At 37.0% G+C, this 144,179-nt stretch overlaps 5 protein-coding genes across 5 annotated transcripts in view; 3 read left to right on the top strand and 2 right to left on the bottom strand.

Annotated features, from left to right (window-relative positions):
• LOC140159370 (prolyl 4-hydroxylase subunit alpha-1-like) overlaps positions 1-45,750 on the top strand; it is a 75,842-nt gene extending 30,092 nt beyond the window's left edge. The window contains 13 exon segments of the mRNA XM_072182820.1: positions 2,522-2,676; positions 4,505-4,626; positions 4,628-4,670; positions 17,073-17,239; positions 18,195-18,246; positions 18,585-18,856; positions 20,076-20,249; positions 24,123-24,293; positions 28,221-28,274; positions 36,002-36,052; positions 38,983-39,051; positions 40,465-40,561; positions 45,507-45,750. Coding sequence (XP_072038921.1) covers positions 2,522-2,676; positions 4,505-4,626; positions 4,628-4,670; positions 17,073-17,239; positions 18,195-18,246; positions 18,585-18,856; positions 20,076-20,249; positions 24,123-24,293; positions 28,221-28,274; positions 36,002-36,052; positions 38,983-39,051; positions 40,465-40,561; positions 45,507-45,580 — 1,501 coding nt within the window. The 3' untranslated portion in view covers positions 45,581-45,750.
• Positions 45,751-58,586: 12,836 nt separating this feature from the next.
• On the bottom strand, positions 58,587-72,171 carry LOC140159369 (enkurin domain-containing protein 1-like). The gene is made up of 7 exons (XM_072182819.1): positions 72,014-72,171; positions 64,848-65,051; positions 63,552-63,724; positions 62,832-62,993; positions 61,839-61,996; positions 61,336-61,472; positions 58,587-59,352 (listed from the first exon to the last, which is right to left on the bottom strand). The coding sequence occupies exons 2-7, from the start codon at positions 65,044-65,046 to the stop codon at positions 59,192-59,194; spliced, it is 990 nt and encodes a 329-aa protein (XP_072038920.1). The 5' UTR covers positions 65,047-65,051; positions 72,014-72,171; the 3' UTR covers positions 58,587-59,191.
• A 100-nt stretch (positions 72,172-72,271) lies between these two features.
• Positions 72,272-99,263, top strand: LOC140159368 (uncharacterized). The gene is made up of 9 exons (XM_072182817.1): positions 72,272-72,744; positions 75,541-75,703; positions 78,105-78,174; positions 93,168-93,430; positions 93,959-94,165; positions 95,248-95,351; positions 96,646-96,827; positions 97,920-98,041; positions 98,638-99,263. Exons 1-9 carry the CDS (start codon positions 72,596-72,598, stop codon positions 98,899-98,901), a joined length of 1,524 nt encoding a protein of 507 aa, XP_072038918.1. The 5' UTR covers positions 72,272-72,595; the 3' UTR covers positions 98,902-99,263.
• A 9,784-nt stretch (positions 99,264-109,047) lies between these two features.
• LOC140159675 (uncharacterized) lies at positions 109,048-135,667 on the bottom strand. The gene is made up of 15 exons (XM_072183170.1): positions 135,585-135,667; positions 134,697-134,943; positions 132,921-132,994; positions 131,897-132,016; positions 130,262-130,418; positions 129,325-129,422; positions 129,076-129,196; positions 125,649-125,678; positions 119,238-119,375; positions 118,251-118,458; positions 115,063-115,187; positions 114,377-114,538; positions 112,563-112,707; positions 109,826-109,947; positions 109,048-109,233 (listed from the first exon to the last, which is right to left on the bottom strand). Exons 1-15 carry the CDS (start codon positions 135,665-135,667, stop codon positions 109,048-109,050), a joined length of 2,016 nt encoding a protein of 671 aa, XP_072039271.1.
• A 6,084-nt stretch (positions 135,668-141,751) lies between these two features.
• LOC140159674 (acetylcholinesterase-like) overlaps positions 141,752-144,179 on the top strand; it is a 10,738-nt gene continuing 8,310 nt past the window's right edge. The window contains exon 1 of the mRNA XM_072183169.1: positions 141,752-142,093. Coding sequence (XP_072039270.1) covers positions 141,752-142,093 — 342 coding nt within the window. The remainder of the gene's footprint in view (positions 142,094-144,179) is intronic.

Genomic DNA, 144,179 nt, shown 5'->3' with positions numbered 1-144,179 from the left:
CGGAAATTCTAACAAAACTATAATATATAGACCCACACGATGTGCTTTACAGAGGTGGGAAATATCTTTCTTTAGCAAACTATATTAGTTTGAGACGCTAAAAATGAATTCAGAAAAAGCTCATGTGCGTAACTGAAGGCCTATAAAAATCAAAAATATCACACTAAAAGGCACAATTTGATGCTTAATTTTAACACCAGGATTTGTAAAAAAAATGTATATCCAAGCACCAAGTTTTTAACTGACATTACTGAAGAAAAAAAAAATATTGCTTTATATTTGACCGAGAAAATTAATTTCATAGCAAAAAGGTGTATCTCTGAATTGTGCTGATTTTAACATGTATCGATCGACTTTCAGCGCGACTAAGCATTTCTAAAGAATCGGTTGTCCAGGCTGCTAACTGCAGATTTAATACTGCACTCCTCAAGTGTGTGCCATACTTCAAAAAGTGTAGACTTGTTTCAAGTTCTTTGGCGTGAATGTAAAATTCATGGAAGCTTTGCCACAAAAATTTCTGTTTCAAAAGTTATTCTTTAGAAATAATTATTTAGCATCATAACTTTGTGAAAATTTATTTGACATTTGAATTGTTGAGGCCAGATAGTGGACTTTCTTATCTTACTTTACTCCAGGCATACTGTGCACTGCAGGGGTAGTGTTTGAGCAAAATGCCCACCACGCCCACCCCACAAGGCACACTTCCTACCTATCTGACCTGACTAAAATTTTTAGAGAGTCCAGTATATGATAGGCCTACTTCTACCACTGATTATACATGGATCCAATGAAGAGCATGAATAGAGAAAAAGTAAGGAGGAAGCCTTGATCAAGGCTAAAAAAGTGTAACTTAAGACCTATCAGGAGTGTTCTACAAAGTGAAATATGAGTGGTTGAGGCTCATTGAACCAAAAATGAGTGAAGAAGGTTCAGATTTATCAAATTCTGTTAATACAGCATAAAAAGGAACTGGGCAAAGAAACAAATATGATATAAATATCGGTGTAGGAGGCTCTTTAATTATTTGACATGGTAGTAAATTACGATGAAACAGTGTTTGATTACCGGTTTGACAAGTTTGGTGTTGACTTCACTGGTCCCTAATCACCCACTAGTGTCAAGTAAAAGTGTCAATATTTCAGCAGATGTAAATGAATTGTTAATGAAGCTAGTAGCATCTATGCGATTAAAGTGTGAATATTACAAAGGATACGGTGCTCAGCGGTGGGACATGATAGTCCCTGGCAAATACGTTTGATAGATTAGTTACATTCTTTAGTTGGCCACACGGTACTGGTTTACAACAAGCAGGCAAAGAGAATAATAGATCTAGACTTTGCAATCAAGAAGCTTTCAATTGTATACTTTCACATATTTATCTGTTTTTACTTTATATGATAGCGAGTCTTGTCTCTGAAGATTGTGTTACTTCTTTATCTTCAAATACATTTGATTTAAAAAAATAGAATTGTCCTTTGGTATGTTTTTTCACCCATCCTTCAATGATCCATTCCATTCCATTTTTCACTCATTACCTAGCTGGGGGTTTACAATAGGTAGATAGATAGGGCAGCACCAATACGAAAATGTCATATCGATAAATGATGTGTCTGTTTTGCCCGTTATTACAATCGCAAATTTCCAATTTGCGAGTGTTCTGTTTTTGGTCAGTTCTTCTTCTTACAAGCCGACAACGAACGTCGGCTTGTTGTTTCTTTGTTTTAGTTTTTGTTTGTTTGTTTGTTTGTTTGTTTGTTTTGTTTCTTTCTTTCTTCTTTCTTTTTCTTTCTTTCTCTTTCATTCATTCTTCCTTCTTTCTTTGTTTCGTTCGTTCATTTGTTTGTTCCTTTCTTCCATTCTTCCTCCCTTCTTTCTTTCTTTCTTTCTTTCTTTCTTTCTTTCTTTCTTTCTTTCTTTCTTTCTTTCTTTCTTTCTTTCTTTCTTCTTTTCTTCCTCTCTGCCTTCCTTCCTTCTTCCCTTTCTCTCTTCTCTTTTTTCATTCATTCTTTCTTGCTTTCTTACTTGCTTGGTTGCTGTTTCTTTCCTTCTTTCCATTCATTTTTTTCTGCTCCTTTCTTTCCATTTCTTTCTTCATCCTTTTGAACAATATAATATTGTATTTGGTTCAGTGATCCCAGCGAAAGTGTAAAAAAATTTAAATTGTTTATACATTTGTAGATTGCTTAAAAGTGAAGGATAAGTCATTCAAATTGTCATTTGGTATTTTTGCAATGAAAAATTTGGCAAAAAACAAAGAAAACAGCAGTATTAACGAAGTTGAAGCCCCATTTGAATTACAAATCTAAATTACAGATTCATGTAAATTCCTTATTTTCGTCTTAAATACACAGCTTTTGGCTGAACCACTACCAGGCTATGTTAACATATTTATGACAATGACAAAGGTACCAAAATCTGAAAATTTTGATGATTTTTTCAATCATCCCGATGAGCAAATCACTGAATGGGCCCTTTAAGTACAAACCTTAAATGACAATAATAATTCTTGTGTACTTTGTAGGAAAGTGGACAAGTTAGATCAGATGAATCGTGAAGCCGTGAGTGACCCAGAGCACTATCTTGGTCATCCAGTGAACGGTTACCTACTGGTCAAGAGATTTCTCTGGGAATGGACAGAGATTGAAAACATGGTCAGACTGGACAAACCAAAAACAGGTTGGTATTGAATATGAATTTGTGAAGAAGAAATTAATATCTGGGGAATGTAGAGATGGTCACAATAAAAAAAAGAGGGAATTAAGAGGCACTTTTGCCTTTGGAGTTAAAGATAATGCAAGATGAAAGGAAAGCATACCATGTGGTTGGTATAATAGATTCCATTAGCCTATTCAACATATGGCGTACACAATAGGAGGGAAGTCTTCAATATGGGAAAAACCAGGCAAATTCAAAAGACTTTAACCCATTTCGTGCAGCGCTATCCTATTGTGTCTGCCATATCTCGAAAAGGCTAATATTATTTTGGAGGTTTTGGAAAAGGTTAAACTTTCAAGGAGTATTTCATAATCCTAGCATCCTCTTTTTGCAACATGTTTCAGAAGATATCAACAAAAAAGCTTATTCCCAGAATTCCAGTTGAATCCCATTGCGTTTGCGAGTTATGCATGATGTGTGTATTACACTGCTCCATCGGCCGCTGTTTTGGGGCAATAATTTTTGTACATAAACATTATGTAGCCAGAGTTTACCAGTGGTATAAAAATCTCACCTTTTTTGAGAAAAGTGGGGGGATGAGGCTGTGGATCACAAAATGCCCCTTTAAAGAGCTAGCATGAAACCTCGACCAGTGTCTGGAATAGGGAATAGAATTATAAAATTCATAAGTATTATTAATTTCTTCCTAACTGGCATTAGAATTGCTGCATAGTGTGGAGTCAATAAGCAATAAAACCACTGCATAGTGTGGAGTCAATGAGTCGCTCTATTGTTAATAACACCGGTAATAAATATAGGTTATGGTACTCCAAATGAACGTGAAATGAATTATAGTGTTTATTTATATACAAGGTTCCTTTTTTTCTGTACATGAGCCAACTAAATGGCACAGCTACAGTCATGCTATTACTCCTAATTCAAAAAAATACAGAACTAATTTTTTTTTGGATTAAAAAATATATTATCCTAGCCGTTTTTGCCAAATGAAACATCTAGCTAAATCCTAATCCTTTAAAGTACTAAACTGTTAATAAAAGTCAAATTTTAATTGCATGTTTTCTTATTATAGTCACAAAATTAGAAGACTTGGAGCAAGTCTAATCACCCAAAGTCTTTAGTATAGGCCAGGAAAGTTGAAAACCCGGTAGGCTAAGTCTAGGGGCTTGATTGTTACAATATATGAAAAAACATCCTAAAACACATTTTTTGGCCCTTGTTTCCAAAAATTGACCAATAATTTGACTTTAATTGTCTGTTAGAACTAACTAATAGAAGAGGATTCAGCTATGTTTCATTTGGCAAAACAAGATAATATTATTTTAATCCCAAAAAATTAGTGCTGTATTTTTCTGCAAATGAAAGTGGTGATTAACTTTAAAGCAGAACAAGCTCTTCATAAGCAATAGGCCGAATCAAGTTGGGGAAAGGTGGGGAAGCATCCAATCAAGCCTTGAATATTTATTTGGGGGGGGGGCACTCATTTTCAAGGCCACTGGGCAAAGACAAAGACAGGCACCAAGGCCAACAAGTGATAAAGAATGCCTTTGAAGCTGCCAAAGATCTATGGCACTAAGGCCAAAACTGAAAAAAGGGCAGGCAATGGGCCAGGCTGTGGTGGCCTCCCTGAAATTTGAGTCCTGCATCCAGTTTTGAATTCATCCAATCATCTGTAATGCTAAAAAAATAAAAAAATAAAAAATTTAAATAAAAACTGGTTTTTTTAAAGTGTTTGCTTGTCTGTAATCAAATTCTATGTTTTTTAACTAACCCTAATAACCACCTAATGAAATCTTTTGTTTCTTCCCTATAACGTCATCTAACCTTATAGAATACCTTGTGAACATTACCCAGTATCGTGAGTTCATGCCAGACGGCAATGATCTGAGTGGAGCAGCAGCTGCGCTTCTTCGTCTACAAGACACTTACAGATTAGATACATCCAGTATTGCGAAGCGGCAAAATTCAAGGCACATGGACCACACCGCAGCTTTCTGGTAAGCGTTTGTTTGTGTGGTTTTTTTTTTTTCGTTGCTTCATCTAAGAGTTGCCTATAGATTATAGGCAGAGATGCCAACCACCAATTGGGCCGGGAGGCTCCCGAAAAACGGACCTAACTCCCGACCTCACGATTAGTCTCAAAATCCTCCCGATTTTCTGCTTATTTTTTTTTTATTTTACAAAAAGAAAAAAAAAATTTTTAACTTAATATATGCCTATATGTCACTGCCTATTTAATGAGATGAAGTACCTCAATTAAATGGGCCTCTCTAAAGGGCATAAACAAGCTAAAATCTAGGAACTGCCTCCTCGCCCATGGACCCCACCCGATTCAGGCTCGGTCGCTCCCTCGCCAAAAACCTCCCTAATTCCAATTCTCAAATGTTGGCATCTCTGGATTAGGGCATGGAAGACACAACAGCTTTCTGGTAAGTGATTGTTTGTTTGTGTGTTGTTGGGGTATTTTTACTTCAAAGAAGTACCGATAGCACTTATAGGACCAAAAAAGCTGTTGTGCCTAAAACAAGTGATTGTTTGCTTGTGTGTTGTTGTTGTTGTTGTTGTTGTTGTTGTTGTTATTGTTGGGGTGTTTTTTGGTATTTTTACTTCCTGTAAGAGATTCCTGATAGATACAGTCAGTATCACTAATAGGTATCTCATCTCAAGTTGAGATTTACGCCATGTTGGATTTCTTAGTGGCAGTTTTGTGGCAGCAGTGATCTCTGGTGTTTCTTAACCCCATTAGAACTACCTGGCGATTGGCCAAAAAGAACTTTTCATTATCAATTGGACCAATCAGCAACATTGTTAAAATAATTCAACACACAAAAAAATTGGGGTGAATTATTTGCAAAGTTTCATTCTGATTGGTGAGTAAAGTGAAGATATCATGAAATTGACCAATCAGAGGCAATGTTAGATAGGCAGGTAGTGCTCAGGGGGTTAACACCAGGTGGACCCATTGGAATTAATAAATAGATAAGCTGAAAACAATGCTAGTCAAGTTGTTAAAACATAAGTGTCTCAGAATATTACTGACACTTGCTCAGATTGGGGATTTCAAGGAGTAAAATGGGCTATTCCAGTTGGACCCAGTTGAAATCCATACATCCCTATGGGAGACATCTTTTTAGCGCCTAGAGGCCGCCTTTGCATGCATTAGTGCGCTTTTAATTATTATTATTTTTGATCTAGCACACAGGGAGTGTAAATTTCAAATTGGGTTACCTGAATGAGTGACTCCATTTAAAATCTACACCCCATGTACTGAAGATTAAGGTCATGTCTTCCATACAGGGGTATATTTATTTCAACCACAGAATTAGAGATGGAGAACCGGGACTCTCTATACCCCCACGTACAATCTCGCCGTCAGCTATGGGGAGAAAATTGGGGGTATTCAGGTCCTTGACGATGGTGCGTGGAAACGAACGAAAAACAATTCTGCGTCTCATCTGAAGGGTCTTGGTACTCGAGTGCAGGTCGCATCAAGTGAGTCTCTCATATGCGCCCATCATCCATGTCGCGCTTGCATGACAACGAATGCCTCGAGCACATTCCGAGGGAAACCGAATACCCCCAATTTTTGCTCCATGTCTGTATCAAGATGGCGGTGGAGTCCCGGTTCTCCTTATCTAATTCTGTGATTTCAACTGGAATAGCCCATTTTACTCCTTGGTTCCCAGAAATTCAAAATTATTCTCTATGGGGTGACTATATAGCAGTCAAGTTAGCTCAATCGTTAAAGTGTTCGACTATGGTGCGAGAGGTTGTGAGTTCGAAACCTGGCAGTGCGTAGCATGCTCTTGTGGAAAAATTGAGTTAGCTTGAAATTCCCCATGACAAGGAACTTACTGCTAGTCTTGTTGTAACCCGTACAAAACTCGGGGAGCTGATCCTGGTTGCGATGTCTATTTGTGGAATGTCTAGATGTCTAGGGTGTGCGCTCTTGTAGCAGCAAAGTCACTGATTTGTTGTTAAATGGTTTATGGAATGATGTGGGGCCGAAGTGGTCATTGACAACCTGTTAAGTGTGCTGAGGCTTGTGGATCAACGTCTAGGTGTTGTGCCACTGCGCTTTTTTTTATTATATATATTGGTAAGCTTAAAAAAGAAACAAGGTCCATCTTTCTAATAAGTGATCACTTGGTTTGTTGATTTCCTATTTGTTTTGAGTAGTGCAGTAGCTTATGACAATATGACCAGATACATAAGCCATGAAAAATGAATGGAATAAATGAATGAATGATGTAATAAATAACTGAGTAAGTGAAATTTACAGACATCTCAATTTGCAACCCAGAAAGATTTAGAGCAATGGTGATTTTATCCTAGCTTGATCTATGTCAATTTGACCAAGTTAATAAGTGGTAAAAAATGAATGAAATAACAAATTTCAAAACGCTTTAATAAATGAGTGGGTAAAATTGACAGACGTCTCAATTTGCAACCCAGAACTTGCAGAGCAATGGTGATTTTATTCTAGCTTGATCTATGTCAATTTGACCAAGTGTCACGGAGGTATTTAAAGTGCGTTAGTGTTATAGACCTGACGGAGAAGTCCTCTTTTGGTCTATATGCTAGCGCGCTCGCCTCTTAATCCCAGGGTCGTGGGTTTGAGTCCCGGCAGGACCGGAAACGGCTCGAGGAGGCACAGGATACTTCCGTGAGGGGTTTGTGACACAAGTATATAAGTGGTAAAAATGAATGGAATGAATGAATGAACAAATGGATAAATAAATTATTGAAAGAGCTGCTCAAGTTCCTCAAGAGTCAGTATTGTAATAATGTGAGAAACAGACCGTAGACCAATCAATATGGGGCAGTGTGTAGAGGCTTGTGGATCAATGTCTAGGCATTATTGCCTGTGCATAGCGCACTATAAATCACCAGGCGTAGATCTCGGGGGATGCGGGGTTAAAACCCACAATATTTTTTCGGGGTGATGGTCCATACAATCATCCCCCAATGTTGACGCATGTATGTGGGTTTCTGACCAAATTAACCTCATATTTGGCCATTTTAGCCCAAAAAGTGCAAATTTTGGCACGCGTCACGCGAATTACCACTCTTGCACAATATTTAAACAGTTTAGCATCAAAATGTTAAAATTTTTCACATGCTTCACACGCATTTGTAACATTAACTTATTCTGTCAACAAAAGGTGCTGGATTCACTATACTTCAAGAATTTTTTTTCAAATCCCACCCCCAATGTCAAAAAGAAATCACTGCGCTTTATTTAAGGCCATGAAGTGCGCGAGTTAAAGCTGATACACCAACCGCGTATTGTAATCATGTAATACATATCACAAAGGCACACAACGGCAGTATGATTTGTTAGACGCGTACAGTCGAACGATTGGCCCTCATGAATATGGGAAATTTTTCAGTATACAGTGCACAGGGACTATTGGTGAGTGCTCTGTATATATTTTTTTATCTATAGACGAATCCAACGAGCCAAGTCATGGTCAGGATTTGGTCGGCCATATTTGGTTCCCCGCATGCACCAAACAGGTGTTGTGAGTGCCCAATTGGGTGGATTAAACCTGCTTAAAATTTGATGTTAGATTCTTTTGTGTTGTAAACTGTCATCATTCGTTTGTCTACGTGTAACACGGGTGATAGAATGCAGTTTATAATACCCTTCAAGGCCGCATCATCTCACATTTTAGGTGAGATAGTTGAGTCCCCGTCGCGGCTATGGCTGCCATTGAGGTGCAGGAATGATATAAAATTGGATGGATTGAGCATGATACACAAAGATATTGGTCGAGCTGTGAGTTTTAATAGATAAATGTGATTTTTGGTCAAAAATGTGATTTTTAGCAAAAATGTGATTTTTGGTAAAAATTTTAATTTTCTGGATTATATTCTGTAACCGCCTAGAAGTGGGGTCGCTAAACGGTGTTACGATATCTATACGCTACATGTATGGTGATCGTGGACTGCAAGCTGATGCAGAGACCTCCGTGTTCAGGTGAAATTGGTCGCCAATATCCAGAATAATTGTTTTTTTTAAATGTGTATAAAGTATAGGATGAAAGATTCTCAAAGCATAATAATGTGTGAAATTGGATTCGTCTATATGCTTTTATACTGTCCAAGAAACCTTTCTTCACAATGATGATTTTACTTAATATTAAGTTTGTCATATCCAGGGGGAGAGTTGAAGGAATACAGGGATGTGCTACAGTACCTTTTCAACCGATTTTGGTGTATCAATGGGTGGGTTTACAGTGGAGGCAATTGGGCGATTTTGGACAAAAGTGTCCTTAAATTGAAAAGCGCCCAAATAGGGCCAATATGGCAGCTAATGGTAAAAAATGGTATGCCGATGGGTTGCAAAAATAGCAAAAAGTAGGTATAGAGAAAGTTAGCATCCAAAGTCTGCATTCACATCCCAATACAAAATTTTTCAAAGAACACTCACGTCATATTCACAGATATAATCTAATAAAGTGTCACATGGGAGAGCGTGGCGCAATGGTTAGGGTACTTGCCTTTAGTGCATGAGGTCCCGGGTTCAATTCCCCGGTGGTGGCGATTTGCTGGGATATTGACTTGGAAAAAAAATCTGAAATTAATTGGCAACTTCTGTAGATTAAATTCAGACTTCCGCTCTCCTCATGGTTCATTTAGAAATTCTAATAGAATTGGGTAAATGAATCATGAAAGTACTCCATCCTTCGGAGGGGACGTTAAGCCGTCGGTCCCGTGTGCAGACAGCCATACCTGTACATGTATTTCACAGCCAGTTTCGAAAAGAGTAGGGTGTTAACCCCCGACTGTTCCCAATCCGTCCCGGTGTTCAAATGGACCCCAATGGAAATAAGCTTCAATAGAGGCTTTCTTGGGTTATCCAGGGTTGTCAAAAATCCGAACAAATCAAATCAAATCAAATCAAATCATATTTTTGTTAATAAAAGCTAAACCAACATGACAATCAAATGAAATGTACATAACCTGTATCCATGTTTTAAGGAAAAAAGTGCAAATATTCTTCTATCAGCATATTGACAAAACAATTGAAACTATAATGGAATCTATATAAATATTTCTATTTTTATTTGACAAGACCAAGTGAATTTTTACTCACTACAATATTTCGTCCTTCACATCGGAGGACTTCATCAGATATGACTGATATGGTCATCTGATCCACTTTCCAATTGAATCTATTTCAGCATATCATAAATGTGGCGAAAATTCAATGCAATTATGCATACTTGTACACATTGCTCTGTTTGTGAAACGATTTCTGAGAAACCGCAAAATGAATATTGCTGTGTGGCTTATGAATGCAAACAGTAAAATAACTCTCACATTTCCATTTGAAATCAATAAAGCCTGTTTCCTTTACTGAAAAAAAAATTCTGAAATACTGTAAAAATGACAGTATTTGTGTCTATAATTTTTCATGCTATGCCGATCTCTAACTATTTTGCTTATTTTTGATGCTTTTGAGTTTTCTTACATGTACCTATGTACATAAAACAACATATTTGTGCGTTTTTATTTTCACTGAGGCAGCATCATTGAGCGTGAAAACTGTGATAACTATTATGGTCCACAAATATTTCCACTTTAACAGATGAGCAGTACAAAATTTACAGTTGTTTATGATGGATTTGTGAGCTACTTTGGCATTCAAGCGCAAAATTATTCCAGCGCTTCTGACCAAGAAACGTGTGTAACCGCTTAATGAAAGTCAGTGTAGCTAGCATCCCAGGAGGAATACGGATGACGTGACTGACATCATTAAAACTTTTTGCATGGCTTAAAGTTGGGCAATTATGCAGTTTGTGGTCAAATGTTCAAACTTTTGCCCCCTTCCAAAATATTTATTTATTGACACTCCCTTAGGAAAAATAAAAAATTAATGTTTATTTGAAGATGTTTAGCCAGGAGTAACTATCGATGTGGATGGTGATGAAGCCCTTTGTTTCCTTTCCTTTGTTCTATTTTCTGGTTTCAGATTCCTTACAATCTGAAGAGTTCTGGAATGACTGAGAACTAAGACTGTTTGTTCTTGGTTCAATAGTTGCCATGTTGATAGTTGACTTCTTCAGTAGATCAGGTGACAAAAAAAATAGAACCCTGTTCTAGAATTTGACTGCAGTTTGCATACAGAGGGTTTATCAGCGCAAGTCGATCGCTTTGTTGATGAGAATTTGTGCGTGTCCAGCATAGGAGATACGCCATTTGATACTTGTGTGTACAACTGTTACAAATGCTCTATAAAAGATTCAGACAATTGTGTGCCCTGAAGATGGGTATTATTAACGCTGATCAATGGAGATTAACTTTCAAGTGGTTGTAAGCGTCGTTGTGCGACAGCCTCGGGCAAGGATAGAATCACAAATTAAAACAGCATTGGTGACATCACAGTAATTTAAGAAAAAATAGTTTATAGCATCAATAACAATAAAGAAAAAATAATTATTGCAGCTGGTTGGGCGATGAAGTATATGACTGTTGAATGTTTCAGTTACAAGTTATCAGAGTTTGATGAGACCCTAATTGAAACCAACATTATAATAAAAATATCCTTGGATATCCTATAAAAAGTGACAATTTTCATAAAAAATATTGCTTTGTGGAAATGGCAGAAGATGCAGCAGTCATTCCAAATGAAATTTGTATTCATGACTGAGCTGGTGTAAATGTGTACATAATATGAAACAGTATTTGATTCTTACTCGATGGCATTTCATCATGAATTTGCACCCTATAAACTTTCAAAGTATGGAGGAAGTTGAACGGTTTATTAGATGCAAAATAATTCATTTGAGTCTAAAAATACGACCATACATGTAGGTGTGTGTCCGACTTTGTTATTCAAGACACAAATTGTCAGTGTTACACAATAAAGGTCAACTGGGTAATTGCAATTCTATTTTGCATGAAGCTTTTCAGTTCAATTGTAATTTTATCGGCTTGACTTGATCTCCCGTAGGTAACAGGTTGAATTGAAATTCTATTCAGCTCAATTGGGCTATTCCATTTAAAATCCACACTACCCCCTGTGGAAGATTTTGGAAATATCTGCCACAGGGGGAGTATGAATTTCAAATAGAATGAGCGCAGTAGGCAGTTCCATTTGAATTTCATACACCCTCTGAGAAGATTCAACCTGAAACTTCCTCGGAGGGAGAGTGAATTTCAAATGTAGCTGCTAATGTGTTCATTCCATTTGATATTCATACTCCCCTGTGGAAGATATTTCCAAAATCTTCCACAGGGGTAGTGTGGATTTTAAATGGAATAGCACAATGGTAATTTTATCATCTGTTTCATTTGATCTTCAATTCAGGTAGCTGGGTGAATTGAAATTACACTCTATTTCACTTTTATTATTGTGCCGTTAATTTGAGGCCATTCCTTGTATTTGATTACTTTCTATCGCATTGTGACTTTTAAATCTGTATACCTGTATTCTTCTTGTTCTAGTTGTTTACAACTCAACACCTCTATAATCGGAGACCAAATTAAAAATACTAGCTAACATCTGACATTACCTGTCAATCGAACTCAAGAAACGATTTGTTGCGATGATTAAAATTTCTGAACGCAGCGGTAAAACATTGTGTCCTATGATTAATTTTACATGTTCAAAGAGACGAGCCGCCTCAAAAGTTAGGTCTTATAGTAATAGGAAACTTTCTTTTGTGACTAAACAAAGGCACCATGTCAACAATACAATACAATAGAAAACAATGTAAAAATGCATACTGTCTTATAGGGTCAGGTTTGGGTTGGATTGTAATGAGTATGTCCACGGTTTGGAACATACATTAGTTTCAGGTGTGTGCTACTCGATCCCCATTCCAGAAAAATACAGCACTAATTTTCTGGGATTAAAAAAATATCAAGTTCTGCCAAATGAAACATTCATTTAGTAGTCTAAACTGGAGATAAAAGAAAAAGTTCACTATTTTACCAATTTCTTGAAAAAAGGGCCAAAAACATGCATTTTCGGCATGTTTTCTGATAATCAAGTCACAAAAATCACAGACTTGGAACAAGTCTAAGCATTTAAAATCTTGAGTATATGCCAAATTTTTGCTCTAATTTTCACTTGTTTGTGTTACTTTGAATGGTTGGTTATAAGAATGAAACATTTCTTTTCCAAAATTTAGAATGCATAAACTGAAATTAGTCTTAGTACAAGTCTTTGGGCTTGATTGTCACTACATACAAAAAACACCATAAGAACGCATGTTTTTGGCCCTTATTTCCAAACATTTACTAAATATTAAAATTTGACTTTTATTGCTAGTTAGGACTAACTAAAGGATTAGGATTTAGCTATGTTTCATTTGGCAAAACAGGATTTATTCAAAAAAATTAGTTCTGTATTTTTCTGGAATGGGAAGTAGGTAGATGTATTAACTAACACTCACCTATGTTTAAAACATGTAAAAAAATCATATAATTTACCAGAAAATTGCTACTTATCTCTTCCATGTGTTTTACATACACCAGGCACAAAAAGAAACTCGTCAGTTATATTCATCCTTGGATTATTCTGAAATATACATTTTGTTAATTGGACTTTTCTTTCTCATTTGACACCTGGTTCATGAACATTGAGCAAGAATTGACCAAGATATGCACCTCCAAACTCTCAAACCCCAAAATGAAAAGTTGCAATTTTCACGATTCAATTGTGCCTGTTACACTGTGTGCTTTATTGATTGGCCCGTGGTGCTTGTGTGCAATACAACGATGCGTTCACATTGAAAATCATTGAAAATGCAACTTTTGATTTTGGGGTTTGAGGCTTTGGAGGCGCATATATTGGTCAATTCTTGTTTGTTTTTCATGAACAGGGTGTCAAATGAGAAAGCAAAGTCCAGATAACAAAATGTATATTTCAGAATAATCCAAAATTATCAATTTATTGAACAGCAAGGATGAATATAACTGACGAGTTTCTTTTTGTGCCTGGTGTACTTCATGATATTATGCAAACTTTATAACTTCAGTAAAATGCAAACTTTATAACTTCAGTAAAATGCAAACTTTATAAAATCTTCAATATAAATATGATATATCATGAGTTCATAAACCCTGATAATTATGGTAACCGATAACGCATTTGAATTAATTTTTTTTAAATGTTATTTCATGCCTATTGAGCTTGAAACATGGAGTGGCACCATCCTTGAAGAGATATATTTTGCTAGACTGAATATGATTAGTACGGTATATCTTTTATGTGAGTGCTCAAATTTATTGTTGTGTCATACATTACAATTAAATGAAGTTAGACTCACAGACCACCTAAAGCTGTCTTTATATTCATTTTTCTTTTTTATATAATTTGTAATTTATAATATTTTTTTGTCTTAAAGCTGTTTTTATATTCTTTTTATTTTTTTATTTTTATTATTTTGTTGTGAAATGCTGAATATCAATGAGCTTTTTCATATGAGGAATGCATTCATTAACAGCCCAGTTCTTCTGAGGTGAACCAGACCTGCCTGGATATCAAATTAATCAGTGATAAGGTTATCGCTGAATTTGACATGTTATTGCATCAATTAGCACCTGTCAAATTCAGAGATATCCTTGTTACTGATTAATTTGATAACCAGGCAGGTTTGGTTCACCCCAGAAGAACTGCTCTGGTGGTGCTACCTCCTTAAATGATATTTGTCATCATGCGATTTGTAATAAGGTGATGATATAAATAATATGATAAATAAAATCTGTAGCATGTTCCACAAATTAAAATAAAGGGCATTTTCCACCTGTCTTAGCCATAAGTTTTTACTCATACCACCTGTGATATGAACCACTTTAAAACGGCAACAAGCATCCAAGCAGAGCAGGCTAAATTCAATTATTTGTATTTAACAGTTTTCACAGTTATCCAAGGATTTGTAACCTACGGGGGCCACTCGAGTTTCATACCTTACACATGCGTGACCAGAAAAATGCGAAAGAAAGCTCCTTTTTAGAGAATGAATACAAATTATGCGTTTGGGGTTTAAAAAACGGCTGTTTGCTAGAAATGTTTGTTGAAGGTCAAGTTGGTGTGTTTAGGGGTCATCTTAGTGTACCCGAGTGTGTTTTGTAAAGTTTGTGTTTTCTGATTTGCATCAAGACCATCACCCGAACATAATAAATATTGGAAAATGATAAAAAAAACACATTTATAAGGGATATATATATTTGATCAAAAACCAGTACCTTTCAGATAACATCCAGCTTAGGGGTACCTTTCTGATGTAAATTTTGTTACGAAAACACGCTAAATTCCTGTTTATGGGTGTTTTTACTTAGGAGTAAATCCTGTTTAGGGTATATTTTGAAATTCTCTGGTTACGCATATGTGTTCTCTATGAAATTTGAGTGCCCCGATTTTATTTTATCCCCAAATGGAAAATCAATTAGCAACCTTAGATGACACCTAGTACCAAAAAAAACACCCTTAAGTTTGTATCACCTGCTGCCTGGTGAAAGCCCTTAGCAACAGGCATTAAGCATCCTTTACCTTTATTTAATTTCCCTACACATTTTCTAATGGTTCTGATATTTACATGAACTACATAAAGACATTACGTTTTGTTATTGATTCAATTTGGTTCCAGTACTTGAACGATTTTGCAATCGTCATGGAAATGGGCAATTTCAAGGAGGAAAATTGAAACAAGTCCATTTCTATAAATGTACAAGTGGTACTTAATTCAAATCATACATGGCTGGTGCCAGAGCGGAGTGCGTAGTACGCACTTCAACGAGGTTACCGTGGGATTTGTTATTCTAAACAGGGGAAAAAATACTGTTTGAGATGGATGTAATGCAACATCGGAGTTTAAGTAAACCCTTTTAGATGCAATAAATCTCAAGAGAGCACAAAGTGAACAAAAATAAAAGAAATGGCCAATTTAAGAAAGAATATTTTATAGTTTTTAAATGTTAAAGAGTGTATTATTAGTTTGTAGCAGTTAATTCAATTAGAGAAATGTTACATAAAAGTTTTTGTGTCGTAACATGGAATATATGAATAAATTTGTTTTAGTTATGTTCCAGTTCTTTTCACTTTAAAAAGTACATATATTTTAAAAGGGAAAGAGGCTACCTGTGAGTGGTTTAGTTTTGTCAAGCTTTGTGCAAAGTATAAATGTTTATCACTCACAAATATACAAACAAACAAACTGAAAAGAAATTAAGGAAGTCTGTCTGATACTTTGAATGCATTGTTTATCTCTAAAATTTTGAGGGGTGGGGAGACATTTTGTCAGGTGTTCGGGGGGGGGGGGGGCAAGTGACAAGAATTTTGGTTGAATGAACTGCCCTGCATGCCTTTATATGTTTTATGTTTTTATGAAATGGAGCTTTCTGGTATAGTTTTGACCTTAAATTAAAGGAAAACTTGTATCAAATATTTGGGAAAGAAAGAGCAATACCAGATCAACCCAGACAGCGACTGCTCAGTGCCAGAGGTGGGTACTGGGTAAGTGCAATAGCTGCCATGTGTAGTTTCCATGTGTAGCTGCCATGAGTACAATATACTGTGTGTTAATTGTTAAATGTTCACAGGGTAGCTATTGTATATATACTTACCCACTTCTGGCACGGAGCAGTTGATGCTTATATCTATTAGGGGAATCAAAGTAAAATATATGCAGAAGGAACAAGAAATCAACGGGCATGTAAAATAAGTAAAGCCAAATACTATCAATTCCAAAGCCCACATAACTGAAAGCTGCCCCTAAAATAGCACAAAACATTGCCAGATTGGAGAAGAGCAGCAAAATTGGTGATATAGAATGTTCACACTTCTACCAGAATCAAGATTGATTCTCACAAATCAGTTTTCCAGATTTTTTGCAAGAATTGGTCTTTAGCAATTCCCCACAACAGCTTATTGGAGCATCCCATTATGCTTTGCTGTAACATAAATAGAACTGCACTTGCCATAGAAAATGTACACAAAATCCCTCACTTCAACTTTCAATTACTCGCTTAAATCAGGATTGCGTAGATTTTTGTTTGAAAACATATGACCCGTAAGGTATTATGAAACTACATGGCTCTCAATATCTAAGTGACTCTTACTTATTTATTTGTATACATTTGCTATGGAGCAACAGATATACTGCAATGCATGATGGGATACTCCCTTTCAGCTGCTGTGGAAACTCCCAGAGCTTTAGTTACATTTTCTCTCTAATTGTTCACAAGTAGCCAGGGTTCAATGTAACTTGTGTCATGGAGCAAAATGCTCCCCATTTTGGACAACCTGCTACACAAATTTCAGCTTATATAGCAATATTTTACATCACCTAAATAATATTTTCGCTAAAAATTGCTATGCAAGGTTTTCAAAGTAAATCGAACCCTGTTCACAAGTTCCTTTGTTATCTTTCTTTTCCGTTTAGCTCATGAATGTTTTGAGCTGGGCCGTGTTGCTTACAATGCCAATGATCATTACCACACCATCCTGTGGATGAAGGAATCCCTGAATAGGTATGATGCGGAGGAGACCAAGAATGCAGACTTCAGCAAGGCAACAATCTTGGATTACCTGGCATGGGCTGTATATCAGGTAAGATATGGAAGACACTCGCTTGTGACATGTATGATGGCATAGCAGGCAAGCCTGGAAATAAGCAGAGTGGAACCAGGAGCAATTTTTTTTTTGCTCCTGGTTCACTAGGATTTTACAAGCACCGGGAGCAACATTTGAAGATACAGGAGCAATTTTCAAATAGTAAATCCTTTTCTGCATCTAGATACAATATAGTATTCCAGCACTATTGCATCAAGTGCAACCATCAGGATCAATTTTCTAAAATAAATTGCTCCTGGTTTATTTGAATTTTACAAGAACCAGGAGCAATTGGTGGCTTTACGAGGGCAATTTTGCCCGCTTATTTCCAGGTTTGATGGCAGGGATGTATCTAGGGTGGTTGGGGAAGGAGTGTCAGATCATTATACAATGCTTCAAAAACGTGTCAATCAAAACATATCGGGGGCACCCCTGTTAATTTCGAAAGGTACTTTGAATATTCCGGGCAGCATTATCAAATCCAGCACCCATTTCTGGATATGCCCTAGATGATGTTGCCCTGGCTGTAAACAAACTCACTCTAGTTGTCACCAACTGCATGCTAGAAGGCCTCTTTGCAGCTGGTTGCAGATTTCATGCACCCTGTTCAAGGAAATGAGCAAAGCCATGATAGAAATACAATTGCCAACAAGTGGTATGAAAATATTGAAATTGGACTTGGTACTAGTGTTTGGGTTGCCTTGTCCAGCCGCCTACAATAAAACACTCTAAAATATTTATATTTTTAGTCAATTTTCTTCCAAATTTTACCAAATATTAAAATTTAACATCTTAATCTCAGTTATGTCAAACTACCAAATATTACAATTTAACATTTTAATCTCAGTTATGTCAAACTAATTAAAGGTTTTTTTTTTATCTAAAAAGTGGAATGATCTATACTTACGAAATCATGATTTGATTTTTGATTTTATATTTTTTTCTTTTACAGTCAGGTCACATGAAAGAGGCACAGAAATACACCAATGACCTTCTAGCAATAGGTAAGTTACAGAGATGTTTGGGGGAACTGAGGTAAATCGTATCTGCTGCTGGAGAGGAAATGTTCACGTGACCAAAGCGCTCAACCCACTACCACCCATCCCAAGCTGGATCAGTCACAGTAAACTGAAGGAACTGATAACAGGATGTAGTAGTATAACCTGGGTTTGATAATCCTAACACCATGCAAATATGGATTTGCCTTGGTTAACAGACTATAAATGTTTTGCGATATAAATTTAAGCCAATGTTGTTAACCTGTCAAATTTAGTTCACTGTTAAGATTGGCTAATGTTTTACTCATCATTATCCTATAATTCTGTCATTTTCAACAAAACAGATCCAGAACATGAGAGAGCTATGAACAACAAAGCATTCTTTGACTACCACCTAGCCAAAGAGGAGGGAAAGATGCGGGGAGATGATGGTGATATAGATGACGAAGAAACCGATGAGGAACAAGGGGAAAGCAAACAACCAAAGAAGGAACCCAAAGATGCCGCCGCTGAGGATGAGAGTACTGATGATTTTGTGCCTGAACGACCCAGTGATCAATTGGCAGAGAGAACTGCTTACGAAGCACTGTGCCGTGGAGATGAGGATACCGTCGCGGTAATTATTTTAAGAATTGTGATCAGAAAATCAACAAGTATTATAAAAAAAAAAATATAAAAATGAAACAGAAGATGCGGAATGAACATTTTGCTAGACACACATGTTAAGGGGTACTACACCCTGGCCAATTTTGTGCCTATTTTTGCATTTTTCTCAAAATTATAAGCGCATTGGTGACAAGTAAGATATGTATATTATAGGGGCAAAGACTACAGCTACTGCACTAAAAATGCAGCAACTCAAGGCAAGTAGTTATTGATTTATTGATCAAATAGTGGTTTTCCCTCATGTTTGACTGTAACTCCACAACTGTTGCCTGTGCTGAAATAAAATTTCCAGTGCAGTAGTTGTAGTACTTGCCCCTATAATATACATATCTTACTTGTCACCAATTCGCTATAATTTTTGAGAAAAATGCAAAAATAAGCACAAAATTGGGCAGGGGTGTAGTACCTGCTTAAGGAAAACTTAAATACTAACTGGCAAAAAGAATGAATTACTCATGTAACCAAACATCTGTAAACAAACTGGTAAATCCTGTCACTGTTTCTTTGTGAATTGTAAATGACATTTTTGTAACTGAAATGATTTCTCCATCATTTGATCTCACTCCAGGTTGATTTTGTTGCTTTATTTGTATCTAATATTATACATGGTGTCCTTCAACAGGTGGAAGCTCTTATTCATCTAATATTTCTGATTTGAGCGCTGACATATTTGAAAATGTTGCCAATCAATAGTTATGAAGTTGTGCGATCGACACCTATAGTCGTACAATTAGGCGACTTCATTATTAGATGTGTGTATTATACATTGGGCGTATCAAGCTGTATCGTCTCTTCATAACATGTTCATTCATTTTATTCAAATAAGCTGCACAAACCACTTCGGGTGCCGCCTTGGGATTTGCTACAAAATCGGAGCCACTCAAGCACACCCTTGGGTTGTGTAATAACAATGGTACCTCTTTCTCAAGTGTTGTCCCTACACATGACTTTCTTGTGGTCACTTAGTGATACTCGCCTGCTGTGTTAAGTGTTAATATGCTGTCGGGCCAATTTAATGATGGAACCCTTTTGTTCGAAACGATGGTGGCACTTTTATTAATAGCCTACCAGCAAATTAATATGGCATGAAATGAACAAAGTGTTATGTAGTGGATATATTATGCACACTCACAACTACATGATTTCTATGATGTATTTACCAATTTCAGAAGCTCAATAATCCAAGTAAATTGAAATGCTCCTACCAGCACTACGGCAAACCGCAACTGTTCCTATGCCCAGCCAAAGAGGAAGTAGTCTTTGTTCGACCATACCTCATCATGTACAGAGAAGTCCTCAGTGACCTGGAAATGAGTATTGTGAAAGGCATAGCTGCTCCCAGAGTAAGTGTGAAACCCTAGGTATAGTTCTCCGTATCTGGACATTTTCATGAGGTTTTTATTGTTGCAGTTAATTCCAGAACCCCAAATTACAGGGATGTGAGATTTCCTTGTTATACCACAGAATTCTGCGTTTTTGCTTCCTTGCGACGCATTTTTATTTTTCCCAAACCATAAATCTGTGTTTCTGCTGTGTAATGACGAGAATACATTTCCCCCTCTGCGTTGTTGTATAAATGTATGAATGAGACTAAATTGCTTTTGCGTGCATAGTAAGTGTACAAATGTATATGAAACTATATGATACTATCATGCATGGTAACAGTCACCGTTACACATGCGTGTGTATCTGTGTTCACCGAAAGTTGCAGATGGATATCCAATTTGGTCCCACAAAAATACTGTGCAAATGTCGCTATCCGAGCCCTTGTTCAACAAATTTATTTGTCAAATTCAAATAAGATTTTATGTTTGTCTATTGTATAATGTAAAAGAAACAAGTCCTGATTTGTAGCAAGCCATACAAAGCATGCATACATGCACTGCCAGCTGGGGGAGAGTGCTGCATACTGTAGTAGCATAGATAATGTAATCAAGAACATGCATTTTTGCTTCAGACATTTTTAAAACTTATTCCCCATTCTACATTTCAGCAACACACAAACTTGTAATTTACATATAGTTTCAGCAACTTTATGCTTGTTGAAAATCAAAAGTGGATTTCAGTCCCTTGTTTGAGGAATTTTCATCTCGCAAGACTTCATATGGTATACATAAAATGGCAATGAACTCAAAAGTGTTTTGAGTGAATGCACATGGGAATAGCCGTTGCATATCTGTTGCATTCAGTGGTTAACACTACTCTTCAAGTAAATGCGATGCCCAAAGTTTAAGTAGGTCGGGCTAGGAAGTGAAGAAAAGAATGGGGTTGCACCTGTATCTTGATTTTTGTAAAATATTTACTCTCAACTCTATGTTAAGGATCTTAAATGAGCGTTTATTATGCTTCGACAGTATTTTTTGTGGGACATGAGAGCACCTCAGACCTATCGAATTGCATTCTGAATACGAAGCATGTCTTTCTGATATCAAATAATTTTCATTTTTGAAAATCACAATATAATACAAATTTTATGACAAATTATAAAATTTGATATTTTTCAAATTTTTGATATATAACAGTCCTCGGTAAATTATATAAATCTAATGACATATTCTTAAAGTGTATGTAGCAGGGAGGAAAAAGCCGACGTCAATTGAAAATTTTGACCTTTCATATTGAAGATATGGATTTTTTTCCAAAAAAGACCTAATTTTTTTTGGTGTTTTGGGGGAAAAATCCATATCTTCAATACTGAAAGGTCAAAATTTTCAATTGATCGTCGGCTTTTCATCCCACCTACATACACTTTAAGTATAAATCATCAGATTTATAAAGTTTACTTCAAGTACTGTTAAATATCAAAAATATCAATTTTAATGATTTGCCATAAAATGTGTATTAAATTGCAATTTCAAAAATCAAAATTATTTGATATCAGAATGACAATCTTCGTATTCAGAATGCAATCTGATATGTCTGATGTGCTCTGATGTCCCAAAATAAATACTGTCCAAACGTTCATACCCCAGCCCTTAAGAATGTGTAATTGTTTGTGGCAGTGTGTGGGTTCTAGCAAATTTTGCATAAAGGGAGTTAAAAATGATGGTTGGTTATTTAGCTAATATGATAATGCATGCAGACAAGGGCTCACATATAAAGACTTAGAGAATAAACGATAGGAATTTTTGTTTTTACTATCCTCTACCGTGTGATAGACGACATACAGGTCCAATATTTTGAGTAGTCATAACTCATGGCTAAAAAAAAAAGAAATTAAACCACAAAAAACAAATGAAAAACATAATTGAAGAAGAAGAAGCCATTTAGAAGAAGCTATTAACAAAAGCCTACTTCACAATTATGTGGCTTTCTTAAAAAGATTACTTTATGTAATTTTATTTTATAACACGTTTTACACTTGTAAATTTTATTCACCGCAAGCATTTTAATTTTATTGGTCCTGATCCAGTATGTCCTTTTAAATTGAATACAAACACTCCAACTCTATTAGAAAAGTTTATTTTGCTTTAAACAGGAAATAAACTACACAGTCAACTGAATTGAATCTGCCTACACATATTTACCTTTATTACTCCTAACCGCTTTAAGCCGAAATACAAAAAAGGGATAAAAGCAGAGACAACAGATAAAAGCAAATAGTGATTTATTTTACATTACAACTAGGAACTGTCTGTTTCACATGGGAGTCGTTTGTGTGTAAACAAGAAGAAGCGCTAGTCAAATATTATTAAGTAGCGCTCAAGATAGTGTGTTTTAATACACTTGGGAGTCATACATATGATAACAGCGCATCTTAAGCTGTATTATTGTTGTTAGAGTTTTATTTTTGTATTTTGTTAAACCTGGGATTTGCGGCTTTGGGGTTATTGTGATAAAAGTGTATAAACACATGCAGTTCCTGTTTGTAATGGGTACTGTATAGAGAGATATTTTAATGTTGTTAATTTTTCACGAGCAGTTTTGCATTTTTTTTTTTTCACAATTTCAAACAACTACACAATATTAAGAGCATTTGGGTACAAATATTTTTAGCTTTAAATTCATGGTTCTGGAATTAACCACAAAATGTTGAAAACAAAAATCTTTTTGATCAATTTCCCGAAAAAAGAAAACCCTGTTCTACGGGCCTGACCGACCCAGATTTTCCAAAATTCTGGAAACAAAATTTTCCTGTGCAAATAAATGCTGACCCAAATTTCGAAAGTATCAGAAACAAAAATTGCAAAATATTACAGATTTTGGTATCACAATTGTTTAATTTCATGACCATAGTTGATATCAGCATGAAAATGCATAAACATGACTACAAAAAAGCCCAGTATTGGTCCAGTGGTTCTTAGATAGTTCTTGATAATTTGAAAAAATATCTGAAAACTTTTTATGTTGAAGCATATGGCTAGCATGCAGAGCATTATGAATAATCACCTTTTAATTCTTTTTGATGGTTTTCACAGATTTGTGAGTATATGAGAGGGTGAATTGGAGGGTTGGTGATCAATAGTTGGAAATATTGGTGTTTACCTGAAAATACATGTACCACCAAGGAAATGAAATACCAGGGAATACTCAATAACTTACTGTATTTCCTCGAAAAGTCGCCCCATCTCAAATAAACGCCCTCACCACTTTTTTCAACCAAGATGTTTCAAAAATGCTGATATTTCCATGCTATCTTGTGTAGTAAGCTTACCAAGTTGCTCACATGGTCGATAATAGCAGCAATAATTGGCGAAAATCTGCATCGGAAACCCGGAAGTGAACCAAAAGTCAGTGTTTCTAGTTCATAGTTTGTATTTTCGGGTGACCTTTAAGCTTACCTAATGATTTTAATGGGAATTGTTGTGCTAAAAATGACCTCTAATAAACGCCCCCGTTTGGAAAATGCAACACCTCGGGGCGTTTATTCTAGGAAATACGGTATTTCTTAAAGCTATAAACTTATTTGAACATTTCCAAAATGTTTGCTAAATACCTATTCCAGTTAAAATCCATACACCCCCTATTGAAGACATAACCTTAATCTCCTACACAGGGGATGTCGATTACAAATGAATTTGTTCTCTCATGTAACCACATTTTGAAATTCACACTCTCTGTGCGGAAGATTAAGGGTACATCTTCCATAGGGGCGTGTGGGTTTTAATTAGAACAGCCCAATTTTTCCGTATAAGCATGGAGACATTTTGAAACCCAGATGAATCTTGTGTCTTTAGGCTGAGCTTATAATAATCTTGTGTATTGTTACTCTGCAGCTAAATAGGGCCACCATTCAGAACTCAGTGACAGGCAAACTGGAGTATGCAGACTATCGAATCAGTAAAAGTGCTTGGCTCAAGCCAGGAGAACACGGGGTGATCCAGAAAATACGCAACAGAGTGTCGGCTTACACCAATCTAGATATGGAAACAGCAGAAGATTTGCAGGTAATGTATCTTATTGAAACTAATTGGCACCCCTGTGCACTTTTCTAAATTGGGCTAATCCATTTCAAGTCCACACTCCCTCTGAGGAAAATTTTGGAAATATCTTCCACGGGGAGTATGAATTTCAAATTTACGTAGCACATTAACCAACACTAGTTGAAACTCACTCTCCCTTTAGAGATTTAAGTTGAATTTTTCTCAGAGGGTGTATGTCATTCAAGTGGAGCTGCCTAATGTTTTCATTCCATTTGAAATTCATATTCCCCATACGGTACGTATTTCCAAAATCTTCCACAGGGGGAGTGTGGGGTTTAAATGGAATAGCCCAATTTATACCAACGTGTAGCGCCCCCCTTTTAGGCCCGGCTTTTAGTTTACTTTTTATGCAAATCGGTAAAAAACTGTTTTAATACCACATCACAAGAAAACCATCTGGTTATTGAGTTTCAGTGGGGGTCCTATGCATTTTATGAGGCATGGGCAAACCAACATATCAAGGTTTGAGAAAGAAGAAAGCCTTATGCTGGTTTCATACTTTCCTGCCGCTTTGCTGCTCGGAAGATGATTTTACTTCACTGCGCAGTCAAACCAAAAACGCTAGCGGTGACCAGCGGCAAGCCGATATATTGATCACTCCATCGCTTTGCCGCGGCGACAGCACCGCCGGAGTTGAATTCAAGTCAACTCGGAGCGGTGCTGCTCTGACGTATGAGAACAAAATACGATTTTGGAGCGGTGCTGAGCGGCAAGAGTGGCTTTCAGAGTCATGCCGCTGCCGCTCAGTGGTGTGCCACTCCGCTTGCAGAAAAGTACAAGCGGCATGATGAAGCGTCGTGCCACTCAGCGGCAAGCGGCATAAAGTATGAAACAAACATTAAAGGCCCATTCAGTGATTTGCTCATTCGGGCGATCCTAAAAATCATCAAAATTCAGATTTTGATACCTTTGTCATTGTCATAGATGTGCTAACATAGCCTGCTAGTAGTTCAGCCAAAAGCTATGTATGAAAGACAAAATAAGACATTTTGCATGAATCTGTAATTTATATACTAACAGTATATAAATTGGCTACACACATTTCAATGGGGCTTCAACTTAATTCCGTTTTTTAAAGTTGCAAATCTTTTAAAAACTAGATTGTCTCAGCAGCAGGAGACATTAGGCTGTCATGTGCATCTAGGTGTAGAGGCTTATCCTCTTATTTCCACTTGAGCATTCTCAAGTACACTTAAGTTTTTGGTCTCCTGGTCAATTCAGTTTTAATTTAGGGGTTGTTGTTATGTTGTTATAGCAACAAGCTCAGTTTTTCTGTCCAGTCATCTGTCACTTTAGTGCTGTGCAGCCATTCAGGTCTCCCGTCTTATTTTTTCATTCCTTTGTTATGTCCATAGTTCTCCTAGTGATGCACTTGCAATTGTTCCTTCGATCTTGATGGACCAAAATTTTTTCCAATAATTTGTGTATTTATTGATTTATATGAAGATAATAAATAATTCCAAATGCTTGCTGCAATTAATTATCTCAATGTATATAATTTGTTTAATTGATATGAAATCTGTTATTATCTCAATATAGTCTTAATTTCTATGAGATTGTGAAATTATTATAAATAAGCTTATGTGTATTAAATGGTCCTCATGATCGTGGGGGCAATGCGGAGTCTATTCTTTGCGTTGTTGTGCTTTCCTGCTGTCTCGAGACAATCAATAATGCTGTTTCCTTGTTTGTTTTTGCCCAAATTTTTCATTTCAGAAATACCTAATGATAATTTTAATGACTTATCCTTCACTTTTAAAGGATTTACACAATCTTAATTTTTTTTTAAATATTTTCGCTGGGATCACTGAATTGGACTTTAACTAACAATGACTTAAATACCAATGAGCATCAAGTTGACAAAATAATATATTCCGAGATATTCCAGATTTGAAATCCTTATTTTTATACCCTTTAAATTCATAGCAAACATGTTATGAAATTAATTAAAGCGTACACTATTATGTTACGTTTGATGCAACTGGGCAAAACGATATTTATTACATTGCAAGAAAACCATCTGGATATTGAGTCTCAGTGGCTTTGACATTTGTTTATAGTCAGTATATAGAGCATTGTGAATTACAACATTGCCAATTGAACTTAAAGAAGAAATATGTACGAAGTACAATTTGATAAGTGCCATCTTGAAATACCTGTGTTACACGCTCTGTTAATGAGGGTGAATATGGTGAATGAGGTGGAATACAAGATATTTATAGTAGGGATGACCAATGAACCATCAACTTGATTAGAACACTCCCATAGACATGCAGGGAGCTCAACTGTGCACTGCTTGCACAGACATTTCTAAATTGAGCTCATTCTTTTATTTTTCATAATTTTTCTGTAAAAATTAGAGATGTTAATGCCAATTATGTTTTGTAACTATCCTGTAAATTACAGCATCATAACTTATTTGGTTTTTCTGTAAGTGTGAGTCAAAATTGGTCAATCGCCACAGTGCGCTTAATTGCCAGTGGCCCAGTGCAGCACTGCTCAGAATGGCACAAAATATTCAGATGAAAAAGATCAGGTGAACACCTTGACCTACTGAGCTGTAATTTGGCAGATTTGTTGTTATTACCTCTATCATACCCTCTGTAAAAAGGAAAAAAAAACGGACAAGTAGATCTCGAGTTAAAAATTAAATCACCAGCTTCCCTTTGGAATTTCCAAACACCTTTCGAATCATGTTAAATAGACACCTTTCTGAACATAAATGTGAAGTTTCATGCTCATTTGTTGTATTATTCACCTGATCTCAACCCTAAACATTTTCTTATATTTATACCATCTGCACTGACTTGCTGCTATACACGCACAGGAGCTGTACTTTTAAAATACGCGCCTAATCAATAATGAGTCTTTCACTCCATTGTTAAAGTACTGTGCTCTCTGTAGCATATGGAGTGACCAAGCCCTGGATGTGATGGTTTTGTAGCACATGACAGTATTCATTCAAGCCTATCAAGGTCTGTTATTAGCCACTTGCTGAATGGCTGGGTATTATCAGCTATCAAAGAGATACCTTATGCTGCTGCCAATCACAATAGAGGTTAAACATTTTGTTAAAACCCCAGAAGTGATATCAGGATAAAGCTGTGCATGTTGGTACTTGATTGTTTGGATTCCTATGTTGAAAATCCCTTGTAGTACATTAGTATTTTTCTTATGTGTAGTGTATATTGTTGTGGAAAAAAAGTTCACCTGGACTTTTGATTTTGTGCCACTTTGGCCATTATGGATGATTTTTGGCAAATGTTTTCTAAAAGCATGATTTCAGTGCCTCGGTTTGAAGAAATACTTAATGCTATTGACTAGTAAAGTGCCATTTCATAAGAAACCCTTTGATACTTTCACAATATGCTTGTTTCATGTTTGCATATATATTAAAATAAAGAAATATAAAAGGTAAATATATGCTTATACCAATTTTGCTCACATTGCTATATTTAGACTTTGTCAATTTATTTCGCTCCAATGACCGGTCAGAATGGGAAACTTTGAAAATTCATAATTCGAAAAGTTTTTGACCGATTTTGACCATTTAACCACCAAAATACTTCTGTTGATGAGTTCTTTCCAGGCAAAATAAAAGAGATTTGTCTCTGGAGCAAATAAAAAAGGCAAAACGTTTGTTTTTTGTTTTGTTTTTTAAAGTTTAAGTGAAAGGCTATGGGAGCTGCAAATAATTATAAAAACAATTGAAATGGTTCACACTAGGCAAAGCGCACAAAGTTATACGCAAAAATTGCCACCTTTACAGTGTAACAATTAAGTAAAGAGGAGATCTATGAATATGGTTACTTGAGCGTCAGTGTTATGAATGTCCAATACATTGCATCATTGTTATAATATAATAATTTGATTCACTATTTCTACTTGCAGGTTGTGAATTACGGCATTGGCGGTCATTATGAACCACACTTTGACTTTGCTAGGGTAAGATTACATCAAGGGTTTATTAATATAAGTATAACCAACCTCAACAAAGAACTGATTGATGTCACTGCTCTTACGGAATTCAAATGGATTATATCAAATCCATCACAAATCAGTACTTGGTGACCATGGTAACTTTTTAGTGGGTAACTAGTAGGTTTTGCTAATTGATTGCTTGTGGCAAAATGGTTCTTTCATCATAATGTGTTATATTATTTTCATTTCATTTCTGTGCACTACTATACTGCGCCAATAAAGTGTCCTTGCACTTGGAAAAATAATCACAATTTCAAAACTGAACAATATTGGGGTAAATTTGTTTTCTTAATAGATATACTATCTAATCCTGCACATTATGACACCACATTGAATCCAATGTGACCTGAAGAAGTAAAGTTACAAGCAATTGAATAGACGAAGGTCCAGTTTTAAAAGTGACAAACTGGCCTATACAAGGCCAAACCGATTCCAACAAGCGCAACAAAGAGACAACACAGTTTCTTCAATGAAGCATTATTTAAAGCAGTTTTTATTTCAGTTTTTACTTCTCTGTACTTTCCATAACTTTCATTTTATTTGCCAGTTCTTTTGTTTCTTTTCTTTTTAAATTAAAGCCAAATGCATAAATTAGCCATTCGCCACTCTCAAACCAGATGTCTAGTCTGTGGAGTTTTGAATAGGCCAGTTTGTCACTTTTAAAACGGGACCTTCGTCTACTCAAATGCTTGTAACTTTGCTTCTTGAAGTCACATTGGATTCAATGTGGAGTCATAATGTGCAGGATGAGATAGTGCATCTATTAAAAAAAAAATTACCCTAATATTGTTTAGTTTGGAAATTGTGATTATTTTTCCAAGTGTAAGGATACTTTATTGGCGCAGTATATTATATATCATGGAGCATTCATTTTATCACTAATTAGTTGGCCTGTTCAAATTCAGTGGATTTAATTTTTTGTAAAATATGGTGTCTAATGATGAAGTAGTCTAATCCTTCTTGCTATTTTTATAATTATGCTAAATTTCATACATTATTTTTGGTTGCTTTATAGATTATCAAGTTTCCAAAATTTTGATCCAAATTGTTATGCATTGACTGCTTTGAGTGTTTTTAAATTGTGTGAAAATTATACTTTACTTTTGTTATATTCACTGATATCACTTCATTTTGTCCAATTCATACATCCAAAATTCCCTATTGTGTTCTTTTTTTAAGGCAGGTCGGAGCAGTGCATGAGCTATACAATGTTTGTGCTCAAATATTGAGAAAAATAAAGCCCACATAGCGGAAATGTATGGATTCATTACATGAGATCACAAGGCTCATTGTAATGGGCTGTATTTTTCACCCATGTGCTTGATTAAGAGTGTGAAAATTTTTTATTTCGACCTATTGTTTGTCATACCACTATAAATGCAACACATATGGAAATGTAAATGAGACCATTTTAGCTTCCTTTACTCATTTCCTATCAAATTAATGTACCACACTTGGTAGAAATAAACTGTATTTTTAAAGCAAACTTAAGGGATGGGGTATGAGCGTTTGGACAGTATTTATTGTGAGACATTAGAGCACACCAGACGTATCGAATTGCATTCTGAATATGAAGAGTGTCTTTCTGATATCAAATAATTTTCATTTTTTGAAATTTGCGATATAATATACAAATTTTATGACAAATTATTAAAATTTGATATTTTTCACATTTTTGATATATAACAGTCCTCGAAGTAAATTTTATAAATCTAATGATATGTTCTTAAAGTGTATGTAGCTGGGAGGAAAAGCCGACGATCAATTGAAAATTTTGACCTTTCATATTGAAGATATGGATTTTTTCCCGAAAAGACCTATTTTTTGTGTGTTTTGGGGAAAAAAATTCATATCTTCAATACGAAAGGTCAAAATTGTCAATTGATCGTCGGCTTTTCATCCCACCTACATACACTTTAAGTATAAATCATCAGATTTATAAAGTTTACTTCGAACTGTTAAATATCAAAAATATCAATTTTTAATCATTTGCCATAAAATGTGTATTACATTGCAAATTTCAAAAAATCTAAATTATTTGATATCAGAAGAACATTCTTCGTATTCAGAATGCAATTCGATATGTCTGATGTGCTCTCATGTCCCACAATAAATACTGTCCAAACGTTCATACCCCATCCCATAACCCAAACTGGAAAAATATGACCTGCAGGCTCCGACTCACCTTAAGTTAATTATACTGTGCTTTTAAACATTTTTAGTCCTTGTCAAGAAACTCTTCTCTTCATGTAGTCATAGTCATGTATTCATTGTCTCATCCTGTCATTTGCAAGTGATAAGTAGCACAGATTTTTATTTGTCCATTAGGCCTAAAAAATAATTGTTTGATTGGCATAACATAACAAAAAATTAGGGTAGGTCGGTCTACAATTTAAAAATAAAAATAAAAATTTACTCACATTTTTTACACAACTTTTTTCCTCTCTTTTTAAAATATTATTATTTTTTTGCAAAAAAAAAATAATTAAAAAAAGTCTAGGATCTGGCCTATTTTTAAAGTCGGTCGGGTTACGCCAATCAAACAATTTTTTTAGGCCTTAGTTCCATTGAATTATATGGAGATCTAAGGCTCTGCCATATTTGCATGTCATAGACTCATGGAGGGAAAATAGTGTGTCTCTGAAATATTTCATCATACATCCTATAAAGGGAGGCCGAGTTAGCGCAGCGGTAATTCCCTCGCTTTGCACCACTGAGGTCCCGGGTTCAAGCCGGCGCGCCCAAGGACTCATGTGCACTTGGTTTATCCCGATTCCATGCTCGCTCTCGCAGGTTTTCTCCGGGATCTCCGGTTTCCTCCTGTATCGCAAAAATCGGTGATTAGTTGTTTGGTTATCAAAAACTTCCTTCACCCAATGGAATTTGGGGAGCTGCACAGATAATTGGTGGATGTTACAATCTAAATGTGGATAGGTGTGCGCCGTTCGGCAGCAACCTAGTTGATGCGATCTGTTTGTGATGATTCACAATTGCAGCGAAATTACAGCGCTTTGAGTCCTCTAAGATCTGGAGAAAGGCGCTTTATAAATCCAAAATTTATTATTATTATTATTATAATTTGATTTTAATGGCATACTCGTTTGCAACATGCATGTAATGGCATTGTGCATAAAATGGGATATTTCAGTTGAAATCTTTACTCCCCTATGGAAGACAAATCTTAATCTTTCACAGTGTAGATTCCAAATGGTGTCACCCATTCAGGTAACTCCATTTGAAATTCACACTTCATATGTGGAAGATTAAAGTTGGCTTCCATAGGGGTAAACAACTTGCCTACAATTGATTTGTTTTCAGCTTATCTGGGTACAAAATGGCCTCTGCATGGATGGATTAATTTATGCATTTAATCAAAATGAAATGACAAAATACGCAAATTTTTATGAAAATTTCCAGTCTAGTCCCCATGAGTGACAATTCAATATGGTGGTTTTCCTATAGTGTTAAGCATGCAGCTATACAGAGTCCGAGTTCTCCCAAACGATTCATGTGATCAGCATACAGTTGACTGCAATCTAATTATTGTAGAAATTAGATACTTGTGAAATTTTAGAAACTAAAAGTTACCAATAACACACAAAAAAGATATCCAAAGCATAATGCAAAATAGTCCAAAGCTTTTCGATTATGAAATTTTAATTCATGGAAAGGTAAAGGTTAAATAGATGAACGCTGATTTCAAGTTCGACTTTATCAATTATGTTGTTTTTATACACTAAGCCAAAAAAGAAACTTATAATTTTTCACAAGGTCATATCTTAAAATCCTCTCCATAAAAATGAACAAAAATTGCACACAGGATTACTTCAATACTCTACTCTAAACACTGGTTAGTAACCAAACAGTTGTCCAACTGACACAACAGCAAAATGCACTGACATGCAACACCTTCCTGGACCACATTCATAGCGCAACAGATTTCTTTGGCTGTGTTCCAATTATTCGCCTGTACATGAACAAAAATTACACACAGTATTACTTCAATACTTTACTCTAAACACATGTCAGTAACCAAGCAGTTGTCCAACGGACACAACAGTAAAATGCACTGACACGGAACAGCTTCCAGGATCACATTCACAGGCGAATAATTGGAACCCAGCCAAAGAAATCTGTTGCGCTGTGAATGTGGTCCATGAAGGTGTTGCATGTCAGTGCATTTTGCTGTTGTGTCAGTTGGACAACTGCATAGTTAGTGACATGTATTTAGAGTAGAGTATTTAGGCAATCCTGTGTGTAATTTTGGTTAATTTTGATAGACAGGATTTTAAGATATGACCTTGTGAAAAATTATAAGTTTCTTTTTTGGCTTTAGTGTAGTTGTGGTAAGTAACTGTTGGTGATTTGTCAAATTTCAATGTATGCTTTCATTTTCCCAATTTCAATAGCATGCATGTCGAAAGCTTGCTTGCAAAATTCCTTGGTGAGGTATGCATTGCATGTTTTTGCCATGACATTCATAAACAAAAGTTACCATGGTTACAACCTTGAGAATGCAACGACAGAAAACACAGAAAAATTCCCGAAGCTTTTAGTAATTTGCACAAAAGATATATAAAAATGTTATGTAGCACCAATTGTTCACAACATGCAGTTTTACTTTTTCTCTATTTCCTAATTTTTTTCACATTATCAATGAATTTAATACTAATACTAAGGCCTAAAAAATTGTTTAATTGGCGTAACATACAAAAAATAGGGTAGGTAGCTAGGTAGGGATTTTTTTAAACTTTTAAAGCTGTAAATTGCGTTTGATAAAGGCCTTTGAACTTCTTTTTTCTTCTCTTTTTTTAAATTTAATGTAATTGTTTTTTTGTAAAAAAAAGTCCAGGTCAGGCCTAATTTTAGGGTCAGTCGGGTTACTTTACGTCAATCAAACATTTTTTTTAGGCCTAATTGGGCTATTCCATTTAAAATGCACACTTTCCCTGTGGAAGATTGTGGAAATATCTTCCACAGAGGGAGTATGAATTTCAAATGGGATGAGCACATTAGTCAGCTCCATTTGAATTCCGTACACCCTCTGAGAAAGATTCAACTTGAATCTTCCACAGAGGGAGGGTGAGTTTCAAATAGAGTTGGTTAATGTGCTAATTCCATTTGAAATTCATACTCCCCATGTGGAAGATATTTCCAAAATCTTCCACGGGGAGTGTTAATTTTACATGGACTAGCCCATTGATGCAATTCTTATAAGAGCAATGATAATTTCCTTTCACATTAATTTTCAATCGGATTATCAGTAAATTAAATACTAATTGCGGTAATGATATAACTAATCTCTTATATTTTCTGGTGACGTTACCACTTTAATTATGTGAATTTTCAAGTACTTTTTCTATTTAACTAACATGAGCAAAGACACGGTCTCTCTTGGTGTTCGGTTTGGCACAAATGTTCAATCTTTCTTCACAAAAAATTAACATTGCTTTGCATTATTTTACACCCATACATTCTACTTCCTTACACCTCTTTTGACAACAATCATTATATGTTGTAGCTTGTTTGAGTGTACTATAATAAAAGTCAGAAATAAAAAAGAATAGTTTGCACCATTTCTGATGTAACCTGTCAATCAAACTCAACACAGTGAGTGATTGGTTAGTAGTGCATAACGACGAAGGGATTCATCTGGCGACCTGGTCTGGGGACTCCATTTGAGAAAAGAATCACAGAACATGGAGGACGGTTACAAAGCAAAATGCAATTTTTGTAGGTATTGTTGACATGATTGTTGACATGATTGTTGACAAAGAAAGTTTTTTGTAACTAAAATATAACTTTTGAGGCAGTTTGTATGTTTGAAGGTGCAAAACTAACCTAGGGCACACTTGTTTTTTCACTGTGTTCTGACATTTCGATCATCACAACAAATCGTAAACAAACTGTCTCCGATCTTCTCCCAGAGCAGCCAGTGCACATAAATGTTTAAAAAAACTGTGCATCTGGCCGGATTCGAACCGGTGGTAAAGATTAAAATTTGTTCATCCTATCAACCCAGAGAATTAAGTATAATCATTTTCAAACTGTCTCAGAGTTTGATTCACAGGCGACTTCAGACGCAAACTAGTTTCATTATTTCTGACTTTTATTGTATGTACATGTATTTATCTTCCTCTCTCAATATTCGGTGGATGGCTTGCATGCAGGGACAGTTTTTACAACTGGCTCTGCTTTTATATATACTAAGTAATCTTAGTTGCTCTGCCTTTGTTCATCAAGACATTTTGTGGATAGATCAAAACATTTGATGGCCAGATATGTTGTTTAATTGCTTTCTGGACGTTTCTAGACGAAAAATGGGCTATTCCATTTAAAATCTACACTACCCCTGTGGAAGATTTTGGAAATATCTTCCACAGGGGGAGTATGAATTTCAAATGGAACAAACACATTAACAGCTCCATTTGAATTTCATACCCACCCTCTGAGAAAGATTCAACCTGAATCTTCCACAGAGGGAGGGTGTGTTTCAACTGGAGCTGCTAAAGCTTTCATTCCATTTGAAATTCATACTCCCTGTGTGGAAGATATTTCCAAAATCTTCCACAGGGGTAGTGTGTATTTTAAATGGAATAGCCCAATGTAGGTTTCTGGGTATTGACTGTTCCTAGCGATTTGTGGAGGCTGTTGAAGTAGGATTTGGGCAGCTGTCTTGACTTACTTTTGAATAAAGTTTAAAACACAAGAAATTATTCACACCTCAGAATTTTCTGACAGCTCTCCATCGTTCATCAGCGAAAGGAAGACTGAAATGTATCATCAGGTCATGACCTTTTTGACCTTGGACTTGATCACAATCTTGTAGACACCTGGAAGTTTGTACCTGCTCCAGAAATCATATTGTTTTAAGGAGCATTCTGTCTCCCCTATGTAAGCTTCCTTGCACTGGTCTGATGGAGTGTACTGTGGCCTGGGGATGTATACACAGGACCAGTATAATGTCGTTTTGTCTGTCTTGGTGATTTTGGTGATGAAATAATGGCGAATGGTGACTTTGGTGATGAAATAATTGCTTTAACATCTGCTAGAAAAAGCAAGTGTTCTATTTATTGGAAGCTAAAATTGAGCTGTGACATACTTTTAAGCAACCATTGATCTACTCCCAAGTTTCATGTGGGTCCATAAAGCTCTAGTAGGTTGTATCTAGGGGAACAGTGTGCAGCATGGCTGGGAGGAAAGAAAGCAGTGAAATCAGGGAGCAGTGTGGCACACTGGTTATGGTCTTTGCCTTTGGTGCGAGAGGTCCCAGGTTCAATTCCTCGCAGGACCAAAAAGCAAAATCTTACCCGCTCTCCCTGTGGCTCAATCTGGTAAAGGCAGGACAGATGACCCATTGTTACAGTCGGTTCCAATCAGGGTAATAAGCCGATTGTTGGCTACACTTGCCTATCCTGTAAAATGCCCCGACCAGCTATCTACGGCGGCCCCTTCATCACCAGGTCACTTGTGCTTGACCGAAGTTTCATCAGCGTTTTCTCCTAGATTTCAGCTGTTAACACCTAGATATGCTTGACATAAAAAAAAGAACAAATCAAGAAAGAATGAACATTTGAGCTGAATCGAACTCCAGTGGACCACGGCTTTGATATGACATTTTTCTTGGTGTATGTTGGCTGCTCTTTGTCTTGGCTTGTGCTTCCATATCATTTGTTTTTATTCATCCACAGAGGAAAAAGGCCTACAAAGAGGGCAATAGAATAGCCACCTTTCTGTTTTATGTAAGTAATTGTTGTATATGCAAGGTGCCATCCATTGAGTTGGAAAGGAAGGTTAAAGGGTTTAAGAGAAATATGGAAAATTTTGAAAAAAATCTGTTTTCATTTGACCTGATTCAATGTTTCTTGTTTTCCACCCTTTTTTTGTTTTGCTTAATTCTGCATGTTTCCTCTTTCTTGAAGCTTGCACCAAATTACTTTTTATTTGTGCTATCACCAAAGTTCCACTACTGCCCCTTTTAAATGGCTATTGTTGTTTATCACTTGAAGACTCATTTTGTTTCAAATTTCCATGGTTCTCTAGACCCTGAAAGTGTCAAGTACCTGAGTCATGCCCATTATAGTTCGCAGAGGAGTTGGTAAATATATGCAGGGGTAGACCACGGGTGCAGAAGGGGTGGCAATCCCTCATCAGATCTGCAAAATTATAGAAAATATCTTATTTTTGAGCACTAACAGTCAAATTACCCTCTCGGCCCATGGTAATTAGACCTTTTTGTCAAATCCTGGTCTGCCCTGAATTGATATGCATATGAGTTTGGTTTCTCTGTACAATTACTGCTTGCTCATTTTGATGGGTATTGGCACAAGTACATGGCACACTTTACTGGTATGATTAAGCAGTTGTGTCAAATATATGTGTATAAAAATTTTCTCGTACCTATATTAGAAAGAAGAAGTGAATGCTTTTAAAGATCTGGGAACTGGAAATAGAATTGCTACAGCACTTTTCTATGTGAGTATTTGTGGACTTGGTAAGGGCAGGACAAAGATGGGGTCAACAGGGGCTGCCTTTTAAGGAGAGCAAGAGCAATCACTCTCTACTGCTCTCCTTAGATCTGATTTAGGAGAGTGATTTTTAGCTCTCCTTAGTTGACAATTCTCTCCTTACATTCTATTATAAATGATCTAAACAGCTCTCCTTGAAGGCTCCAGAAGAGCTATTTAATGCTCTCCTGCAAGTTCCAAAAGACAGTCCCTGGGTCAAATATTATGAAAGGAAAAAAACATTCTAAATAGCCAGGCACATCACATACCAGTCTATTTCACTGAAACACGCTTTCTTGAAATAATTACGATCAAAAATCTTGCTAGCAGTATTACCTTTAAACTTGCTGATTTCATTTAACATTTGTGAAGGAATGAATGTGAATAAAACTTTGATTTTAGTGAAATAGAAGTGCTAATTATTCCACCAAGCATGTTTAATATCATATTTAAGTCGTAAAACTATATGAAATACTTAATTTCAATTATCTATTCTCTCTTTTCATATACGAGATTTAAAGATCGATATGTGCTATACAAAATTTGTTATGCCAACTTTTCATATAGATAATGTTATCAATGTTATGCATATAGATTGGTACATTTATGTATCAAATTTGTCTGTATGAGAAACACTCAATTAAAGACCAGTGCGTATATGACAAATTAGTTAATTACAATCACATTGGGCATCGTTGAAATGTGAAATTTTGTGGCTAGGTAGAACACAGTATTATATAAACATACACCACTAGATTTCGCGGTTCTCGGGTTGGGCGGTTCTCGTGATAGGCCTATCTCTAATTACCCAACACCCGTTACCCATAATACTTGTCCTAACCTTTCAAACTACTACGATATACGTATCTCAATGATTAAGACACAACTTAATCAACTCTAATACCCCGAAATTCTAGTAGTGTCTGAATGTAGGCCGTCCATTCAATCGGGAGAAATGTGAATGCAAACGGGTTATATAGGCCTTACCATAACTGCTGATTTTTTATGTTAATCATGTCTTGAAAATAGACCTATTGGTCCGATGAGATGCACCTGTTAGTCACACTGTAATGCTTTCCGATGCGCGATGCGGTACACTGCGCACACCCACGTTGATACTCCGCGATAGCACACCGCGAGCATGCGATATCGCACCGCGCGTACGCGATACTGCACCAGGCGAACACGATATCGTACCACGCGAACGCGATAGCGCGCGGACGGACACGACGTTATTAGTATTAAGATGCCAATTTTCTCCAAAAACTCAGCCAAACAGATGGGTATGTGATGTGCCCGAGAATGTGTCCCTTTATTTGATGAAAAATTTCCTTACAACATTTATTGCAGGTATGTTTACAGCACTTTGATCTTTCTATAAACGAGTATAACAAATAGCATAATAAAATGATTTGAACCAGGGACATATCATTTTGTTTCACCCTGCCTGTACATGCAATGTGTATGTATGCAGGGATGCAGTGGCAGTAAAAAAATAACTATTTCAGGAAGAGCCTCTGTCCCATAAACTAGTCCTGTTATAGAAATCTGGTCCCACTAGGGGTGTGTTTTTATAGAAATCTGGTCCCGCTATAGGGGTATATTTTTACTTAAAACTAGTCCCGGTAGGGGTTACCTCCAGGAACCCCGGATCTAGCATGGGTACCCAAAAAATCCTTGAGACCCCCTCCACCCATGCAAGGAGTGGTATACAACAAAATTGTCCTTCAAATGCTTTGGAGCATGAAAATAAGAGGTCTCACCATTTAAAAACATTTTTCATTTGAAGATCTTTTGAACAGGTAACAGGAAAAAGAGGTCCCGATGAGACAGTGGCATAGCGTCATAGGGGGCACGTACCCCCCCCCCCCAATCAATTGCAAAATTCCGAAAATCCCATAGAAAAATTGCGAAAAATGGTGTGTGCCCTCCCAATCAGACCCGGTGCCCTCATAGTGGTCGGTGCCCCCCCAATATGATGACCTACGCTACGCCACTGCGATGAGAGAGTTTGGACTGTACTTCTAAAAAAGTAGAGGCTCTTCCACTTTATAAACCATGAAAAGAACTGTGGTGGATTATAAGTTCCTTTTTTTAGATATTTATAATATTGAAATATGTAAGCAATTAACATTGTTACTATGTTTTTACATATATTATTGTAGATGAGCGATGTAGAGGCTGGTGGTGCCACAGTGTTCCCCATGGTTGGGGCTAGGGTAATACCAGCAAAGGTAAGTCAGCCAAATACATCTTATAAATGTCTTAAAACCATAATTCAAATTCTCATTACCAATGGAAAGACATTAAAATGTTGTAAGTTTCAGCTCTTGGTCACAATTTGGTGGAATGGCTCAAGTCTGTTTTTTCCAGTTATGCCTCTAATGGTAGCTTTTATTATTGTATTCATTCATTCATTCATTTATGGTTTATTAACACAATGCATTGTAGCCCGCAGGCTAAATTACAGCAAAGTTTACATTAAAAGACATATATAATATACACAATAAAGAATTATGACAAAATGCAAGTGAACAACAAAATAAATAAACAAAATATTGCAGCAAACCCTATAGCACAAACCATACGAAAGTAAAACAAGTTAATAATCCACCCCAAGAAATCCAACCCAGACTACTCATAAGCACACAACATTTACACAGCACAATCCACTTACAGCACACTGGAAGGGCACATAACCACTCACAACAGTTGCACACCCACACCACTCAGCATGACACTAGACACATCCAGAATTATACCACAATCAGAGTCCTCACACCAACAAAACTCACATATCATAGCCTATTCTCCCACCCCCCCCCTATACTTACAATACAATAAGATAATATCAAGAATTTGGAAAAATAAACACATCAATATAAAAACAGTTAGCCAGCAACATAAAATTAGAGCACATTACATGAGTTCATTGAGCAAATCGACAAAATAAGGAATTGCACTATTTTGAAACCGATTGGTTCTGCACTTGATTTTGTTAAAATGGTTTCCATTTCTCAGAGAATATTGCACTTTATCTTTAACTTTTAAAGGCAACCAGGTGTAATGGTTAGGAGCTGTCTTCAACTGAGCCCATGCCAGGGTTTGCAGGTTTTTGGCAAAGCATTTTTGCCAAAAACTAAAACAGTGATGATTAGTTCACTTTTTCATCTCAAAACAAAAGTTACAAAAATAATTTCATGACCAGATTTGGTAATTATAAGTAACATATTAAGAAATTAAACGCATGGGTTTTAATTGCTCACTATAATGCATTTAACTGAAATGTGGCATATCAAATTCAAAACTTTTTCATTTTAAGGACTTGACAAGACAAAATATATGTTGAATGATTGATCAAAAGTGGTGTGTTATTGTTTATGAGCTTTCTGTATTACTTTTTAATACTTGACTGACTACATATCAGTTTGTGCCATTTTTTGCCATTTTTGCTGGTTTAAGCCAGGCAAAAACGGGTTTTTGCTGGCAAAAAATGAACCCTGGCCCATGTATATTAATGCTACATGGATTTTAGTTGAATGACATTCATGAACTTGAGAACCAGTTTATTGTATCTGTAGACGATGATTATTGCACAGCCCGTTGCACAGCCCCTTAACATAGTTACTTTGTTTTGTATATCACAGGGATCTGCAGCATTCTGGTTTAACTTACATCCAAATGGCGACGGAAACTACGACACAAGACATGCGGCATGTCCAGTATTAGCAGGATCAAAATGGGGTAAGTAATTTGCATGTATGATTATTGGGTTTTTTCTTCTTTTTAAATTCAGGCATGAGAATTTTCAGGTTTAAAACTGAATTCAGGGTTTTTTAAGTCAAAATTTCCATAGCTTTATTTAATTTCAGCCTGTTTTTGCTACTTTTTACCCAATATCACAGGTGTGTCTCATACCTGTAAATCGGTAACATCATTGTTTTCTTAAATAGATAGTGCATAACTGCCAAAAGTTCATCAGCCTACCATAGAAATCATAAAATGAGATCTATAAATAGATTATTAGTACAGGCATGAGAATTATTCTGCTTTTGTAGGATTTCCTGCTTTTTGTGCCTGTCAGTAGGTGGGCGGAGGGAGCATTGCAAGAATGTAATGCATATGGGCGGCATGTTCAAGTTTCAAAACACATATTATTATACGTTCCAGCTACGGTGACACCTTGTGACTTCACATTGGACAGATTCCATTCACTGTCATAGGAGGTTTGTGCGTGTGAATGCAATGAAGCAAATAGACCTGCTATCAATAATACAGCATTGATTTGCTAAGAACTGAACAGAGCACCTGTCTCATCAAACTACTCGAATACCTATTCAGACAGATGTGTCATTGAAGCTGGAATTGATAATAATTGACAGGCTGTATTGAATGTTGTTAGGGGTCGAGCTCTAGTGGATTCTAAGATCTGTTAAGGGCTGGGGTATGAACGTTTGGACAGTGTTTATTTTGGGACATTAGAGCACATCAGACATATCGAATTGCATTCTGAATACGAAGAATGTCATTCTGATATCAAATAATTTTGAATTTTTGAAATTCGCAATTTAATACACATTTTATGGCAAATCATTAAAAATTGATATTTTTGATATTTAACAGTACTTGAAGTAAACTTTATAAATCTGATGATTTATACTTAAAGTGTATGTAGGTGGGTTGAAAGTCGACGATCAATTGAAAATTTTGACCTTTAGATTGAAGATATGGATTTTTTTTCCCAAAACACCAAAAAAAATAGGTCTTTTTGGGAAAAAATCCATATCTTCAATATGAAAGGTCAAAATTTTCAATTGACCGTCGGCTTTTCCCTCCTGCTACATACACTTTAAGAATATATCATTAGATTTATATAATTTACTTCGAGGACTGTTATATATCAAAAATTAAAAATATCAAATTTTTATAATTTGTCATAAAATTTGTATTATATTGTGATTTTCAAAAAATGAAAATTATTTGATATCAGAAAGACATGCTTCGTATTCAGAATGCAATTCGATAGGTCTGAGGTGCTCTCATGTCCCACAAAAAATACTATCGAAATGCAATAAACGCTCATTTTAGATCCCTTAAACAAGAACAATACATAATCAATATTTTGTGGCACAAGGCCAAAAAAAACATGTTCGTTTCCTGTAGCAAGTCTATTTTTATTTTTTAAATCCATGTCTTGAAATGAAAAAAAACAAACTTTTTTGCTGCAAATTGGAATGGGAATTTATTCCCCTTGGGTCTCTCCGACACACACAAAAACCATTCATTTTTTGCCTAAACAGCCATTTTTTTTCATCTTTGGCCCATGATGATGTGACCATTTTTCAAATCTTTTATATGCCACTGATCATGAGATTTCTTTCATATAGAATTCATATCATATGAGCAGTTGTATATATTTTATCATTGACCTGTCTGAAGAACAATGCACCGTCAGATAACACTTGATGAGACTCCTCATGCACTTGACTATGCAAATATGCCTGACTGTTGAATGATGCTTGAAACGTTTGATTGACTGTCTCCTCAGAAGCCACCCACGCATCAGGAAAAGATTCAATCATTTGTGTTTATCCATTTTCAACAAGGAATACAGTTGTGGATTTTGCAGGGAGGGATAATTGCTTTTAATATACTTTATTGCTATACTGCTGGTCAAACTCAGTCTTCGAATTAATTTGTTTTACCTTGGGGTACACTTTTGCACCCCATTTTGAAAGTTGTGGTGCAATTTAATCTGATGCAGAGCAATTTGAAGTGCAGTCTCAGACAATCAATACATAAGTCAGTGCAATGTGGTATCACAATTTTGCACCACACTTTTGGGGTGCAAATTGCACTGCGATAGGGCTTATTTAGAATGCTGGTCAAACACCCTCCTTTCCTCTTAGGAATTGGTTGAAATTTCATAATGTTCCACTGGTGTGGGGGTACCCAGCGTAAATGGCCATACTGAAAAGTGCTGCATATATTTCAGGCCTCTGGTATAACGGCCCCTTTTCTAGATTTTGGTATTAAAATGGGTCAATTTTTAATATTATTTGGAGACCAAATTTCAAAGAAAAATTTAAATTGTGTTAAATTTGGCCAAAAATCTGAGCTTCTGGTATAATGGGTCCAATTTTCTTGGGAAAATTAGTGTAAATATATAACAGGTGGAACTGATGTGTGCGTTTCTATTGATATCAGCCACAAAAATCTCTCGCCATTATGACCCAGGTAATAGTGGAGAACGTCTGTTTCTATTGAGCAAATTAATCTCATAGCCAATATGTGACATGGTCAAGGGGAATGAGTCACATGTCGGCCCTGGTCGAAAATGAGTTTTACATATGTTTCTAAAGAGTACATTTAGAGCTTTCAGAAACTGCAAACCCCATGTGGATACGACGCTTCTTTGCGAAGTTCCATCAATTTATCAATCGCTAAAAACAATATAAAACAAAAGAATTTTAATACTTTCTTTGCCAATATCTCAAAATCATTATTAGCGACTTCCGACTCATTTCCCTTGATCGTGTCAGATATATATTCTGGGAACCTGTGGCCCGCCAGCCAAATGTGGCCCTTGACAATGTCCAATGTGGCCCTCAAATCCAATTCCTATAAAAAGAACATAATTGACATATATTTAAAGCAATAATATTGTTGCCATGTGTTTATGCTTTTATGTATGCTTTGTAAAGCGCATTGAGATTTGTTTGTAATGCGCTATATAAGATTAAATTATTATTATTATTATTATTAATAGCAAGTAATAATTATTAATTGATGGTAGCCTAGGCACCGGAGTTTTGCGCGGTTCGCGCAAAAGCGCACATTTTCGCGCATTTGGGTGTTCAAAGCGCATTTTGGGTTCCATCGAGAATGTTCACGATTATGACCCATCGATAAGCTTAAAGTTAAAACTTACGATTTTATGCCCCAAATCGGCAGCATTTACAAGAAAATTCACGCAATATTGGTTCTAACTTCACTTATGTACATCAAAATACAAATAACGCGATCATTAAACCAAGCATAATGTGGGGAAATTTGCCCTTGCTTTCGACATTTCGATCGACGATTTGTGATGGTCGCCATCTTTATTTTTTATTTTTTCCAGAAACTGGAAATGAACCCGGAAATGAACCGGAAGTCGGTCGTAATTGATTGACATGCCATCGTTTTACCAATGTTTTTTCGTGTTTTGCATTGATAACAGGGGATCACGCATTTTAGCGCATTTTGACCTATTTTTTGGCGCATTTTCGCGCATTTTGAAAAGTGGCCAGCGCATTTTGCTGTTTTAAATCGCGCAAAACTCCGGTGCCTATGGTAGCCCATCAAACTGTTTGAAATTTGATATGTGGCCCTCTATACATGTACAACTTGAAGTGTCCTTGACTGCTTGTCATCATGCAATGATATCAGGGCTGTGACACTCGTATTCAATCCCTGTACAAAAAGTGAAGTCACTTTACGGCAGTTTGATTGACATATCGGCAGTTTGAGTGACGGTTGCTAAGGAGTTTGGTACCAAACTCGGTACCAAAGTAGTTGATTGACAGTTTTGGTAGTTTGGTACCCTAAATTATGTTGATTGACAGTTTTTGGGTAGTTTGGTACCCTAAATTTGTCCAAGATGGCGCCCATCGACTGCCAATTATTCGGACCCTTTCCAGCAAAAATACAGCTTATTTAGCCAGTCTCGTCATGGGGTCCTCGGTTATAATATTTTCCTAGTATATTGAGCTAACTCCTCAGCTATTTGGTTTTCACGATATGATAGTAATGGAAAGATTCGACCAAATGTTCGCCGTTTTTTCGCCATTTAATTTTTTTTTTGAAACGATGACGTAAACATTGCATCATCTCTTCCACAGGTAATACACTCCTACACGCATGGTACTATGCCATCACATTATGCATTATCGCGCATAGGCGAATGACTGACTTCATTTAGCAAACGAGTGGCTTATCCTATAGTATATTAGTACTCGAGAATCCTTGATGATATTACACTTACCAAGGAAGAAGTAGAAAGAAGGGTTGGCCACCACTGTCTTATGGTAACTTGTGTTACAGCGCCAGGACACCTGCATTGGGCTACTCCAGTTAATATTCATACACCTGCTATGGAAGACATGACCTTAACCTTAAGACTAATTCCAATCAGCCGTCTACACTTCGCATGTACTGTGTATGCTTCGTAGTGACGACTGATTATCTTACAGCCAATATCATGACGGACTTCTGAAAACTATTCAATGCGACTTTGGTTGTGCGCCATAGCGCGACTGACTAGCGGCGCCCGTGTACAGCGTCGCTGTACCGTGCGGTGTGACAAGATCGCGCTTCGAACTTCTAAAAACAACAAACTCGGTCAAAAGGTCAATTTGGACACAAGTGCGCATGCTCTATGCCACAGGAATCCTGTTGCAAAATCCGTCACTTTTTTTCCACATAGTTTTCTCAGTCGTCAATCCAGACGGTTGACGACTGAGGGCAGCAGTCTACCTTAACCTTCCATGGTAAGGTTATCCCACTTGAAATTCACACTCCCTGTGTAGATGATGAAGGTCATGTATTCATAGGGGTTTATGGATTTCAACTGGAATAGCTCATTGTTTTGATATATTAATGATTAATTGCATTATTGAACTTATTTCTTTTTGCTTTATCTTTTCAGTGTCAAATATATGGATCCACGAGCAGGGTCAGGAGTTCCGTCGCCAGTGTGATATAAACAGAAACAAATACTAGTACCCACCGTATGCCATTAAGTTTTGTAGATTGCTTCCAAATGTGCCTACCATCTAAAAATTAAATACTAATTCTACCAGAATGCGTACACGATTTTAGTATGGTGTTATCTAGTCTTCTTTTTTGGGTGAAAAAAAATAAGAAAAAATTAAATTTCTTGTTGCCATCAAAATGTACAATTTGTTTCCATCACAAATTTAAATGTTGCCAATTTTTGATCCTTACTACACTTTATTACCACACTTTACAGTAAGATTTTACTTAAAAGTACTTATTGATAATTATGTTTCTTGTTTGCCAAAAATTTTTTCTAATGCATATCCTCTCCAAAAATGTATGCCAATGATGATAATTCCGAAACATTTAACGTTCTTTCAATCGATACATCGGCATTAGCCATGAGTGAATAGACTTGTTTTCCAGTGATGTCACCAAGTTTAGAACAATTCATATTGGAGAATATTAAAGAAGAGAATATATGACCATCCACCGTGAACAGTGTTTACTCAGAGGCCGTATGTCTCAAGTTTGGCCCAGTGAAAATTATTTTTGGCCCACACAAATTTGCAATGCTGTATTACAATTAGTCAATTTGGGGAATTACTGAGCCAAAATTTGGCCAATTTGGGAAGATAATGTCTCATTTGGCGCACCCAATTTCCAGAGAGAGTAAACACTGACCGTGAATAGGCCAAAATGTTGGAAGAGCTTGTTTTGATATTATGGACCATTGAACCTCCCATAAACAATAGAAAACAAAGGACTCTTACTGATTTGTACTACCTTGCAAATGAGTAACATGGACATGTAATATATCAATGTAAAGCTTATTTTGAAGAAAAGTTGCCAGGTCCAATATCTCAAAAATGCCAGCATTACAGCCCATTTGGTGGCAGAAGGTCACATATTAAAACTATTTGCATTGCAGTGTTAAAACTTATAGCCTGCATCAACATGATTATTGCACATCCCATAGTTCCATATACACCATTTGGTCCACTTGAAATGACCAGACTTATGGTAATTTCAAGTGGATCCAATGGTGCATTTGGGATAGGCAAACTTATCAAAATGTGTGAGTAACAACCCGGGGTAACAACCTTTTTGATGCTGCCTGTACACACAGTGCTTATTTCCTCAAAAGTTCTGTCAACAGTCACGTCCGCTTTCACAACAAAAGTATGCATTAAATCCTGCAATATGTTTTTTTTGTTCCCCACAAAATATATAAAAATGAAGAAAAAACCAAAAACATAATGCTATTCAAAAAGGTTATCTATATTTTGTTGATGTTATAAAATAGAACTTGATGCAGGCTGTGCCCAGAGCACTATATGCAGGATCTTAGATGAATCCGCATACCACTCCCAATATTGGGCAATTCCAGTTGAAATCTATATACATAACACCTCTATGGAAGACATGACCTTAATCTTCCACACTGGAAGTATGAATTTCAAATGGCTTACCTGAATGGGTGACTCCATTTGGAATTCTTTACCCCCTGTGTGGGAGATAAAGGTCATGTCTTCCATAGGGGATGATGGATTTCACCTAGAATAGCCCAGTGATCTATCGATGACATGCGGATTGGTGTTCCATGGATTACTTTTATAGAAACTTGTCCATATTGATCAGTGTTTTTGTACTGCCCTGTAATTAAATGTCACATTTGTACAAATGACAAAAATATAACATATATATTATAACTTAAATATTTTAAATGTTGACCACATATATTGTAATGCGGTAAAATATTTATACCACGCTATCAAGAACACCATTTTAAATGGTAAACATACTCACAACGTAATATGTGTAGCTTTGGAATGGCAAGCTTGTTTGTTAAATAGATACCGCAGTGTGAATGTTTGGTTACGTTTTAACATTTTTTTGGGATATTCATGCATATTCATGATCTCATGCAGGTAGTATGTTTTTGTGTAAGTTAAATGACTGGCATATGTTGATCATTCTAGAATTATTTTGAGTAGGTGGTCCAGCTTACAAATTAAATATTGGTGCATTTTTAAGTGTTGCGTATCAGTATTTTGCTTACCTCTGATTCAGGAATTCTGTTATCTTATTTTAAGAGGTGCTAAGTTGATAAAGGATAAAACTTAAAATAAACCTTGAAAATCCAAAAAAGGAATTCAAGTGATGTATTTACAGTTTTTTGGGAATAAAAGTTTTCAAATTTCTTAGCATTTGCAAGACCAAATTGAAGGATAATTATAGTAGACATGTATAAGGCTACAACCAAAATCCAGTGTAGAATGCAGAATATGGTCGGTCAGAGCCCTAATCCAGATATACATCCCTTGAAACTTAAATACTCTTAATCTTTTGTCACATATTATGCGATCCATTCAGGCCAAAGACAGGATGAGGTCAGTGGCGGCTCCAGGAATTTTTTTTTTTTTTTTTTGAGGGGGGTGGGCATTGAGGGGCAAGTGAATTTCAGGGGGGGCAAAATCAACAAATTTTGTGCAAAATTGCCGCAAAAAGTGGAAATTGTCGTAATTTTGGGTTTTTACTGGGGGGCAAGAGTTCTGACGGGGGGGGGGGGATTTCCCCCCATGCCCCCCGTGGCGCCGCCACTCTGGATGAGGTACAGGCAAAATAGTACTCACGTGTAGCAACCGTGGCAACGCTGACAAACGCGAGCGTATATTGCATGGTGACACTAAACGCGTCTTATTGGTGTGGGTGCGGGTGTTTTCCTGGTGATTAACAAATTAAGTGGAAGAAAAGGAATTTATATACAAGTTGTATAAAACAAATATTGAATGTTTTTATTTTATTAATGTTAAGAATACTTTCATTTGGTGAAATGTAAACTGTACGTTCCATTCAACTTAGCACAGCCTTGTTGAAAGGAACAGTCTTTTTTTCACCTGGTGAACATATTCTTAAACCACTGTACTCATAAACATTCAATATTTTTTAATGTTATTTTTCAATCCTTTATATACATTTTTGTACCCTGTAATAAATTCCTAGTTCTTAAAATAGTTATAGCATTTGTATTTGTAAACAATCTGGTTTTAATCCGTTTCAGATTTTGTAAGTAAAGTAATAGCTTCTTTTTTAGTTTTATTATGTGTGCTAAAAAGCCTTCATATGTCATCATGAGGCATATTGGAGGTTTTTTTTTTGATTATGCTTTTTTCTCTCAATTGGTAGTATTATGTACATGTACAGTAATGAAATATTGTTTAGTTCATACCACAGAATTAGAGAAGGAGAACCGGGACTCCCTATACCGACACGTACAATCGTGCCGTCAGCTATGGGGAGAAAATTGGGGGTATTTGGGTCTGCGTCTCATCTGAAGTGTCTTGGTACTCGCGTGCAGGTCGCATCAAGTGCGTCTCTCAAATGCGCCCTTCATCCATGCTGCGCTTGCATGACAACGAATGCCTCGAGTGCATTCTGAGGGAAACCGAATACCACCAATGTTTGCTCCATGCCTGTATCAAGATAGCGGTTGAGTCCCGATTCTCTGTCTTTAATTCTGTGATTCATACATAAAAAAAGACCAAGAAATAGAATGATACAATGAAATTGGGATATTCCTGTTAAAATCCATACACCTCAATCGAAGACATGTCCTAAATCTCCCACACAGAGGATTAGTTTTAAAATGGAGTCACCCATTGTGGCAGACTCCCTGTGTGGCAGATTAAAGTCATTATCTTCCATAGTTTGGTACCCTAAATTATGTTGATTGACAGTTTTTGGGGAGTTTGGTACCCTAAATTTGTCCAAGATGGCGCCCATCGACTGCCAATTATTCGGACCCTTTCCAGCAAAAATACAGCTTATTTAGCCAGTCTCGTCATGGGGTCCTCGGTTATAATATTTTCCTAGTATATTGAGCTAACTCCTCAGCTATTTGGTTTTTCACGATATGATAGTAATGGAAAGATTCGACCAAATGTTCGCCGTTTTTCTCAATTGGTAGTAATATGTACATGTACAGTAATGAAATATTGTTTAGTTCATACCACAGAATTAGAGAAGGAGAACCGGGACTCCCTATACCGCCACGTACAATCGCGCCGTCAGCTATGGGGAGAAAATTGGGGGTATTTGGGTCTGCGTCTCATCGGAAGTGTCTTGGTACTCGCGTGCAGGTCGCATCAAGTGCGTCTCTCAAATGCGCCCTTCATCCATGCTGCGCTTGCATGACAACGAATGCCTCGAGTGCATTCTGAGGGAAACCGAATACCACCAATGTTTGCTCCATGCCTGTATCAAGATAGCGGTTGAGTCCCGATTCTCTGTCTTTAATTCTGTGATTCATACATAAAAAAAGACCAAGAAATAGAATGATACAATGAAATTGGGATATTCTGTTAAAATCCATACACCTCAATCGAAGACATGTCCTAAATCTCCCACACAGAGGATTAGTTTTAAAATGGAGTCACCCATTGTGGCAGACTCCCTGTGTGGCAGATTAAAGTCATTATCTTCCATAGGCGGTGTATGGATTTCAACTTGAATATCTTATTATAAATGGTATCTTAAAAGGATTATGTTTTATATGACACATTTACTGAATTATAAGTTTTATCTGCTATCTTTTTTTCCCCCAATGTATCAAGTTTTGGGTGTATTTATGAATATTTTCAATCATCCAGGTAGATGAATATAGTTGGACTAAATTATAATTTTGGTTTTGGTATCAAGTTTTGGCCATATTCCAAGTCACCATTTCAGTAAAATTGAGTCCAAGTATTTCTTGCTGTGTGTAGTTGGTGATGTAAGTGTTTCACCTGTTGATCACAGTAATGGATTGCAAGCCTTTTATACATACTCCACCTTTTTAAAGGTAGTTTATTTTTACTTGTTTATCACAGATGCATCAAATAACTAAGGCCAAAAAAAAAAAGGTTGGGCGCGCATTTGTAAAATCGTGCAATTTGAAAAAAAAAAAAGAAATGCAGAATTTTTTTTATTTAAAAAAAATGTAAATTTTCCTGGAAAAATACCATAAAAAGTCGGGACTAAAAAAAAACGCATTTCGCATTTTTCAAACCACTCGTGAGCTTTGAGACAAACCTTTATTTTATTTTGGCCTTAGCTAGAAACATTATACAGAGGATGTTTTGCTTATAGCAAATCCACAGAAACCACCTTCAATTTTTTGCATTATTAATTTTACTTGTTTGCAGGCACTTTTGTCATATTCTTGCCGTTTGAATTTCTTTCAGTCAAAATTATGCATTGCACCCACCATTTTTTATCAATATTTATATCATAAATCTATATCATGTAATATTATATAAATGTTTTGATAATATCACAAAAACTTAAGGAAAAAAAACACGAGAAAAAACTAGTTGTATTTTGACAATGCATCATGTTTTCGCACTGATAAAGTATTTGCCAAAGTCATTTTATTAACCAAAATCAAGCAATTTGCCTAAGTCAAGCAAGTGACTTAAGCGGAGCAGATACTTTTTCAACTTGTCTCATTAAGTAGTAAATGTAACCTAGGCAATTATTTATGACAGGGGCTTCTATTAAGGGCTGGGGTATGAACATTTGGACAGTATTTATTGTGGGACATTAGAGCACATCAGACATATCAAATTGCATTCTGAACACAATGAATGCCCTTCTGCTATCAAATTATTTTGATTTTTGAAATTCGCAATGTAATACACATTTTATGGCAAATGATTAAAATTTATATTTAACAGTACTCGAGTAAACTTTATAAATCTGATGATTTATACTTAAAGTGTATGTAGGTGAGATGAAAAACCGACGATCAATTGAAAATTTTGACCTTTATTGAAGATATGGATTTTTTTCAAAAAAAAAAAAAAAAATAGGTCTTTTTGGGAAAAAAATCCATATCTTCAATATGAAAGGTCAAAATTTTCCATTGATCATCGGCTTTTCCTTCCAGCTACATACACTTTAAAAATATATCATTAGATTTATAGAATTTACTTTGAGGACTGTTATATATCAAAAATGTGAAAAATATCAAATTTTAATAATTTGTCATAAAATTTGTATTATATCGTGAATTTCAAATAATGAAAATTATTTGATATCAGAAAGATATTCTTCGTATTCAGAATGCAATTCGATATGTCTGATGTGCTCTCATGTCCCACAAAAAATACTGTCGAAACGCTCATTCCATACCCCTTAAATTGACACATGCGTTCAAAATGTTTACTATGCACCAGTGTGATGTGACTGCACACATATTTGTAACAGTGCTTGTTCTAATCAGGGATGAGGTTAACGGATGCTGTCTTCAGTGTTGGCCAAATAGTGTTCACTTTGTTCAGAAGTAATAAGTACATTTGAAGAAGTAATAAGTACATTTGTAAAAAGCGTAGCTTAATCATGTCCACATTTTGATCTTGGGAATGTGTATAAGTATAGTAATAATCAGTGTTTCATTCCGACTGAAATGGATTAGGAATATTACTTGTTTTATATGCGACATGATCCAGGGCAGTGAGTCTAATTATGCTAATACTGATTTTGAGATACAAAAAATAAAAGGTGCTCAAATTGTTTCTTATTGTTTGAAGCAATTTTTTTCTAGAGCTTTATAACAAAAAGTTCAATTTCCATGCGTTTTGCAGCAGTTTTGATGTAAGAAGACTTGTTGCCCCCGATCATATCACATAGCTGATAGTTCCGCTCCCGCATTCTGGTGGAAGAAATTAAGTAGTAATAATAAGGATATTAAAATTGTGTATGAAAATGATCTCCCACCTGACGTAGCCGGTGTAAAATGTAGTTGTAAGCTTATTGATACAAACCCCCTACCTCAACAGTTTGCTATTTTTTTTCGCGCAAATCGCCTGTCCCTGCTCATCCAATCAGTGAAGCCAGAGAAAAGCAATTTGGCTATTCCAGTTGAAATCCTACACCCCCTATGGAAGTCATAACCTTTATCTTCTGCACAGGGGTGTGAATTTCAAATGGGGTTACCTGAATGGGCGACTCCGTTTGAAATTCACTCTGTGTGGGAGATTAAGGTCATGTCTCCCATAGGAGGTGAAGTAAATGGATACTGCATAATGCCAGATGTTGGAAACTATTGGATCAGGTAGGGGTGCGTAGAAATACAGCGGACTTGTTTTACAACCTAGGAATTAAATTGAATGTTAGCACTTTACCGTAAACCCATAATTAGTGTATGCAGAGAAATTGATCATGTTGTTTGAAAATAAAACCCTGGTGCTTCAGCTGTGTTGAAAGAAGCATGGCAAATTCAAGTTTGTGTTTGGTTTGGACTTTGTTCATTCAATTGAAATTTCAACAAATACAAATTGGAATCGCAAAACTAATCGACTGGAAATCGGTGATTAGTTGTTTGGTTATCAAAAAACTTCCTTCACCCAATGGAATTTGGGGAGCTGCAGAGATACTTGGTGGATGTGACAATCTAAGTACGGATAGGTTTGCGCTGGGTACGGCTGCAACCAGCCAGGTTTAGCTGCAACCAGCGTAGTTTATGTGATCTGATTGTGAAAGTACAGCACTTTCAATCCTCTGGAAAGTGGGGCTATATATATCCAAAAAATTGATTGATACCAACATCTCATTTTGGTTAAAAATGCAAATACGGCCTTGTGGAGCTTATCCCTCGATGCATACATATGCAAGTGGGTAAGGGGTGAAATCAAAACTCGACTGGCAGTTCCGTCCGGTTCCCATTGTGTAGAACAATAGTAAGCGGACGGAACCGCCGGTCAAGTTTTTGTTTCATCCCTAAATTGCTATTCCTTCAGACATAAGTTTTTCTTGTTCCAAAGATATTTTTGGTAACATTATAACCACAAATCTTCTGGGCAAATTTGAAAATGATCCGTAAAACGTTGGGTACCATTTACTAAATACTTATTTGGACTGTTCGATTATTTTACTTTGAAGGCAGAAGTGCTATGGATGCGAGTCAAATGAGAAAAACCATTTTCGATCAATACAGTACACCTGTAGATAATTAGAGGTTGTTGTCTCTCTTTCTTAAAAAGGAAAGGGAGTAGGATGTGGAAGAGGAACACAGTTTCAAGTGCCTCAAATAGCATGTGATAAGGTCAAACACATTGTTTCTTAGAATGGAGGTGTATGGCAAACAATCCTATTTGTGGCCGTACACTACGAATGAGCCCTTCCGTCAGCAAATTGTATTCGAGTTACAGTGTTAAATGTGCATGAAGGTTGTTTTCATAATGGTGTACAGTCACATGTATATTATTTCCATGATTGGCATGCACAAAATGGAGGCTGTCTGCTCTGGTTTAATATTAACTACTTCCCACTCAAATCAACTGATGAAACAAAGTCTTGGATACAACAACTTTACAATTTATTCACACTTTCATACAGATGAATAATCAATAATCTTTCTTACATTATGTACAAAATATGGAAAAAATACTACTAATTACAAATTGACTTTATGACAAGAGAATTTCCTCAAGGCACATACAATTATTATTTGCTTCAAGTTGGCTCATAATAAGGTTGGTTCATACTACGCCGCAATTGCGATGCATGCGGTGCGATGCCGCACTGCATTGTACATCGCAATAAAGTTAAACACATTTTAACTTGGAAATGCGACAAGTCGCTGTAAAAAGTAATCGATATATATCGGCAATGCACCGCACTACAATTGCGGCGTAGTATTAACAAACCTTTACACAATGGAAATATTTACAGCATATAGAATGCCAATTGATTTGTCTCTCTTGTTAAATTCCTCTTAGCATGCATTCTCTTAAAATTAGCAGAGGGGATTAGATATAAAGAGTCAGAGGGCAGCATATCAATTATTTCTGACACTGGCTGATCCCCTGTTCTATAATTCAAGAGAATTCATGTTGGCGAATAAATATTCGGCACTCTGTCAAACTCGCATACGATATCAAACATACGATATCAAACTCACAATGATATCAATTCACATAATTTTATTATCAGAAGAGGTTTACCTTTGGACCACACGACAAGGATGAAGTCCACCACGTCACATGTTGTATTTTCTAAATTTCTTGAGACCAATGCAAGGAGGATACTACTTTGCATACAAAACACACTGATGCACCTACAAACTTAAATCGCTTTTTAAAAACAGAAATTGTCAGAAAGACTGAACAATGTGGTGATTTACGGGAATAATAAAGTGATACAATTGCACCCCAACATACCACAATGCACATATATACCAGGCGCAAAAAGAAACTCGTCAGTTAGTCACCCTTGCTGTTCAACAACGTGATAATTTTGGATTATTCTGAAATATACAAATTATCAGGTTGTTGAACAGCAATGATGAATATAACTGACAAGTTTCTTTTTGTGCCTGGTGTATATACAAGTGTTGTGGCTTGATTATCATAAATTTACATTTCTGCCCCAAATTAAACACCTGATAATACTGAATTACAAATGACAAGCATAGCTCAACATTCAAAGATTTTTGCACAAATTTTCTTTATGGTCATCCTACATATACACACAGTCATTTAGTACCACCAGAGACCCTCTTCTGGGATCACAATGTAATATACCTTTCGCTGAGAGTGTATAATTTAGACTGTTATTTTAACTAACATCAGAATAAGAGTGCAGCAATACAGAATTCACACAAAATAGCACCCAAACCCTATCACAAACCAACATATCTACAGTTTGAGTAGTATACATGTACAAACTGATGAAAAATTATTAAATCCTATAATATTCACATAATGGATCTTTTCATTTAAAATTATATCTTACTTGAATTAAGTGATAATGAATGGTAATAAAAAAATGTGCAAAACCAATTTCTTCTCCTGTAGAACTTGTTTTCCATGCGAGTGTTTAAATTGAAGTCAGAATTTCAAGTGTTACAACACCTTTTGTGTGGGTTATTTGCTATTTTACATACAAAGTGAAAAAAAAACCCACCATTGTATATTCCATTTGGCTTCCACGAGAGAGTAACGTCAGTGTGTACTCCAGAGTGTGTGCATAGTTTTAAGTTATGCATATTCACTCAAAGACAGCCGCGAAACACTGTATGTACTTGCAATATGTCCAGCACCTCCTGGGAGATACTGAAGGGATGCTGCAGCCAAACAAAATTATTTTGCTTGGTCAAGATTGCAACAGTTGGAGAAAGCGTGTAGCAGGGCTCGAAAAAATTTCCCGGGAAGCAGGCTAAATTTCCCACAATTTATAGTATGTTTTTATATACAAAAAGACACAATTTCCTTCCAAATACCAGAATTTCCCTCCAAACACAAACATTTCTGGGAATGAGCTTCCCAAATTCCCCACTTTTTCGAGCCATGGCATGTAGTCACCTGCTCCGCAGCCGACTGATGATGATTCACTCAAAGAACTGGCATGTTATATACACAATCAATTAGGCAGTACATCTGTACACAAAGTATAAAATCTGACAAAGTACTGATGTCACTCTCTTGAGGAAGTCAACTGGACTATAAAGTATGATATACAGTGGAAACTCATTAACACATCTGAATTTTCATATGCCAGTTTGCTCGAGCCCCAATCACGTCATTTAAATTATAATTTCTCGGGCTTGCATCGTTTATTTCCGATCCTCGCATATATTAATTTGTGTTTCGCATTGTCTTACGCCCTGCCAGGGTGAAGCATATAGGCCGCCTCCTTCTTCATTATTTAATATATATATTGGCCGCTGAGACACAATGAGAGAGTTATCATGGGGACTTAAGTTGAGATTGCCCGAGTACCGACTGTGAACTCAGGTAGGACAGTGGTAAAGCACTGGACCGGTAATCCAGCGTCCGGGGTTCAATCCCCGCTGAGTCCTGATTTTTCTCTCTCAATATTTTCATATGCCAGTTTGCTCGAGCCCCAATCACGTCATTTAACACAAAATTGTGCGGAATTCAAATTTTACTTCTTGTTATCAGGAGTTTGTGTTATCCAGTTCTAATAACATGTGAAATGTATGCTTGGGAATGTAAAACATACTTCTTGTTATCAGGAACTTCATGTTGAGAGGGTTTTTTTGTGTTAACGAGTTGCCACTGTACATGTATTCTAAATCACATATTTGGGATTTAGTTTGTTATAGTCTGACCATGATTTGATAACAAAAATTTATTTATAAACTCATCCCAAAAAGAAAGTATCCAGTTTGATTTTATTCCATAAGTCACAGATGTGGCCTTAAATCAAAACCTACCAAAAGTATGTTACAGATAAATTTATTCCGCACAGTTTGATACCTCATGTGTTCAAATCAATGCAGAATTGATGACACAGTGACCATTTGAATGCAATCACCTCCATTTAAAAAGTTGCAGTAATTAAGTATTGATTTGGTCCTGCTACTCAATTATGGGCAGCGATAGATCAAGGGCGCATCAGGCGTCTCACTGAGAGCATGCGCCGCAGCTGTCTGGCAGTCATTGATGCAGCAGGAGAAGATGTGAAGAGTGAAGGGCAAAACATTAAGGAAGGAGTAAAAGAGTATCTGTATTCAATAAAACACATGAAGTGAAGTCAAACAGTCTTCATTCGTCTCTGTTATTGTGTACCTTTATGACGAATCTTGAGAAGCAGGAAAACCACACCAATAGGAATTACTGCAACTTCTAAAATTGAGGTTGTTGCGTTTAAAAGGTCGCTGTGTCATCAATTCCGGATCGATTTGGACAAATGAGGTATCAAACTGTGTGGAATAAATTTATCTGTAACATACTTTTGGTAGGTCTTGATTTAAGACCCCATCTTTGACTTATGAACCAAAATCAAACTGGATACTTTCTTTTTGGGATGAGTTTATATCAATCACACCAATTTGATCCAAATCTTTGGTTGGAGCACAATAAAATAGAGAAACTAATGACTAACAAGTTTCACAAAATACCTAATGGTGATATGCAACTTGACATGAAAAAAATATATCTCTGAGAAGATTAGCAGGGGTCCATTTCACTAAACTTTACGAAGCTTCGCAAGTCTCGAAATCGTTCGTAATTATGACGAGTCGTAAGTTCCATTCACTAAACTTACTTACGAACGGTACCCTTCATAAGTAATAGGGATTTACTACAGGGACACTTCGTAAAGTTACGTCTAGTATTGAGTATTCGTAAATTTACGAATGGTTATTTGAGTTATGAAGGGTTAAAAGTTTAGTGAAATGGACCCCAGGACCAGCCTCATGAGATACGTACTCCTAATTCCAGAAAAACACAGCACTTATTTTTTGACGTAAAAAAAAACCCCACATTTCTCTGCAGACAAGGGACAAACTATTTATTTGGCAATAAAGTATATGGATTAAAAAAAATTCCATTTATTTAATACACAGATTGGATGGAGAATTAATTGAGTGCCGTGGCTAATTTTAAGTGTCCCAGCTTAAATTAGTCTAATTTTCATCTTGGTTTGGTCCTACTATGGCATGCCTCTTTCCATTGTTATTGTCAGCAAAGGCTATAATTCCCCATTCAAATTGTATCTTTAAAAGATTGGTGATTTTTCCAAAAATGAACATTACCCTTTGGGTTAAAAGTATCGTTGTTGGCCAGGATAAACCTCCTATATGTACTTGTGGCCCTTGAACACGTTTTTAAAAAACATAACTGCAAAGATGTTACGCGAGAGGTTTTGCTTTAAACATGTTGAGAGGCCAATGATACAAAGGAAGTTATTCCTGTCCAACAACGATCTACACATGAGTACTGCATATGGTCATGTCTAATGCTGTCATGAAAGCAATGGAGTTAGGGATGACTTCAAAACCTGACCGCCTGCACCTTTATTGGGCCTGGTTTCTATTGGTCAGAACAATAGAACACAGTTCAACCACCATTCTGCCAGGGTGCTGGTGGTCAACCGGTAGTTGGATTTTGAAGCCATCCCCTACTTTAAGCTGTATTGTCAAAAGCAGGTTTGGAACAGAACTGCAAAATATAAGGCAAAAATATGGATTTTCTCTGTTGTTGAGGCTAAGTCTCTCCATACAACCGATTCTACTGATCCTTACATAAAACAAATTTACAAGATCAAGTATAGACAAATCCAACAAGCCAAGTGATGGTCAGAATTCATTCGGCCATTACTGGGTCCTCTACGCACCAAACTGGTGTTGTGACTGCCCAATTGGGTGGATTAAAGCCACTTAAAAATTGATGTTATAATGTATTGTGTTGTAAACTTTCATCATTCTTTTGTCTTTGTGTAACACCGGTGATGGAATGCAGTATTAAAATCCTCGCACTAATGGGGATGGAGGTGTAGGCATGTGCGAAATTGGACTCTGCGAAATAGGCAAAAGTGAATAGAGGCTGTCAGCCTTTTGCCATCTTGTTGGTGATACGTTCATGCGTCGGACGCTACGCGCAGCTTGCCACGCAACTATTATCATGCATAGAGATCGAATGATCATCGTAGCGTGTACCCACAAGATGGCGGCATATGACGTCACGCTGACGGCCTCTATATGATTCAATAGAGAGCAAGGCAAATTAGATGTACACACTAACTTTTAATAAAAAATACCTCTTCATTCATAATGTAAATAATATATAGTACCTGTTATCATAAATTTAACTAATTATAGTCTTGTCAACTATCAATTTTAACAAAGACCTTTGACCTGGAGAAGATTTTGATGGCTTCCTCTACTTCTGCAATCTTTCCTTCTACTTCTTTCCTCCTCATCTTTGCTCGTAATGTTTCTGTATGTATCGGGAGCTGGTGAAGTTCATTCATGAGCTCTTTCTCTTCTGTAAAGGAAATTTTAAATAAAATATGGAAAGTATGAGTAGATTTGTGAGTAAATTTAAGAATGAGAATAAGTAAATGAAAAGCTTACATAAACTGCAATACATGATTCTAGCCAGCTCGAGATGGCATGAGCACTCAGCAGGCCACAGGTCACAAGTACACACATGGCATGGGTTTTTGTCACTTTTGGTCATATTTTGAATCTGCAATTTCACTGTAAACACCACAGTCAGTAAGAAAATGACTTATGATCAATGACCTACTACCACAAAATGAGCGTAAAGTTGCAAGTTGGTAGTTTCGAGACACCCTGGCTGTTGCGTTGATGTTCTTTGTTTCACACGCACCTGTCCAATAGTATGTCTGCATATCCTTTGTGAATGGGGGCACAATGTGCCATTCATGAAGGACATAATACCACTAGCTTGCACAGGTGCACGGCAAACAAAGAACATTGCTCATTACATAGTAGTAAGTCACATATGTGACCATCCACCACGAAGTGGTAGTAAAGTCGGCTCTAAGTCATTTTCTGTTTATTGCAGATTTTAAAAGATTGCGCTTTCAGCTTTAAAATGACACCTCAACCAGCTTCATCGGACATCTGGAAGTGAAGTTATGGTTCATCAGAGGTCAAATTCCTAATATACTTTACATAGAAATCCATACACTGTTTTTGATTGTATCTCAAAATGGAAAATGCCGACTTTACGACCAGTTTGTGGTGGATGGGCACATATATTGTAAAGTATCATCTGTCCATTGTTATCATATTGACTATATACTGTGCTGTGGTAGTTTCAAAATAACATATTTTTAATAAGATCTAAAAAAAAATTGTTTGATTGGCATTGAAATTAGGGTAGGTCGGTAGGTATTTTTTTTACTTTAAAGCTGTAAATTGCGTTTGAAAGGCCATGAAACTTATTTTCTTCTTTTTTTTTTTTTGAATTAAAAAAAGTTGAGGGTCGGGCCTACTTTTAGGGTCGGTCGGGTTATACCAATCAAACAATTTTAATGCTGGTTTCATACTACCCTGCCGCTTGCCGCTGAGCGGCGTGGCGCACGCGTATTGCAGACAAACAGGCACAATCAAGGCTTGTCATTGGTTGAAACGCCCTGCCGCTTGCCGCAGCGGCAAGCGGCAGGAAAGTATGCTGGAGGCTAAGGCCTAAATTCAATGGATCTTTGACAACCCTGCAGCTGGTGATAACACTTTTACAACAGATTATAATTATGCGAAAAATTACATTAAATGATTGTGACCCAATGCCAGAAAATGAAACTGGTGTCAGAAAAAAAAATTATATTATGGTATCACAGCAATTCTCCTTATCGTAAAAGGAGTAAAAGATCACCTGAATTACTAGTCGACAAATGGCAGGACAAAGGGCATTACTATTTTGACCATATACAAGGGTCATTCAAAAAGTTCTACCTCCATCATCACATCTTTGTTATCTTACGCGTCATGATATTGAAATGTGACGATGGAGGTAGAACTTTTTGAATGACCCTTGTACAATGCAAAAGGAGAAATATGCAAGTAACATTACTGCACACAAGTTTTATTACTCTGGTCGTAACCACAGAATTAAAGCCAAAGAACTTCAACTTGACTACCATCTTGATACATGCATGGAGCAAATATTGGGGGTATTTGGTTACGCTCGGAATGCGCGCAAGGCAATCGTTGCCAAGTGAGCGCAACATCGCATACCAGGCACATTTGAGAGACGCATTTGATACGACCTGCACGCGATACATAAACGTTCAGAGCAGACACAGAATTGTATTCTTTTATTTCCGCGCACCGTCATCAAGGGCCCGAATACCCCAAATTTTCTCCCCATAGCTCACGGTGCTATTGTAAGTGGCAGTATAGGAAGTCCTGGTTCTCTGGTTTTAATTCTGTGGTCGTAACTAAAATCAAGACAGTTTTTTTGATGAACTTGAATTGGCCAACATTCGAATCTACTTACTGTCTTTAAGTATTTGTAATGTCTTCTTCCTCTCATCATTTGGCATTTTGCGATGCCCAGGTGGCATGTCAGGATCAGGTGTGTTTCTAATTCTGTCCTCTTCTTCTTTTTTCCACTGATTCTGTCTATTCTGCAAACTAAAGATTAAATGGATACAAGGTAAAGTTTGTTTGGCTTATAATTGGCGGAAATTATGCGGTCTTTGTTACTTCGTGCATCAATAGCTATTGGAAAGCAGATAGGGTTGTTCCCATCCACAAAGGTGTCAATTTAAACAGCACTATTGGCAAAATATCTAATTCTTGATGTACCTTCTGCAAAATATCAGTCAATTGACTTCTGGACTGAAAGTGTTATTTACAATTACATGATTTTTTTCAATATCTTAAAGCAGAACCACTTGGCTTTAATCTCCCAAACGATGGAAATACACGAAATTATTTCTCTGAAAAAAAGCAAATGATTCAGGGTAGCATTTATATTGGGTCAGCTAGAATACTCACTATTTTGGAACTTGTCCTTTCTTATATGTCACCTCATCATATTTTCTCTTTGCTTCCAGTGCCTGCTGGGACATTGCAGAGGGCGCTCTTGGTGGCTGGTATTTCTTTACCGAGCGTGCATTGTGAGCAACAAAATTCACATCACCACTACCTCTCAGCTGTGAAGAAAAACAATAGATATCTGAGAGGTTTCGCTGTGCACACTTTATAACAAAAAAAAATACTTGGCATGCATTTTCTGTTCAGAAGTCATTTTTTACTCATTTAAATCCTGGGCTATTCCAGTTGAAATCCACACTACCCCTGTGGAAGATTTTGGAAATATCTTTCACAGGGGGAGTATGTTTTTCAAATGTAATTGGTCAGGGTTAATCATTTTGAAACCCAAACTCCCCCTGTATTATGGCTTTACTTATATCTTCCACAACTGGAGTGAGTATTTTAAGTGGAAATTACCCATTGTCTATTCTATTCGAAACCCATACTCCCTCTGTGGAAGACTTTAAATAGCTAAATCTTCCACAGGGGTAGTGTGGATTTCAACTGGAATAGCCCAATGGAGCCTTTTGGTTTACATCAAAGCATGTCTAGGTAGAAGCTACTGATAATCGCCCTGAAATCGATTACCCCATAGCTTGAAGCAAGCCTGTGGTCTGATATAGCAGGGATAAGCGAAGGAAGAGCATTCCATATGCAAGCTATAGATGGCAAGAAAGATCTTTGATGGCTGACAAGGTTTGATCTTGGTATCAGAACAAATTTGGTCCATAAACCATTATAACAAAATAAAATGACTTTCTGCTGTATTGTAACATAAATAACCACATTTTTTATGCTTTTTAAAAATATTGATAGGTGCTCAGCAAATGCGCTAAGAATTTTAGCTGATAAAAAGCTCCCACTCAATAAACAGACTTACTCTTTATTGGTAATTGGCTAGATAATGTTTTGGTTGCATTTGGAATCTGTTTATCAAATTGCTCCATTTCTTACCTCTGCAGCACTTTGTGACCTTGGTGCAGGGCTTGGCGATCTTCTTCTTGGTGCTGCTGGTCCTGGACTAGGTGACCTACCCCTCTGCCTTGGGGCACCCCCTGTCCTACTGTGAGAGCGTAAGTAATTTGCTGACTGTGGCCTAGGTGGTGGTGCATCTTTCTGTGTGAATATAACAATATTGGAGCAAATATAGAAAGAGGAATAATAAAAAATTACCTAATTCTTAGCACTTTGAAGGATTATTTAGCTATGCTGTCTGCAATTGAAGTATTAAACTTTTTATCGCCCCAGGAAAGGATAAACATAATAAAAGTAACTAGTATCTGAATACTCAGGGGTCGAATTCCTGAAAATACAAACACTACAGTTCCACGTAGGGTTATTTATCTATCATGGTGAAAGTTCAATGTACCGGTACTCTTTCACATGTACACAGAGTTTTCACACGATTTAAATGCCTTACTTTAGCACTATAAAAAAGTTCTCGGCAGTACCTCCACCCTTCACAACTTTCAAAGCATACATGTATGCACACAGGGAGTGGTAATACGATTTTAAGTGCCGTACTTTAGCACTATAAAAAAGTTCTCGGCAGTCCCCCACCCTTCACAATTTTCAAAGCACACAAAGAAAGTGATTTCATTTTGACTGCAAATTAATGGTCTAACAATTTCATCATAAAACACGGATAACCTCTTTCCATTTTTAAGTCCATACCTTGAGATGTTCGGATAGCTTGGATGGTACCTCTTTGTACTTTTCTGATTGAGGTAACACTTTTACTGGTTGTGTCTTTTCAGCTGTTTCTTCACGTTGCCGCCTCCTGTTGGCAGCTTGGACTTGCCGCATCTTTTTCACATTAGCATTTCCAAAATCCTTGGGTTGCGGTTCTAGAAGAAAAAAAAAGTAGTACGTAGAATAGACAGTTTTGGGGTATGTTTTGGGTGTATGTACTGTCAAGGTAACAACTTGGGACCAGGTTAGCATTAAGACCAGCGGTCGAATTCGATGGTATGTATAGCTAAAAGTGCTATACATAAATTTGAGCTAAATTTCACGTCGCATTTGCCTCAAAAGTCCCCCAATGCATCGCTATTTGTGAGCCAAATTCCGCGACACGTCACATTTACCTCAAAACACACCTGGATGATCTGGAATTCCCCGAAAATCAAAAACATCACGCAGTTGGTATTTGCTCATTCTCGTTACATCTAAGATAATTATGCTGTGTTCCGTTGCAAAAATATGACAAAGCAATGTTGGGTACCATATTGCAAAATCTGTTGTGGTTGATTCTTATGTCATGCTTATTTTTACTTGCGTTACTCCCCCCAATTATGCGAGAGAATGTCGCCATTGCATGCACTATAACTATACACAAAATCATAACACATGTTCCTGGTGAAGGGAGTTACCAAAACCATAAGATCAGTGACCTTCGGAAGCTTGCAATATTTTTACGGGGATGAGATAATGTTGAACAAAAATTAGGTGAAGAGTTTACTGAAGACCTAATCTGGCTTTATCGTTTTTGAAGGTTTTTTTCATCTGTGGTATTTTTGCAAAAATTGCAACATTATTTTTCAATGCTCATTCCTCGCGGTAAAAGTATAGGCCAGGCCTACCCTTTTTTTCAAATGCTATGATCCTGCTTCGTGCATATAATTATATTTGCTAATTGCCCTCAAACTCGTATGGGGGCTTTATAGCCAAGATTTGATGACAATGACAGCAGTGGCGGCGCCACGCGGGGGGGCAAATGCCCCCAGTCAGAAGTCTTGCCCCCTGTTTCCCCCAGAAAAAAACAAAAATTACGAAAAATTCCACTTTTTGCGGTAATGTTGCGCAAAATTTGTTGATTTTGCCCCCCCCCCTGAAATTCACTTTGTCCCCTAATGCCCCCCGCAAAAAATTCCCTGGTGCCGCCACTGAATGACAGAAGTTGTAGATTCACAAAAATCTTGGGTTCCTCTAAATGCCCCCAATGCAAAAAACAACAACGTACTGACTTACTTGGTTTTGGAGGTGGTCGGTACACTGGTTTTCCCTGTAACTCAAGGAGTAATCCCACACTTCCCTGGTGTGTCTTGGCTATTTCCTCTGCTTCTGGTCTTACCCTGGGTTTAGCCTGATGATTTTCAGCAGACCATTTGTTGATCATTGCTTGACGAGGGGCCATGTACCCAGGGTCTGCTGGGATTGGGCTCATCATTTTACCTGCAATATTATTTTTTTCAAAAGTGGTAAATTTATACCGATAATAAATAATTATTAATAATAAGCTTGTCGTCATTGTTGCACTGTAAGATGTAAGCTTTCTTGGAAAGTCTATACATGTAGCTGGCTTTGAATTTGCTCACCAATAGCTTCACATTTGAGGCTAGAGTCCAAAGTTATATTATCGAAATCTAGTAGAAATCAATGAAGCATGACACCATACCATTGAAAATGTAAAGCTTTGGAAGTTCAGATGCAAACAGTAGGCCTACAGCAGATCACTACAATGGGATTTCGCAATCAGAAGCCGTATGTCATTTCATGAAGTTTATATACAAACTTAAAATTATAAATTGTAAATCTGAGCTATTATTAACTATGGCTACATGTACATCAAGATTATGTACAAAATATTTCTTGCAGATAAAATTACTTTAGCAAAGATATCGTGAAATTTGAATTTCGTTGCAACACATTGTCTATGGAAAATGTAACGCTCGGGGCGTTTATTTGACTTAAATACGGTAATCATGCATGTGCATAACTCATAAGCATAATATCGGAATCAACTGAAATTTTGGGAATATGCTTTTTTCGTGGATATGTACTGAAAAATGTCATAAAAAGAGGATGCTAGGATCACGAAATACTCCTTTAAATAATAATATTAATAATTTTTCTTTTAGTACCGGTACAGCAAATTTATTTAACACCGACATGACGAGCTAATTTGAACTCAATTGCTTGGATGAGTTTATATATTCTCCTGGAGAAAATAATTCAAGCTTCAAGACTGTTATAATCTAGTCCTTCAAGAATGACTCTCGGCTTGAGAAGTTTAAAACTATATACTATAGGTAACCTAGGCAAACCTTAGTTAACACATTTACTAGTCAGCGAATTCGCCGAGACCGGGGCCCCAACACAATGCATATTTACATAGAAATTTGAATTTTTTTCGAGAATAGGTGGGTGAAGGAAACCTACATAAATATGTTTTCTATACTTCACATGACCCAAATATATGATTTTTATGGTGATAATCAAGTCGCACATGGAATTTTAGAGGATTTTGATAGCAGTTCCATTAAAAAAAGCTGCCATCGCCATGAGACTAAGATCTAGAAACACCCCGAAATGCCGCTTTTGGGGAATTTTGCTAGCTGAATCTTTTTGATGAAAGTCAATCTTTGACAAGATGTAACTTTGCTACGGAAAGTGCTATGAAAAAAAGGTTTTCAGTTTTGGCTTAGTTTACTCAAGGGCTTTAATTTGATATATATAAAACGATGCAATTTGATGGCAAATTTGAATTCACCTAGGATAGACATGTCCACATTCCTTATTATAGAGGGCGACATTCAATACAAAAAGTTTGGACCACAGTCAGTTCAGCAAATCCATCAAAACGAGCATATATACCAAAGCGGGATGTACATCCCGAGCGGGATGTATAAGCGGAAGTACATCCCGAATGGGATGTATAAAACGCACTGCTATACAACCGGGCGCCCAGCATGCAGGGCCCGCGTAACTTTAAACTCATTTGCAGTGATTTATTCCAGGACATTAATTATAGCCTTTCTTGCAGCACATGTTCTCAAACGCGATGGAAAGCAATTTATTTTTATTTTAAAGATTGTAATTAATATATTTATATGCAATATCAGATTTAACCAGGGACTCATGAGAAGATCGATCAGCCAAACATTGTTCTCTTAGTGCAACGTAGCTTAGAACCTTCTTTTTTCCCCGTTTTCAGCGCCTTAAGCAATGATAATATATAAAGAACCTTAAAAAGTTACATAAAGCATAGACTCTACTTTTTAGAGTACATGTACATGCATAAAAGAACCTTAAAGATTTAAATAGGCCTAGTAGAACAGCGACTTTCAATCTAATTCTAATTATTTCAAGGACTCACATCGCAAAGTTAAGAAAAGTGAAAAGCAGTACTAGTAGGCCCTATGTTGTGTTTTTTTTTTGGGATAAAACCATTTGCTTGGCTAGGCTAAAGAAGATTTCTCTTTTTGATATAGAATCTTTGAAGGGTTCTTAATGTTCCATCTTTAGACAAGGAAATGCTTTATTGTGGAACCTGGAACCCTTCAAGGGTTCTAAGTAGAACAGAAAAAAGTTTTTAGGCGAAAAAAATATACATTGTAGAACCAAAAAGGGTTATCACTTCTTTTCACTTTGTGATTAGTCCCTGAACTATTGATTATTATAAACTCAAAAATTTGACACTCGATACTCGAACCTCGAAATATGAGACTCGAAACTCGAAATATAAGACTCGAAACTCGAAATATGAGGCTCAAAACTCGAAATATGAGACTCGAAACTCAAAATATGAGACTCGAAACTTGAAATATAAAACTCGAAACTCGAGATTCGAAACTCGAGACTCGAAAATTTGACTCGAGACTCGAAACTCGAAGATAAGCAACACACACGACTTAGCACTTTTTGAGTAGGCCTATTCTATACTGATTTTCATTCAATATGCAGAACTCGAAATATATGAGGCTCAAAACTCGAAATATGAGACTCGAAACTTGAAATATAAAACTCGAAACACGAGATTCGAAACTCGAGACTCGAAAATTTGACTCGAGACTCGAAACTCGAAGATAAGCAACACACACGACTTAGCACTTTTTGAGTAGGCCTATTCTATACTGATTTTCATTCAATATGCAGAAGTCGGGTTTAGTGGTTTTGTAATTTCGTCCACTCCCAACCCTATTATAGGCCTAACACTGACCCCAACATTTTATTATAAACTGTAAAAAATAAAAATAAAAACCAAGAATTGTGAAGCAGATGCATGAAATTGCACTATAACATGGGCATAGGCCTATCCTCGATATTGCTCAACATTTAAAGATCTTGCCATTTTTAAAACGAGTAGCCTACGTAACAAAAGGCTATATAGGCCAAAAATGGCCAGCCTAAAAATGTTATCTGCATTTTTGATAAATATCTAATGCATTTCAAATAAACCATGATGATAACGTAGTCAATGAAATAAAGTAAAATTGGACGAAAATGGTCAAATATAGGCTAAAAAGTAGGCCTACATGGGGATCTCAATTTGCAAATCTTAAATCATGGTCTAGATATATGTTGCGGCGCAGATAGGAAAATTTGCATATTTAAGTGTTTCTGTACTGTTTTCCTAAGCCATTTTGAGCGTTTTATTCAAAAGGCGCCCATAAATGTTTGCCAAAAATCGCTTGCCCCCCCCCCCCTCTCGGCTTGCCAAAAATTGCTTGCCCCCCCCCCCCCCATGCTTTCCAATGGACATGTGAAATGTCATTGTACAAGGAATACATTTAAAAAAAAATTCCACATAGCCCCCTAATGAAAAGTATTTAATTATATTTGTAATCACTCAAAAAGCATTTTGTGTGAATTTTACATCCCAACTAAGTGCTATTAAATTTTTATGAGCCTTTTTATTTTACATGTAAAGTCTATGAGGGTGACGATTAGAAATGGACGGCAATATTGAAAAGCCCTCATTTTGGGCCATTTTAGACACTAAAATGCGCATAAAAAAGAATAGCACTCTTAGTTCGGATGTAAAATTTACACAAAATGCTATCTGAGCGAGTACAAACATATTATTTAAAGACCCATTCAGTGATCCCAGCGCCAGTGCAAAAAAATTAAAAGTTTATAAATTGCTTAAAAGTGAAGGATAAGTCATTCAAATTGTCATTTGGTATTTTTGAAATAACAAATTTGGGAAAAAAACGAAGAAAACAGCAGTACTGACGAAGCTGAAGCCACATTCAAATACATGTAGCTAAATTAGATACTGTAAGTATCTAAATAATCGTGTAAAATTGTCTTAAATACACGGCTTTAGGCTGAACCACTCGCATGCTGTGTTAGCACATCTATGACAAAACAAAGGTACCAAAATCTGAATTTTGATGATTTTTACGAATGTCCGGATGAGCAAATCACTGAATGGGCCTTTAAATACATTTATAGCAAAAACTAAAAATGTCCTATACCTTAATGGTTATGGAACAAAGGTGCCCCCCCTTCGGCTCGCCAAAATGGGCTTGCCCCTCCCCAATTACCCTCCCCAAGGCTCATAATAATTATTACACAGCCCTTAGTGTAGGCCTAACCAAGAAAATCATGCATTTATTTCAAATCGTGTTTCAAATCTATTAAAAACATACCTCAAATTTTGGTTCAAGATTGACATTAAAATTTGGCTTCCTATACCATTTTGGTGAGCCACACTGGGGTGCCCGGAGGGTTCCCCCAGTCAGGAAATTTTACAAAATAGGTCACAAACAACCATTTTCCCTCTATTTTATCACAATTTTTAAACTTCACCTAGGAAATACCTTTCAGCCCCGCACCAAAATTATTAAGGAGCTGAGCCCCCCCCACCCGCTCCTGAGCCTATGATTTAAGCATCAAAAAGATATTAAAAATATTACAATTCTGAAAATTCACCAAATGACGACTCAACACATGCCCTGATGTGCTGTAGAGATTGGTATGGTGTATCCAGGCCCGTACGCAGGATTTTGTTTGAGGGGGGTGCTGATTTTGAAAAGTGGACTTTTTTCCCAAGGGGGGCAATTTCGTGAAAAGTGGACTTTCTTCCCAAAATTGGGACCATTTTTGACCAAAAAAGCGCAATTTGTGATATTTTGGGACCTTTTGTATACTTTTTGCAAATGGAGGGGGGTGCGTCGACGGCCTGGGTGTACGTGTATCAGAGAAGATCTTCTCTGGGTGTATGTTGTGTTCGAATTTCCGCGGAAAATCCGAGCAGCTCAACTACCAAAAAATTGCGGAGATATATGATATATCATAAACTTGAAGGAAAATGGTTCCTTGAATGCATGATATTTTAACAATGAAAAAAATCACGAGCCGAATTATTCCTCTCTGCCCTGTAACGCATAACAGAATATTGGAACTTGATTACTGGTGAGCCGGGCTGGTGAGATCCCTTAATTTAGGCCTACTGGGAGCTACTGGGTACGGTGGGCAAAATAATTTACTGGGTGGGCTAAATTAATGTCCTCGCAGTTTTAACGGAAGGGGCTATGCAATAATTGTCTGTGAGTTTGATACATTCCTAAAATCTGGTGTTCGCTCTATTCAATGCCAAAGAAAATCCCTCTCCCTGCTCAAAATTGATTGTCTCCTCGGCCTGCAAAAAAGACCTTTGCATACATTGACATTTTCTGTAATGTTCAGTTTCTAAATTCTTTTTATAGCTTAGGCCTATAATAGGCCTAAAGCGTTTTAAAGTGTATCCGTAATATATATCCCCCTTTTGACTTGCACCCTTTCCATTTTCAACTTAAATGTTGATAAACATTTTGAATTTTTGTTCAAAACCAAGTGAATTTTTACTGACTACATAATTATAATAATGTGTTGTCCTACAAAAAAGATTGTAAAGTGAGTAAACTATTACTTCGCTTTGTCAAAAAGCAATCCAAAAATGTGTAGGCCTAAGCCTACATTACTGAACAAACCTGCATGATGAATCTATTCAACGAACTTAAAAGTTGCTTGCCTTGCACAGCTGCACCCCTACCAAAATCCTCCCTTGCTTAACAAAATCCCCCCAAACAAAAAAACAACAACAACAGCAACAAAACAAAACAAACGAACAATGAAAAACAACAGTAAACAAACAAACAAAAATTTGAATGAAGTAGGCCTATTGTGCGTTAATGCGATCTGTGCGGTGTGCGACTTGACTGATCAATATTTAGGCCTAAAATTGCATCCTTCAACCATTTTTACATCCGAGATCATATCTTCAAAACTGTTTTATCATGAGCTCTATTTTTTTTTTTGATAGATAAAAGTCGTGACTTTCATCTGAATGTTGGAAACACATTTTATAATGTCGCCACATTCGTTTGGGCCTGCTTTTTCTGCGACAACCTAACTAGGGACCCTGAATTCTTACAAAATTAGTTTTTTAACGTAAAATCCAACTTTGAGGCTCTATAACTTTTTTTTTTTTCTGTAAACCCTTTTTTCCCACGGTTAACCTATGGGTAAAATTTTGTAAGGAATCGATTAAACATGTTTAAAATTTTCCGAAACCATGAACAAATTTCCGCCAGCGTGTTTGTCACACACTACCCTGGTGCGCGTTAGCGAAATACTGAACTGCCCACGTGTTTCATTTCCAAATGCGCCATATACATCCCGATTGGGATGTACATCCCGATCGGGGTATACATCCCGATTTGACGGATTTGCCGAACTGACAGTAGCTCACAGTCAATGGCTTAACTGTGTAATCCCCATAGGGAAATACAAACATTTGAAATTTGGACACCAGAAACTTGACGACGTAGTCTAAAAAGTGCCGGTACTTTATCCTTGATACAGAAGCCAGCATGCAGTGAAAGTTAGATTTCATAAAATAAAATCGCCTTTGTGTAAAATGGATCGCCGTGGTGAAAAATGATGCATTACATGCTTTTTTTTGTACAGTAAGTCATTGTAAGGCATTGCCAATGATGGTCGCAGAAAAGTGCAGTTTTTTAAAAACAGGCATTTGCCCATAACTTCGCTAATTTTTGACCTACAGACATGGTTGACCCCTCATTTTTTAAGTGAAATAATCACCTTTTTAAACAAAATAATTTCCATGTGAAATATCCTACTTGAAAATTTTGTGAACATGCCTACCTAGGATGCTATACTATAGTAATTAGTATTGAGCATCCTTCGCCTCGCTTACTGGCCTCGTTGTTCGGCTTCGCCAACATGTTCGGCTTCGCTGAGCCCCCCCACATAGCCGTGGGTCATTCTTGAAGGACTATTATAATCATAACAAAAATAATCAGATTCTGATTGCACTATTTTTTAAATGTCATATGACTGCAGAATTTTGCAACCTCGCTCTACAGTACACTGGGAAAATTATACGGATTTATTTATGAGCTTACCAAGAAATCATTGATGTCTTCCCTCAAAGTCGAGAGATAACACTTTGGTCTTTGAATGGAAGAACTTACAGATTAAATAAGTAAAGATAAAGTATTTTAAGCTTCCATGATTTTCGTCTTCGATATCAAACTGCTCAGTGAGAGAGATGTGTCCGTTTCAAGAAATCCAAACAATGTTGTCATATGATCAAAATTAACCAATCAAAAGCTGCGTTATAAGTGACCTGGGGTCATTTTTCCTCGGTGACCATGGTTACAGCGACCGCCATCTTGAAGCTTATGGCGTGAACTTGGTGAATTTTTCACGGAATATTTGTTACTTTTAAACGGAAAATGATGATAAAAATGAGTAAAATTGATAACCGAGGAATGGAATTAGCATTCAGCATGTAGCAGACATATCAAACTCTCAAAATACTTGCTGTGATATCATTTTATTGATCAATCCTTGAAAAAAAATACTGTCAACCTATGTTTTTCAATGTAATTTTGTAAGCTTACATAAAGCTTGCATGCTTTTGACTATTGTAACACAAGTTTACACAAAATCAAATGTTATTAACGTTTTTGTGAACAAACTACATGTCTAAGAATATGTCTCGGTCAACCGTGTCTAAGTCGCGTGCCGACAAGACTAAAGAAAAGGATAAAGACAGAGGCGGTTCCACTTCGGTGCCTGTTCCTCCAGTAAACACAGATGTTGTGCCAGGCAGGTTCACTGAAAGTGATTGGTGAGTTTTTAGGGATGGTGCAATAATTATGTGTACCCCTGGGGGTGAATTCTCAAAATGGTCTGCCAAAAATCGCTTGTTCCCCCCCTTTGGCCGTGCCAAAAATCTTTGCCCCCCCTTCGACGTGCCAAAAACCTTTGCCCCCCCTTTGACGTGCCAAAAATCTTTGCCCCCCTTACACATGCAAGATTTTGGGGAACCCGAATTTAAAACCTTAAATTGTCTTATCATATAATGCGAAAGAAGCAGCGAGCAGGAAATTTTGCATATTTGAACGTGTTCCTAACGCTTTTCCTACGCCTTTTAGGGCGTAATATAAAATGGTACCCAAAATATCTGTGCCAAAATTGCTTGCCCCCCCTTTCGACCTGCCAAAAATCGCTGACCCCCCTTTTGACCTGCCAAAAATGCTTGCCCCCCCCTTTTGGCCTGCCAAAAATCTTTGCCCCCCTATAATTCACTTCCGACACATAATTATTGCACCACCCCTTAACAAAAGACAGCAGTCCTGGGTTTTACTGTTACATGTAGTTCTTAGACTTAGCGCAAGTTGATGCAAATCCCGGCATGATGCCGATGGTTCCAATTAGTTAGGGGTACTTTTCAAGAAATGTCAGCGGAATTTGAAAGGACAAAATTGTTCGTGATTGTCCAAATTCGGGGTGTAAATAAAAATGAATTAAAACAGCCGTCTCTGAACACGCGATATTTTTCCGGGCGCCGAGGTTGTCGAGTCCAATACCATGTACCATTCCAGTAATACAATGAACATGATGAAGGCTGACAACAGTTGAGCACAAGTAACCACAACGTTATTGCACTGGACAATTTCGGCGCAGGAATTTTGAATATGGTCGGTTTTTATTCATTTGTATGGTCAAATATGTTTGACCATACAAATGTTTGTTTTAAATAAAACCATGTGATTCGTGCTTGATAATTATTTGTCTAACATGTACATGTATGGCCTCGCACTTGATTATTATTAGTTTCCTGTTTACCGCCCGCGTCCAAAATTGAAAATCTCAAAATAATTGATTATTTTAATTTTAATTTTAATTTCTAATTTTCTCCTTTAAAATAACTTTCAACTACGGTACTTCTACTTGCCATTTTCTGACTTCAATAATAATAAAAAAAATAATATCAACAATCTTACTATAAATGGGCTAATGTTGTATGTGTGGGTGTGTGTGTGGTTTATGTAAAAGGCTCCGTCAGTTTCGATCCAAATGTCGCCAAATTCATACGGGAGATCGAGGAATATACGGGAAACTGCCTGGACTTTATTTGGTTGAAATCGGTCAAGAATTGGGTGCAAAAACAGTGAAAATATGGGTAAAAACTGAGTTTTTGTTATGAAAAAGTGCAGCTGGTAGGCAGCACGTCAGCGCCGCGTGCGTAATGCGCACTACGCCAATGCGAGCCAGAGACCAGTGGACATGATTTATAATATAGAAAGAAGGAAAAATAAATAGAAAATAAAGGACACAAAGGGACATGGACGGGTCACAGGATTATGATAACGGATGAACACGACCGCATACACGCTATGAGAGGACGTAATAAATACGGGAAAAATGTGTGTTGAATAAACAACATGAAGCGGTACTATAAAGAAAAATGAAATTAAAATGACAAAAGAAGTACGAGTAATAGGCCAACGGTTAAAGTAACTAAATGAAACGGGCACGAAACAATGAAGGAAAGAAACTAATAAGGAAATGTAAGAAAAATTTAAGATGTAAGAAACTAATCAGGAAATAGTAAGATAAAATGTACCTTTTCAATGATTCTACCTGTTCAGTAATTCTTCCTGTTATAGTGAACGCTCCCATTTACTCATCTAGCGGGGACCAGCGAAGCCTTGTATCCCGCTAGTAATGATAAAAATCAAATATTGTGAAATAATTAAATGCCCGCTCTAGTCAAAACAAGTCAATAGTTGCTTGTAATAGTTCAAACTAAATAAAGAAAATAAAAGATAATTAATAATTAAAAGTCACCTCGTCCCTCTTTCAAAATCTTCAACAGTAAACTAATAATCAAGTGCGAAGGGCCTAAGGCATAATGTTGTGAATGCTGGAGTCATCCTTGAAATAGCAGACCAGTTGAAAAAAAAAAATCACATTTTTCTGGTCTTGAAACAGCAACAGTATATTAGGGGCTGTGCAATAATTATGAGCCCTGGGAGAGGGTAAAATTGGGGAGAAATTTTGGCGAGCCAAAAGGGGGGCAAGCCATTTTTGGCACACATTCATGGGGCGCATTTTAAATAAAACGCCCTAAAAAGGCTTAGGAAAACGGTACGAAAACGCTTAAATATGCAAATTTTCCTGCTTGCTGCGCTCGCAATAGACCAAGGTTTGGAAATTGGGATCCCAAAAATTTGGCATGTGCAAGGGGGGGGGGGCAAATTAAAGAATTTTTAGAGGGCGAGAGGGGGGGGCAAGCGATTTTTGGCGAGCCGATTGGAAATTCCCCCCCCCCCCTCATAATTATTGCAAAGCCCCTTAGCTATTAAGTAGCAGGGCTGGAAAAAATGAAATTTTCCCTGGAAAATGATCAAAATGTCCCTTAAAAAACACATTTCCCTCAAAATTCTTATGTATTTCTTTGTTCAAGTTCTTCCCGGGAAGGAGTTCCCACTTTGCAAATTTTTTCCAGGCCTGCTTTTCTTCACCATGTATGTAATGCAGGTTGCTGCCAACCCCTGGGCTGGGCCAACAAGGTTGTGTTATTCATCAGTTGAAATTTTATAATGTTCTAACAAAAAGCTTTGTTTTAACTGTGCAGGAACGTTCTATTAGACAAAGAAGACGGTGAAGAATATGTGATTGATGTTGTTGGCGACATCATTGATTCAGCCATCAATGTCATCTATGATAATTATATTCAAAAACAGCTCTATCCATACACTGTTATGCAAGCAAGAGATGCTATATTACAAATTATTGAGGTTAGTAAGTTAAATAAGGCCTAAAAAAATTGAATACATGAATACAAAAGCCACCTAAGTCCATGCAAAGTTATTTTGAGAGAAAAACCTGTGTATCATTTTAATTCCTTCAGTTAGATTTACCTGGTCAATATGGTAAGTTTTACGTGCAAATGAGTGGATTAACCTGTATTAGGTATGACGATTAGCATTTCAGGGACTTTGTGGGGTTCATTTTAAATTTTGGACTTAGGTGGTTTTTGAATCATATAAAGACAACAATGTTAGAATGAGATTACCACTAGTAAGATAATACAAAATAAAGCACACAGGTATGTATAATGTTGATAAGCATTATGCCATGTAATATAAACCACACACTTTCCTTTATTAAACCCATTTTTTGTTCAAAAGTCATTCTCTAGCAATGAATGTGTTACAAGTGGACTTTTATACATACTGGATTTCAATCAATGTGTTACAGACTCAAAATCATGGAATTGGGTGATTCTTTCATACATGCTATTTTTCACATGCCCAATAGACACTGAGAATGAATTTGAGTTGTTCTTTCATGCATATGACAGGCCTATGTATAGCAACAATTTCCCATGCTTAACTCAATTTGGCCAAAGTATGGACTTAGGTGGCTTTTGTATTCATATATTCAATTGTTTGATTGGCGTAACCCGACCTACCCTAAAAGTAGGACCAACCCTGACTTTTTTGTTGCAAAATAATTAAATTGAATTTTTTTTTTTTTTTTTAAAAAATGCAATTTACAGCTTTAAAAGTAAAGAAAAAAAAGAAAAAAATCCCTACCTACCCTATTTTTTTTTATGTTGTAAATGCCAATCAAAAACATTTAAGGGATCCAAAATGAGCGTTTATTATGTTTTCGACAGTATTTTTGTGGGACATGAGAGCACCTCGGACCTGTCGAATTGCATTCTGAATACTGAAGCATGTCTTTCTGATATCAAATAATTTTCATTTTTGAAAATCACAATATAATACAAATTTTATGACAAATTATAAAAATTTGATATTTTTCAAATTTTTGATATATAACAGTCCTCGGTAAATTATATAAATCTAATGATATATTCTTAAAGTGTATGTAGCAGGGAGGAAAAGCCGACGGTCAATTGAAAATTTTGACCTTTCATATTGAAGATATGGATTATTTTCCCAAAAAGACCTAATTTTTTTTGGGTGTTTTGGGAAAAAAAATCCATATCTTCAATACGAAAGGTCAAAATTTTGATTTTAATCGTCGGCTTTTCATCCCACCTACATACACTTTAGTATAAATCATCAGATTTATAAAGTTTACTTCAAGTACTGTTAAATATCAAAAATATCAATTTTAATGATTTGCCATAAAATGTGTATTAAATTGCAATTTCAAAAATCTAAATTATTTGATATCAGAATGACATTCTTCAGTATTCAGAATGCAATTCGATATGTCTGATGTGCTCTGATGTCCCAAAATAAATACTGTCCAAACGTTCATACCCCAGCCCTTAAATAAGGCCTAAAAAAATTGTGTGATTGGCGTAACCCGACCTACCCTAAAAGTAGGACCAACCCTGACTTTTTTGTTGCAAAAATAATTAAATTGAATTTTTTTTTTAAAGAAGAAAAAAATGCAATTTACAGCTTTAAAAGTAAAGAAAATAAAGAAAAAATCCCTACCTAGTACCTACCCTATTTTTTTTTTATGTTGTAAATGCCAATCAAAAACATTTAAGTCTCAATTTTCAATTTCTGTCCAATTTTAATTCGGTTATTCTTTCCAAATATTATAAAGTACCGTATTATTAGCACATTGGTCATTTTAACTTATGTGCTTTTAATCATAGAATTTACAAAAGTTTATCTCAGTGGTATTTTTAAAGTACGGTGTCAATTTAAAGCTAGCATTCTTATTTCAGTTTAATTATGGCATTTATCAAGTTTTGTCATTTCGTCGACGGGTCCTTAAAGAACTTTATCAAAATTACCCTCGATTAGAGAAAAACGAGGGTAATTAATTTTGTTTCACTGGTTTCATTTTCTGATATTGGATTTCATAATTTGATCTCATATACCTCGACACCTGCTGATGTTTGACCTTTGGTATGTCAACACATTCCCGGTGCTCTGGAGGTCAGCTGGGCAGGGGAGTGAGTTTCAGAGCTGGAATTGCCAGAGGGCATATAGTATGGTGACCCAAGTGAAGTCCAGCTGGTTACGATGACAGATTAACCACTGTGTTATTAAGACTAACTTTCATGCTCATGGCAATTGCCATGGCAACTGGCTGTATGTCAAAGCTGAAAACATTTGAAGAAAGCATGGATTCAAAAGTTTTAAGGATATGTACATGAAATGTAATTAAACACTTCGTTTATACACGTGTATTATTCATTTGCAGTGGCAATTTTTAGCTCGAGATGAAGGAGAGGACCGTCCTCAAGATGATGTGACTTGGCAAGAGGAAGAAGGTATCTGTAATTTTATTTTTGTCAATTTGATTGTTCATATTTTTTTGTTTGATTTATGTTAAGGCCAGTGTCCGATTTACAAATTTTTTCCTACCTGCACTGGTGCATGTAGCCCAAAATTTCTACATGCACAGCAAAAAGTGTGCATGCACCAAAATTAAAGCAAACATAAAATCACATTGAATCACGATCATTGTCAGTTAAAAGGGCATTTCGTGATCCACAGCCTCATCCCCCACTTTTCTCAAAAAAGTTGAGATTTTTATATCACTGGAAACCTCTGGCTACATAATGTTTATGTACAAAATATTTCTTGCAGATTAATTTGTTTAGCCAAGATATTGTGAAATTTGAATTTCGTTCTGGACAACGTATTGTCTATGGAGCAGTGTAATACACATAATCATGCATAACTCGCAAGTTTTACGCAATATCGGAATCAACTGAAATTTTGGGAATACACTTTTTTCGTGGATATGTACTGAAAAATGTCATAAAAAGAGGATGCTAGGATCACGAAATACTCCTTTAAGCTTGTAATAATATTCCCGGCTCCACTGTCATTGTCATTTTTATGCCGATCACTCGCCGATTTCTTAGCCAAAACACTGGATGCTGTGGCTTCATCTGTTCTAGAACTAGTCGCCGACGAGGTGCAAGATTTCCAGAATGATGCAAGTGTTTTTTGAGCTATTTCCTTTTTTGCTGGACATTAATTATGATTATTTTCCGTATGTAAACAAATATTTCCCGCGGTTTAAATTCCGGTTCTTTTTTTTCAATGAAATGAAAATGACAGCTTCTACATGTGCGAGGGTATCGGGAATTGGTGGATGACGTCACATTACGCTAGCCCCTCTAAGGGAAGTCATAGTCTCGGACCAGACTGTATGTGGCTATCTCGAATGTTCGTTAGGATCGACAAGTATCAGACCGACGCTAAACTGGCCTGTGTAGGAGACTAGGGAAGTCAATGAAAAAAGTGACAGTTCTCACGTGATAGGGGTATCGGGAATGGTCAATTGCGCGATTTGCCCCAGCCCTTCTAATGAAGTCAGGATGTTGCGCTAAAAATAGATTGGGTTTTTCCAAATCGGACTGACTGCTTGTTTACTTTTGTATATTGCCTTGTCATATCGCTAGCGCTAAAATCGTACATGCACGCGTGCAGGCAGGTAGTGAAAAGCTGCATGCACAGAGGGAATGTTACATGCACTGGTGCAGGTATGCAGGTGGTAAATCGAACACTGGTTAAGGCTGGCATTTTCGGGCGGGTAAACGGGTACCCGCCCGAGATTACATTACCCGGGTAGGAAATACCCTTCCCGGGTACCCGAAATTCAAAAAAAAAAAAAAATTCAAGATGTTTTGTATTTTTAATATGAAAATTGATAATTTGTATTCATGTCATAGTCTATTAATGATTTCAAAATGCATTGAATTTGAATTTTTTTTTTTTTTGCAATTTCGGGTACCCGGTTACCCGCCCGAAAAATGAGGCGGGTACCCGGGTACAAAATTACCCGAAAATGCCAGGCCTAATTTATGTTCATTTCTTGATTGCCACATCTTACAAACTGTATCAAAATGATTGGTACTCATCAGTTTTCGTGGCAGGATAATGGATGAGCCTGATGCATCAAAATTTAACATAAGACCCAAATAATTTGTAGATTATTTGGATAAAAAGTCATTTCAGGACATTTCAAGAGTATCCAATGTTGCATTTGGAAGAGGCAGGCTATTCAATAAACATCAAAACTGATGGGTACCAGTCATTTTTATAGGTAACATCTGTTAGACATAGGAAAGTGCAATTTACCAATTTTCACCCTGATGTGGCAGTGACATCAACGTTAGTGCGTGTTATATTAGGCGCAGCTTCAAGTACCTCATGGTGGATTTATATAGAATAGCGTACAAAGAATCTTGGCACACCACCTAGGCGAATCGCCCTTTGCGTACTGCTGGACTGACACACTTTTGTGAAGTTACGCAGGCGTAAGTTGCGACTTTATTGGCATACGCAGTAACAAAAACCAAATAATTCTTGCCTATTACCATCATAATATAAGCATCAGGCATGTACGCACGCACATGCTTAAAGACCGTGTATAGGTGCGTATGCGCAAAAGCTGCCTCAACGCTTAGACGTTGTAGGTTACACACCGATTGTGCAATACTATTCCTACTGGAGATGCCTAGTTGAACGTTTTCCATAACGCGTCATGTACACATCATAAACACGAACAATAGAATGCTTCTGTAAAGTCTTATTTTGACATTCAATAAAGTTGTACATTTATTGTAACCTTTCCTTACAACATCTTGGTCTTCTTTCTGTGATCATTGATGATCTAAGTTATGTTCTAGATGAGTACAAATACGATATTTGACGGTAGAAAACCAGTATCATCACTGCATCTCCGTTACCACGACAGTTTACATGGGCGCAGCCATTTTGCTTTTCCCAGAAACCATAGCGGCAGTGCAGATGCTGTGACAAACAAGTAGTCTATAAAAAAGGGAATTCTGACGGTAACATCCCGCCCCTCTAATTGGTATGTTCACAGACATACAATTACCAAAAGGCCAAATCTTTACATTGACAAAATCACTTTCAATCAGAATGTCTAACATTTGAACGATAACATTTAAAACTTGAAATGTTTTGAACACGTAAACAATTAGTCAACAAACATGTTTAGCTAAATCTGGAAACTTTTCAGAAAAGCAGAACTAAATTTGGATCATGAATCTTCCATGAATTGAAAACATTAACCTGTGATAAACAGATCAAATAAATTTGAAACTCTTGCATGTTTTTGCAAGGAATTGGAGGAGGGAACAGTAATTTCCTGATACCAAATCTCCTAACTAACCATTTGCAAATTAACTTTGTTGATTCACAAACAACTATGATGGATTCTTAACTGAAAAGATTATTTATGCACACCTGTGCTAATGATGCTCATTTGCAAAACATAATGGATCTCCATGTAGATCATAAAGTTAAATGTCTGACAGTTCACTTGCATCAATTGTTGCAGTTCAGTCTTAAAACAGCTCTTGAAGAAATCACATGTATGGTCCTTGCATGCATGTTGAATACAAGGGTGATTTTAAGCGGGCGACGGGCGCCGTTTGGCCCCAGAAACCAGGCAAGTGCGCTCGTGACAAGGCAAAATAATATAGACGGGCGACACCCATTTTCTCCCGAGTGGCGCTCGACGTCTCCAACACTACCTGACTCTAAAATTTAAGTAGAAATTACCTGTAAGCTTAACAAGTTTTGTTGACGAAAACATCGTTTTAAAATCATGAACTGCGTACGAACGTAGAACTCAGTGCCCAGGTCAGTCTGCATAAATTATTGTAATTTAGTTATCGGCAGCTTTCGATCGTGCACGAGTTGGACTCGGGAAAAGATTTCATTCATGGAGTTACCCCAAGATTTTCGGTAAACTATCGACTATTTCCGGTGGGGATGACGTCATGAACATGAACCATGACCCCATTAAATATTAAAATGGCCGTCACATACAGAAAAAACTATGGAAATTGATTGAGTTTTCGCCAAGTTTTTGCACCTTTTTCTGACCACGTTTCGGAACAAAACTGACATGGAAATGAGAAAATTTATCATAGCCACTAGTGATGAAATATCACGGCGGAAATGCACTTTAATGTTTTATTTGAGCAATAAAGTTTCTACAACACCGCACAGTCTGTGCACTGTGTAGTGGGGGAGGTGCACTGCAGAGAGCACGTGTTATGTGAGCGTACTGCACGGTGTAATTTTTTAATTTATTTATTTATTATTTTTTAATAACATTATACTGCAGTGCTTTTATTTTAGATCCCCAAACTTAATATTAATTTTTTTTTTTTAAAGTGGCCCCTGGTTCATCCAAAGTGGCCCCTGGTTCACTCCAAATCTTGGTGAACCAGGGGCCACTTTTTTTGCCAAAGTGGCCCCTGGTTCACGCGCTCTTATTTTCACCCTTGGTTGAATATAATAACACATGAAACTAGAAACATGTCTGCATGACTTCACTTGGAACTCAAAAAGTTTGCTTGAAAATGAATGAGAGGAAATAGCTTGAGAGCTACATTGACTAGACAAAGCAAACATATGAGATTTATCCAATATGATGCCATACACAATGTTGCATGCTTCACTGAAAACCTTTGAATATCTAAAAGCAAGGAATTTTAGCACAATAATATTGCTGAGCACAAGTGCTTACTGGTTACCAAACTTTATCATAGGCCTAGTTCTGATCACAAATCTAAATTACCATCTAAAATGATGGAAGTTTGTCCATTTGAGGCTAGTCATTTTCTAGTCCTTGAATGTTCTATTTACATATTTGTTCCAACAGCAAAAAAGAAAAAAGGGGTTGCATACACGTTACAATCTACCGTGAGACTAAGAGGTGTATGCACTTTTAGTATTTTGTTGCTGAAAGAGAAAATAAAATAATTGTTAGTGTCATCTGAAATCTTCTGCAATGGTGGCTCAGCTCTATACATCTGACATGCCGGTGAGATCAATACTATTACTTGAAGAAGATGTAGCTCCCACATTATGATCATTGTCCAACTTGTCACATAATTATTCCCACATAAAGCTCCACTCACTCGATGGCCATGTGAATTTATCATGGGCATGTAATGAAGCCTCTTTGATGTGTAACTTGGCACTGATGAAGTTCAGATGATTGTCTTGCTCTGTTGAGACAATATTCTTCATTGCATGGTGGGAATGAGCTTGTTGACAAGTTGATGTGCACTTGGGAAAAATGCTGAGTTGCCAATTGTAGGTTGCCATGGTGCCGCTATTGTCTTACAGCTCTAGAAGTCATGTTGACATGGTGGATGTATGCAGGTGGGACTCTCATACTAATTTGTGTACATACTACCTGTGTAGCTGTGCCATTCACTGTTCAGTCTAGTTGAACTGGTAGAGTATGTGAACGACTATGGTCCTTTCTACTGTCCTAGTTTCTTCTTTCTTCACCAGTAACCCAGGCAGGAGGTTGCTCAAGGGCCCGAGCCCGAGCCGAGGGTACCGGTGCAAGCACCTTACAACACCGCCCCCCAAGACTATGCGTGGCCTTGAAAATGGGAAGGGCTCGTCTCACTGTCCCTTTCACGAACTGCTACATGTCCGGACATGTAGGTTTCGTGCCGCACCCATTACACGTACGTAGAAGTTCTAGTGGTTCTTTCTGATATGGTTCACTGACAGCTACACAGTACACATGAAGTTAAACTTTCAATGTTTGGTGTTCTCTATAGTCCCCTGCTACTACAGTTTCTTGGTGCAATAATAGTTTCACTGCAATATATAATTGTCCATTCTTTCAGCCTCCACATTTCAATTGTAAAGGTTCTTATTCTTGATATTTCATTATCTAGTTGTAAACTGCAAATTCCTTCTTGCTTCATTCAGGAATTTTGTTGTCTCAGCTTTCTTTAGTGATAAAATCCTTTTTTCACTTTGTTGACTTAGCTGATGGCATAGGCTTCAGGCTAGTTCTCTCTTTCTGTATGGCTTGTATTCAGTCATTTTAGTGTTCACTGCTTGTCACTTCACTCATACTCATCAATGTTGTGAAAATGTATTCAGGATTTGATTTAGTTACTCTAAGATTCTTGTTCCAAGAGTAAACATAACTTGGTCACAGGTCTGTTCAGTACTGAAGACTTGGTCTTTATAGATGCACTTCTGACAAGACCTTGGTTTCCAATATGGACCTGCTGGACTCTGCCCATTAACCATGCGTTTCTTGGGGCATTGTTGTCTCACGACTAAGACTACATCGCCTACTTGTAGATTCCTTGTTGGTTGTAACCATTTCTGCCGCTTCTGGAGCATTGGCAAATACTCACGGGTCCATCTCTTCCAAAATACTTCTGTCAAGTATTGGATCTGTCTCCATCGCTTTCTGGCGTAGCCGTCTCTTTCATTGAAGCTGCCTGGAGGGAGTGTTACATTGCTTTTCAGCAGAAGTAAGCCATTCGGTGTGATGACATTCAGATCCCCTGGATCACTTGACACTCTGGTCAGAGGTCTGCTGTTCATTATGTGTTCAACTCCGCACATGAATGTGTGCAGCTCCTCCTCTCCTCGACAGGTCTTCAAGTATTGCTCTGTTAAGATGGCATTCAGTATTTTTCTCACTGTTCTAATATGCCTCTCCCATACACCTCCATGATGTGAGGCAGCTGGAGGGTTAAAGTTCCAAGTGATTCCTTGGTTTGTAGAGAATCTCTCTATTACCTCCTGGTCTAACTCATGAAGTGCTTGCTCTAACTCTCTTGATGCACCAACCAAGTTAGTGCCGTTATCTGAGTGTATTTGTTTCACTGGTCCTCTTCTACTCATGAAGCGCCTCAGTGTGTTTATACATGAACTTGTGTCCAAGTTGGTCGCTACTTCCAGATGTACTGCTTGTGCGACTGGCAAGGCATGTGAATATTACCCCGTAGCGCTTTCTTGTTGTCCTGCCTTGTTTAATCAGGAATGGACCGAAGTAGTCAACACCTGTGTTGGTAAATGGTGGTTCATCTGCCTGTAGGCGGTTGGCTGGCAAGTCTGCCATCTTTTGACTGCTCACAGCTGCTTGCACCTTTCTGCACACCACACATTTCTTGACCAGATTCTTTACCACAACTCCTGCTTTGATAATCCAATACTTCTGTCTTAATTCAGCCAATACGTGCTCTCTTCCCTGATGCTTGTTGCTTCGATGAACATACTGGATTATCAGTGTTGAGATATGACTATTTTTGGGTAATATGATCGGATGCTTTGCAGCTTCTGTTATTGTGGCATGTCGCAGTCTTCCACCTACTGCAACAAGCTGTCTTTCGTCATAACTGGATCTAAATTAGCTATGGAAGATCCTTTCTTCACATGGCTGGTGCCAGCTTGTAGGGTCCTGTATTCTGGAAATGTCTGTCTTTGTACGTACTTCAGAATGGCAGTTTGTGCCTTGTACATATCTTCAGTGGTAATCTTTCCACATTCTCTCTTTAGGGTCTCTTTGTCTGCTCCTTTAAGCTTCTTTTGCAGGTACTCCTTGAATTTGGTCCACCAAGCCACTGCTCTCTTCAACTTTACCCAGTCACTGTAATACTGTATCAAGTTGTCTGCAGCTTCTCTCACTTCACTTGCTTGGATTCCGCATACTGTTGTACCTGCTTCTGTTTTCTCATTTTTCCTATCTTCTGTCTCTGTCAAATCTTGATTGACTTCAGGCCAATGTTGTTCAGATTCCCAGAGGAAGGCTGGTCCATTCAACCATTCTGTCTTACCGGTAAGGGCTCCAGCATTCAGTCCACGTGAAGCATGATCTGCAGGATTTAGCTTTGTGGGGCAATACCGCCACTGCTGGGGATCTGTGCTTTCTCTAATTATGGCAATTCTGTTGGCTACAAATACTGGGTATCTGGATTTCTCATTGTTGATGTACTTCAAGACAGTCTGGCTGTCTGACCAGAATGTAGAGTTACTGATCTCAATGTTAAGCTCTCTTCTTAGGGCGGTTTCTTGTTTTACAGCTAATGTTGCTGCCGTAAGCTCTAACTTCGGGATCGTGTGTGTCTTGAGGGGTGTCACACGTGACTTGGCGGTAACAAATGCGCAATGTATTTGCTGATTTTCATTCACATATCTTAAGTATGACACAGTCCCGTAGCCTTCTTGGCTTGCATCAGCGAAGTGATGAAGTTGAGTATCAATCACGTTCCCAAAATCCTTAGGCTTGTAACACCTTTCGATCTTGATCTTCTCTATCTTAGGAAGGTCTTCTAGCCAAGTATTCCACTGCTTCTCTTGCTGTTTGCTTATGTCTTGGTCCCATCCAATCTTGTCTTTGGTAGATGCTTGGAGAATCTGTTTCGCCTTCAGGACGTATGGTGACGTGATTCCTATCGGGTCATATACCCGACTCAACACAGAGAGAACATTCCTTCTGGTTGGTCTTAGGTCGACGTCCTTTACTCCTACCCCTATCTTATCTTCCTCCACGTGCCAAAGAACTCCTAAAGTTCTTTCTGTTGGAAGGCGTCATGGCTGAGATCGAGCTCCTTCACTTCCTTGGCTCTTTCTTTCACTGGGATCGCTTGAGTAGCTTTCGGCTATTACTTAGCCACTTGTCCAGGTTGAATCCTGCATTCTTCAACAAGGCTGTGATGTTGCTAGCTATTTCTATTCCTTCTTCTTCAGTGGGAACCGACTTTAGGAAGTCGTCAACATAAAAGTCGGTGTTGACTGCTTCTACTACTCTTTTACCATGGTCTTGTTCGTTATCATTGGCTGCTTTCTTTAGCGCCAGTAGCTGGCAACACTGGGTGAGGATGTGGCTCCGAAGACGTGTACCCTCATTCTGTAGGTTTTAAGGTCTTGCGCTGTGTCTCCATTAGGCCACCATAGATAGCGTAGCATATCACTGTCATCTTGTGGTACTCGTACTTTGTAAAACATTTGTTCCACATCCGCCATCATGGCTATTCTTTCTTCTCTCCAACGAAGCAGAACTCCATACAGGCTGTTCGTCATATCAGGTCCCTGAAGTAATTGTTCATTCAGCGATGTACCTCCAAAGGACACTGGACAGTTAAAAACTACTCTCACTTTTGGCTTGTGCGGATGTTGAACAGCGTGGTGTGGAAGGTACCACACTTTACCATCTCTACGGTTCAAATCTTCCTTTGGAACAGGTTCAGAATAGTTCTTATTCTCTAGTTTGTTCATGAATTCTGTATACTGCTGTTGCAGTTGTTCACTTCTATCCAGGCGTTTCTTCAACTGCTTTGTGAACATGACTGCTTGTGTCTTGTTGTTGGGAAACTGTGGATCATCCTCCTTAAAGGGTAATGGTGCATAGTAATGGCCATCTTCCAACTGTGTCTCTTCCATGATCTTCATGAATCTCCTGTCTTGTACCGACAGCTTCCTGTCATCTCCAAGTTTCTCTGTAAAGTCCCTTTCAACATAAGCACGGAACAGTTGTTCCAGATTTTCTCCACTCGTTTCACTTTCTCTTTCTACCTTGCAAAAGTTTGCCATAACCTCTTCTTTGCCTTGGCACTTTACAATCCCATGCACTGTCCACCCTAATGGGGTCAGGATTCCGTCACGGATCCCCAGGGCCTCCTACTGCTGTCTGTAAAGGTGCGGTGGCACCTGGTATATCCATACCAATGATGACCGTCACCCTTGGAATAGCATTTCTTGTGTTAGGAAACTCTGGGAGTTGGATGTCTCTCAAGTGTGGCCATTTTTCTAGATCCTCTTGTGTGGGCATGTCCTCTAGGGTAACTGGAATACCACTCTTCACATATGTTTGATGAGGTAAATCGATGTAGTTCTCACCGTCAACACCACCCACTTGTAGTCTATCTACCACAATGCTGGACTCTGATGCGTCCTTCGATGCCAACGTGCTTATTACAAGCCTTGTCTTTTTGGTTCTTAAGTTTAATGATTCACAGAGATCCGGATCGATAAATGCTGCTCCGCAGCCTTCATCGATGATTGCGTACTTTTTTATTCTGTCGTCCTGGCTTTCAGACTTCATCAGAACAGGCACAATGACCATTAAAGTGTTCGCCTGAACTCCGATGGCTCCTGTGTTCACCTGAACCTGGTTTTGGCTTGTCTTTGTCTTGTCTTGCTTCTTTTCCTTTGCTTTATCTTGCTTGTCCTTTGCCTGTTTTCTGTCATCATCATGCAATATGGTTGGGTGATTTTTACTGCATTTGCTGCATTTTAACAGTACTGTGCAGCTTGACTTGGTGTGGCCCTTTTCAAGACAACCAAAGCACAATCCACCTTTGAAGATTAAGTCTGCCTTCTCCTTATTGCTTAGCTTGGCAAACTTTCTACAATCCACCAGCAGGTGGTTGTGTCTTTCACCCTTGGCATGGCAGTGCCAACATTTTTGTGATTCTTCCACGGAGGTAGCAAAGGCTTGCTTCCTTGGTTTACTAGTGTTACTAGGCTTGTCGGTTTTGTTGTCGGTTCTTCTGCCGATAGATCCAAATGCTGGATTTGATGCAATTCTAGATTGACGGCTCACAAATCTCACCAAATCATCAAAGACAATGGGGCGACCTTCTTCGTACTGGATCTTGTCAGCTTCATTTCTCCACATCGCTTTCAATCTGTATGGAAGCTTTGATACTAGCATTTGGAGACTCGTGGTGTGGTTCAGCTCCCCAAGAGCATGAATGCTCCTCATCATGCCAGCTGTCTCTGTCATAAAAGTGGAGAACTGCGCTAACGCATTCAAGCATCATGATCCTTAATCTCACTCCATGTCTGAGCTCTTTGCAAGACTGCTTGTGCGATTTTGAGACCCTGACCGTACTTTTCTATTAGCAATTCCTTTGCCCTGGAGTATCCTTCTTGTGGATCTGCATAATGTAGACACTCACCTACCATTGTTTTTGGTATTCCATTGGTGTATTCCCAGAGAAAGTTAAGTCTATCTCTTGGGTCTGCAGTTCTGTCTTCCACTCCAAACTCAAATGATTTCATGAAGGATGGGAATTTCAGTGGGTCACCATCGAACTTCATTATTCTGTGTTCTGGAAGTGAAGCTCTTATTTGTTGTTGAATTAGTAACTGAGTCAGTTCGCTCAGCTGACTGGCGTGATCATCTTGTCTGTTCTGTAACTGGTCTCGCTGTCGCTGACCATAGTCATGTGGATTACCGCTGGCTGTCTGGCCTTGCTGACTATATTCATGTGTCACTTGACTGTTCTGTAACTGGTCTCGCTGTCGCTGACCATAGGCATGTGGATTACCGCTGGCTGACTGGCCTTGCTGACTATAATGTGTGACTTGACTGTTCTGTAACTGTTCTCGCTGTCGCTGACCATAGGCGTGTTGATTACCGCTGGCTGACTGGCCTTGCTGACTATAATGTGTCACTTGACTGTTCTGTAACTGGTCTCGCTGTCGCTGACCATAGGCGTGTGGATTATTGCCGGCTGACTGGCCTTGCTGACTATAATGTGTGACTTGACTGTTCTGTAACTGTTCTCGCTGTCGCTGACCATAGGCGTGTTGATTACCGCTGGCTGACTGGCCTTGCTGACTATAATGTGTGACTTGACTGTTCTGTAACTGTTCTCGCTGTAGTGGCGTTTGATACATGAATAAACTGCTGTCATTGTCATTAGGCCCATCTTCAGGATGGACATTATCAACTTCAAGCCACTTCTCTATTGACGCAGCCTTGTCTACAGGTTCCACAAGACTGTCTACAGACTGTACTTGGGACATACGCCTGCCATCATGATCTTCACGCATGTCTAACACTTCCATTTTAGCCCTGGCGACTTCCATTTCAGTGTCTATCGCAAGCAATTCCTTTTCATGCTGAATCTCAAGCTCTCGTCGCTCGAGCTCTATTTTTCTTCTCAATGCCCTAGCTCGGCATAGCAATTCAGCCTTTTTTGCAATGGCATTTGAACGCCTGCTGACGGACGTGAACCCACTGGGTGACCTGCTTACTGAGGCTGCACTGTATTTATATCCACTCATGATTCTTGTCTTGATTTGAATCTACTTCAATTATTTTAAAGTCAATACACATTTGGCACTGTCGCAGTGGCACTGTTTGCTACAGCACGGTATGGACTCTTTCTTTGGCAGCAAATGTTATTTTATTCTGGCCCCTCATGACATCAGACGTAGCAGTCATAATTTTCTCACAAGCTTATATTCATGTGATTTATTGCATCACAGTGACAACGGATTCTGATTTCTGTTGTACACCTTGAACTTCGTACTTCTATTGGTGCTGTTCTTTGTTTTACGAGTTGAGTTTTAACTATGTAGAGCCAATAGTTTCTAACACTGTCTAGTCTGTGACGCTTCACAAATTATTTTTCACATGATCGATGGATGGAGGGTGGCATGTTTCTGACGTTATTGTAACAGCAGGGTTCCACAACTCAGCTCTGCATAAACTACGGTACGTAAGCTTTAGTCACCAACTGACTGTAGTGACATTGTTATTCATATGCATGCACTCTTTCCACTGTTCATTAACGTCTTGGGCGTCCGTTTATCTCACGGATTACTACAGGATTTCCATAGGCCTATTTATAGTTCCACCATAGACCTGATGTTGAAGTAAACAGCCTATTTGTTAGTACTTCACTCAGTCTAATCTTTATCGGCTTTTACAGAAACACTGCATTGTTCTTTGAGTTTCGAATTCCTTCGGTAGGATGAGGTTTTCTACTAGAATGTAGGTTACACACCTATTGTGCAATACTATTCCTACTGGAGATGCCTAGTTGAACGCTTTTCCATAACGCGTCATGTACACACATCATAAACACGAACAATAGAATGCTTCTGTAAAGTCTTATTTTGACATTCAATAAAGTTGTACATTTATTGTAACCTTTCCTTACAACATCTTGGTCTTCTTTCTGTGATCATTGATGATCTAAGTTATGTTCTAGATGAGTACAAATACGATATTTGACGGTAGAAAACCGTATCATCACTGCATCTCCGTTACCACGATCGACAGTTTACATGGGCGCAGCCATTTTGCTTTTCCCAGAAACCATAGCGGCAGTGCAGATGCTGTGACAAACAAGTAGTCTATAAAAAAGGGAATTCTGACGGTAACAGACGTCACTGCCACATCAGGGTGATAAATATATATGGTCAATTCCAGCCAAACCGGGACAAAATTCTCTCTGGGGGCCATTTTGAAAATGTTTTCCTTTTCAATTCTAGACTTATCAAATGAGACGATCATATCTAGTGAATCATCAGGTGGAAGTGCCATCGGATTGAAAAATAACTTTTCTTGCTAGACCAAATAAAGTGTTAAATGCGATATGCATGTTACCCACAATTCAAGCCTTTTTCACCTGTTGTACGCCATAAAATTTCACTTTCTTTAATATCTTTCAATATTTTATGTGTGACTCATATACACTAGAAATCGGTGAAGACTTTGAACGTAAAATAGAATTTTATTACATATATCTACAAAGAAATATTTTGGTTATTACACATTTTAAGAAAGAACCAGGTGTACAGTTAAGATTGTGTCAATTCTTGAACTCTTTCCAAAGTGGCTGTCATTTAACATTACTGTATTATTTCGAAAGATTAGAATAAATGCTTCATATAAATATAAAGTTAGATTTTGTATCTCGTCGCAGGATGAGGATCTCGGATGGATTCGTGGGTAACAGCGTCTGGAAAATAGCAATTCCTATTAATTTTTGTTAATAAAAATAAAAAATACTTTTCCGTATGTCAATAATTCAGGCTGCAATGGCACTAAAATGAATTTTAATCAAAATACAAACTACATGGAATATTTAGAATGGATCATTATGGCATTTTGGGTATAAAAATTTTGAGAATAATGAAGTTGCCAAATTCAAATAGACAGAGCAAACAGTTTTATATTATTATTTTAGTAAAATAATTCCATATTTTCATGCAGCAATATTCTATTAACTCGTGTTTGACAGTTCCTATGAACTAAAACACTATCAATACATTGTTAACTATAATTTAAGTAGGGATTCGTGGGTAACCAAAATGTTCGTGGGTAACACATATTTGAAGGTATGTATTGGTAAGCGCAAAATAGACAATATTACAGAAGGTTGGAAACCACCATGCGGTTATTCCTCCATTGTGTTTCAATGATTCCCGTTTCTCTAACCAATTGCATTTACCCAAAAAATGGTAATTTAGGATAATCAATCAAAACTTCATGATACAGCTTCAGTATACCTTCAAGAGGACGCTATTAAACAGGACTGTTTTAGAACCTATTTCGCATGTTTTCAAAATGTTAAGATGCATAAGAAACAAATAATATACGAGTAAATCCTTGGATTCGTGGGTAACGCCAATTGTGGGTAAAGCTATAAGTACTATAGTACCGCTTTGGGGTTTATGCTTTTCTTAGGTGCATAAACTGTAAGTACTGTAAAAATTATAGCATACCCATGGCTTGCATATGTGCTGATTTAAACTTTAAATAAACAATCTCCTTGTTTTTCAAGGTTAGCATCTATTCGGGATTCGTGGGTAACAAAAGTTTAAACCGTCGTAGATTCTTTTTTAAGCGGTGAACTTATTTTTACGATTTACAATTTTAAGCGCTTGTCAAACTAAATTCTGTGTCCAAAGTCATTAAATGTTAATTTAAGTTATGGCAATTATATTTGCTGGACTCGTGGGTAACAGTTGATACGTGGGTAACGTCAAATTTGATTTTATGGAATTTTATGGGTAAAACGTATTTGCATAAAATAATCACTTGGACCTCAGAATTATAGAACGAAACTTCGTTTCATGATATAGTCATTTATGGCATATTCACTTAACATTTTTCAGAATGATCATTTTATTTTTGATACGCGGGTAACAAAATTATTTGCCAAATTGACTTAATGGCCTCTAGAGTCCACAAACTTTGGTGGAATTCAATCGTTTTACATATGATGAGAGATCATGCAAACGCTCTTTCTAACGGTAATAATTTCATTTTGATTGAAGGACATTCAATGACATATATGGTGCTTTATCTTTGAATTCGTGGGTAACGCCAATTCATTTAAGCCATCATAACTTGTCCCCTGGTATGACTTGCTAGTAAAGGCCTATGCACAAAGAGAGCACATTGGACGTGACATGATATGCTCCATCAATAACGTGATTTCCTTTATTAATGGCATTTTAAAGTGGAAAGTTAACATAGAGAGAATTTTGTCCCGCTTTCGCTGGAATTGACCATATACACTACTGTCTTTAAGCACCTGTGTCGGTTACCTCTTTTAAATGAATAAAAGAATCAACAGCCATTAGTCCATGCAGCTGCATTGGTCCAAAAACATAAACCTGGAACTCCCATTATTATCAGGCATTAAGGATTTGACTTATCCTGAATTGTTTCATCTCATTTTCATTCAAATCCCAGAGCCAATGCCTTGTCTGCCCGATGCCTGGGCACAAGGTTCTGTACCTCGTCACCCACTACCCCCAGTGTCACCACCTGTGTCAGAACCAGACACAGAAGTCACCCAGGTCAGTCACCAGTCAGAAGAACCAGAGGAGGTGCTGGAGGTACTTGAAGACCTGCCATCTACAGTGAATGAGACACTTACGATATTGGACGAAGAGGAACAGAGACCAGAGGAAGCAGAGACACCGAAAGAGGAAAGCATACCAGATTCAGAGCCGGTAGGTGAAGTGGGTTGAGTGAATACTGATCTTTGAATCATATCCCTTCTTCCAATAATAATCTCGGATCACGTTATTGATTAAATCTTGTCTCAGCATAAAAGAGAGCCATTTATAAACACATTGCAAACACTTTATTCAAGATAGGGGTGGCTTTGCGGAAAAAAAATTAGGGACCTGTCCCATTTTTATGATTGATAATGTTGACAAAGCCTTTGCAATTGCCATTTAACACAGAAATGAATGGTCAATTTATAACAACAAATAATAAGGGCCTCCCTTACCAAATTTTGAGAAAGTTTGGATAAATGTTATTTATTTTACTTGGCCTTAACTTACTTGCTTGTTTTTGGTGATTTTTGCAGTTCCCAGGTCAGATACTTCATAGTCCTGTGCCCTGCTTGAGCACATCTATTTGTAAGGGATGCTCTATTTTTATTCAACACAAACAATTTGAAATGGTGTATATTTCATATATGTAGCTTAAACAATCAAATCAGTTAACCACATAAGTTTTTTGCCATGCAGGTGAAGCAGCCAAGCAAACCAAGACGAGTGAAATTCAAACCCTATAGGGGACCACTCAAATCAGCTGGACTGAGAAACATGAACAAAACGCTGGATGAGTTGGAACGAGAGATGGAGAAGAAAAAGAAGGAAACACAAGAGGAAATGCAACAGAAAACGGATGGTTTCTTTGAACATTTGCCTTCATCATGCCATTCAATACTTAAGGTTTGTTTATAAGTCAGTTAGTTGAGAGTATACCAAACCACATGCAACTCAAGCCCAAGTCCTCTGCAAAATAAATGTCCAAGTCGGGACTTGAGTAATCCTCCAACACTGGTTTTACAGCTTACACATTACAGAACTACTGAAGTGAGAGCATTTTATTTAAATCCTCTAATGCCCCTCTCGTATACCCTACTTGCTCTACGAAAAAGGAATAACTATCAAAACCACAAATCCCTCCAATTAATATCCCTCGATACCCTGATTATAGGGCTGTCAAAATGGTGTGAAAAGTGTGCCAACAGGTCCCATAATAACATTATTACATAAAAATTTTCTATCTTTTGGATTGTCTACTGTGGTTTATCATTGGATTTGTTCAGCTGGGAGTGAAATTGACCAAAGGGGATAATTACCAGTAATTAGGCCTGGATTTATCACCTTTTTTTATAGAGCAAGCCAGCTATACTTTCATGCCGCTTGCCACAGCGGCACGTATCAGCCAATTACAAGCCTTGATTGTGTCCATTTGTCTGCAATGCTCATGCGTCATGCTGCTCAGTGGCAAGCGGCATAAAAGTATGAAACCAGTATACAGTGGCGGCGCACGGGGGCAAATATTTGTCTTCCCCCCAGTTTGACCCCCACTTTTGAGGCAAAAACCCCAAATCACGCTAATTTCCACTTTTTGCGGCAATTTTATGCAAAATATGCTAATTTTGCCCCCTGAAATTCACTTTGCCCCCAATGCCCCGAAAAAAAAATTCCTGGCGCCGCCACTGCCAGCATAAAAAGTTCACATCAAAATAGTCCTCAGAAGGGTGATTCATCACTCTCCTTAATGTTGTGAACAAGTAAATTATTCACTATTGTTGGTTGAGTCTTCTTGACAGCTCTCCTTTGATTTATAGGAGTTTACAACATGAGCAGAGCTAGCAATTTGAAGCTCGCCAGCATGATTCAAAACTCAAACCCATCTGTGTTTCTACAGCTGTTCTAGTGTATTATAAGCTTGTACATTTTAAATTTTCAATAAATTGTACACCTGATTTGGACTGATGGGGTTTTGTGACTTTATGTTTCAGGTTCAATCTGGGAGACCACCAGGGAGCAAAGATGTTACTTATGATGACAAAGGAAATGTGGTATCAGTTGTTAGGCTAGATCCTGAAAAACTACCATCACATAGGTAAGAATGAAATAATTTCACAGCCATTCACCCTCCTCATTGGTATGCTGATGTTGATTGGTTGATTGATGATCCTATACATCTTTCTGTTGTCCACTTTGTCCTTTTTTTGATGTTGTTCACATCACATCGTCACTGGACAGGAAAGAAAGTACTTTTTGCCCTTGAACATGGATGAAGCAGACAATTCAATATAAAATCTACACCTACAAGTCTTTTTCCATTTTCAAGGGCCAAAAGTAAAAATTAGGTGTTTCCTGCATGTACTTTTGGCCCTTGAACATGGATGAAGCAACCTCTTCAATATAAAGTCTACACCTACAAGGCTTTATCCATATTCAAGGGTCAAAAGTACATATGAGGTTTTTCCCACCCAGTGACGACATATTTTCTTGCTTTACAAAAGAGTTTGTAATACGTAACATTTTCAAAAAAAGCAAGATTTTGCAGTATAGACCACTTGGCATGTGACGTCATTGCCCGGCAGTATGCGCGCGCATTATGGCAATTTCCATTGTTCGTTGCCCTGCAGTGTGCGTACGCATCGTAGTCTGCTAAGGGCACATGCATTTTAAATCGCCCGCCACATTTCATATAGTACAAGAAAGCCATTGAACAGTGTAGCGGCTCATTCGAGCATATCGATAGACGAGTCCCTCGCCTTTGTTGATAAACAGTGATGTCATGTGGTCTATAAGGGTGAAACCCCATTAACCCCTGCCATAGCCTTTTCCGGAAAACCCCCATAGATACAGAATGCCACCCACAAGTGTTCAGTCAAGGTGTTTTTTTCTGGAAATGGAGCAGTTACCCACTTACATCCCTGAGTTCAAAATGACTAATGTTATAATCATATCACATTATGAGACATGTTCATAGAAAACTTGGGCAAAGTTGCCAAGGCTTCAGATACAATCCAATAAACATGCCAAAAATTAGTATAAATCAAAGAAATTTTGATGTATTTTAAAGGACAAAAGATTTGAGTAATCATATGTGATATAGCATCTGAGCATTTTGGATTTTGACATATATCTCCAAAATCCATATCATAATTTTCCAGACTTTATCCAGGTTTTGTGGAAGCAGGTTTCATATTTCAAAAAGTATCATTAAACTTAAGAAATAATATACTGTATTTTGATGTGGGAAGCTAATTTAGTACACATTATTTCATTTAACACAGTTTGTACAAGAAACATTTCTTCTTGTTACGATTCAAAATATACAATAACAACTGCAAGAAATCATTTTTGATTTATCGTATTACAATTTTTATTATTTCTTGTAACAGAGTTCGTACTAGATTTACAGTTGTGGATCCAGCAGTAGAGGAGGCACACGCCAGATTAATAGCCATGCGTACAGGCAAATTCTTCTCCAACGGTCAAATTACTCAGAGGATGCAGGGCAAATCTAGCACATCTATGACAAGAAGTGCAATACCTGGAGATGCTGCTGAGTCTGTTAAAGCAGGTATGAGCTATCTGTAGGTTGTAGAAACATTTGCAACTTTATTCACACCATAAACACCATATAAATACCTAGACCACCATAAAACCAGGAACTTGGACTAGCTAGTTGGTGAAATGGTGGCTATATGCAAATTTAGGAGATTGTTGTTTATGTCTGTGACGTAATTTTTTGCCAAAATTTTATGTGCCGAATTGGCAAACATTTGCACTTTTCTTTCCATTACTGTCACATTGTGAAAAACCATATAGCTGTGTTAGTCCAATATGTTAAGAAAATATTCAAACCGATAACACCATGTTGACACTGGCTATATAAGCTGTATTTTCACTCGCAAGGGTGAGAGTCACTGACAGTTCTCGTCATAATTTTGCCATTTTAATTTTCACTGACGGTCATTTAGTAGACTTTTTTACCAGTCGTTTTGTGTTTGTAACAACAGTTAGCACTTTGAAAAGTGAACTTCGACGTACGTGGTGCAAAACTTTCTTGCCACAGTTGTTAAGTTTTTTTTACGGTGCTTTCCGATTCTTCTGACACTGGGCACCAGAGCACCAGCTTAGCTGCCTTGATTCAGACTGAATAAGAAAGAAAATGACTTTTAGAATTATTTATGTCCAAGTTCACTTTCTTAGCCATTTTGTCACATTGCAGCACTAACTGTCTTTTGAAATGTGATGAAGGGGGGTACTAACACCCCTGGCCAATTTTGTGCCTATTTTTGCATTTTTCTCAAAAATTATATATGTATATTATAGGGGCAAGTACTACACTGAAAATTCTACTCTAGGCAAGTAGTTATTGATTTATTGATCAAATATTGGTTTTCCCTCATTTTTGACTGTAACTCCACAACTGTTGTCTGTGCTGAAATAAAATTTCCAGTGCGGTAGTTGTAGTCCTTGCCCCTATAATATACATATCTTACTTGTCACCAATGCGCTATAATTTTTGAGAAAAATGCAAAAATAGGCACAAAATTGGGCAAGGGTGTAGTACCACCTTAAAAGCTGTCAAATATAAAGTACAACTTATTCCAGACAATGTTCCATTAACCTAACATGTTTGTGTGTTTTTTATTTCTCTGCTCTTCAGGTTCTGTTAAGGGAGGTCCAGCCACACCTAGTGCTAGGACTATGGTTAGTCATACAACAATTACAACCCATCACAGGAATGATGCAATGGCAGGAGGCATTACACCTCTTCCACCTCCGTTGGTAAGATATTTGAAGAGCTTGTTTCTAAACCATGTTATGTTAAGTCCACAACCACATGTGTCTCATTTACTTGTGTGATACAATCACAACTACTTTGATAAGTTTAACATTAGCAACAATGAGTTGTACTATCAACAAGCCATTATTACCACAAGAATGCTGCTTAACAATATGCAGACTATTGTTCTCATTTGGGAAACAAAGGCCTCACACAGTATTGTTACTGTGCATCCATCCACTGTTTGCTTTGTAATGGTGCATCCAACTGAAATTACTATACCTATAGCATCACAACCAATTGCAATATCGCACAGATAAATCAGAAACATGTTTTTTGAACTAAACATGGTTTGGATACAAGCTTCGAAATCGTTTGTAACATACGCGAGTCATAAGTTCCATTTCACTATAAACATACGACCAGTATATACCCTTCATAAGTAATAGTGATTTACTACAGGGTTCCTTTGTAAAGTTACTATTGGGTATTCGTAACTTTACAAACGGTAACAAGAGTTTAAAAGTTTAGTGAAATGGACCCCTCATTAATTAAAACCTGTCACTTAATATATTAATGCAAATATTTCTTTTCACAGATTGAATCGATGGAATTATCACCCGGTGTTGTGGTCAAAGAAGGAAATCGCATCAAGAGAGGACCAAAGCTACAACTAAGACATTCTGACGTCACATCAGCCAAGTTGCGCTCTTTGAAACCTCTTGGCGCCGATATTAATGAAGTAAAATTGACTGTGTCCGAGATAATCACATCACAATCACCGTTATTAAGGTCGATGCAAAGTCCAGATCCAATACCTCCAATTGTACCAAGACCACCTCGTGAACACATGGTGATGTGAGTCATGATGGTAAAGGAGGACAGAGAAGTGGCAAAAAGTAAAACTTTCTAGAAAATTTCCCCATGTTCCTGTTCCACTTTGCTGTAGTATATTGCATTATATTATTGGTGATCAGTTCCCACAAACCCAGAACATGTTAACAGACCTACTTTTGAGATACAGGCCTTTAAAAAGATACATACCATAAAATATGTCAAATTTCTGAAATTAAGATTGTGTTGCTGGTATCTATGGTATATACAGTATTTATTACTTCTCAAAGAGCACCAAGTCTTCCGGATTCCAGATTTTATTCTGGATTTATACAAAAAAGTGGATGATGATATTTCATCATAAAAAGAGCAAAAAATTTTTAGGTGGGTATACTCCCTGATCCCTCGCATTTGTTAAAAAGATTGTGCCCTTCGCTCACATCCCTGGGTGGTGATGTTTGTAAGTCTCCATTAAGCATGGTGTATCTAATAATGGGGGTAATATTTTGGTATGTTCTTGATTTTGTGGGAACAGATCACATTGGCTATTTTCTCCAGATCCAAGTAGCTGTGTTCCCTGGCATCTACAGCAGTGTTTTAACCCTGCCTTCTCAAATCAAATGCAGTACTGTTTAAGTCATTTTCTCCCTTTTTGCATTCTTGAGGCAAGTAACAGAGCAGATGCTGCTGATATACTTGAAAGGTATCCATATACATGACCAGTTCAACTTGAGTGAGAGTGATACTAAAACATGCAATGAATGGGCTATTACAGTTGAAATCCATACACCCACTATGGCAGATGTGGCGCACATCTCCCACACAAATGGAGTCACCCATTCAGGTAACCCGATTTGAAATTCATACTCCCTATGTGGGAGATCAAGGGCATGTCTTCCATAGGGTGCATGGATTTCAACTGAAATAGCCCAAATGTCTGTGGAGTGAAACCCAACATCCCTATCACACTCCTGCATGTATATTTTTGCAACACTCTTAGTGAAGGTGATTTTCATTTGAAAGTTGCATAAATTGTCTTGTGGAAAATGTCATATCAAATGCTGACCTAATAAGAGCATTTAGAATGGTTTGATGAAAACTGCATGACTGAAATTTCGAAAGCTGCTTTGCATTCTTGTATATTTATGTATTGTTTAAAAAAAGATGAATAGAATTTTTCATCTGTGATTATATTTTATTCTTGTCTAATATAATATAATTGTGAGGACCTTGCCTTTTGAAGGTTACTGATACATTTCAATATTATTACACTATTTTGGTATTGTGTTATTATCTTAAAATCTACATGAGTAAGATGTGGCTTTGGCAAGACACATAATTACTTGTCACTCAGGACATGCCAGAATGAAACATGTGAAATAATGTAAAAACCACACACTCATTTATAGAACAAGGAAGAAAGGAAAACAAATTGTATGGGTGGAGTACTTTTTACAACAGTTGAAAATTTCTCGACTTGAACGATATGATCTCAAATCTCTGATCATCCACTGGCTTGAATGATGCCTTAATTGGTCAGAAATAGATAGTCCATGATTGGATAAGAAGACGAGCTGTGTCCGAAATGCTCTTATGATGAGCAATTTGTTATTTTGAGAGTACACCTGAGAACTCGTCATTTTATGTCACGCCGATCTGCGCTGATGCGCACATTGTTCATCGAACATCATTACTGCAAGTCGGCGTGACGTAAAATGACGAGTTCTCAGGTGTACTCGCAAAGGCTTATGGTCGTGCGCCATGAATTGGGGGCCAAATGCGTTACATACTAAAAAATTAAAAAATTTGCATGTTTTTGTACTTAGACTGATCTAATTCATAAACTGTTCATCAAAACCCTATAAAATTATATATCACTGTAAAGCTTAGGGTACCAGGAAAACACATGTACAAACAATTGGTCAATATACAGGGTGCCACAAATGTCATATAGGGTGGAAACGTTAAATTTTGGTTCAAAAAGTATACAATTTTGTTCCTCTCTTATTTACTAACAAAAATTCCTGTTCTGCTGAAACCTTTTTAGATGTGCTAATAACATTGTAGGCTTCCAAAAAAAGCAAACTTGTAATGATGAGTTATGTTGCCCAACTGAGATACAGGGTGTTCAAAAGTCGTACATAATTTTTATGATTTTTATTACATAATCAATCAAAACTTGTTTTCCTTCATGACCTACACAAAAACCAATGGCATATTTGAATTGCTCATCAAATTTCCATCCAAAAAATGTAAACTTTTACAGCAGTAGGGTAACTCCTTCAAGAAATATGACCTTTGGAACATTTCGGAGCATAAATGAATACTTAACACAGTAACGTATAGGAAAAGCCTAGAACCCATGACACAGAATGCAGCACACATGCAACAAATTAACTTAACTTTGAGTAAAACTGGTCACATTTCAAACTAGACATAAATACCAAAACAATGGTACCGTAGAATGGGGTGAATAGGGACAGTTTGGGCACTCTCTAGATTGTAGCTTTTTTCCTGTAGCCCCATAAGCCAAACTTTTGAGGGCATATTATGTCCACCCATGATGCCTTTAATCCACCATAATAAAAAATTGAATATATGTGGGGGGTATATATTTTTAAAATAAAAGTTTGGTGTCCCTATTGACCCCCGACTTCGGGGTCAATAGGGACAGCACTGGTCTTGATAAGGAAAGTACAACTTTGAAGAAGTTTACATGCATTTTTACCCCCACATAGATGGAAAAGGGACACCAAGTGTGTTTTAAAAAACAATAGAAACATGTCAGGGTAATTCATACCATCATAACTGATTAAAATCTGATTTCTTGACAACGTTAATATAATCAGGCTCGTCAGTACAAGAAGAGGTGGGGTAGGATGTGGTGGGGTAAGGGTGGCTGGGGTAGGGTTCTGGGTGGTAGGGAAGTAGGTAGGTAATTATGGTAGGGTGTTGGGGTAGTGGGATCAGGGTGGTAGAGGTAGTAGATTAAAGTGGTGGTGGTGGAGCAGTGGATAGGGTGGTGGGGTAGGGGATAGGGTGGTGGGGTAGGATGGTGGAGTGCTGGGGTAGGGGGTGGGGTAGTGAGTTCTGGCAGTGGCATGATAGTATTAGGGGTGGATGAGGGTGGTAGCCTGGGTAGGGTGGTGTAGTAGTGGGGTAGGGTAGTGAGGATGGTAGGCTTAATGAGGCTAGTAGGGTCAAGGTGTGGTATAGTGATTTAAGGGTGGTGGTGGTAGGGTTTAGGTGGTGGGGTATGTTCATGAGGGTAGTGGGGTAAGGGTGGAGCAGGGTAGGGTGATAGGATAGGGTGTGGTGGGGTAAGGGTGGTTGTGGCAAGGGTGTCCCTATTCACCCCGTATTAGGTGACATTTATCTGAAAAATATTTTAAAAATTGTTATAAAAATTCCTGTCAGAATTATTAAATAATCTTTTAGAGAAAGTTGTAGGACCTGGCAGGCTAGGTCCTGGTGAATTTCCAGCTCATTTTCTAAAATAGTGGCCGTGGGAGCAGGAAAGTTTTGACCACCCTGTTTTTTAGAATCTTTTTTAGATAATTTTATTTTGGACACCCTGTATCCTAAATTTATTTTTTCACATCTGCTGAACCATTTTCTAAATACTGTTTGATTGCTCTTTCAATCTGTGGAAATAAAAAAAAATAAGTGTTAACCATACGTGAAAAAATGAGATTTCAAAAACTTTTCTCTTTCCTGTCCCTATTCACCCCTGCGTCCCTATTCACCCCATTCTACGGTACATAATCCATCTCAATACCTTACTGGGTTATGAAGTTACAGTAAAAAATATATTTGTGAGGCACTAAAAATCAACATTCCCTATACTTTAACACATGCCTCAACCGTAGGATCCTCAACCGTAGGATCCTCCACCCCTGACTTCACATCATTTGAATTGCAATATCTCAAGAAGTAAATAAAGTGTGATGTTCTTTCTTTCCACAATTTGAGCTAGATAAATAAGCAACAAAATGAGACCAAAACTAGTTCAGTACCCCTCTCCATTCTTCAGATCTAGGACAAAATGTCCTGAATAAAATGAAAAAATGTAACGCCTCCACCTTTTCCAATACCCCAATTCATGACGCACGACCTTATGGGATTTACCGAAAAGGTGAATCAACAGTTTGTTTCCTGGCAAAATGGTTCATTATGATGTGACACTTTCAAAGCAATTAAGATATTGTTATGGTTTTTGCAAAATGGCAAATAGCGATTTGTCTGTTTGTTAAAATGTTGTTATACATGACTTCTGTTGCATTAGGGGACAGAGATCAGATGGTAGAGAGCCAAAGCCCTTTGGCAAAGGGCAACATATCAATTATTTCAGAGGGCGCGCGGCATACAATGTTATTAAACGGTGCAGTGCTACATCGTCTGATTCCTGTTGCCTAATTCTCGCTATTCACAATAAGGGCGCCGCCAGCGGTTTGCGATGTAATCGTGATGTATCATGAGAAAAGGTCGACATCAAGTCCGCATAATACTGAATATTACCATGCTATTACATAGGAACACGTGACAATATTTTTAGTTTGTCAATATAACGGTATTACACGCAAAACTAAAAAAATATTGTCACATGTTCCTATGTAATAATAATAGCATGGTAATATTCGTATTGCGCAGACTTGGATGTCGACCTTTTCCCCCCGGGCTTTTCCCATGATACATCACGATTACATCGCAAACCGCTGGCGGCGCCCTTATTGTGAATAGCGAGAATTCAAGAGAGTTTGTGCATAACATGATTTTACTATACAAACAAATCATTATTAGGCATTCTGCCAAAATCAGAATTATACAAGGGTAGATGTAACAGATTACACTATCATAAAGAAATGTCCATGATATATCCTCCTCTTCCAAATACAATAGTCCATCCTCTCAAGTTATATTTCTGAAAAATTTTGTTGAAAAATTGTTAAAATATGTATATTCTGTAAATAAAATATAACATGCAATAAATATGTTTGTGACTTTGAAAAAAGAAAAGAAATGTATTGATTTGTTTGGATTGTTTCTCACAGGGGACCACAAATGTGTACTCTGGCATTTTTTGGCAATGTGTCATCAAGATGTGGGTTTCTTAAAAAATTATTATCAAAAACAAACTGGTTCCACACCACCAAATAGAGTTCCTATTCATTTATGTGTTAAAAGGTATGGAGGAATTGGTCGCTTTCTCATTGTTAAACCTCCTGGTTCATTCAAAACACCATTTTACCTATTGTTTATGATATTTTCTACCATAAAACCAACAAATATTGGGTAGGTAAGCGGCTTGATTTTTCGCAGTGACGCGTCGAAAACTACGTACATCCTGTCAATCTTACAGCACACTCCTTCTATGTAGTGCCGCCATCTGGCGAAGAAGAACAAAAAACGTGCCTCAAATTTCAGAATTGTGACAAATGTAATCTTTTTATACTTAGATAATAAGAAAACCATCCACAAAGTACAGCTATCACAAAATAATAGGCACATCAGCCTTCTTTCTAACTTTTTTTCCCATTAAATCAACCCTGGTGTGGTTCTCACAATAAAAACACTGATTTTTTTATCGGCCATTTACCTTGGTGGTGTGATTTGGTGGTGTGGACTCAACTGGCGTATTTTTGCTCCGTGAGATCATTTATTTAATATACTAAAAGTTATGGGTTGCCCATCCATCCAGCAGCTGACCATGCACGATCGACTCAACATGCTCAATATTGGTCAGTGGCGTTGCCAGCACTTTTTCAGAGGGTGGGCGAAAGGGGGAGGCCAGTTTCAAAGTGGGAAAACTTGAACGAAAATGGGCTAAAATGTACAAAAAGCCTAATAATCATAAATATCAGGGCAGCCATCATCCCACGCTGGGGTGGGGGGGCAAGAAGAGGGGCAAGACTTCTCACAGATGTCCCCCTTGGCTACGCCACTGATGTTGGTGCTATGTGGTGGCCCCCTGGTAGCAATTGATTTCGAGTTGTTATACCGGTGTGTTCCAGAAACTTTTGAACTCTTAAACCGATTTATATAATACTAATACCACTAGGGCGCACACCAGTAAATAGCCTCCATTGACTTTCTGTACAAATAGGGTCCGGGAAAAGTCATTTTCTTGACTTCAGAGCGACTCAGCTCTTCAAAACTTTCACTTTCTGCAATTTGAAGGTCAGCTGAAGACATCCATTCCAGAGAAATTTTACGGAGTCCAGCGTTTTTTCCAGAAAATTGCTGACTAGATCACCCTATATAATATACAGCTTATGCCGGCTCACAAATAGCTTGGTGTTTCTCAAATGTAACACATTTTGAAAGCTTAGCCAAATCTTCATAAAAAGTCGGATTCTGCTCATTTTTTACAGACAATCTATTTCCCAGGCCTAAATGAGGATTAAATTTGAATCAGGGCCTAATTATTTGTTTTTAAGCCTTTCCTAATGTATTATATTCAGTCGTATTGCACGTTTCCTCGTTTGAAACACTGTGACTTTTCAAACAAAGATTATAGGAGATTCCTATTTACTGGTGTGCAATCACTAGCAATACAACTCGCTGATAGATGTATAGGCTTGTACGGCACCTCGGTTACGTACCATTTGTCTCGAGCTATCTTCAGTAGATAGCACAAATTAACATCAGATTACATCAAAAATCAGCCGGTTGGTCGCACACACCACAAGTATTGGCTTTATATATGAACGACCATAGCATTGAAATTAAAACAGACTTTTAACATACAGGTGCAATCTAATTTTGATTTACGCTCATCCAACGGCTTGTACGTGTAGGCATGGTACATTTGCATGCGTCTACTGTAGATGTGTATTGGGCTATTCCAGAACTGGATTTCCAGTTGCCAATGTTACTGGAATAAAAATTCCTTTAAAAGGAATAGGGCGGGCAAATGAAAAATTGTCAAGAGAAATGAAAGAATGAGTAAGTCTTCACAATTAAAAACAGGGAAAATATATATGACACAACATCGATTTCCAATGGGGAATAACACAAAGCGTATAAACAAAGTTAAAAGAGTTTTTAACTTTATATATTTATACGCTTGTTATTCCCCATTGGAGGTTGTGTCATATTTTCCTGATTTTAATCTTATCTATTGCTTATCCTTTATTCTCTGCTGGTCAGTTGAAACAGATTTTCCCTGTTTTTATATTAACCCTTCACATCATAACAGAAGACGTTTTATGTTAACATTTTATATTAAACATTGTTATAAAACTTTTGCAGATAATAGTTATTTAAAACATTTTCGTAATCATACCTAGAGGGTTTTTTTATCATCAGATAGAAAGACTTCTGCTCATCTTCTCTGGTGAGACAACAGGGCTGGGGTATCTTTCCATATCAAAGTTTAAAAATCTGTCATATCAATTTCCTCAATATGTTGTTTTGATACAACTTACGAGGGGAAAATTTTGATTTTACAATATTTCGATATTATTTTTTAACTTTGTAACTTTATTATGATTAACATAACTGTATTTCAAAGTGTCAAACTATATCATTATTTTGTCCCAACAAAAATAATCCAGGGAATAAAATATTCATTCATATGTTTATTTATTTTATTCAACCTGGGCCATTTCTACTGGTGCACATGCATTCTAATAATTTGTCTATAATACCTTATACAAGCATCATCAAGCACAATTTGTCACAAGATTTGAAAAGTAAATAGCCTATGTACACACTGAACACAATGTACATACAAGCTGTATTTAAGTCCATACAGAAGCTGTCAGTATAAAATGATATATATGACCTTCACGATGCTGTTAATTTAGCCCAAAGATTAGGAAAACTAGCAAAACTGGTGAACTGGTACTGTTCAAATAAAAACATCTGCAAATCTTGCTGCAATTTCCAAATAGTATTTCTATTACTTAAATAATTATTTTTGTTATTTCTTTTAATACAAACACATTACTGCCTATGACAACTTTATCGTATTATTTACATATCAAAAGCAAGTAATAATTACAAAACTTGCCATAAACTATCACCTCTGTGGATGTTTGGGATATAACCGGCACGAATATTTTCTCAACACTGCGGCATGTGAAAAAGTAGGTCAATAGTCAGAGAATACAGGGCGGGTGCGGCACGCCGCACCCGCCCAAAAAGCTTGGCAAATCAAATGAAGGGAAAATCACGGAAATGTTGAAAATGAGCTCTCAAATTGAGGATTTCTGATTTCAAACTATTTTTCTGTTTTTCTGCCTTTGGGCACTTTAAAAGTCTGGATTTCCAACAGTCACGAGTGGACAAAAAGTCTTGATATCCAAACTCCTCTATAGGGGGTGTGCATCTATTTTCTGGAATAACCCATTGATCATTGATGAAGTAGTGCATTGCTCACATTTGTTGTACGTCTATGTGTGAACTAATATGTGATTTGATATTTAAAATAAACTTGTTAATTAACCATTTACTACTACTAATAAAACCGGGAATAAAATACAGTAGACAAAATATTATATAGAATGTCCCACCGTAACATTTGTAGCTGTTCCCCCGGTAAGTTGTGCGTTTCTTGTCAGGGAGAGCTCATACATATACCTCTGCTAACTCAGTGCACACAAGAAATGTCTTTAATGCAGACAGGTGTTGTCAACATGCTTTATACTGTTCAACTTCTGCAAGGATAATCTATTCTAGTGTTCTACTTTAATTATATTAATCCATCTGAAGTGTACTGGAAGATGAGCAATTAACAAAGCCTCAATTGATGTGAATATGTTAATGTCAACAATGTACCCTTTATGACAAGAGTGGTGCCCACAGGGCCAAAATGTGCAACTTGTCAGGGGGGATGGCTACTTACCAAAAGTGGGTTAACCAATAGTTTCAAGTTTCTCTTGTGTGGAAGGCAAATAATTAAATAACAATTAATTACTGATACATAAATGAATGAATGAATGAATGAATGATATATAATCAAATAAATCGATCTATATAAAATAAAATAAAATAAAATAAAATGAAATAAAATAAAATAAAATAAAATAAAATAAAATAAAATAAAATAAAATAAAATAAAATAAAATAAAATAAAATAAAATAAAATAAAACAAAATAAAATAAAATAAAATAAAACAAAATAAGGTCAACTCCATAAAAATAGTAAGTTTCAGTAGGATAATAGGCCCCGTGTCACATGGGGAAAAATGGGAGATCACACAAAAACAGCCAGATTTCCTAAAATAACGACAAAATCTGTTAAAACAGGCTGCTGAATTCTGCACAATTGTGATAAATGAGGAGAAATGCTGCTAAATATGTGTGATTTACCATTTCCCCCCAGTGTGACATGGGGCCTTAATGATGCTTTTATTTTTTATCAGCACTGCCGTTTTCTTCTTGTTTGCCAATCTTGTCTTATGAACAAAAATGGCTGATGGCAATTTGATTGATTTATCCTTCACTTTAATTAAGCTATTCCAATTAGGGCCTATTTACGCTTTTGCTAGGACTAATTTTAAATTTAAAAAAATGAAATAAAGACATTCAACTACTTTACTGTTAACACCTTGGTCTGTGGCGGACATTTTAAAAATGAATTTAGAAGAGCAGCAACGACATCACTTGCATTACATTCCAGATGTTAAATCTACATCATATGCAAAATTTGAGGAAATTTGCACGAGTCCGTTTTATTTTGGGGCCATTTGTCTATAACTGGTCTTGACATGTAGCCCTATGGAGAGAGTGCCCGTTGAGGGCGCTATAACCCCCATTTTAGGAACAAAAATGTGATTTTTAAAAAACGGACTTGTGCGAATTTTCTAAAATTTTCAGAGTATGTAGTATGAACATGTAGAAATATAATCAAGTAGTTGCCCTACCTGCTCTTCTCCGAAAAAATAAAAAGTCCTATACCTCAATGATAATGAAACCTAGGTGTTATATGTTATACTATTAGTAATACTTTCAAGGTACTTCTGTGAGTAATTACAAACTGCTTTCACATAAGGTTCACTGTAATCGCTAATTATATGTACCAACTTTGCATACTTGTTTTAATCATCATTATTTGCATTTCCATGGTGTCACTGACTTTCTCTCTTTTTGCTGTTCGCTTTGCTGAAAAGTTCTGTTTTCAGCCTCTCTTATGTATTTTATATTATATTTATTTTGCACTTTATATGCTCTAAAAACTATTACAACGTTTTTCACGGTAAAATGGTTTTGAATTGTTTTGTAAGGAAAGATGTAAATATCCTTTGTTGTCATCACAAGAATTGGGTTGATAGGAGGCAGGACCAATAAGACTTAGTAATGCTGGTAAAACTGCTAATCCGTGGAACAGACCATACACTACCACTAATAAAAAGATCTGAAATGTAATCAGAAATGTTAGAACTCTTTATAATACTGGTAGGTTTGTAAAAATACATTACTTTTGAGGTACATTGGGCTGGTCCATTTAGAATCCGCACTATCCCTGTGGAAGATTTAGCTAATGTCTTCCACATGGGGAATAGAAGTTTTGAATAGAATAGACAATTGTGAAATTTCCATTTGAAATACTCACTCCAGTCCAGTTGTTGGATGATATACCGTAAAACATCTTCTTCAAGCGTATACAGTGCTTTTGATGGACGCTAAATTAATCCAGGCGCCATCCATTGACAAATTTATAAAATTATCAAGTTTGATCACATACATTACCGATACAAGCATATACAAACAAGTACTATTGTAAGACCAATCTACTGTATTGGCATATTTACGGCTGCTTCGTATTAATTTAGCTTTCATCAAAAACACTCTATATGCCTGTAGACGAGGTGACCACTGAGCCATCGTGTCCTCAAATATATGCATAACCTAGCGTGCTATGCAACCATGCGCATGCATTTTAAAATACCCGATCATATTTTATACATTTATTTTTATCACAAGGTCTTCGACCTGTATCCCCTTACCTTGAAGAACGTTGTGAAGACATAGGACTTTGATAAGGCGAGTAAAATGAAAGCAAGAAGTGTACTTAACCCCCCATTCACTACAGCTGGACCCATATTTACTAATGTTGTTTTGACTCTGTCTGTAAAAAAAGAACAATAATACACAATTGACATTTAATATGGAATATTTTTCGCAAAGTTCCAAGACTGGTCTGGGCGGAGTCTGCATAGACCGCACGGGCTAAATATTAATTGGGGTATGTCGGGAGATGGTGTAAAATAATTGTTTGATAGAAAATGTGCTTTCGATGTGTTTACATTATGGTGCTCATAATGTAGCGAATTTGCCTAAAATGGCGGATTTAGGGAGGCTGAATTTGAGCTTTGCGGGGGACACAATTTCGGACTTTGTGTAACGTGGTTCTGTTATTATCAAATTTATAGGAGTTTGAGGTGATATTTCTTAAACTTCGTCAGCAACTGGCATTCATCACAGCTGCAATACACTTACAATGTACCAAGTTTTTGAACAGGGGAGCCCATATCAAAATATAATAGGTATCGGGATAGTCTCTGATATTAATACCGGAATAGTACCCGCTACCTAGTGGGATATTAGTATCGGTATAGTATCCGGATATGTTTCACATGCAAATTTTTTGTCCATATATGGACATATAGTATCGGGATAGTATCCGATACTGTTACTGGGAGACACTGATAAATAGTATCGGGAATAGTGTCCGATACTAGTATCGGGATAGTACCTGATACTAGTATCGGGATAGTATCTGATACTATTTGTTTCGCATGTAAATTGTTTTGCCCAAATATGGTCATAGAGATATGTCCAGAGATTTACATGGTATATGGACAAGGTCACTGGAAAATTTCAAATGATTATAGTTGTACATACATTAAATGTGAAATGTGTAGCAATTGATTATATTGTACATAGGCCCTACATGCAGCATTGAAATTAGTGGCAAAAAGCAATTGAAAATGTACATTATGAATGCTACATTGCATGTTAAAAACATATAATATACACATTCACATTTATGGCATGCATCAGCTGATGCATTGAGCACCATGCTGTCTTGGGTGCAGAATTCAACATACTCCGTGGTTTGATATAGCCTACATTGCACGATGTTCTTAAGCTTATACTAAATTTAGATAAAATAAAAGTTCTGTTCAAAACTGTCACCCAATACAATCATACCTGTATTGTGAAGCCCAGAAATAGAACACACTGTACAATTCTTTGTACAACAGTATATATTATCCTTTGAATCAGAGGAACTCATTCCTTGACTGTATAGCAATTTGGCTCCAAGCCGATATGGCAGTTATTCTAATTAGTCATGTGACATGGATTGGCGCCAGCTGAAAGCGGGTACTATTCCGATACTATAGTATCGGATACTAGTATCGGGATAGTATCGGAATAGTACCACTATACCGATACTAGTATCCAACTAGTATCTGCTAGCAGATACTTTCGGATAGCTCCAGAATACCTACCGGATACTATCCCGTATAGTAGCCGGAACTATACCGGTACCTTTTCTTTTTGCTATGGGAGGAGCTTAAAAATATGGCTCTTAAAAGCTGTACGTACTCAGAAAGTTTGAATGGCCCCCTGTCAAATGTTATAAACTTACGGTGCAAACACAACTGTGCGGATTCCTGGTTGTCCAATGAACTCACACTGTTTCTTTGTGTACAGTAAGTTTATAAAATTTGGCCCCAGGGGACCATTCAAATTTTCTGAGTGCATACCACTTTATAGAGCTATATTTTTTAAAGCTCCTCCCACTTTCAAAACTGGTAGATCACATGTGCATTTCAGTTCTGACGAACACTTATTGCTTTTTAGGTTTAATAAAATTGCCTCCAACCTCAATAAATTTAATAATATCAGAATAATGTTGTTCAAATTAAAAAAATTTACCTCCACAAAAGTCTCCTTAAATCTGCCATTTTAGGTTAATTTACTACATTATGAGCGCCATAATGTAAACTAATGGAAAGCACCTTTTCTGTCAAACAATTATTTTACACCATCTCCCGACATACCCCAATTAATATTTAGCCCGTGTGGTCTATGCCGACTCCGTCAGGCTAGCTTTGAAAAAGTATTCCATATTAAATGTAAAGTCTATAATAATAATTTAAAAAAAAACACTATTGAAAATAAAACTTCAGTGAATGGAACAAAACAAAAGTTGCAGGCCTTAAGCCTTAATATACGATTTCAATCAAATTTTAATTTATTTATTCTTAAATATTATCCACTGACTAGTGGTCTTCACGCGATTCCCGGGGTGAAAGCAATCACATTCTTGTATGGAGATCCTGAACTTGGTAAACGCACATTAACAGTCAGTTACATCGTATTGTAAATTCGAATTTAAAAATTTGTTTATACCTGCGCTGGAGGCTGCCATTACTGCTTATAAATAGGAAGTCTGGAAAGTGACCTTTCACACAGTATGTGGTCTTTGCATATACCTTTGAATGGAAAACTCGTAAGCTTGACCAGTTTTAGGGGGATTTATGATTCTTGAATGTAAAGGTAAACATTCCGCCACTTATTTGTTATTTCATTTAGTTTTTCAGAACATATGGCGATTTCTAAAGCACATGCTGTATTTAATATACTTCAATAGTGATAGGCTTACCATGAGCCTTTGCGCCCATTCTTTACTTCTTCTTTTTTCAATACATTTTTTCGATGCAAAGTACTCACCATTTCTGGATCCTTTTTGCACCATAAAGTCGTGGGCCACGTGAACAGAATAATCGACAGCTAAACCTATGGATAGGATGAGCGGTATTGATACAATGGTGTCGATTGTAAGGCCCATAAAATTGAGGGTTCCCGCGATATCAACCTGTACAAACATAATGTAATGAAAATATCCAGAAATATTTATATACGCTATTATTTTACCCTTTTGTCATGTTTGTGGCGGATCGCACCAATGAAACACTCAATAGCACACAATTAGAAATAGCAGTTACCCGTCTTTCGTGGTTCGTAAATAAATGCAATTTACACCACCAATGCATCACCACCCTCCAAGTTTTTATTGTGAATAATTTTAGCAACTCCCAAATACAGTAACGATTGATCAGTTGTTTCATTTAATTCATTTTATCCAACTTCTTCTTCGTTGCCCCCTAGCTTCTCCTTTCTTCAGTTTCCCCTTTAGCTCACACCCCTCCCTCTTATATCTGTCCAATATGGTTCTAGTACCTCTTTCCCATGAACTGCTAACAAATAATGTAAATGTTTAAAAAAAAGAGCATGGCAACGGTTATACATTTTTATTTTTTCCATGTTCGAGTTTGATGGTCACCCATGCTTCGCGGATTGTTAAATAATCGCCAACTCTTTTCACCCACGGACTCTCTTCATTCAATTTGATATTCCCGTGTTTATTCTTCCCGCTTTCTTGAATCAATTTTCTTTTTATTATGCAATTTGCAAATGCATCACCACTGTTCGAGGTTTTATCACGAAAAGTTTTCCAATTCGGTAGTTTATTATAAATACTTACTAAAACAGCGAGGACGCAAAGAAAGACGAGTGTACTGGCCAATAAATTTGCAAGAAGTACAGAGACGACGATGAAGATGCAGGCAGAAGCTAAGCCTAGATTACGAAAAAGTTCATGTTCTATGACCTGAAGAAAAGAAATTCCAGAACCATAAAGGTTTTTTTCTTCGATTTTATTCAGAAAAGAAGCCATGTCACAGAAGAAACTGTATGTCCAAAGTTGCAAAAACATGACAAAATGGCAAGGTTGCAGATCGGTGCACATGGCATGATACAAAATTACATAAGATTTTTGCAAATTGGTACAAAGACGTATAAAGCTAACTTGAATAAGTTAAGTTGTATAAATTTGCTCAAACTTGTATGCATAATTACAGAAAATACGGCAAGTTTGTAAAGAAATGCGGGAATTTGCACAAGCAATACCCAAGTATGCGCAAAGTTAACACAAACATGACGATGAGGTTATACAGTCGAGTTTACCTTTATAGCAAACACAAAGTGTTTTAGAGAAAACAACGTTTAAATGCCGTGTAGTGTTATTTAAAGGGTATGTATAAAACGTTTTGGGAAACTTGCTGAAAAACATTTTACACAATTGTTGAAAAAAATATTTTGCAATAATGTTTACCAAAAATATTTTGACAACATTTTAAAAACGTTATTGTAATGGTTTTTCACACAAAACCTGACGTTTTCTTTACCATTGCATAACCCAAAACGTTTTGACCAAAACCAAAACACGTTTATAAACTCGTTTATAATATTTCGAAAACATTGTTGTGTTTAAGGGAGCTTGTGCAACTTTTGATATTTTTGTAATGTCGAATTTATGCAGGGCAGCGTCAAAGGCTGCAGAATCAGGATCGTCGTAGGTTTTGTGCAAGCACTAGAGGAGTAGATAATCTGAAAGTGAAGTACATCATCAGTATAAAAAAGGTCATTTCTAAAAATAGTTTGAATATTATTATAAGAACGTTGACTTTACTTTACCCCCTTACATCGTTAGCTTCGGAAAAGAAGTATTGAACGGAGAACACAAAGGCGGCATTTGGATACACGAAGCCTGCATTAGTAGCTATCTCACGTGCGGATCTCATAGCTGTTATCTCTTCATTGACATCGCGAAGAATTATGTGGTTGGTCTGAACGAATCTAGAAGCCTAAAATCAGAAAGATTGAAATTTAAAATTATGATTATTTTTATAGAAAATTGTTAGGGGAAAAAAGAGTTGGCAAACAGATCACCCATCCATCGTCGGGTGCATTACATAGTGACGGATCTGTACTTTACGGTAAAATCGATAGTGCCCGGCGATAGTGACGGATGTTGAGATTTCAAAGTAATTGCGCAAGACATAGTGACGGATAACTTTGGCAATCTATTACACATGTGAGATGTACGATATTACTACATTTAAAAAATATCTTTCAAGGGTCTACTTTTAATAAACACATGAATTGCTGAATATTAATGGCAAATTTGTAATCTATGCCCAATATAATTTATCTACTCAACGTTTTCACCGATGCCCATTTTTTGATAAATTTGCGATCGACATCCGTCACTATGTAAAACACCCTGAGTTTGACATCCGTCACTATGTAATGCACCTGAGTTTTACATTTTATAAATTTTGAAAGTCGAGTAGACATGACTGTTAGAAATATAATAGCTAACACTTACCAAAATGTTAAGTGGATGTCCTGTGCTGTTGTCAAATAGAATGTCTGTGACATACCGCTGCCCCGATTGATCAAGAAACTCTGCAAGTTGTGCAAAAAAGGCAGCATCGTCTGGCGGCCAATACTCTGTAATACAGACATTATTATTATATTGATCTAAATTTATTACATCAAAAAATGGAAATAAAAAATGCAACGAAAGTACCTTTCTCTGTTGTGGCATTCAGGGCATTAGTTAATTAGGTGTCGTCTGATCACGCACCGTCCTCCTCGAATTGAAGATAATTCTTGCCTAATATGATTTTACGAACAGACAAATATTTATTCGGCATTCTGGAAAAATGATACCGATATACTGTGATGTGCCCCGAGTAATTTAATTTGATAATTTATCTCTGTTTACAAAATTAGGAGATATTTCATGAGTGATGACATGTGTGGAGAATCCCTTCTCATTCATCAAGTTGATTAAAACAAATTGAATCATATCTAATTTTGGATTGTTAGGGGAATCCCCGATATTACAAAGTGGATATGATATCATGTTGGGAAAACCCCAGGAAGTGATGTAATGAGAAAGGTTAATGTCTATAAATTAATATTGGGAATTCCCAGATTGCTCATCTAAGTGCATTACCTAATGCTAGTTGGAAATTCCCATTTCTAAAATAAGCTGAATGTGACAGTATGCAAATATTAACTGTCTATGAGTGTGATGGTCGAAATATAATCACGAGGTGAAAGATGGATTGTTCCATTTCACGAGCCGGAACGGCGAGTGGAATGGAACAATCCATCTTTCACCGAGTGATTATATTTCGACCATTACACGAATTTAAGACAGTTAATATTTGTTTTATATCACTCATACATAAATCATATTACTAAAATACTATTTAAGATAGGAAATACGTTTTTTCATCAACATAACACCATGTTTTGCCGTGATATACTTCACATTTTGGGATCCACCCATAACTAAATCGGCGAGTCTAAGAGTCAGCGCACAGCTTGGCACAGGCGCACTACGGTAGGCACTGTGATGGTAAAGACTATCACACGGAGAGGCTGATGGTAAAAATGATAAATGGTAATCAACCAATGAACTGTCTAGAATTTATGTATGAGTGATATAAAATGGTCTATTATTAGATTGTGAGTATAAAGGTGAAAGCAATTTAGTTTGCTTTTTGCAGAATATGTGTGTTGGTCGTTGTGCTTCAAAAGGAGGTACACTTGAACCAGTTTGCATAGCCAATAATGGGATATTTTAATACAGTAACGAAGGAGATTTTCAGTGTATGAAACGCTCGCTGGAGTCTGGTTTATAAATCAACACATCTATCAATAAAGTGGAGCAGTGCAGAAAGAAAGAAGCATTTTCCTGGAGAAAGATAGTGATTGGTGAAAGAAACACAATTTTTGGAGATTGTCATCTGCGCTAGGAGTTAAGTGTTTGGAGAACTGAAAAACTGCGCAAGTAGTTAAGGGTTTGGAGAACTGCGCAAGGAGTTAAGTGTTTGGAGAAAGCAGCACCATTTCTGTGCGAGGATTTTACATGCAAAGGATATATAAATGCAAGCGTATAATGGACTTCGCTGAACAGTGATTTTCGCAGGATAAGCAAACAAGGATATATACATCAGCCAGCCAGAACATTGTACCCAAACACTATAATCATCAAGAAGAAGACTGCTGGATAAGTAGTGATAATTAAAAGTGTGATTTTATTGCATATGCATTTATTATTCATGAATCAATCATATTTTACTTTCCGTTAAAGTCTTGGATTTTGTTAACTTAATCAAACAGTGTATTTTTGCTGTGCTTTTGTGTGTGAATTCGGGTAAAAAGTGATTTTGGCTTTGCATCATTACGGCTCGTAACAATACGGTGTATGATCTTCCGAACGCCCGGGTCCGAATGGGCTATTCCAGATGTATTCCGCACCCCCCCCCCCCTATGGAAGACATCTAAAAAAAAAATTCCAGCTGGAATTGAGATGTGTCTAAAATTCCAGCAGTCATTTTTAACACAGATTCCGGCTGGAGGGTATGGAAGACATTGAGATTAGGTGAAATTCCGGCTGCTAAAATTACCAAAAAAACAAGAGTGGGAATTGTGAAAGGCCATGATGTGCCTATGGAAGACATTCATATTTCTTAATATTCCGGCTGGAAAATGGTCAAAAATGCTCCAATTCCGGCAGGATCTTCACTTATGGTCACCATCTCGATTAACCTATGAATGACATTTACAATTTACTTGAATTCTGGCTGGAAACTGAAAAAATGGTCTAATTCCAGCTGGAACCCTATGGAAGACATTTACATTTACTTGAATTCCGGCTGGCCATATTACCACAATTCCGGCAGGGTCTTCCATGGGGTTTTCCTGACATGTGAATTCCGGCTGTCAATTTAGCCCCGAATTCCGGAAGTGTCTTCCATAGGGGGGGGGGATTGCGGAATACATCTGGAATAGCCCAATATTGTTCCAGTTCAGTCTCTTGTGTGCAGAGCTCAAAGACAACATTAAAGCCATATTATAACATTTGCTGTTGAGGACGCCCTCACTGATTTTTTAAAATTCATTTTTTTACACAATTATATTGTACTTTATTAAACCAATATACCCTGCAAAAATCAAGACTCTAGGTGCTGTAGTTTTGTCAAAATATTTTGAATAAAGCGCCGGAACCGGCGTCTTATTATTACGATGGAAATATTAGTCGAACGCATACACGATGTTCATAACACACAGTGCGGGACGGTGATCTACACAACAAAGGGTCGTACCATAACATGACCGAAGGAGTGGTACGTATTGGCGACATACGCGCTGGTAGTAAATTCCCATTTTCTTTGCTTTGACGTAGTTGTTCGGCTCAAAAATAAAAGGGGATATATCTGACAGTAAAAACTAACATTTTATGTCAAAGAAATGCTAATCTATTTTGTATGATAATGTTATAATATTGCTTTAACCAAAAGTTTTAAAGTGAATCTTCTTTTGGCCCAGTTGCATATTTTCAAGCATTTGTCATATTAGTAGCTATTAGTATCGGGTGAAATGGATCTTTGCCCCTGGCTCGGTGGCCCCCGGCGGCACGTCCATGATTTTGTTGTTTCTACCCATGTATCAAGGGATCCGAAATAAATCAACAACCAATGTTACGTTAGGACTCACCTGTATCTGAATCAGAAGAGTTATCTTTTCTTGTGTCGTCAGATTGCATCCATCGTTGAAAGTCAATATACCAGCATTTAATTGACGATTCTTGTATGTATTGATTATCGTGAATATCCCGATAGAATTGATTAAGAGCATTTCTTTCGTAATAATAATCTACATGTTCAAGGTAGAATACTGTTGGAGCACCTTCTGTTGGGAAATACTGCAAATAGATTTGAAAGATATTATTCGTGAGAAATAATGCGTTGGTTTTTGCCTTCAATCGGGGATACATTCCATTTTTTAACCTGTAATTGGGGATATACCGCCAACCGGGGATATCCCCGATTTTTAAACGGACTCTATACAGGGTAACAGGGGATATAAAGCGTGTTAAGACACTCTACAGGGCAATAGGGGGTGATGTCTCCATTTGCCCTGTAGAGAGTCAGGAATGTTAGACATTTTCCTAGTCAACTGGGGAAGATCGGGCTCTATTATGTGCCAACTGGGTGTCCCCATTTTCATGGTTACGCAACCTGTGTAAAATGTGTGTATCCCCGATTGAAGGGAAAAACCAGTGTGTGTGTCCTGATTTGGGTAAGCATACATCATATCGCGTTGATCACGGCATTATGACCGAATACAATCCAAGCTTTTCCTGTTCCTGCGCCTTGCACCACTGAAGTCCCGGGTTCAAGCCCCGGCGCGGCCCAAGGACTCACGTGAACTTGGTTTATCCCGATTACATGCTCGCTCTTGCAGGTTTTCTCCGGGATCTCCGAAATCATCCTACTTTCACAAATCAGTGATTAGTTGTTAATAAATAATCAAAATCAAAGAACAACCGAATTCCCGGGCCGTAGCCCAAGAACAGAAGAGAAAATGAATGTCTAGATGAACAAGAGTAAAATACAACTTTAATACATATCATGCTGACTGATTATATTTTCTTAGAAGACAATTCTGAAGATTTTATACTATTTGACGTTTCATACGAACCTGTTCCATTTTATCCAGATAAGCTTTCAAGTAGCTGTCAGATAGTATCATCGTTCTCAAATCGAAGTCTTGCTCCCATGAGGTGGAACTCCAGATGCATACTCCAAGAAGGACAAGTGATGACAGAATAACGAATATCTGAAAGTTGATAAGGACAGAGAATCATGAATGGTTTTTTTTTGTCTCATCACATGTATTTCCTAGGCCAAAGCTAACCGACAGAACAAGCCAGTTTCAGTAGAAAGAAAGTTTTGACTACTATAGATCACTTTATACAGACTGACGGAAAAGTCAACGAATACCAACTTAACCACGGTTTTGTTTTCATAGATTATCAGAAAGCATTTGACTCCATAGAGCATAGCATGTTTGATAAAACTTCGAAAGATATCCCAAAAGATTTGAAGCATAGAAAGATGAATGAGGCAAGAAGACACAATGACACCAAAGATTTTACACCAGCAAAGGATATAAACAGATGGAAAATTCTGTAGGAGGGTTTCACACAGCAATGGCTGACACAGCTTTAGTGCTGCAATGAGTGACTCAAAACCACAAATGACTGAGTGATATACTACAATTTGTCATATCGAGACCATCAGGTAAGTTTAATTGATGAAAACACCGTTTATATTAAAAGCTTGGCTTATATGTCAAGAGGGCAGCTTGGAACACTGTTTGCCTTTGGTACGAGAGATTCAATTCCGTGCAGCCTCCCCCCCCCCAAAAAAAAAATCTCCCCTCTCCCCGTGGTTCATCTGATAATGGCGGGGCAGATGACCCATGATAAAAGACCTCGTTACAGTCGGTTCCGATCAGGGTAAATGCCCTATTGTTGGCTACACTTGCCTGTAAAAATACCCCGACCAGCTATCTACGGCGACCCCTTCACTAGGTCACTTGTGTTGGCTGAAATTTACTTAGCGTTATCTACTAGATTTCAGCTGTGCAACAGTTAAGGCCGTATAAAATTAATGTTTTGGTTCTCGTCCAGAGGATTTTCATGAATTGATGAGGAGGAGGTGTTTTTTTTTTTTTTTTTTTTCAATGTAAAATTAGCATTGTCAGTAGTTTTCGGTCTTCTCCAACAGTGCTCGAGGAAACGATGAGGCCCCTTTTTTTTTTTTTCAAATGTGAGATTCTGAGGATAAACCCCTAGAGTACCACAAAAAGACTTGGAAGTGATGCTTGTTCTCTAATAAACTTATTTATATGTATGAAGATTTCATAAATCATTCCAAAGTCTAAAAAATTGAAAAATCTATAAAAAAAATTGATGATGGAGGGGACGAGAACCAAAATATTAATTTTACACGGCCTAATGCTTAGATATGCTCGACATAAAAGAGTGGCTTTTAAAGAAATTGACAAACAAACAGGTAAACCAGACAAGAGGTATTCCATCACGATGTTCCTGGTAACAATGAAACACTTTCAAAACTATAATCATCATAAGCTACCCTGGTAAAGATAATAGAAGTATATGTAAAATAGGTTACGAAAGGACATAGTCTAACTCCGGTTTCTGGTCTCTTGTGCCACGATTTAATCTAGGCTGGGTAAAATGTTCTTAAGTGAAAAACATGCACCCAAATAGGCTCACCTTTGTTGCAGGTTTCAGCAGCAGTGGTGCGTATACATGGCGAACAAATTCTTGAAGATAACTTTTTTGGCCACATGTGGAAGGTTTATATTCCTTTCCATGGCTGAAGCAACAACAGCAGGCGTCTCGCTTACTTTCAACACGTCTATGATCCAACGTTAATAATGGCATGAAGAAGAATACGCTTAATATGAAGAGAAATGACACACCCAATGCACAGTAAATACAAAACGATCGCAAGGCTGGTAGTATTGTTGTTGCGCCAATCAGAAATGCGCATAAATCAGTGACGGAGGTAATGAATATTGATACACCCTGGATGGAGAAAGAGAATGAAGAACAAAATGGAGCAGGAAATATCTGATGAGCAGGCAGGATTTCGTGAAGGAAGGGGTACTAGGGACCAAATTGTCAATATCAGGAATGTGATTGAGAAATGCAGAGAGCATAGACTTCCTCTTTACATGTGCTTCATAGATTACAGTAAAGCTTTTGACTGTGTTAGCCACCCTCAGATGTGGGAAACTATGAAAAAGATGGGTTTTCCAAGTCATCTTGTGGATCTGATCAGCTGCTTATATGAAGACCAAGAATCGGCAGTCAGAACAAGTAGTGGAGACACAGATTGGTTCAAGATTGGAAGAGGCTTACGACAGGGTTGTGTGCTATCACCAAACCTATTTAACATCTACTCTGAAGACATAATGAGAACAGCTTTGGAGGGGTTTGAAGGTGGAGTGAAGTTTGGCGGTACAAGAATTACTAACCTGAGGTACGCCGATGATACCACTCTTATTTGTAGCAGCAGAGTAGAGCTGATTGATCTTTTGAAGCGCATCAAAGAGGCCAGTGAAGAAAAACACCTTCTCCTGAACACAAAGAAGACAAAAATAATGGTTGTAGACAGAGAGAGAAAAGTGATGAGTTTGTGATAGATGGACAACAGATTGAGGAGGTGAAGCAATTTGAATATCTGGGTTCAATGATTAACAACAGTGGTGACAGCACAACTGAAATTAAGAGAAGACTGGCTATTGCAAGGACAACTGTGCAGGGCATGTCAAGCATATGGAAAAGCAGAGGCCTATCCATTGACCTCAAGGTACGCCTACTTCGTGCAACTGTGTTTTCCATTGCCACTTATGGATGCGAGTCTTGGGCTATGACCAAGAATGATAGGAAAAGAGTAGATGCTTTTGAGATGTGGTGTTACAGGAGGCTTCTACGAGTGACATGGAAAGACAGGAGAACAAATTCCTGGATCCTTGACAAGATTGGTACAAGTCTAACCATCAGAAGCGGCATAATGGAGAGAAAGCTGCAGAAGTACTTTGGCCATATTGTCAGGAAACATGGAGGTGTAGAAAAACAGATTTTGCAAGGGGCCATGGAAGGCAAACGAGGAAGAGGACGTCCACCAACATCTTGGACTAATGACGTGAAGCTGGTTTCTAACCAGGGAATGCAAGGTGCAACACACTTGGCATCGGATCGAGTGAGATGGCGTACTCTTGTGAAGGCCACAGCAGCGCTACACAGCGCCACCTGACACAGAGAGAGAGAGGATGGAGAAAAATTTGAATAAATCGCTTCATGTTATTAACATTTACGCTGTCGGACACGTGAAGGTGCCAAACCTTTGATTTTAGAAGTAGAAATGTATAAACAAAAAACAGCTACGGTCCAAGGATTGACCCTTGTGGGACACCAAAGAGCAAATCACCATTTATGTGAACTTGTACGCGTTCTTTCAGACAGATATGATTTGAGGCTGACCCACCTGAGTGGAACACCATGAACGACAAGCTTTTATTCTGTACGGGTATAAAGCACATTTTGGTCGATCACATCAAATATTATTTAGCTTAAAATCGTATATAATGTGTTAAATGTTTAAAATATTCCATTAATAGCTTCCGTCTAAATCATATCGTCCCAAAATATAAACTCAAATTTCCGTATTTTTGTAACCAGCATCTAAGAAGCCACAAGCTTCACCCTTTCCGTCTTTTTTGGTATCCAAATCTCTTCACACTATTTTGATATTATTTCCTATATAATTCTTTCTATTATATGTTTATTGTGATTAAACCGAGGGCTTAGAGCCAGAACTAGCTATGTCCATTTGTTTTCTCAATAATGTTACTCATTTCGGTAACAAATGGACGGTTAGTTCTGCCCTCCATAAGAAGATGTAAGTGACTTTGGGGTATATGCATGGTCACTTGCGTCTAACTAACTGTTCAAGTGACCATGCATATACCCCAAAGTCACTTGCATTTATTATAGAGGGCATAATTAACCGTACATTTGTTGCCGAAATGAGTAACATGTAATTGAGAAAACAAATGGACATAGCTAGTTCTGGCTCTAAGCCCTCGACAACAAATCTAAATCTTAGAAGAACGCAAGATCCTACAAACGCATTAGTATACACCAGGCACAAAAAGAAACTCGTCAGTTTATATAGTCATCCTTGCTGTTCAACAACCTGATAATTTTGGATTATTCTGAAATATACGTTTCGTTAAATGGACTTTGCTTTCTCATTTGACACCCTGTTCGTGAACATCGTACAAGAATCCCTCAAACCCTAAAATCAAAAGTTGCAATTTCAACGATTTTCAATGGGGGAACGCACACTTGCCCAGATGCCAATCACTAAAGCACGCAATGTAACAGGCACAATCGAATCGTTAAAATTGCAACTTTTGATTTTGGGGTTTGAGGGTTTGGATGTGCATTTCTTGGTCAGTTCTTGTTCAATTTTCACAAACAGGGTGTCAAATGAGAAAGCAAAGTCTAAATAACAAAATGTATATTTCAGAATAATCTAAAATTATCAGGTTTTTGAACAGCAAGGATGAGTATAACTAACGAGTTTCTTTTTGTGCCTGGTCTAGTTTAGTATATGATAGTAATTACATTACATTTATTATAACTATAGAAGTACAAAATATGTTATAGCATTTTTTTATTGGAGTAAAACAATTAGTTACCGCGTGTTTTAGTGTAAGCCCCGACTGTTCCTGCACGCTCAACGTCTTCTGCTCTTCAGACAGAGATTCCCACGATGCGATAAGAATAAACATATCATCAACTCCAATACCTGAATGAGTTTATAAAACCGAGAAATTTATATCTTATCGCAGTGTTAATGAATAAAACTTTCACAAACTGTATCAATATGTTCAGAAAAAGGATACACATACTTGACATTAAGTATGGAATATTTCTTCACGAAGTGCCAAGACTAATCTAAAAGGGGTCTGCATAAACCGCACGAGTTAAATATAAATTGAGGTGTGTCGGGGGATGGTGTCAAATAATTTTTGATAGAAAATGTACTTTCCATGAGTTTACATTATGGCGCTCATAGTGTAGTGAATGAACCTAAAATGACAGATTTAAGGAGACTGAATAATTCTGAATTTCTGAACATTGTTTTGATATTATCAAATTTATTGAAGTTTGAGGTGATATGTACTGAACCTAAATACCAATAAGTGTTGATCAGAACTGAAAGGGACATGTAATGTACCCGTTTTGAATGTGGGAGGAGCTTGTGAAAAACTGACTCTTAAAAGCGGTAAGTACTCAGAAAGTTTGAATGGCCCCCGAGGGAGAGTGTTATAAACTTACTGTATCATTGTGTATGGTACACAAATAAACACCGTGAGTTCATTGGACAACAAGGAATACGTGCATTTCTTTTTGTACCGTAAGTTTATAACATTTGACCACAGTGGGTGACATTCAAACGTTCTGAGTACGTATCACTTATCACATATTTTAAGCTCCTCCAATTTTCAAAAAATTGGTACACCATTGTACATTGCAATTTGTAGACAGAAAGTTGATGAAACATACTTTAACTGGATCTCTAAAGATGCACTCCCGTGAAATATATAACATAAAATAAAAAAATAAAACAAACTAAGACGGGAAACAGTAGCACATTAGCAGCAAATTTTCGGTACTAGGCGTACCTTCTTCATGCTTTATTATAAAGTTATAATTGCACATTGTAAGTGCATTTCAGCTCTGACGTATGCCAATTGCTGACGAAGTTTATGAAATATCAAATCAAACCCCAATAAATTTGATAATAATAGAACAATGTTAGCTAATGTTGCATAAAGCCAGAAATTGTGTCCTTCACAAAGCTTATGAGCACCACAATCACTAGTGGAAAATTTAAAGTGAGAATTCTTTCAAAACGATGAGAATTGGACAAAAATATGAGAATTTAAAATGTTCTCATTTATATAAAAGTTTCTCGTCCAAATGAATGAGAAATATTAATTACCGTGTCAACAACCTGTCACAAGTGGTTAATTTTCTCATTTAAAACAATGTGACAGGTGGCTGACACGTTAATTGGTATTTCTCATTCATTTGGATGAGAACATTTTATATCAATGAGAAAATTTTAAATTCTCATACTTTTGTCCAATTCTCATTGTTTTGAAAGAATTCTCATTGCAAATTTCTACTAGAGAATGTGAACTCATGGAAAATACATTTTCTATCAAACTTATTTATACCATCTACCGACACACCCTAATTAATATTTAGCCCGTACGGTTTATGGCTAGGCTAGTCTTGGCACTTCATCAAGAAATATTCTATTCTTAATGTCAAGTCTGTATATAGTTACAGAGATAAAAGATAGTTATCCAGAATATTATTTATGACTGAGCATTGTATGTACCTAATAGTAAAAAGGGCAGTACTGAATGCAGATAATTGTAAAACAGATTACAAGCTGAGGCTAGACCGATGGCAGCAACCGTTGAAAATCCTACCGTTGTGATTCCAGCTAATGCTATATATACCTGTAACGAAACAATTGGACAACACTTATTATCATCATTATGTGTATTGTTTTTCCATCGCGCCGGAAAAAATTATCGAATCTCCTGTTCTATGAGCAGACGGAACTTTCTAGTAGGGTCGGTCGGACTGGTTTTTTTAATGACCCAGAAATCATCAAATTAGAAATCACCAAAATCTGTTAAAAATATAAATTTTTCATTTCGCTCATGTTTGTAACTCTGATTCAACCTTTGCAAAAAAAAAAAAAAAAAGCACCCACTAACAAACACCGGTGTTTTTCTTTCGTTCACTTATTGTAATTTCTTTTTTTTAAATTTAAACTTGGTGAATCATTCAATGTCAGACATCCATTAGCCTGATCTGTAGATTCGAAGTCAATGCAGTGCTATTCATTGGGTCTGTACCATGATTCAATGTCTGTAAGGGATATAATAATGGATAATTAGTACTAATATTTGCCTTCACTGGCAATCTATCCCGGGTGACAGGAAGGCAACGCAGTTCCTTTAGGATTAGCGTGTATTAGATCCGGCGGATCCGGCTGATGTTTAGTTGAAGCGCTGAGCAACGAATGACATTAGAGATATGAGATGGCATGGTCATGTGAGAGTCAAACGTTGCACCTAAATAATAGCATAGGATGAACTAAACCCCTCAACAAAAGTTTGGAAAGTTTTTTCAAGCACCTATTTTTTTAAAATCCATACACTAATCTAGCGCTGACTATACAGTTTTTTTTAAAACACTTTTTTCAAGACTGAGTAAAGGTCCTGTGAATGTAGTGCGGTCTCAAGCAGAATGTGCCAAATTGACCATTATTTTGTGTAGCAAGCTGCAATCCTATGTCTTCACAATCTGGCACCTAATGCAATCCAAGATGACACCGCTTGCCCCAAAGAGCCAGGGTAGTTAACGACTACCTGCAGAATATGGGCGTAGTCCCAAAATGACCTGCCATCAGGCCAGACCCAGGGTCAGACCTCAACACGATTGAACATTTGTGGACCAGCTTGGTCGTGCTGTGTAACGTGTAACCAGGCCGGTGAGCAACATGAGGATAAGGTGCGTTGTTAGAGGACAGAATAAAGGTTAACCGTTTTGTTCTGTTTGAGACCCCACTACATTCACAAGACGTGTACTCTGCCGTAAAAAGGTTATTGTTTCATATGAGGTCTCATTGTAAAGGGGAATATTGTAGCTATCCATTGTTATGCAACACGATATGACTATGTCACAAATAATTTGAGATACAGATGCTTGAAAAAACTTTCCAAATTTTTGTTGAGGAGTTTATTAATTTTGTCGTATTCACATTATTTTAACTTAGAAAGACAGATAGTTTGTGTACGCTTATTTTGATACACAATTTGTCACATTTCGTTCAATATTAAGGTTATTTATTATTTTAAACTGTTGCGATTTGGTAGTTCACAGCATCTTACGAATGGTAGTGAGCTTTGGCAAGAAGTACATAGCTCAATTCATAGCGAGTGTGTAGAAGAATGAAAATATCACAGATATACTTTTATAGGTGCTGCGGTTCTTTAGTTACGTTGTAAAGAGGGCTGAAACAACAACACTTTTGTAAAACGTACATAACTCATTTACAACAATAAATTAAGCAAGTTTGCAAAGTATACGATTTGTATAATGAACTTTTGCAAAACATCAAGGTGTTGTTTTTCAATAATATATTCATCTAGATAATGAAAATCAAAATTGTATGTTGCTTCGACCAACAATACCTTTATACAATATACAATACAATATTTTTAAAGAAAAAATCCCGCAATCAAAAGTTGCAGTACATTGCATTGATTTGAATACAGCGCTAAGAAAATCCAGGTTTTACACGTGCTTGCGATTAAAAAGTATTGATCGCTGTAAGTGCAACTTTTAAATTCGGGTTTTTTATCTTTAAAATACTACTGCACAATTCTGTTGTTAATATTGAGCAAAATTGGGGTGTCAAAATGTGTGTACATAAACTACCTGTCTTTCTATGTTATGGTCTGAACCCTGGAATTATGGAAACTTTCGGGCCTCATAACTGCTAAATTGTTGGTCTAATATAAAAGTATACATATTCAAAATGGTAAACACTTGCTTAATTCATCTGAGAGGTCAAATTTGGGCCAAAATGCTAATTTTGGCCCAAAATCCCAAAAAACGTTTTTGGCCCACTTCTTGGGCAAAAGCTTATTTTTTATTGATTTTTAAAAACTAGATAACAATATCTAGGAGCCGTTTTTTATTTTGTTTGAATTTCGACCAACTTCACCAAAAATATTTGAAATTTTGGCGAAAATCAGGCTTTTATGTGATTTTTTTTAATTAAGCATTTTTGGTGCAAATTTATCAACAACAAAAAAACATTTTGTGCGATTTTGGGCCAAAAATGAGCGTTTTGGCAGATGGATTTACCAAGTCTTTGCCATTTTAAATATGTATACTTTTATATACTTTAGACCATTAATTGAGCAGTTATGAGGCCCAAAAGTTTCCATAATTCCAGGGTTAAGACCAACCTTAAAACATTGCAAATACGATTTATTAACAGACGTATTTGTAACGACCGAGTTACTCTTTGTGAGGTCTTAAGTGGTTTGGTCATGTTGGTCGGGATGTGTTTTCATCAATGATATCACTAAGGAGAATCAAACCTTTTCCACATTTGAGAGATTATTTGGAGTTACTAAGGACGTATCTCCTCATATTACTTGCATTAACTTTTTATTTCTCTTTCTTAAATTTTATATTCATAGATGCAAATTTCAACAGGTGGCTCCTTCTCTTCAGAATTTCCGCAATTTTGTTAAGCTTAAATTCAACATTGAGTATAAAATTGCTGAGAAAATGGTAATCTTGGCAAGCACTTTAAAAAGTTTTCTTTCGACATTGATAAAATGTAATTTTTTTTAAAAGTAACTTTTATATTATGTATATAATATCATGGCTAGATTGTTTAAGTGTGTGAGTATAATATGAATCGTTTTTCTTGTTTGTCTTCGTCTTGTTGTATGTTTTGTATATGAGTGAGAGTCATCGTTGTCTTCGTCCATAGTCTTTGTCTCGTCTGTCTCTCTTTGTACCTGTTGCTCAAAAAGAATTTTTTGATTATATGTAATTGTTCATGATCGTTGGGAACTGATGGCTCATTATGTATGTCTTTTCTCCCTCCATCAGTTCCAAACACAGGGAATAAAAAAAATGTTGGTCGGGATTTTGGACAATAGATTACCGAACCAAGTCAGTCTGTCACTGTGACGTCAACAACACAACACCAGTTTCGTACGGATGGACCCCCAGTAGTGGATAAATAAATTCCGACCATAACTTGGCTCGTCGGATTAGTCTATATAGTAAAATGGTACACAATACTCATCATGTACCTACCTTGTGTTCAACCATAGTGAATTTGCTCGTCGCTGCCATGACATATAATATGAGAAGAAAGTAGCCTGACGCTAGGAATGTAAAATCGGACGCAATTGCATTAGAACTCTCTGCTGTGTAACTGAAACAAATATTATTATCCACATATTTTAATATCATGTTATCATATTTGCACAATCTATAAAATTCATCTTCGATCCTTTACACAAACCTACTACGATTATGTTCTCGTTGATATTTTGTACCTACCTCTTACTTGTGAACCTGTACACAGATATATTATTTGTAGATGATACTTCAGTGACATCGAGGAACGCCTGTTCCCATTGCTCTCCAATCGAATCTGTCTGTAAACAGAAATTATGGTAGGTTATAAACATCTCAAAAAAGTAACTAACCCCCTTAAATAATGGCCATTATTAAAAAACGGGCAATTGTATTACAAATCTGTAAAATGCGTTGGAAGCAGAATTTTGACACCTCATTTGTAGCAGTTGACTAAATATTGACGTCACAGCGTACATTTAAATCAATGTAACCCAAGATTTGAAAGTTGCAGTAAATTGTATTGACTTTGTATCCAGTATAATGGAAGGAAATCTGCGTAAAGTGTTTTTGTATTGCATGTAAGTGCAACTTTCAAATCTGGACCTCACTACATTAAATTGACCGGTGTTTTATTGTTTTCTGGGCTATCGTATCAAATGAGGTGTCAAAATACGCAGAAATAAATTCTGCTTCCAACGCATTTTACAGATTTGTAACACAACAGCCCCCCTCCTTTGAATAATGGTCATTATTTAAGGGGGTTTAGTTACTTTTTTTGAGATGTTTATTAGAGCGAACACTCCAGAATCCGACAATGTATTCTAATTAGCAGATGTCAGCACTTTGGCTAATTTCAGATAGTCTGTTCCATAATGTGGATATTTGGTACCTTATCATTTTATGTTAATATTTTTTTTGGTACATAAAAGTAATGTTGAAAGAAGCAAAGAGTGGATTCAAGTATATAAAATAGACCCCTGGATGTATGTTCAGCGCTAGATTATGTAGAAGGTCATTTCGAACCTTACTGTCTCTAAGCTGTTATGGCAGCGAAGAGGTAGTCAAGTGCGTATTTATAAAAGCGCATTTATAAATATAACCGAAGTACACTGGTAAGCGAGGGTTAACGTATACTTACATATTTACCACTTTCGTCGTCGATAGAACTCTGATCTTTGATGAAATATGTCATAGTCGCCACTTTTGCCTGTTGAATTATTTTGGTGTTATTAGCCTCAACTTTGGTCTTGCCACCAAGAAATTGTTTAACATCAACGTGCGAGTAATAAACGGGACTACATAATGAATGAATAGAGAATGTCGTGAATTAAAAGGAGATATTTAATAATGTTAAACATGTTGACAACATAGACGTCCTAGTTATACTGACTGGCAACCGGATTCTGCTATATACGCTCATGCCAAAACTTCCGGACACCAAATTGATACGGAGGATGTTATCATTCTAGATCGTGAGGAGAGGTGGTTTGAGCGGGGAGTTCGAGAAGCGATTTGGGAACGAGTGGAGAAGCCATCCCTCAACAAACGAGGGGGCCTGAGATTCCAACTGTCGCACGCCTGGGATTCATCGATTGTCAATATTCCTTGACGATTGACACGTGACCAGTCTCCGATTACGATCAATACCGGAGCATCTTTGAAGTTGCCAGATGAAGTCCAATGAGATTGGATGAAAATTCGTAAGTTATTCCAGTACTTTATTTATAATTCACCTCTGTTTCTACGACTGGATGAATCATAATATACATCAACATCTATGTTAGCACATCTATGACAATGACAAAGGTACCAAAATCTGAATTTTGATGATTTTTACGATCGTCCGGATGAGCAAATCACTGAATGGGCCAACCCAAATTATTAATTCCAGTCCTATACATTGTTTACCTTTTTAACACGCAAACTATAGACCAGGCAGGTCAACTAGATATCACTCTTAACGTGGGGCTACTTTACGGCTTAGTGCTAAAAGCCTAACATTTCCCGCCAATTACGAGCTGATTAAACTATAGGAGGGCTGAGCTGTCGAAACTCTAGTGAGTGTCATCTACAGAGACAACACTCACCTTCAAAGATGACACTCGCTAGAATATTGAAAGCTCAGCCCTCCTATATAGACATCTCTAGGGAAAGATTAAACTCCGTTCATGTTTACCAACCTAAGTAGTTTCAAATCAGTCTTAAATCTTATAGAAATTATTTTCATCTACAGAGACAACACTCATCTTCAAAGATGACACTCGCTAGAATATTGAAAGCTCAGCCCTCTTATATATATATAGGGAAAGATTAAACTCCGTTCATAATTACCAACCTAAGTAGTTTCAAATCAGTCTTTTATCTTATAGAAATTATTTTTCCTGGAAGGTCTACATCCAATCTCGGCATCCCCTATACCGCCTAATCTCTTAAATAATACTCTTATGTATAGTTTGAAGAATACCTAATAACATGATGGTAACTGTTCCCCCGTCTGCAATATTTACTATTCTAGCAAGGTATGCAATGTTTACTGTCCTAGCCTAGTCGGCAATGTTTACTGTTCTATATAGCAAGGTATGCAATGTTTACTGTCCTTGTCTAGTCTGCAATGTTTATTGTTCTAGCAAGGTATGCAATGTTTACTGTCTTAGTCTAGTCTGCAATGTTTACTGTCTTAGCACAGTCTGCAATGTTTACTTTCCTAGCAATGGACTCCTACGATCATTTGATGAAAGGCCACTTTTCCATCACTTCTGTATCATTGACCTACCTAACAAGATTCTCTTCATTTACTTCTTGGATAATATCCGTGTCAGATAAATTACGTATGATGTCCTCATCGAATGACCATAATTCAAGAATACTAGTTGACAAACATTCATGACCTATCCTGTACGGATTGAAACAGATCGGATTAGATTATAGTTTTGCCAGTTAAAGTGTTTTTCTTCGCTGTTTGTTATTCTATAGGTGGTACAAATTGAGACGGGGGTGTAGAATTGTCACCTCTGGGCAATTCAAGATTTCCAAGGTCAAAGTTTATACAGGGGTCAAAATTCAAAACTGCGCAATTTTTTTTAATTTTCAGAAAATGTATAGCTTATCCCACCTCCGACTTATCGTTTCGGAGTTATAAGCCAAAAGGGTCAAAGGTTAAATTTGAAGAGCCACTGGGGATAAAGATTTAAATGCTCCGATTGAGATGAAATGGTCTTGAATTGTTGGCACTGTTATCTCAATCAAATAAAGAATAGATGAAACCAAATGTCACGACTCGTTCGTTACCTAAGTAACCATTCAGGGATGTATCAGTAGGACAACATCAATAGGACTCAACTGGCAATGACCTATTTTGCTGTGTAACCTTGGCAATAAGTCATTGTAGGTGGTTCAAACTATTCTTTATTAGAGTTGTTGTCACAGAAAGAACCATTTGAGACCATTGTCAACAACATTGGAACATGTCTATGTTAACCCCTGTGGTGTTCTTTATTTTTAACCTCTTTTTGCTCATATCTCCACAACAATAAGTAATACTTTTCATAGATATAATGTATAAAAGGCGTATGAAAGCTGGTTGGTTCACGAGATTAAAATATTACAAAAATACAACTTCCGACGGTACAGTTCTTTCAGAGACACTGGAGAGATTGCGATTTCCAAACGTACGTATTGAACGCCCGTGTAATCTATTCAAAATCTCTCTCCTTTGACGGGATTTTGAATAGATTGCACGGGCGTTTGTTACGTACGTTTGGAAATCGCAATCTCTCTACTGTAATATAAAGGTTTACCTTATGCAAAGTGAATACCAATTGTCTCCTCCTTCAAGTGTTATATTCTTTATTCTTTTGTCTATGCTCACCATCTGTGCAGTATTATATAGAAGAGAAAATATAACAAATTTAATTATATCATATTTATAACAAATTGTTTCGCGGGAACTGGTAGTCCCGAGCTAGTAGTCTCATTCCTTCGTTGTGATATTAGGCCAATCAAATTAAGGAAAATCAGGGCTTAACGCACCACTAATTGCAACAGAAACCATTTAATCACCATTTATTTCAGACAAGTACATTAAAACAATATCAGAAGTCCCCAAAAGTCCAAGTAGTGGAACAGTGCCTAATCTGCATGAATCCAAAATGGCCGCTAATACAGGGGGTGAAATTTCAAAGTTGGTCAAATCTAGTTTAAAACCATAACAATGTCTTGCTCTCATCATAAGGATACAGAAAAAGTATAGTTTGACCAGTTTCTGACATACAGTTCTTGATTTATAGGCAAAAGATCAAAGGTCAAATCCACAGTCGTTTATAATGGAAATATGCTCCGAATTTAATCCAACTGGTCTCAAATTGTTCCTTTGGCAAAAATAAGAATGAGAAAAATTGCATTTTTTGGATGTTTTGTTACAAAGGTAACATCACAAAATAAGTCAAGGTCAACAGCGCTTAATGGAATTCGATCTTCTTTGCCATGTTGCCAAGGTAACAAACCACCAGAGATATGGTAAACTATGTTTTTTTAAATGTTTTTGCAAGCGGAGCAATATGAAACCATTTTTTTAAAATCAAAATCAGAGCATTTTCAATTTTGTCCCCCTGTGGAATCCAAATTTTGGCATTTAACCTTTCCCCCACAACTCAAGAAATGTATATCGGAGATATTTGAAACTATACTTTTTTCTGAATCCTAGTAACAACATTTGACCAAATTTGAAATTTCACCCATGCATACTTTGCATAAAGTTGGATTTATTGGACTTGGACTTTTCGGGACTGATAATTTGTTCTTTAATATACTCTTTTGAAATGAATGGTGATTAAATGATTTCTGTTGCAATTAGTGGTGGATGAATTTTCAATTTGATTGGCCTAATATGTGCTTGATCAGTGAGTCAAATAAGTGGTTAAAAGAATACATTGCTATGTCTCTGTTCATGGTTTAGTCGCCCCCTCTGCGAATCCATATTGCTTCTCGGATCTTCCGAGTGTATGTACGTTATTTTTGCCCCCTCTCGATATGCAGTGAGCCTGAAAAGCACCTGTGATCAAGAGGGCAAACCCTGCTATTGAAAACTAAGAAATCCTGGATTTGTCTATCAAAAATCGCACCAATGGACTTGGACTTTTCGGGACTTATAAAATGTTCTTTAATATACTCTTTTGAAATGAATGGTGATTAAATGATTTCTGTTGCAATTAGTGGTGGATGAATTTTCAATTTGATTTGCCTATTATGTGCTAGATCAGTGAGTCAAATAAGTGGTTAAAAGAATACATTGCTATGTCTCTGTTCATGGTTTAGTCGCCCCCTCTGCGAATCCATATTGCTTCTCGGATCTTCCGAGTGTATGTACGTTATTTTTGCCCCCTCTCGATACTACCAGTTCCCGCGGGAGATGCAGTGAGCCTGAAAAGCACCTGTGATCAAGAGGGCAAACCCTGCTATTGAAAACTAAGAAATCCTGGATTTGTCTATCAAAAATCGCACCAATGTAAGCAATCCTGCAAATGCAACTATTGAATTGGATGTAAAATGAAATCAGAAGTATGTTGTAAACTCACATGATTCAGCACAGCAGGATCCAATATATTATCTGCCTCTACAAGAAGACGCTGAATCCTCTGATTTGACGGGAACGACTTATCCTTCCTAATCTTGTCTATCACACTCTGTGATCCGTATGGTACCCAAATCTTTTCTCGTCTGGTTTCTTGGTGAAAGCGTATTAAGCCAACCCCACAACCTGCCACAAGTAGGGTACTCAGTAAGATGCATAGTAAAGGATGTCGACCAATAAATCTTCCAGTGCTGATTAAAATAAAGAGTTTCATAAAACTGTTTCATAAAGTCATCTAACTTTATAACAACAGGCTGTATCAAAATGATTGGAAGCCACCAGTTTTTATGTTTATTGAATATGAGTCGCAACGATCCAAGGCCAAAAACACACTTCCCCAATAACACATCAGAATGCACAACAAAACACACTGTTTGTAACATTTGAATCTGTATGCAATCAAGTTACAATGATTTACAATGTTAACATATCCAGTAGTTGTTTTCCTTTTAAATGTTGATAATGTAGTTTGGTTGTTCTGGACGACTGATGTGTACCTTGATTCAAACTTGTTCAGCAAAGACCACGGTTGACTTGCGTAATATATATCCTTTGCGTACAAAATCCTTACACAGATAACAATTTCCAAAACGGTGCTGATTTCACCATCACTATTCCACTCACTTTCTTCAAGAAACATGCATTCATTCACTTTGTTTCCCCTTACATTGACAGATGTGTTGTTTGATTAACAAGATCTTTACAGAGCATTTACACAACTTTTCAATCAAAATGAGTAAAGTATTTTGAAAGAGAGGTATCTTGAAAGAGAACACCTGAAATATTAATTAAATCTTTAAAAGTACTTCTTCCATTATTATTGTGTACGCACCTGTAGAATACTGCTTCTGTTCCACGTACGAATGAGCTACTACATCTGGCAAACCAACTAAGGTTTTCATCCTTAGCGGTCATTATTTAGCTTGTTGTAATCCGAAAACAAACAGCTGACGTACACGTATCTATGCACGTGGACAAGCAAAAACATATAAAGGCAAGTCATTTTTTGTTAATAATTCATGTGAAAAAGTACACGCTGAGAATAATTAATTTTATACCAATTTTAAATATTGAAATGCTTTTGTTGTGAAGATTTTCCGCTAACTATACAACTGAGTGTGTGGCCGAACTTCTTGCTTTTCCAAAACTCGAATCTGACTGCGCTGCTTGAGATTTAGATTGTTTTTGCCACAATCAATGATCGTCCAATGCTTTTTCAAGAGCGATGCATGAACTGAGACCAATGATTAACATTTTGATTGATACACTTTCAGGCATTATGTAAATTTTCAAAAATTTCACATGTAAAAATTACTATTTTAGGTCAAAACTGACCAAAAATCAGCAAAAAATGTAATTTTTACCCATAAATTAAATGTATTGAATTAAGCAATGATTTTGCTTACACATTTCAAATGTTCTTGTTACATGTGTTCTGCACACCAAATATGAAGTTTCTACTCCATTTAGTTGTCAAGAAATAGCTAGTTTAAATGTGGCATTTTAAGGTAAAAAATAACAAAAATCCTTAAATAGCGTGACCGTTGCCATGGAAACGGAAGAGAACGCACGGGTTACAGAAATGGCAACATGGCAGAAAAGATTCTACAGACTCTTCTGAACATTTTGATATATGATTTGTTCATTTGAAACATCTGTCCAACGACGCGGAAATTTTATGGGGCTGGCCCCTATACTGTTTTAATAATAATGTCTCAGCATTCATGCATTCGATCAGTACCATATTAAACGCCTAAAACCTTAGATCAAGATTCACCTTTACCATTCTAACCATCAGTGTAGATGGTGAAGCTTGACGTGGCTTGTGGACTATGGAGGGTGGTTCAAGATTCTCAATGACGTCCGCAAGGCTAAAATTAATTTCGGATAGCACACCATTCGTCAGGGACTGTTTTTGTGGGAATCTTTGTATGCTAGCAAGCCTGGTGCTGTTTTCATCTGACAAGTTTTATAAACTTTTCGTTTTACCCATTTTGTTGAACCCTACAAAGGTTGTGTGTTATACGAGATACATGACCGATAACATAGCATAAATAACTGGTTTGGTATGTAGGTCTGTTTTATTAAATGAACATGAATGTGATATAGTCAGCAGACAGAGACGTAGATAAATAACGTTTTGTTTACACAGTAGCATCGAAGAGGTCATGAAACTTGGGCATTGAGCATTCATATTTATATAAGAACATTTTCTTGTTTCCCATCACTTCCGTGGCGTTGAGAGTATTGAGTGTTAAATTTTATTCAAACTTTCAATCTTTGGAATAAATTTAATTTTAGTTTCTAAATAATTAACCAGACAAAGTCGATTTCAGTTTCCCGTCACATAGCAGGTTTTAAATTGTACTAAAATTTCATTATTAAATGTTTCCCTTCTTGAAGAAGGTTAAGGAATATCAGCCTGTACCACAAACAAACAAAAAAACAAACAAACAAAACAAAAAGCCAACAACTGACATTATATGTTTAAAATTTTTTATTTTTTTTGTCTTTACAAAAGAGTCATTGTGCCGGACATTATATGGAATTTGCAGTGTTCTTTCCTTGTTCAGTGTTTTAACTCCTCAACAAAAGTTTTTCAAGCATCTACATCTTAGATTATTTGTGACATGTTCTTATCGTGTTGCATATCAACGGACATCTAATTTATTCCCCTTTACAATGATATCACATTTGAAACAATCACCTTTTTCACATCTGAGTACACGTCTTGGGAATGTAGTGGGGTCTCAAGCAGAATGTGTCAAATTGACCCCACGGAGCCAGGGTAGTTAACGACTGCCTACAGAAAATGGAAGTAGGGTGAATGGAATGGCCTGCCTCATCCCTTATCTCAACCCGATTGAACACTTGCGGGCCCAGCTTGGTCGTGCTGAGTCTGCCAGAGTAGCCAATGCAACCACATTGAATGATCTGCGCCCGGATCTGCGACGAATCCCGGTTGAAATATGGAATGCCATCCAACAGCAATGTGTGACCAGGATGTGACGTGAGACTAGTAAACCAATGTTGGTTTACTAGGCTCAGCCAGGCTGGTGAACAGCATGAAGAGAATTTTGCCAAGCTGTTGGGTAGACCTCACTACATTGACAAGATGTGTGCTCATCCGTGAAAAGGGTTATTGTTTCAAGGGTGGTGTCATTCTTAAGGGGGATTAAGTAGCTGTCCATTGATATGCAACAAGATATGAACATGTCACAAATAATTTGAGATATAGATGCTTTAAGGTTGGTCTGAACCCTGGAATTATGGAAACTTATGGAAACTTATAGTAAATTGTGGGGGAAACAATTAAAAAATTGCAATGGAGAGAACGGCGCAAGCGATTTTGTAAAACATCTAAAAAGGTATACTAGAAACAGTATACGAAACTTTCAAGGTCGATCCTTCATGTAATTATTTTGTGTAAGCTAATCCTGACCCTAACCATAATCCTAACCCTAACCATAATCCTAACTAACCCTAATCCTAATCCTAACACTAACCCTAACCCTAACCCTTACCCTAACCCTAAACTAACCATAACCCTAATTTCGTTTATATTTACATGAAGGAGTAACCACTTTCTAATATGCACAATTTTCTGCTTGCAAATTGGGTTCCCAGAAACGCTCAGAAATCGGCATGATCGGGGGCAATGTTTTTTAGCCAGGCCGAGGGGGCGGGGCAACTTTTTTTTGCCGTTTGGAAATTTTATTCCGCCCGGGCTCATGGTTATTGTACCTCTACTGATTACGCGTTTATTGGTCTGCCAAGAAAAATATAAAATGACATAGTAATTATGTAACAGTGATAATTAATGAACACTTACCTTACTCCTTTCGAGGACAAAGTGCACTTTTACTCATTATCGTCAAAAGAATATACATCTCGCCACATCACAATTAAAATTTAAATGCCATGATAGAAATTATGTAACGGTGATAACCTTACCTCAGTCAAGGACAAAGTACACTTTTACTCATTATCGTCAAATGAATACATATCGCGACACATCGCAAATAAAAGCCCAATGTCAAGGTCACAATATCGTCATATCTAGTATATCGTGATCAAAACAACGTCATATCACAATGTAGTCTCGGTCCCAGCCGGGTTGTGCTCCGATGTTACTTAATGGCGACGAAGCATAAGCCGGCTGGGACCGAGAGACTAATTATAATGCACCAAAATGTTCTCATTTCCAATGCCAAAGTTCATTGACATCCATTCAAAGCCACATCCCAAAAGTTGATCTCAAATTACGTGGAGTATGAATGAATTTGCACCCAACATTAGGAAATCATTGTACTGCGATGCGCGCACGGTTGTTTGATGTATATAGAATTGGCTTCATTATTAACTAAATGCAAACTATAGATGGCGCTATTTATCCTAAATCATATTTCGTTATTTGCAAGGGTTAGGTGATTAATACTGCCATTAAAACACCTGGAATAGGTGAAACAAGCAACAAGGAAATTTTAAAAACATATTTGATCAAACGATTAAAGGAATTATTTGTATTGAAAGCTTGAAAGAGTAATTTTCAGTAACTAAATAGCACCACCTATTTTGTCATTAATAGATACATTTTATATCCAAAAAAAACTTTAAAAATGCTATAAAAGTAAATAATTTTGTAAAAGAGGGGAAATTAAAGATGAGAATGACTCAAAATCATCTGTATACATTAACATGATATTACTTGTGGCTGAAAGCCTAAAATTTGGTTGTACATGATGTTTTGTTTGAAAAATTAATAAATGATCCCATCAAACAACCGTGCGCGGATGTACAGCATTATTGCCAAAATTGAGACCAGTACCAAGGTCATACAAGCAACAGAATTGGCATAATTATTCTCTCCTTGTGGGTCACTTATTAGAAAAAGTACGTTAGCCAACATTAGCCGTTTGTGCAATCCCGGAATTCCGAGGTCAAAGTTTATACCGGGGTCAAATTTCAAAGTTACTCAAATTTTGTTAAACCTATTCCACATTATTCCTTATAGGTCATAAGGATTCAGAAAATGAATAGTTTGATCTATATGCGGATTATCGTTCCGGAGTTATGAGCAAAAAAGGTAAAAGGTCAACATTTGGGCTACTACACATGGGTCAAAACAGAATTTTTTTTCCAATTTTGATGAAAATAGTCTAACATTTTTCGTTTTGTAATATTAATCAAGAAAAAGAATAGTTTGCCATATCTAGGATCTAGGTCGCTTGCATCACCGTGGACTCAATTGATTCGCTAATATGCAGTACTACATGTTGTCATTAAAGAACTGTATTCTGACAGATGGTGTGTTTGTGTTCAATCCTGGCGAATCGGACGCCACAGTGGCATAGATTCGGAGTGGTTGCCTTGCCAATATTTTGTTCTATCGGTCAGATTGGTAACATCGTTTCACTTTGATTGGTCAAACTTAGACCTCATTTCACTAAGAAAAAGGACAAGATCACAAATTTGGATCCCGGTCATTGAGATTGGCTTAACACCAACAAAGTCCAACAATTTACAAAGTACATCAACTTTTGCAGATCCGATGTTGACCAATGCCGACCCAATTTTAAAGAAACAAAATGGCAGATAAATGTACAAAATACCAAATAAATTGCCCAACTGAGTCATTTAAACATTGGGTATATTGAGATCGGAGCATTTTTTTAATTTTTTTTACTCCTGTATGACCTTTCGTAACCTGTAGCGGTAACCAGTGGTCAAATCCAAAATGACTCCAGATCTTAAAATCAACACTGGACATTGTACTTCATGTGTGGAAATTATCATGCTTCTACTAGAAAGTGCACAATGCTTAGCTTAGCAGATGTACTATTGTGATTTCAATGTGGCTACGCCACTGGGACGCCACCAAACAAAATGAGCCTATTGAATCGAATTATTGGGGTCGGTGCTACATGTTTGATAGCTATGTCAAATTGGTAGTTCGTCATGATTTGGTACACAAATTCATTTTCTCCAATATTAGTATTTTTGACACACAATTAGAATAATTTCTCCATGTCGAATAATGAATTTTTTCCAACACAATAAATAATTAATAATTATCCAACACAGTCTAAATTAATCTTATTTTATTTATGATTTGATATGTTTGGTTTTGACAACCCTGGACAATCCAAGAAAGCCTCTTATGAACCTTATTTTCGTTGGGGTCCATTTGAAATTCGGGACGGTTTGGGAACAGTCCGGGATTTTCACTCTACTGTTCTCTAAATTGACTATGAGCTACATGTACAGGTATAGCTCATCTGTACACGGGACTGACGCCTTAACGTCCCCTCTCCGAAGGACTGAATTATCCCATGGCTCAGATATTTTACAGATTTGTAATTATTTAAGAGAGGTTAGTTACTTTTTTTGACATGTTGTGCTCTGTTGATGTTTTTCTAATCATCTGAGCATAAAAAGATGAAAAATACTACAATTTTGACATTTTATGAAGGATTTTTGGTTCCGTGGCCCAACTGTTGTCACAACATAGAGGCCCTGAGCTGTAGAGTTTGGTATGGTTTACCTCATGTTCGATGCACCACTGCGAAAAATCAAGCCGCTCAACTACCAAAAAATGCTGGTTCTAGGGTAGAATATATCATTAACTTTGGGAAAATGGTGTTTTGAATGAACGATGACGATATAACCATGAGAAAATGACGATTTCTTGGGTACCTTTTAACACATAAAAGAATAGGAACTTGATTTAGTGGTGTGATCCCATCACCTTTGTGTAATCACATTAATCGCAAGTCATCGCTGTAATCATCATTATTATGAAATTATTGGAGTGCAAACTCCAAAGTCCTTTTATGACACACGATTTGTTGGACACGTGAATTCGGAAGGCTGACAGAGCTGTTTATCCGATTGATACACTTGGCATTGCGTGTACAAGGCAGATTGGGACTACAAAGCAAGTAGCCACCGGCAAAACGGTGTTTTGGGGTTTGTTCAATTTTGATATTACTTATCAAAATGAACCGAAAAGCATTTTATTTCGGTTTATTGCTAATTGTGACAAGCTCAAATGCTCAACCAATTGTTGAGGTAGAACAAGGCCTGTTGATGGGTAAGACTGTTATGTTCTCAGAACATGAGTATATCAATATCGACAGAGAGATAGATGTGTATGAAGGAGTACCGTTTGCTGAACCACCAGTAAGATTCGAACACCCAGTGAAAAAGACGACCTGGGATGGAACTTACAATGCAACTTATTTGAGACCTTCTTGCTACCAAGAATCACTTACCGTCGTCAAAGATCAATTGGAAGTTAGCGAAGATTGCTTGTACTTGAATATTTATGTACCCCATGGGGTAAGTAAAGCTAAAGTGAGTCGTTAAATATCTTGTGATATTTAGCGGTCATATAGTGACTGTGCACATAAGCAGACACGATAAACCAAACAACAAATGTAGCCACAAACAGAGGCAAAGTTCGATTGCCAACAATTGCCAATTCCACAGCCCATAGAAGTGTCCAAAAATATGTATAATACTGGAACAAGTGATGAAAATCACTGTGCACACATAAAGCAGACAAACTAAATCAATCAGACAAAAAACAACCGACGTTTCGATCAGTCAAACTGTTTTTCTTCAGGGACAGACAACAAAATACAAAATCAAACAACTTTAAAAAACAAATTCAAGTCAAAACCTGAAGGCAAGTTCAAATAGAACTCAATATAGCAAACAAGACAACGAATAAGCTGTGTCTTAACTCAATGAAAGCAAATTCACTACATAATATTATTTGGCCCCCGGGGGAGGGGGGTTCTTCCTGGTTGAAGGTATACGGGGATGTGCCACGGTTTTGGGGTACCTTTTCAGCGATTTTGGTATATCGATGGGTGGGTTTTCAGTGGATACCAATGCGCCCAATTGGGCGCATTTGGGCAAAAATGCCATTAAAGCGCCCAATTACGGCAAATTTGGGTGCTTTTTGGGTGCTTTTTCTTGAAAATTGGTATACTGATGGGTAGCAAAAACAGCAAAAAGTAGGTATAGAGAAAGTCAGCATCCGAAAGTCTGCGTGGCACACGCCCGTACAAAATTTTTCGAAGACCCCCCCCCCCCGGGATTTGGCCCTAATATTTAAAAGTTAGTGAAAAATCCTTGTATGTGTTTTCTACTAATACCAAAGTTTTCTGAGAACAAGTGGAAATGAAGTTAATCAGGGACCATCCCATAATTATATTTTCATATCGTCATCCCTTTTCATTTATTTATTTATTTATTTATTTATTTATTTATTTATTTATTTATTTATTTATTTATTCATTTATTTATTTATTTATTTATTTATTTATTTATTTATTTATTTATTTATTCATTCATTCATTCATTCATTCATTCATTCATTCATTTCCACAATTCACATAAAAAATAACAAAATACGCACTAAAATGTCATTATATCAAAATTCCATAAACGAAGCATGGAGGAGATGGCCGAAATATTAGATCGCAGGGTAAATAAACTGTTAAATAATCTCGGTAATTCGTTAATACTGTACTTGTACATAAAAACTCCCAATTCTAATTTGTTGGGGTCATTGTTTGCGAAAATCTTATATTTTGCAAACAAGGGGCTGTATGACTTCTATAATGACTATTGGCTATTGTCTGCTGTCCTTATCGCCCATTTTTTGGAGTTTCACAATTTTAGAACCTTGAGGGACATTTCGGATTTACACGCGTTATAATACACATATTGTTTCCTGTTACTTTGTAAGTAATTCCTAAAGCCAATCCAGTAGAATGCCTTGGAATCCGTAGTGCTTTATCCCCGGGCTTTATCATCAGTGACAATCATCATCAGTATCGTCATCTATTCAAATCGTCATCATTAACAGTAGTGGCAGCACTGAGAAGCAGTAGCAACAGGTACACTAACTGCAGTGTTTTGAGTCATCATACTGCAGTTACTGTCCGTTTTCCTATACACAATACACAGTGCTCTCACCATTGAGCTGTGACCTGTACAAATCGTGCCATGTTAGAAGAATAGGCATTTGTCTAGTTAACGTCAATGTGTGAAAAATAACCGGCCAATATTAAGGGATCTAGAATGAGCGTTTATTGCGTTTCGACAGTATTATTTGTGGGACATGAGAGCACCTCAAACCTATCGAATGGCACTCTGAATACGAAGCATGTCTTTCTGATATCAAATAATTTTCATTTTTGAAAATCACGATATAATACAAATTTTATGACAAATTATAAAAATTTGATATTTTTCAAATTTTTGATATATAACAGTCCTCGAAGTAAATTATACAAATCTAATGATATATTCTTAAAGTGTATGTAGTTGGAAGGAAAAGCCGACGGTCAATTGAAAATTTTGACCTTTCATATTGAAGATATGGACTTTTTGCCCAAAAAGACCTAATTTT

Source organism: Amphiura filiformis, chromosome 8, assembly GCF_039555335.1.
Source record: "Amphiura filiformis chromosome 8, Afil_fr2py, whole genome shotgun sequence".
Classification (NCBI taxonomy): Eukaryota; Metazoa; Echinodermata; class Ophiuroidea; order Amphilepidida; family Amphiuridae; genus Amphiura; species Amphiura filiformis.
This window is presented reverse-complemented; position numbering and strand designations above follow the sequence as displayed.

Bases quoted from the DNA above. Each gene is read 5' to 3' on its own strand.
- LOC140159369 (XM_072182819.1), bottom strand. From the start codon at position 65,046: ATGATGAGCCCAATCCCAGCAGACCCTGGGTACATGGCCCCTCGTCAA. The intron at 62,994-63,551 runs GTATGGACTTAA...ATATTCACACAG, and splicing joins AGCTATCCGAACATCTCAAG to AAAGATGCACCACCACCTAG. The intron at 59,353-61,335 runs GTAAGTAGATTC...TTTCCTTTACAG, and splicing joins ATTACAAATACTTAAAGACA to AAGAGAAAGAGCTCATGAAT.
- LOC140159368 (XM_072182817.1), top strand. From the start codon at position 72,596: ATGTCTAAGAATATGTCTCGGTCAACCGTGTCTAAGTCGCGTGCCGAC. The intron at 78,175-93,167 runs GTATCTGTAATT...TTCAAATCCCAG, and splicing joins GACTTGGCAAGAGGAAGAAG to AGCCAATGCCTTGTCTGCCC. The intron at 93,431-93,958 runs GTAGGTGAAGTG...TTTGCCATGCAG, and splicing joins GCATACCAGATTCAGAGCCG to GTGAAGCAGCCAAGCAAACC.
- LOC140159675 (XM_072183170.1), bottom strand. From the start codon at position 135,667: ATGACCGCTAAGGATGAAAACCTTAGTTGGTTTGCCAGATGTAGTAGC. The intron at 112,708-114,376 runs GTAAGGGGGTAA...ATGTTTGTACAG, and splicing joins TCTTTTCCGAAGCTAACGAT to GTTGATATCGCGGGAACCCT. The intron at 109,948-112,562 runs GTGAGTACTTTG...CTTTTTTTACAG, and splicing joins GCAAAAAGGATCCAGAAATG to ACAGAGTCAAAACAACATTA.